We start from the raw sequence: 144179 nt of genomic DNA on the forward strand, positions 1-144179 counted from the left end.
CAGGTTGTCCCACGGGGGGCTCACAGTCTTAATCCCCATTTTACAGATGAGAGAACTGAGGCCCAGAGAAGTTAACACAGCCAACAATTGGCGCAGAGCTGGGATTTGAACCCATGACCTCTGACTCCAAAGCCCATGCTCTTTCCACTGAGCCACGCTGCTTCTCTCTTATATCTACTCCAGTGCTTAGCATTTGGTACGTGCTTAATTTTACTATTACTTGTGTAAGGCAGCCCTGGCAAAGGAGAAACTTCATCATTAGCACTTGTATATTTTATTGCTATCCTCTCAGGATTTCTGAACATATGTTTATTCAATTATTTCTTTGGTGATTGCATCCTTACATATTTGTATGTCTATTATATTCTTCTTCCTCCCCTTGTTTCTATTATTTATAAATAGCGTTGGTCTCTCCCATCAGATTGTAAATTCCTAATAGCGGGAAATGTTTGGCTAAGCTTTAAGCACTTAGTATGATACCCTGCACTTGGAAGGTACTAAATAAGTAGCATTGATTAATTGGCTGGTTGATCGTGGAGGGTGCAGTCTGAACACAGGTAAGCAGCGAATCATCATCATCAATCGTATTTATTGAGCGCTTACTATGTGCAGACCACTGTACTAAGCGCTTGGGAAGTACAAATTGGCAACATATAGAGACAGTCCCTACCCAACAGTGGGCTCAGTCTAAAAGACTCACAGCTCACAGTGAATGAGATACGAGAGGGGCTGTATGTCCTGAGATCATGAAGACAATACTGAACAGTGGAAGTGGTTAAGCCTTGGAAGAAGTCCCATTCTTTCATCAGGGCAGGAAGACAATCAAGTCCTGACACTGGAGCCCAACCTCCACTTTCCCAGGGAGATTATGTAAATATCTAATTCGCTCCGATTGCCTCATTCTCTGGGTGGGTTGGCTGAAGTTTCTCTTCTTGTCCTTCAGCGGGTGGGCTAAAATTGTTCAGGGTTTTCTCTTCCGGTCATCTGTCAAGGGTCAGAGGCATTGATCAATTTAAAGTGCTGCTTCACCACTTCATGAACCGCACATCTGGTTTTGGGGAATCCTACCCACACACTTTTTCAACAAATCCAGTACAGTGCTGCATGCTTCAGGCAATTATCTGGTGTTAAGAGGGTCACCGGAGAGGAATTCCTGTGCATTTATGTACATCAGATCTATTCAACATGAGGTTTTACGGTGCCTTAATAATAGCCAAATAAGGGACTGGTCTTTCTTTGACCAAACAGAGGCCCTTCTGCAGGCTAGTTTGGGTCATAACTCACAGAAGCAAGGGAAGGGATGTTTTTTAACCCCACTGTCAGACTAGTGTGGAAAGAGCACTGCTTTGGAAATCAGGAGACCAAAGTGCTATTCTTGCCTGTTGGGATTAGGCTATCACTGGCGAAGATTTCTGTCCAAAGAACCACCTAGAGCGTTCTGTAATGTGGACAGAAAATTAGCTGGCTAACATGTACGTATTTATGATTCTATTTATTTATTTTATTTGTACATATTTATTCTATTTATTTTAGTTTGCTAATATGTTTTATCTTGTTGTCTGTCTCCCCCTTCTAGACTGTGAGCCCGCTGTTGGGTAGGGACCGTCTCTATATGTTGCCAACTTGTACTTCCCAAGCGCTTAGTACAGTGCTCTGCACACAGTAAGCGCTCAATAAATACGATTTCTGTACTGTACCGTACACGGACGGTGCCAGCCGGAGCAAGAATCCTGAAAATTAACTGGCCAACGTGGGCAGCGCACGTTGCAGTGGTTATCAAGGCAACCGGCAGTGAAGTCATGAAGCCGTAGCAGAGCATTGGCGCTCTTCTGTGGTCACTTCGGCAGTAAATGGGTCTTGAGCATTCAAAACCTTGGCGTGCACTTTTGCAACATGTGGCATTCCGTGCCCCAGTGAAAACTCAGCTGGCGGGGATGAGAGAGTGCCTGTGGTGTTGGGTGAACCACGAGCGCTATAATTCATTTCTTTGTGCAGGTTCTTGCTCACCCATCGTGCTTGACAAGAAGCTATCATCAGTAATAATAATAATAATTATGGTAGACTGAGCCCCTTCCTTCCTCTCCCCCTCGTCCCCCTCTCCATCCCCCCATCTTACCTCCTTCCCTTCCCCACAGCACCTGTATATATGTATATATGTTTGTACAGATTTATTACTCTATTTATTTATTTATTTATTTTATTTGTACATATCTATTCTATTTATTTTATTTTGTTAGTATGTTTGGTTTTGTTCTCTGTCTCCCCCTTTTAGACTGTGAGCCCACTGTTGGGTAGGGACTGTCTCTAGATGTTGCCAATTTGTACTTCCCAAGCGCTTAGTACAGTGCTCTGCACATGGTAAGCGCTCAATAAATACGATTGATGATGATGATGATGATGATGGTACTTGTTGAGAGTTTATTATCTGTCAAGCACCATTTCAAGTGCTGGCAGAGACACAAGTTAATCAGGTTGGACACAGACCTTGTCCCATATCGGGCTCACACTTTTAATCTAATCCCGTCTCTGCTACTTGTCTGCTGTGTGACCTTGGACAAGTCACTTCACTTCTCTGTGCCTCAGTTACCTCATCTGTAAAACGGGGATTGAGATCGTGAGCCCTACATGGGACAGGTACGGCGTCCAACCTGATTTGCTTGTATCCACCTCAGTGTCTGGGAAATCAATCATCAATCAATCAATCAATCATATTTATTGAGCGCTTACTGTGTGCACAGCACTGTACTAAGCGCTTGGGAAGTACAAGTCAGCATCACATAGAGACAGTCCCTACCCAACAGTGGGCTCACAGTCTAGAAGGCGGGCTCACAGTCTAGAAGTCTGGAAATAGTAAGCACTTAACAAATACCACTATTATTATTAATAATCCCCATTTTTTACAGATGAGGTAACTGAGGCACAGAGAAATTAAGTGACTTATCCAAGGTCAAAGAGCAGACCAGTGATAGGGCCAGGATTAGAACCCACGACCTTATGACTCTCCATCATAAGGATAGAGCCCATGCTCTATCCACTACACAGGTGCAGTGCTCTTACTACTAAAATTACTCAAGCTGCTGATTCTAAAACGATAAATGCTAATTTCCCTTTTATTTGGCACTTAATTTGCTTGTCAAAAGGATTACTGTTAATAGGCACAGAGCTCTCCTCAGCTTCTTGTCTTCCGAAGTTTCTAATTCTTTCTGATCATCATCAATCGTATTTATTGAGCGCTTACTGTGTGCAGAGCACTGTACTAAGCGCTTGGGAAGTACAAGTCGGCAACATATAGAGACAGTCCCTACCCAACAGTGGGCTCACAGTCTAAAATCATGATCATGATCGGGGATTAAATCCCCAGTCAGTTAAAACTCCTGACCAGTTCTCCCCAGTTTCTTCTGCAGCCCCGCCTTGGTTTAACTGGTTGGAGATGCTGTTCTGACATGATAGGATGCTAGATTTGGTGGTGGTGGAATATTTCAACTATTCTTTTCATCCATTCATTCAATCGTATTTATTGAGCGCTTACTGTGTGCAGAGCACTGTACTAAGCGCTTGGGAAGTACAAGTTGGCAACATATAGAGACGGTCCCTACCCAACAGTAGGCTCACAGTCTAGAAGGGGGAGACAGAGAACAAAACATATTAACAAAATAAAATTAATAGAATATGTACAAGCAAAATAAATAAATACTTCACACCAAATATCGGAGTGTGGAGCGGCCCCTCCTCATGCTGACAAGAGCTCTGGCTCTAGTGGAAAGAGCACTGGACTGAGAGTCAGAAGAAATGAGTTCTGTTCCCAACTCTGCCACATCCATTCATTCAATCGTATTTATTGAGCGCTTACTGTGTGCAGAGCACTGTACTGAGCGCTTGGTTAGTTAGTATGTTTGGTTTTGTTGTCTGTCTCCCCCTTCTAGACTGTGAGCCCGCTGTTGGGTAGGGACTGTCTCTATGTGTTGCCGACTTGTACTTCCCAAGCGCTTAGTCCAGTGCTCTGCACACAGTAAGTGCTCAATAAATACAATTGATTGATTGATTGATTGGGAAGTACAAGTTGGCGACATACAGAGACGATCCCTACCCAACAGTGGGCTCACAGTCTAGAAGGGGGAGACAGACAACAAAACGAAACATATTAACAAAATAAAATAAATAGAATAAATATGTACAAGTAAAATAAAGTAATAAATATGTACAAACGTATATATATATATGTATACATATACATATATATATATATATATATATATATATATATACAGGTGCTGTGGGGAGGTGAAGGAGGTAAGGTGGGGGGATTTCATTCATTCATTCAATCATATTTATTGAGTGCTTACTGTGTGCAGAGCACTGTACTAAGCGCTTGGGAAGTACAAGTTGGCAACATATAGAGACGGTCCCTACCCAACAGTGGGCTCACAGTCTAGAAGGGGGAGACAGAGAACAAAACAAAGCATATTAACAAAATAAAATAAATAGAATAAATATGTACAGCTAAAATAAATAGAGTAATAAATCCTTACAAACATATATACATATATACAGGTGCTGTGGGGAGGGGAAGGAGGTAAGGTGGGGGGATGGGGAGAGGAAGGAGGGGGCTCTGTCAGCTGTGTGACTTTGGGCAAGTCACTTCAGTTCTCTGTGCCTCAGTTACCTCATCTGTAAAATGGGGATTAAGACTGTGAGCCCCCCGTGGGACAAGCTGATCACCTTGTAACCTTCCCAGCAATTAGAACAGTGCTTTGCACATAGTAAGCGCTTAATAAATGCCATTATTATTATTATTATTATACTTCCCAAGTAAACGCTTTCACTTCCCTGTGCCTCAGTGACCTCACCTGGAAAATGGGGATGAAGACTGTGAGCCCCCAGTGGGACAACCCGATCACCTTGTAACCTCCCCAGCGCTTAGACGGTGCTTTGCACATAGTAAGCGCTTAATAAATGCCATTATCATTATTATTGTACTTCCCAAGTAAACGCTTTCACTTCTCTGTGCCTCAGTGACCTCATCTGGAAAATGGGGATGAAGACTGTGAGCCCCCAGTGGGACAACCTGATCACCTTGTAACCTCCCCAGCGCTTAGACGGTGCTTTCAACATAGTAAGCGCTTAATAAATGCTATCATTATTATTATTGCACTTCCGAAGTAAACGCTTTCTCTTCTCTGTGCTTCAGTGACCTCATCTGGAAAATGGGGATGAAGACTGTGAGCCCCTAGTGGGACAACCTGATCACCTTGTAACCTCCCCAGTGCTTAGAACAGTGCTTTGCACATAGTAAGCGCTTAATAAATGCCATTATTATTATTATTGCACTTCCCAAGTAAACGCTTTCACTTCCCTGTGCCTCAGTGACCTCATCTGGAAAATGGGGATGAAGACTGTGAGCCCCCAGTGGGACACCTGATCACCTTGTAACCTCCCCAGCGCTTAGACGGTGCTTTCAACATAGTAAGTGCTTAATAAATGCCATTATTATTATTATTGCACTTCCGAAGTAAACGCTTTCACTTCCCTGTGCCTCAGTGACCTCATCTGGAAAATGGGGATGAAGACTGTGCGCCCCCAGTGGGACACCTGATCACCTTGTAACCTCCCCAGCAATTAGAACAGTGATTTGCACATAGTAAGCTATTAATAAATGCCATTATTATTATTATTTTTAAGTAAATACGATTGAAAGAATGAATGAACCAATGATTCACCGAGAAAAGTCTCCAAGGCCGTTGAGGGAGCCTCGCGGGTGTCGATTCCCGCCAAATTCCGCCGAGGCGCATGCGCGTTAAACGCCCCCCGCGCGCGCTTAGCTCGGCAAGATCTCCATGGGGGGGGGGGTGTGCAGAACCCTTTCCCGCGCAGGCGCAGAGCCGAGCGAGGGCCTCGGCCCACGTCCCGCGCAGGCGCAGAGCCGAGCGAGGGCCTCGGCCCTGAGTCCCGCGCAGGCGCAGAGCCGAGCGAGGGCCTCGGCCCTGAGTCCCGCGCAGGCGCAGATCCGGGAGCAAGATGGCGGCCCCCGTGGACCTGGAGTTGAAAAAGGTAGACGACGGGCCCGGCGGCCGAAGGACGGGCCTGAGGGGAGAGGGGCAGGAAGCCGGGTTCTCAGGAAAATAATCAGAAATACCCGCTTGGTTAAGCGCTCACCAAGTGCCCAGCACTGTGCTGAACGTTTACCAAGTGCCCAATCAATCAATCGTATTTATTGAGCGCTTATTGTGTGCAGAGCACTGTACTAAGCGCTTGGGAAGTCCAAGCTGGCAACATCTAGAGACAGTCCCTACCCAACAGTGAGCTCACGGTCTAGAAGGGGGAGACGGAGAACAAAACCAAACATACTAGCAAAATAAAATAAATAGAATAGATAGGTACAAGTAAAATAAATAAATAGAGTAATAAATATGTACAAACATATATACATATATACAGGGGCTGTGGGGAAGGGAAGGAGGTAAGATGGGGGGGATGGAGAGGGGGACGATGCGCTAAGCACTTACCAAGTGCCCAGCACTGTGCCAAGTGCTTACCACGTGCCCAGCACTGTGCCAAGCGCTTGCTAAGTGCCCAGCACTGCTCCAAGCGCTTACCAAGTGCCCAGCACTGCGCCAAGCGCTTGCCAAGTGCCCAACACTGTGCCAAGCGCTTACCAAGTGCCCAGCACTATGTCGAGCACTTACCAAGTGCCAAGCGCTTGCCAGGTGCCCAGCACTGCGCCAAGCGCTTGCCAAGTGCCCAGCACTGTGCCAAGCGCTTACCAAGTGCCCAGCACTATGTCAAGCACTTACCAAGTGCCAAGCGCTTGCCAGGTGCCCAGCACTGCTCCAAGCGCTTACCAAGTGCCCAGCACTGCGCCAAGCGCTTACCAAGTGCCCAGCACTATGTCAAGCACTTACCAAGTGCCAAGCGCTTGCCAGGTGCCCAGCACTGCTCCAAGCGCTTACCAAGTGCCCAGCACTGTGCCAAGCGCCCAGCACTGTGCCAAGCTCTTACCAAGCGCCCAGCACTGTGCCAAGCTCTTACCAAGTGCCCAGCACTGTGCCAAGTGCTTGCCAAGTGCCCAGCACCTTGCCAAGCATTTGCCAAGTGCCCAGCACTGTACCAAGCGCTTACCAGGTGCCCAGCACTGTGCCAAGCACTTGCCAGGTGCCTAGCACTTTGCCCAGCACTGTGCCAAATACCCAGCACTGTGCCAAGTGCCCAGCACTGTGCCAAGCGCTTGCGAAGTGCCCAGTGCTTTCCAAGTGCCCAGCTGTGTGACCTTGGGCAAGTCACTTAACTTCTCTGTGCCTCAGTTCCCTCATCTGTAAAATGGGGACTGAGACTGTGAGCCCCCCGTGGGACAACCTGATCACCTTGTACCCTCCCCAGCGCTTAGAACAGTGCTTTGCACATAGTAAGCGCTTAATAAATGCCATCATCAACAGTACTGTGCCAAGCGCTTGCCAAGTGCCCAGCGCTGTGCCAAGCCATTACCAAGTGTCCACCACTGTGCCAAGCGCTTACCAAGTGTCCAGCACTGTGCTAAGCATTAGATTGCATGAGAATCGAATCTAATTAAAATAGATTCTAATGAAATCTAATTAGAGAAGCAGTGTGGCTTAGTGGAAAGAACCCAGGCTTCAGAGTCAGAGGTCATGGGTTCTAATCTAGGCTCCGCCACTTAATAATAATAATAATAATAATCATTATTATTATTATGGTATTTGTTAAGCACTTACTATGGGCCGAGCACTGTTCTAAACGCTGGGGGAAATACAAGTTTATCATATCAGCTGTGTGACTTGGGGCAAGTCACTTACTAGTAATATTGATGGCATTTGTTAAGTGTTTACTATGTGCAAAGCACTTTTCTAAGCGCTGGGGAAGATACAAGGTGATCACGCTGTCCCACGTGGGGCTCGTAGTCTTAATCCCCATTTGATAGATGAGGTAACAAGCTCAGAGAAGTTAAGTGACTTGCCCAAGGTCACACAGCAGACATGTGAGGGGCCGGGATTAGAATTTAACCTCTCTGTGCCTCAGTTCCCTCATCTGTCAAATGGGGATGAAGACCGTGAGCCCCACGTGGGACAACCTGATTACCTTGCCAGCGCTTAGAGCAGTGCTTCACACATAGTAAGCGCTTAACAAATACCATCATTATTATTATTAAATAATCAGGTCGGACATCGTCGGGGACACCCTCCCTTGTGCCCCAGTATTTAGAGGAGGTGGCTTTTTTATGGTATTTCCTCAGCGCTTACTGTGTGGCAGGCACTGTACTAAGCGCTGGGGTAGATGCACAGTCATCAGGTAGGACATATTCCTTGTCCCACATGGGGCTCGCTATCTTAACCATTGTTTTATAGCTGAGGTAACCGAGGCACAGTGAAGTGAAGGGATTTGCCTAAGGTCACACAGCTGACAAGTGGCAGAGCCAGGATTAGAACCCAGATCCTTCTGACACCCAGGCCCATTTCTTACGTGGTGCAGGGGCTGTGTCCAGACCGATTTGTTTGTATCCATTCCAGCGCTTAGTACAGTACCTGGCACACAGTAGATGCTTAACGAACACCAGAATTATGGCATGCAGTAAGCGCTTCACAAACACCAGAATTATTATTATTATTATTTTATTCACTTGGCCACTTTAGGGTTGTACACATGCATGTTTGTGGTTTGTCAGGGAAGAAGCTTGACCAGTTGGAAAGAGCCCAGAGTTAGGAGTCAGGAGACCTGGATTCTAATCCCAGACCCGCCAGTTGCCTGTTGTAATCAATCAATCAATCAATCAATCGTATTTATTGAGCGCTTACTGTATGCAGAGCACTGTACTAAGCACTTGGGAAGTATAAGTTGGCAACATATAGAGACAGTCCCTAAACAGTGGGCTCACAGTCTAGAAGGGGGAGACAGAGAACAAAACCAAACATATTAACAAAATAAAATAAATAGAATAGATATGTACAAGTAAAATAAATAAATAAATAGAGTAATAAATATGTACAAATATATATACATATTGTAAGACCTTGGGCAGTCACTTAGCTTCTTTGTGCCTCAGTTTCCTCATGTATAAAATGGTGATTAAATACCCGTTATCCCTCCCTCTTAAACTGTAAATCCCATGCGGGACAGAGGGTGTTTCTGATCATTCGTTTGCATTTATTGAGCACTTACTGCATGCACAGCACTGTACTAAGCACTTGGGGGAGGGCAGTAGTGAACAGGCACATTCCCAGACCACAACAAGAGGGGGGAGTCAGACATCAGTGCAAATAAATATTTGCAGATATGCTGCGGGGTTGGGATGGGGGAAGAGCAAAGGGAACAAGTCAGGGTGATGCAGAAGGGAGTGGGAGATAATAATAATAATAATGATGGTATTTATTAAGCACTCACTATGTGCAAAGTACTGTTCTAAGCGCTGGGGGGATACAAGGTGATGAGGTTGTCCCACGGGGGGCTCACAGTCTTAATCCCCATTTTCCAGATGAGTTAACCGAGACCCAGAGAAGTGAAGTGACTTGCCCAAAGTCACACAGCTGACAGTTGGCGGAGTCGGGATTCGAACCCATGACCTCTGACTCCAAAGCCTGGGCTCTTTCCACTGAGCCACGCTGCTTCTCGTATGAAGGGGGGGGGATAGGGGAAGGGGGGGGGGGGATTGCCTCTCTTTATTGCTGAATTGTACTTCCCAAGCGCTTAGTCCAGTGCTCCGCACACAGTAAACCCGTCCTTTGGACTGTGAGCCCGTTGTTGGGTAGTGACTGTCTCTATATGGTGCCAACTTGTACTTCCCAAGCGTCTAGTACAGTGCTCTGCACACAGTAAGCGCCCAATAAATACGATTGAATGAATGAATGAAAGTAAGCGCTCAATAAATACAACTGAATGAGTGAATAAGTGCTCAATAAATACGACTGAATGAATGAATGAAAGTAAGCGCTCAATAAATACAACTGAATGAGTGAATGGTGATAGGGGATGAAAGGTGTTTGTGTTGCGGGGGGGGTAATCTAGCTTGTGAGCCATTTGTGGGCAGGGCTGGTCTCTCTGAACTGTACTTCCCAAGCGCTTAGTCCAGTGCTGTGTGCGCAGTGAGCGCTTAGCACAGTGCTTGGCCCATGGGAAGCGTTTAACAAATACCACCTAACGACTTTTATTTTGTTAATATGTTTTGTTTTGTTGTCTGTCTCCCCCTTCTAAACTGTGAGCCCGTTGTTGGGTAGGGACCGTCTCTAGACGCTGCCAACCTGTCCTTCCCAAGCGCCCAGCACAGTGCCACAGGAGATGAGGAAAGGGGGACTTAGTCTGGGAAGGCCTCTAGGAGATGTGCCTTCATTTAAGGCTTTGAAGGTCATGTATCTACCGGTGCTTGGCACATAAGTATTTAACAAATACCAGTCATTATTAAAAAAAAAAGTCATTATTAAAAAAATACCACAGTCATTATAAAAAAAAAAGTCATTATAAAAAAAAGTCGGGAAAATGGTGTGTTCCACAGTTCACACCTTGTGGAAAACCACATTATGTATGGGTTCAAGCAGTTGACCGCTGCACTCTGAAACTTTGTGGACTCAACCTGCTGAACCCCCCTGGCCTTCTTTTAGTAGGTCTTTTTAAAGTTGCATTTATTAAGAGTTTACCAAGGTCTAAGCCCTGATAATTCTGTTATAATATAAGAATGTCATATGTCAAAGGCTTCCAACAACTTTGAGGTGCGGGAAAAAGTGTGAGATCCTTGATAGAAAAAAAAAATTAGGCCACTGAAGGTTTTCCCACTGCATTCGAAATAGAATTGGAGCTAGACTAATCTTTGCACGAGGCTAAAATAGGCAGGAAAGATTTAGGTATCTAGGACATTGTGGTGACCCTTGGTGGCAGTTTTAGCTTTCTGGAGGGTCTAAGCAGCACTTCACATGATCTCATAGTCAGGTTTTGCATATGGCAAATTCCAGTGGAACTGAAAGCAATCATCATCATCATCCCTAGTATCTATTGAGCGCTTCCTCTTTGCAGAGCACTTGGGAGAGTACAATACAACAGAATTAGTAGCCGCTTTCCCCATCCACAGTAAGTTTACAGTCTAGAGGGACAAGGCACAAAGGCAGCGCAGCTATTATTGCTCTAAAAATTCTCAACTTGAGAGTTCCTAGAATTTCTGAACTTAATAATTAGTATGTTGCTCTGTAATAGCTTTCGAGTTTTGGAAATAGGATAGGTTCTGTAGTTTCCCTGTGGATTTTTCCCAATGGGTCAGTTACTAGTATTTATTGAGCACTTACGGTGTGCGGAGCACTGTAATAATGCTTAGGAAAATACAATCCCTGCCCACAAGGAGATTACACTAAAGTAATTAGAGAAGCAGTGTGGCTCAGTGGAAAGAGCCCGGGCTTTGGAGTCAGAGGTCATGGGTTCAAATCACGGCTCTGCCAATTGTCAGCTGTGTGACTTCGGGCAAGTCACTTAACTTCTCTGTGCCTCAATTACCTCATCTGTAAAATGGGGATTAAGACTGTGAGCCCCACGTGGGACAACCCAATCGCCTTGTAATCTCCCCAGTACTTAGAACAGTGCTTTGCACATAGTAAGCGCTTAATAAATGCCATCATTATTATAATATATTGATAGGAAGAAGGAGAAGGGGATATGTAGATGAGTGAGTGATTTGGTAATAGGGAATGTAAATCATTAGGTATTAAAATGCTTTAAGGGCTTCTGAGAAGTTGGTAGTGAGGTGGTATTTTGAGGGGTTCAGAGACTTTAAAATCAAATGCATTCTTAACATCATTTAAGAAGCAGCAAGGCCTAGTGGAAAGAGCATGGACGTGGGAGTTGGGGGACCTGGGTTCTAATCCCGACTGTGCCACTGACTTGTTGGGTGACCCTGGACAAGTCACTTGACTCCCCTGGGCCACAGTTTCCTCATCCGTAAAAATTGCTCTGGTTCCTACTTCAAAAATTAATAATTATGGTATTAAGCGCCTACTCCATGTCAAACAGTGTTCTAAGTACTGGGGTAATTTAGGTTAATCAGATTGGATGCAGTCTCTGTACCACATGGAACTCACAGTCTATGAGGGAGGGAAGATCTTCTAATAATACTAATAATTGTGCTGGTAAAGAGCTTATTCTGTTCTAATCACTGTACTAAGCACTGGGGTAGATTTAAGTAAATCAGGTTGGACACAGCCCCCTGTCCCTTCTGGGGGGCACGGCTATGCTAAAAAACTATAGTTCCTCAAATCTTCTTAATTGTCTTGTTCTTCTCCAGGAAGTACATTATCTACCTTTTTTAAAAATGGCATTTTAATGGTACTTTTTAAAAAAAATGGTATTTGTTAATCAGTTACTATGTGTCAAGCACTGTTCTAAGTGCTAGGGTAGATACAAGTTTCTAAGGTTGGACATAGTCCCTGTCCCACAGGGAGTTCGCAGTGTAAGTTAGAGGGAAGAGGGCATACTCATTTTATAGATGAGGTAACGGAGGCACAGAGAAGTTAAATGACTTGCACAAGGTCACACAGCCAGCAATTGGCAGAGCTGGGATTAAAATCCAGGTCCTCTATCTCCCAGTCCCGGGCTCTTCCATTAGGCCATGTTGCTTCTCACCTTTTCTTTCCTTATCCCTCAGAATATTTGTTCAGAACCCTATGGGGAGCTTCATAACTAAAATTGAAATAGAAATTTTCTTTACCTAGTGCACAAGAGCAGACTCTAAGTAAAGAATAGGGCAAGTGACATAAATGCAGTCCTAAAACAGTAATTATATAATCCCATGTTTTTAAAAAGGTGAAAAGTTTTCATCCTCAGACTTTCAGCCAGTCATTCATTCATTCATTCAATCGTATTTATTGAGCGCTTGTGTGCAGAGCACTGTACTAAGTGCTTGGGAAGTACAAGTTGGCAACATATAGAGACAGTCCCTACCCAACAGCGGGCTCACAGTCTAGAAGGGGGTGACAGACAACAAAACAAAACATATTAACAAAATAAAATAAATAGAATAGTAAATATGTACAAGTAAAATAAATAGAGTAATACATCTGTACAAACATATATACAGGTGCTGTGGGGAGGGGAAGGGGGAGAGGAAAGGGGGCTCAGTCTGGGAAGGCCTCCTGGAGGAGGTGAGCTCTCAGTAGGGCTTTGAAGGGAGGAAGAGAGCTAGCTTGGCCGATGTGCGGAGGGAGGGCATTCCAGACCAGGGGGAGGACGTGGGCCGGGGGTCGACGGCGGGACAGGCGAGAACGAGGCACAGTGAGGAAGTTAATGGCAGAGGAGCGGAGGGTGTGGGCTGGGCTGGAGAAGGAAAGAAGGGAGGTGAGGTAGAGGGCGAGGTGATGGACAGCCTTGAAGCCGAGATTGAGGAGTTTTTGCCTGATGCGTAGGTTGATTGGAGATTTTTGAGGAGGGGAGTAACATGCCCAGAGTGTTTGTGCACAAAGATGCTCTGGGCAGCAGCGTGAAGTATAGATTGAAGTGGGGAGAGACAGGAGGATGGGAGATCAGAGAGTAGGCTGATGCAGTCATCCAGTCAGAATAGGATGAGAGATTGAACCAGCAGGGTAGCGGTTTGGATGGAGAGGAAAGGGCGGATCTTGGCGATGTTGCGGAGGTGAGATTGGCAGTTTTTGGTGACGGATTGGATGTGAGGGGTGAACGAGAAAGCGGAGTTGAGGATGACACCAAGGTTGCGGGCTTGTGAGATGGAAAGGATGGTAGTGCCGTCAACAGTGATGGGAAAGTCAGGGAGAGGGCAGGGTTTGGGAGGGAAGATAAGGAGTTCAGTCTTGGACATACTGAGTTTTAGATGGCGGCCAGACATCCAGATGGAGATGTCTTGAAGGCAGGAGGAGACACGAGCCTGAAGGGAGGGAGAGAGAGCAGGGGCAGAGATGTAGATTTGGGTGTCATCAGCGTAGAGATGATAGTTGAAGCCATGGGAGCGAATGAGTTCACCAAGAGAGTGAGTGTAGATCGAGAACAGAAGGGGACCAAGAACTGACCCTTGAGGAACCCCTACAGTAAGGGGATGGGAGGGGGAGGAGGAGCCCGCAGTCCTTTTTGAGTGGAGGCAAATAAAGAAAATTTCAGCCATAAGAAAATCTTTGGAGACAGTTATGAGTGGGTAAAAGCAGTTAGAATGAAAGTTGAGCTGGCACCTTCACTATCACATTGCATTTGCAAATGCTATTATTACTGCATAAATTTGACAGCATATGAAAATCATTCCAGGCACTTCAGCAGGAGTATTCAAGGACAGCGTTTATCCCCTGAGTTGGATATGTGTATACAAGGATAAAATTTGGTCTGGCATGTGTGTCTGCGACCAAGATGTGATCACTGTGAAAGTAAAACTTTACGTTTTCTTCTTTTTTGCATCCTTCCATGGACTATTCTGAGCTAGTGTGTTGTATTTGTGGTTATGGTTCTACGTGGGACCTGCATTTGTGAACCATTATGCTGCAATTTGCAATGTGTTGGGTACTCACAATCACATAGCATTTCTGCACAAATCGACTTACATATCCTGCTACTTAAGAATCAGTCATCAATCCAGTAGCATTTATTGAGCGCTTACTATGTGTAGAGCACTATACTAAGCACTTGGCTAAGAGTTGGTAAGTGCAGTCCCTGCCCACAAAGAGCGTAAAGCCAAATGGGGTGACAGATATTAAAATGGTTTAGGGGTAAGGGGAAATTATTTTAGGAATGTAAGAGTATAAGAATGTTTAAGTATTGTGGGCTGGGATGAGTATCAAAGTGCTTAAGGGGTCCAAAGCCAAGTGCATAATTAACACAGAGGCGAGGGAGATTAGGGGGAATAGAGGGAGACTGGGAAGGCTTCTGGGAGGAGATGTGCTTTTTATGAGGTCTTTGAAGGTGGGGAGAGTGGTTGACTGGAAATGAAGTGGGAGGGAGTTCCAGACCTGAGGAAGAATGTGGACGAGGTTTCGGCAAGAACCAACTCATATACATATCCTCTCCTCTTTCTTCCTTCCATCTGTAAACTGTTTCAGCATCTATCTCCACCTCTAGATTGCAAGCTCCCTGAGTGCAGGGATCATTTCTACTAACTATTGTAGTCTCCCAAGTGCTTTCTGCAGTGCTCTGTGCATTGTAGTCTGTAAGCTCCTTGAGACAAGGATCGTGTCTACCAACTCTGCTGCACTGTACTTTCCCAAGCACTCAGTACAGAGTTCTGCACTCAGACTGTCAGCTCCTTGAGGACAGGGTCATGACTGCTAACTCTTATGATTTCCCAGGTGTTTAGTCAGTGATTTTCACGTAGTAGGTCCCTAATGAATACTACTAACTGATTATTAACCAACAAAGAGACTTTTTTCCCATTTATTAAAGCTCCTTATCTGGCCGGTACGTTGGTTTTCCGCTTGAATGTGCATCAATATGCTTTGCTAAAACATAACGTTTTTCTATTTTTCAGGCCTTCGCTGAACTACAAGCCAAAGTTATTGACACTCAGCAGAAGGCAAAGCTTGCAGATATGCAGATTGAGCAACTGAACAGGACCAAAAAGCATGCACACCTCACAGACACTGAAATCATGACTTTAGTTGATGAGACTCACATGTACGAAGGTGTAGGAAGAATGTAAGTACAATCCTCATTATGGGCAGGGAATGTGTTTGTTTATTGTTATATTTGTACTCTCCCAAGATCTTGGCACAGTGCTCCGCTCACAGTAAGTGCTTAATCAATCAATCGTATTTATTGAGCGCTTACTGTGTGCAGAGTACTGTACTAAGCGCTTGGGAAGTACAAGTCGGCAACACATAGAGACAGTCCCTACCCAACAGCAGGCTCACAGTCTAGCTTAATAAGTACGATTGAATGAACCCCTTCAGTGGGAACGTCATTGTTGAGAATCGTCCAAGGTTGCAAGGTCTTTTGAGAAAAGCAATGTCGAAATGTTTAAAAGATTTGGAGAATTTCCTAAATATTTTTCATCTGTCACCTAATCTTTCCACGTCCTAAGAGTGAGCCGGGTAATATATAAAACCATACATGTATGTAATATGGTCGGGGACGTGGGGCTCAGTTGGGGAATGCATGCTGGAGGTGGCGGTTCTCTAGGAGGGAGTTGCCGGAGGATGAGGTCTGGATTATTTACCTGGGAAGGGGAGTCCCATGCAGGAGGAAGGGTATGAGCAGTTGGTGGTAGAGGATTTGCCCAATTCCCCCTCAAGCAAGTGGTAGTGCCAGGAGCAGACCCCTAGTCTCCTGAAACCTAGATCTGATGTTCTTTCCACTAGACGATATGCTCCTTGTGGGCAGGGAGCACTGCGTTAAGTGCTCTATCCACAGGAAGCTCTTAATAAGCACCGTTGAATGATCTACTGATAGACTGGGCTGCCACAATTTTAAGATTTAAAAGAGGGACTAAGGCTCTAATTATGTTTGTGTCCAACCTGATTAACCTGGCACCTAGTAAAGCGCTTAATAAACACCAAATACCGTAACATCGCTTTGCGTTTCCTAATATAGGGCGGCCTGTATAGTAGCCGCTTAGAGTCATCGTGCCAAGTAGACACAGCTCCAGTCCTTTCCTTGTTGACAGGAGTCTCTTAAAATCTGTTTAGTCACTCAGCTGATTTGGTTTTCCACTAGCTCCGCATTACCTAATAGTGAACTTGCTGCTTTTTAGAACTCAGCGTCACTGAAATTTCCAGATTAAGTTGTTCTGTTGGGAAGTGAATCCCAACTTGTGAACTGGGTACGGAGACACAATGGGTTTGCGGCGAGGACAAAGTAGGAATCTGGCCTGTGTTTCTAGACACCCACAAGTACATTGTTGGCATTCATTATATGGTAATTTTATCCTTAACACAAATATCCTTAAATCTTAAAATAAAAGTACTAGCTTTTGAGGGGGTGGAGGGGGAGTTGTCTCTTAAAATATTACCCATGGCTTTCACATCACCATCTTTTGTTTGCAGCATCTGAAGAATCTCTCTTTTTTTTGAATTAAAAGTAAGCAATTCACACCCTCCTTTTGGCCTTGCAGGAGATCTCATGTTTGGCTTCAGTAATTTCATCTCTGAAGCCCTTTCCTGGGAAAAAAGCCCCTTTGAAGGTGCTTTTCATCCATGTCAGGTCTCTGGAGGTGAACTTGGTACCATTCAATCATTCATATTTACTAAGCGCTTACTCTGTGCAGAGCACTGTATTGAGGGCTTGGGAGAGTACAGTATAACAGAGTTGGAAGGCATGTTTCCTGCCCCAAAGGAGTTTACAGTCTAGAGGGAATCTGGTTGTTTTGTTTTGTTTTTGACACATGGGTATCTTGGAAAAAGAGGGCAGGAGATGACGCTTTTTATGGAAACTAGGTTTTCATTTGGGATTGAGTGCTTTCTCACACTGGGTGTCCGGTCCAACCCAGAATTACAGGGGCATATAAGGTGAAAGGAGGGTATTATCTGGCCAAAGAGAGCATGCACTGTTAAGGAGACTTTCTGAGGCTCTGTCTAGCCATCAGGACATTCCTCTTCTACATGTCTAGCTAGAAACATCTATTTTTGCATCTGTCATCTCAGGCCCAATGTCTAGTAATTTCTATTTTTTTATATATATTTTTAATTTTGGTAAATCACATCCATACCTTTCTTGGTGCGAGGGTGCCCATCAAAATGCTTATTTTCATCAGGACTGGGTCAGATTAGGCCACCCCAGACCTCTTCAGTAGAAGAGAAGCCAGTTGAATCTGGCTGGTTCTTTGTTTGTGCTAGTGACAGTCATCGTTATAATAATGATGATACTTGTTAAGCACTTACTATGTGCTAAGTACCGTACTAAGTGCTGGGGTGAATACACGTAAATCGGGTTGGACACAGTCCCGTTCCCACGGGCTCACAGTCGTACAGATGAGGTAACTGAGGCACAGAGAAGTAAGTGACTTGTCCAAGATCACACAGCAGACATGTGGTGGAACCGGGATTAGAATCCATGACCCTCTCACTCCTAGGCCCTTGCTCTATCCATATAAGTACAGAGGTCCTAGCGCCATGTGGAATGCTGGCTTGAATTCAGGATAGTCGGATAGGATACATCCTTGCCCCTAACAGGCTCTCCACCTTCCTTATCTGTATTTTGCTTTTTTGGCTTTGTGAAAGGGGAAGGTGAGTAAAAGGAATCAGGGGCTCAAGGTTAGGTTAAGTTGCTCTTGGTGTATGCGAGAGAAAAGCAGCGTGGCCCAATGGAAAGAGCACGGCTCTGAGATCCAGAGGACCTGAGTTCTAATCCTGCCCTCGTCACAGGTGCCCGACCACCTCTGAAGAGGCCTTCCCAGACTGAGCCCCCTCCTTCCTCTCCCCCTCCTCCCCATCCCCTCCACCTTACCTCCTTCCCCTCCCCACAGCACCTGTATATATGTTTGCACGTATTTATTACTCTGTTTACTTATTTTATTTGTACATATTCTATTTATTTTATTTTGTTAATATGTTTTGTTTTGTTGTCTGTCTCCCCCTTCTAGACTGTGAGCCCGCTGTTGGGTAGGGACCGTCTCTATATGTTGCCAACTTGTACTTCCCAAGCGCTTAGTACAGTGCTCTGCACACAGTAAGCGCTCAATAAATGCGATTGAATGAATGAATGTCTGCTCTGTGATCTTGGGCAAGTCACTGCACTTTGGTGCCTCTGTTACCTCATCTGGAAAATGGGGATTAAGACTGGGAGCCCCACGTGGGGCATGGGCTGTGTCCAAATGCCACAAAGAAGAAAAAAGGCCTAAAATACATCTGTTGCCTTTTGTCTCAAACCAGAAAGTAGATTAGAGGTAAAAGTTTTTCAGACCAGGGATTGGGTGTCCTGTCTGGAGGCAGACACCTTTCCCTATGCATTCCTAATGAATCCAGCCGCTGGTTGGGAAAATTCTCAGTCAGAACTGACTCACCCATTTCTCCAAGATGTGAGACATGGGATAGAAATCTCATCTAGACACGGGAAATGGAGAGGTCTCCACAGAAGGGGTGTTAGAAGATCTTCGGCTAATTTGGGGGGTCAATCAAAAACCTGGCCGCGTTCAGTCTGATGATCTTATACCTCCCCCAGGGCTTGGGACGCATTGAGTGCTTAATAAATACTATCAACCCCCCCCCCCCCCCCAAAAAATCCAGTCTCTCCGGTCTCTCACAGTCTTCTCTGTCCAGGGCCAAGGAGCCCACGGGGCTTGAGGGCTTGATGCAGCATGGCTCAGTGGAAAGAGCACGGGCTTTGGAGTCAGAGGTCATGGGTTCAAATCCCGGCTCCACCAATTGCCAGCTGTGTGACTTTGGGCAAATCACTTAATCAATCAATCAATCAATCGTATTTATTGAGCACTTACTATGTGCAGAGCACTGTACTAAATGCTTGGGAAGTACAAGTTGGCAACATATAGAGACAGTCCCTACCCAACAGTGGGCTCACAGTCTAGAAGAGTGGGTTCACAGTCTAGAAGACTTAACTTCTCTGTGCCTGTTACCTCATCTGTAAAATGGGGATTAAGACTGTGAGCCCCCCGTGGGACAGCCTGATCACCTTGTAACCTCCCCAGTGCTTAGAACAGTGCTTTGCACATAATAAATGCTATCATCATTATTATTATATGCTGATTGTAAATGCTATCATTATTATTATTATTATTATATGCTGATTGTGTATGTGTGCCCACAGCATGGCCAAGCATATAAAGCTCAAACCTGGGAGGCAGAAGGACCTGGGTTCTGATCCCCGCTCCACCACTTATCTGCTCTGTTACCTTGGGCAAGTGACTTCACTTCTCTGGGCCTCAGTTCCCTCACCTGTAAAAAGAGGATTAAGATTTTGAGCCCCATGTGGGACACGGATTGTGTCACCTGAATAGCTTATGTCTACCCCAGTGCTTAGTACGGTGCTTGGCACATAGTGCTTAATACCATTAAAAAAAAAAAAAAGAGATCCGGACTTGAGCTGGATTTGATGACAAGCTTGGGCAGGGCCTGTATGGAGCTCTTAGAAAGCTTGATTGTAGCACCGACTTTGGCGGCCAAGTGTTATATAAGTGCAAATCTTTTCTTCTTCTCCAGGCTGTTATTCCCTTTTTTTCATTTTCCTCCTCTTCCCCCTCTAGCAGAATTGGAGCAAGATTTTTCTCAGAGGCAAATGTATTTTTTTTTTGAAAAGCAAGATGTTTAGTTTCCAAAGCCACCCTAGCGCCTTTCAGCTCTTGACGAGGGGAGAAATTTTGGAGGGCTAGCTACCTCTCACACAATGGCTATTTTTGATTTAACACAAGTTAAGTCAAGCTGCATAGTCGGAGATGATGAATTGCTATATACTGTAAGCCAAAAGTATCCATTGCTCAGAGCTGTATTCCAGCCTCCTGGCTTGTTGCCAGTACATTTCAGGCCTCTTACTTCATATTCTTTGGAGAGGCTTGTTATGTAGCCCGATACTACTACCACTGATTTCTAGTTTTGCTACTTAAGCTGTTTGTGAGCTGACCTCACGGGCTGCTTTGAGAATTGCGATGAAAGTTACAACTGGGGAATAATCTCTCTGACTCTGTGGAGGCATTTTTTGCTTTAGAGTCCTTCCAGTGTTCAGCAAGGAATCGATAGGTCTATAATTTAATGAATCCTGAATCCCCTGGTCTTGAATAAGAAAAATTGATCCCATGGCAATCAATGGTATGTACTAAGCGTTTACTGTGTCCAGAGGACTGGACTAAGAGCTTGGGAGAGGACAATACAGCCCAGGCTGTAGTGCCAGTTTACCCACTGTTCCCCAATCTTGTCTGCCTCACCACTGACCCCTTTTCCACATCCTCCCCCAGCCTGAAACTCCCTCCCCCTCCAAAAATGCCTGACCATCACTCGCCACACCTTCAGAGCCTTGTTAAAGTCACATCTCCTCCAAGAGACCGATTATACCCTCATTTTCCCCGTCTCCCTCTCCCTTCTGGGTCGTCGCTTATGCGCTTGGATCTGTGACCTTTAGACGTTCAATATTCACCGCACCTCAACCCCACAGCACTGATGTTATTGTGTTATTTATATTAATGTCTGTCTCCCCCTTTAGACTGTGAGCTCGTTGTGGCAGGGAACATGTCGACCATCAGTGTGCATCATCATCAATGGTTTTAATTGAGTAGTTGCTATGTGCAGAACACAGCGCTAAGCACTCGGGTAGAGTATGATACAAAAGAGTGGGCAAACGTTCCCTGCCTCCATTGAGCTAATGATATAATTCGGCATTTATTCACCCAGCCGTGCCTTGCTTTCAACTCTTCTCCTCCATCCCTGGGCTTGTGCACTTCTCTCCTTCCCAGATCCAACAAATTAAAACAAATCAAACAAATATCTCTCTGTTGCAGAATTGTACTTTCCAAGCTCTGCACAAAGTAAGCACTCAGTAAATACAACTGAATGAATGAATGAATCCAACAGGCCACAGCCCTCCCCATATTCAAAGCCCTCCTGAAAGCACCCCTCCCCGAGCGTGCTCTCCCCGAGTAATTCCCAGCACCCCAAGTCCTGTACGCCCATCAGTCAGCTGTAATACGTACCCTATTTACTCACATAAATGCCTTACTCTTTGGCATAGTTTTTGCAATACTGAAAACATGGATGGGGCTGTTTAGAGCGACCATGGGAGAATTAAGGGTAGCAATAAAGTGAATAAAAACCAGGAACAAAGGAGGAGAGAAGGGAGGCAGAGTGCTGTGTACGTAGTAAGCGCTCAGCAGCATGGTCTAGTGGACAGAGCACGGGCCTAGGTTCTAATGCCAACTTGTACTTCCCAATCGCTCAGTACAGTGCTCTGCACACAGCGCTCAATAAATACGATTGAATGAATGAATGAATAATGCTGCCGCTGGCACTAGTCTGCTGTGTGAAATTGGGCAAGTCACTTCACTTCTCTGGGACTCAGTTACCTCATCTGTAAACGGGATTAAGACTGTGAGCCCCAGGTGGGACATGGACCGGGTCCATCCTGATTAGCTTGTACCCCAGCGCTTAGTACAGAGCCTGACACGTAGTAAGTGCTTAACAAATACCGTCATCATCACTTAACAAATACCATAAAAAAATACAACGCAATTGTGTAAAAGACACTTGAAACTCAGCCTCTTGTATCCATTTCTTCTGAGTGCCGCATTCAGTAGGCTGTCAGTGAATTAATCTCTGCCCCCGTTGCCTCTTCCTCCTGGAGAATGTGCCCTTTAAAGAAACTCCCCACACCCATATTCAGACTGCCTCTTCCCCAACTACAGCATCATCAGTTCTCTTTGCTTACAGATCTGAGGGACAAAAAATAGTGTTTGATTTCCTCCTCAAAAGTTGGGTTGGGGAAATTACACAGTGGAGGTAATTTGTGATTAAATACTGTATGTACTAGTTCATATCCCCAGCACTTGGGTAGATTGCACTTCTTCAGATGTCCATTCAGCTATTTAATGCACTTACTCCTCTCCTCATCCTAAATGTCCCGTCTCAGTAGACGCACCATCCTTTCCATCTCTCAAGCCCCCTAACCTTGGCATTATCCATGAATGTTCCCTCCCCTGTAGTCCCCATAATAGTCATTCTGTCACCAAATCCTGTCAGCTCTTCCTCCACAACATTTCTAGAATCTGCTCCTTCCTCTCCATCCAAACTGACCACGATCGTCCTGGAGCTTGCCCTATCCTGGGCTTGACAACTCCTCACTGCCCTTCCTTCAGTTTCTCCCCTGTCTAGTTCATCCCACCATCTGCTGCCCAGATCATTGTTTTGAACCCTCATTCCTCATACCGCTCTCCCCACTCCTCAAAGACTTCCCAGGCTTGGCCCATTCCTCCCCGAGTCCGGTTGAAACTTCTGACCAGTGGCTTTAAGTTCCTCTAGACTGCAACCTGCTGATGGGCAGGGAGCGTTTCTACCAGCTGCTGAATTCTTCCAAGCATTTGTGCAGTGCTCTGCATGTAGTAAGTGCTCAATAAGTACCATCGATGGATTGATTGAAAGGAGTCAATCGGCTCTCTTCCTCCTGCTTTTTCCTCTCTTCTGCCACTTTACCCCAGCCTACATGCTTTGTTCTTCTCAAGCCAACCCACTCACTGTGCCTCACTCTTGCCTCCCATCTCTCCTGCTGTCCCGACTTCTTGCTCACAACCCCCCCACACCAACCCCTGCCAGGAACTCCCTCCCTTTTACAACCAATAAACCCTTGGTTTCCCCTGCATCTTCAAAGGACCTTTTGAAATTACATCTCCAGGAGGCCTACCCTGATTAGTCTCCTTTCCCCAATCTGCCATTTCAGCACTTCTGTGCCACCTAAGCACTTGGATGCACACAGACTTATGTATGTATATTTATACTCAGCTTAGACTGTGAGCCCCATTTAGGACAGGGACTGATTCAGACCTGATTGTGCCTAATACAGTGTTTGGCCTGTAGTAAACACATAATAAATACCGCAGTTATTATTATTTCTTCCTCCTATCTGTAATTTATTTTAATGTCTTTCTCCCATGCTAGACTGTAAACTCCTTGAGGGCAGGGATCGTGTATAGTAATTCTGTTGTATTCTCCCAAGCAGTTGGTGCAGTACTCTGTGCCCAGGAAATGCTGATGATTGATTGGTTACTCTGGAAATGCTTCTCTGTCTCCCTCACTAGACTGTAACCTTCATGTGGACAGAGAATGTGTTATTTGCTTGTTTTGAACTTCCTAAGTGCTTAGTACAGTGCATTGCACCTGGTGGGCACTCAGTAAATACTGTTACCTGTACAACGGTTAAGTGTTTACTAGGTGGGATAGACTCCCTCTAGACTGCAAGCTTGTTTTGATCAAGGAACATGATTCACTTTGTTGTATTATACTCTCCCAAGTGCTTAGTCCATCCCATTTCATTTAATCGTATTTATCGAGTGCTTACTTTGCAGAGCACCTTACTAAGTGCTTGGGAAAGTACAATACAATAATAAACAGTGACATTTCTTGCCCACGATGAGCTTACAGTCTACAGTACTGTGCCCTGTACAAGCACTCAGTGAATACCATTGATGATCATATATGACCCTATCCCACATGGTGCTCACAATCCTCAAATAGGGAGAAAAGTATTCTATTTCCATTTTACCCATGAGGAGACTGAGGCCCAGAGAGGTTAAGTGACTTGCCTAGGATCACCCAGCAGGCCAGTAACAGAGCTGGGATTAGAACTGGGGTCTTCTGACTTCCAGCCCCGTCTGCTCTTCTCCGAAGGCTGTGTGGCTTCCTCAGATAATGCCCTAGTTTTTCTTCCATTTCTTTATTTCGAATGGAGACCTTTAGGAAGATGTGAATGTAGTCCTTTTTTTTTTTTTCTGTAGGAAGAACTGTGGTTGAAAGCACATGTAAGAAACACCATCTTGGCAATGCTATCTTGGGGCTATAGTTAGACGAAAATACCTTATATTGAATTTTCAACTGCGAGATAGGACTCTGGTTTGAAGTCTCACGTAATTTTTTTTGTCCTCATTTCGCTGAGGATATTTTTGTCGGGCCATCTCCACAAATAGCTCCTGTCCTTTCCAAAGAGGAAAAACAATTTAGGTAATTATTGTTTTAATATGGCTGGAACTCGAGTAGATTAGCCTTTTGGGAAGAATGGTTAGTGCCCTTTTCAAGTTGAGTCCAAGTTCAGTATAGATAAGTTTTTTTGTGTGCTATATTTAATCAAACTTAGAGCTGTGCCACTATTTAGGGCCTTTTTAAAAAAACATTTAAGGACCTAAGAATGAACAATGGTGTAAATCTACCAGCTAGTTAAGTGTCTAGCAATGTAGAAATTGCCACTGGGAGCTGTTTGGCTATTTCTACTTGCTGAGGTAACGTAATAGTCTGAGGCTACCGTGAGGCCCAGAAGTCAGGGCTAATGTAAACATGGTGCAGGTGTAATGGGAAAAGCAGTCCATTGCAAGCAGGGTGCAGGGTTGGGGGTGCTGCCAGCATATCTCAAATTATTTTGAACAAATTCCAATGGGAAAGGTAGTGGGGCAACCCCGGGAGTTGTTGGGGGAATCCGTTGTTGAAATCTAGAGCCTTGCAAGAGCCTGACGCTCCTCATTGTTTCAATTTTAGGTGAGTTTTTGGTGAGACCCATCACGATAATAATTGTGTTTGTTAAGTGCTGCCCGTGGGCCAAACCCTGTCCCGAGCCCTGGGATGCTACCAAGATCATCGGGTCGTGACCAGTCACTGTCCCACATGGGGGCACACGGTCTAAGGAGGACCACCAAGAATTGAACCCTCATTTTACAGAGGAGGAAATGGAGGTCCAGAAAAATTAACTCACCCGAATTCACGGTCAGATTTGGGTGGGATGTACGGTGCTAAGTGCTTAGTATAGTGCTCTGCTAATGGTAAGCACTCAGTAAATACCATTGATTGAGGCCTTCCCAGACTGAGCCCCTTCCTTCCTCTTCCCCTCGTCCCCCTCTCCATCCCCCCCATCTTACCTCCTTCCCTTCCCCACAGCACCTGTATATATGTATATATGTTTGTACATATTTATTACTCTATTTATTTATTTTACTTGTACATATCTATTCTATTTATTTTATTTTGTTAGTATGTTTGGTTTTGTTCTCTGTCTCCCCCTTTTAGACTGTGAGCCCACTGTTGGGTAGGGACTGTCTCTATATGTTGCCAACTTGTACTTCCCAAGCGCTTAGTACAGTGCTCTGCACACAGTAAGTGCTCAATAAATACGATTGATGATGATGATGATTGATACCAATGACTGATGTTGGCAGGTTTCTCCAAGTAGAGCTACAATGACCAGAAAGGGGCTGAAATAATGGCCCCAGTTTCAGGCAGCTGAAAACCAGGCAACAAAAGAGCTAACCTTCCCTCATTCCCCCCCAACCCCAATCCATTTTGGGGGGATTTCAGTCCCTCAAGTATTCTTTGGGATATACCCAAGGCTGGTTGGGAAAGGTGCTGGAGTTTTCCAGTACATGAAGATCAGTGAATCATTCAGTCATTGGTATTTACTGAGCGCTCACAGGGCTCAGAGAACAGTGCAGTGGAGTTGGTAGAAATGGATCCCTGCCCTCAAGGAGCTTAAAATCGGATCAGCGGCTTCAAACGGAAAGTTTTTAATAAGGCAGAGTGGTGACTACTGTGAAAGCTCTCCAACTCTGTAATCAGAGGCCCAACACTCTGTTAAGTGCATGGGAGAGAACAACAGAGTTAGACAATTAGGGGAAGCAGCTAGGCGTAGTGGATACAGCATGAGCCAGGGAATCAGAAGGTCACGGGTTCTAATCCCGGCTCCACCACTCATCTGCTGTGTGGCCTTTGGCAAGCCACTTCACTTGTCTGTGCCTCAGTTACCTCATCTGTAAAATGGGGATTAAGACTGTGGGTCGGGCACTGTGTCCAATCCAATTTGGCTGTATCCACCCCAGCACTTAGTACAGTGCCTGGCACATAGGAAGTGCTTACCAAATACCACAATTATTACGATGATGCCTACCTGCAAGAAGCGTACAGTGTAGCGGGGCTGGCAGGCATAAAATCATTACAGGCAGAAGGAGAAGGAGACTGGAAAGTTGAATCAGGATTCTCACCAATTCTACTGTATTGTAGTATTAATAATAATAATAATGATAATGGTATTTAAGTAAGGGTTTACTATGAGCCAAGCACTGTACTAAGTGCTGGGGTAGATACAAGATAATCAGGTTGGATACAGTCCCAATCCCACGTTGGGCATGTAGTCTAAGTAGGAGGGAGGACAGAAATTGAATCCCCATTCATTCATTCATTCATTCAATCGTATTTATTGAGCGCTTACTGTGTGCAGAGCACTGTACTAAGCACTTGGGAAGTACAAGTTGGCAACATATAGAGACAGTCCCTACCCAACAGTGGGCTCAGAGTCTAGAAGGGGGAGACAGAGAACAAAACCAAACATATTAGCAAAATAAAATAAATAGAATAAATATGTACAAATAAAATAAATCAATCAATCATACGGAGGAGGGAACTGAGACACGAGAGAAGTGAAGTAACTGCTCAAGATCACACAAGCAGGCAGGTGGCAGGGCTGGGATTAGAAGCCAGGTGCCCTGATTCCCAGGCCCTGGCTCTTTCCCTGGGCTAAGCTGCTTGCCAAGTGCTTAGTATAGTTCTGCATACAATAAGCCCTCAGTAAATACCGTCAAGTGATGGATTGATTGCTTGATGGTGGTGGAGAGATTTACAAGTGCTCAGTCTGAGGCCCTCAGAGCACTGTGGTATTTTTTTAATGGCATTTATTAAGCGCTTACTATGTGCAAAGCACTGTTCTAAGCACAGGGGAGGTTACAAGGTGATCAGGTTGTCCCACGGGGGGCTCACAGTCTTCATCCCCATTTTACAGATGAGGGAACTGAGGCCCAGAGGAGTTAAGTGACTTGCCCAAAGTCACACAGCTGACAACTGGCGGAGCCGGGATTTGAACCCATCACCTCCAACTCCAAAGCCCATGCTCTTTCCACTGAGCCATGCGGCTTCTCTGTTTGGAAAGCTGGGTTAGATACAAGCTAGTGGGGCTCACCGTCTTAATCCCCATTTTCCAGGTGAGGTAACTGAGACACACAGAAGTTAAACGATTTGGCCAAGGTCACAAAACAAACAGGCGGCAGAACCGGGATTTGAACCCATGACCTTCCGATTCCTCTGCCCGTGTTCTATCCACTGGGCCACATTGCTTCTCCAAGCAGTTTCATCAACAATGCCAAATACTCCCAATTCCACCGTGGGCCGTAAATGGCCGGAATTGTTCGCATTCCGCTGATGGAGAAGGCCTGGACAGAATGAGTCTCCGAGGAAGGAAGAATTTGGAATTCTTTCTGTCAATCTTCCTCTGCTACTATTAGAAAACACCCCACCCAGCCCTCAGCTTAACACAGCCTGGTTTTGAAGTCATTGTTCCCAGTCCTTGGAGTGTTCTGTTCAAAGGAAAAAAAAAACCCTTTTCCTGTTTTGCAGGGAAAAATTACTCTAGTTTTTCATGGACACTGAGCAGGCATCTGTCTACCTAACCCTTAAGTCATCAGGGACCAGTGGCCACCCATTCCCCAAGTTTTCCTTGATTGGAAAACTCTCTTCTGCTCAGTTGAAAAGGAAAGCTGCTGAATAGGATGACATCAGAGTAGAATTTAGTAGACAATGATGTTATGTGTTAATGAATTCTGTTGCCGTGGTTTGGCACTTTTTGGTGGAGGAAAATGCTTTCCGTAGTCCTCTGTGCCATTTTCTATGGTACTATAAACCAAAAAAATGCCAAATCCCAGGAAGGGTACACGACCAAGTTTAGGCACTTTCGTATCGTACTCTCCCAAGCACTTAGTATAGTGCTGTGCACACAGTAAGCGCTCAATAAATACCTGCACTTGATGCCCCCCAAATGCCACTGATTTGGGACAGGTCTTTTTCTCTGCATTTCCTGCAGAGAGGCTTAAATTAATTGAATAGTGTTTCAAGAGATTAAAGAAATACCTCTTTCGCTTTGTGAAATCACAATTCCGAAAACGTCAACCAAAGGGAGAAAGAGGAATAACCTTCATGGACTTAAAGAGTAAAGATGGGAAAGCTTCTTGAACTTTGGAGGTGATTTGTACCAGCAGAAACCGAACTCAAACAGATTTTCTGTGAAAAGAAAAGCCAGTCAACCTGCAACTATACAGAGAATCTTCTGCTTTTAGCTGCCACTTATCTCAGGGTGGCCAATTTAGGAGCAGCATGCCATATAATCCCTTTGCAGTGGAAGGGTTTAAATGCCCCATCGAAGTCCTTTATCTTCTTAATGGAAAGTTCAAGAAAGAGCTGACAGGCGAATCAGTGACCGAGATATTAAATGGAAACGTCTCAAGAAAAACAGCAAATTTCTGATTTCCCCTTTCTCAAATTTGAGAGGTCTGTGTTGGAATTTGCCAGAGAGGTGGAGGGGCAGGACAGGCAGGGTTCTTTGTCCCGATGGAGCAATTAGAGTGGCAGCTTGTTGCCTGAGTAATTAGCCGTGGCCAAGCTCTCGGGAAGAATGTCCATACACATCGCTCTCGGAATTCACAATTCAGATGGGCACGTGTCGGCAACAGAGCCTGTTTCTGTCCTCGGGAATCTAAATCACTTTGGGGGATGAGACCATCGGGTTTCAAAGTCTGTGTTCCGCAGGCTTTGAAGAAGGCCTTGAATGTGCGCACACCACAGAGAATAGAAACTCACACGTAGAGTAGCATCAGTTCAGTAAGTAAAAGCAACTTTTTCATGCTGTTTAAGTGCGTACTATGTGCCAGGCACTGTACTGGGCTCTGGAGTAGATACAAGCTAATCAGTCTGGACACAGTTCATGTCCCCGTGTGGGACTCACAGTCTTAATTCCCATTTTACAGGTAACGGAGGCCCAGTGAAATGATTTGCCCTAGGTCACACAGCAGACAGGTGGCAGAGCCAGAATTAAAATGCAGGTCCTTCTTCCTCCAAGGCCCGGGCTCCATCCATTAGGCCATACTGCTTTTCAACTTGAAATAGACATGGGCAAGGGTGTGTAGCTGAGCTTTTTGTGTTATTTGGCTCAGTGTAAAAGTTTGCACCCCATCATTTGTCATGTGTGTGTGTCTGTCTGTCTTTCTGTGGCCTTTGCAGTTATACCAGGATCTAGTAATGCTCTGATGATGAACTGAAGAGTGAAAAGTTCCATAACCCCAAATTATCCGGAGCTCTCCATGTTAAGTGCTTTGGGGAGTCATTTGATTCCTATAAAAGAAATATTAGTTCTTGTGTGCAATAAATGGGTAAAATTTTGACAGACATATCTATATGGACGGGGAGTGTGTCTGTTCCATTGTTATTGTACTCTCCCAAGTGGTTAGTACAGTGCTGTGCACAAAATAAGCGATCAATAAATCTGACTGACCCACTGACTTATTTTTTTTCCCATTTATCACTAGCTCCTTAGGTATTCGGGTTAGGTTTATAAGCCTGAATGTAAAAAAGGGGGAGAAAAAAACCCAAAACCTGGAGAGGACAGACTATTTGAGGTTGGACAATAACTAAATTCCTTGGCTATGTGAAAGTGCAAATGTGTGTCTCAGGAGATTCGTGGAAGGGTTGAATCAGAACAGACAGTTGGAAAGGGTATTGTCGGTGATTGTCTTACAGTTCATAGACTGCGTAGAAAAGAAAGCCCCAGGGGTCCCATTCCAGTCTAAATAATCGCCGGCTCAATTGTTAAACAAAGCATTAGTTGATTGAGCTCTTACTGAACCCCAAAAATGATTGTGGTCCCTCCTAGAACAGGACACCTGGGGAAGAGCAGTACCCCTAAACCCGAGGTTTTCAACTCAGGGCTTATTAAGCAGCTATTAACGGTAGTGATGGTGGTAGGAATGGCTTTCTCTTCTCAAGTGCTCCATTCTCTTCCCGGCTGTGATGAAGCTTCCTCTGGATGTGTTGAGAAACAGCGTGACCAAGAATCAGAGGACCTGGGTTCTGATCCCGACTCTACCATTTATCAGCCATGTGACCGTGGACAAGTCACTTCACTTCTCTGTGCCTCAGTTACCTCAGCTGTCAAATGGGGATTAAGCATGTGGGCCCCATGTGGGACGTGGATTGTGTCCAACCACGTTAGCTTGTGTATACCACAGCGCTTAGTATAGTGCCGGGCACGTAGTAAGAGCTTAGCAAGTGCCAGAAAAAATTTGCCAAATCCTGTGTGCACCGTCGGTTTTTGAATATTCACAGTTTTCCGTTGTCTCTGGCTAATGAACAGGCTTTTCATTTTGGGAAAACTGGGATTATTTGAGAAACAATTGGGAATTTTCCTCCCGTTCCCTAGTGGACGTTTACTCCCTTTAAAAAACCCTGGAGCCATTTTAATTTTGTGCAGAAAAGAGCTCCGAGCCCTGGGGGTCTAATTAACCGAGAATTGAGATTGACAGGGCCGTGTGTGGGAACCGTAGTCTCCGCCCGGAAAATAAGCTGGACACAGGAGATGGGATGATTGAGCAGCAGGTTGCGAAGTCAGGGGTTGAAAAGTGACACCATCAAGTCAGGGATCCCCTCCCCTTGACCTGATTTTTCCCCAGGTTCCTTCTCCTCGGATTCGGGCGGGGAGTCCCAAGACTCGTGGTTTGAGTCCTGGATCTCTGCCATCCCGTAATCGTCATCCACAGTTCGTTTCTGGGTGGGAGAACAAATACATGGAGCTTTAGGAACAGAAGTTCAGTAGGAAGTAGGCTTAGTGGGCTCCCCATATGTTGAGAGAAACAGAGTCTGATGCGATGCAGTCGCTGATAAAGCCCCAGAATGCGTCGCTTAATGGGACCTCACCGTCCACTACTGGGTGGCCTAGAATCAAGTGTCATCAGCCTAGCCCTGATGTTAGTATGTTTTGTTAGTATGTTTGGTTTTGTTCTCTGTCTCCCCCTTTTAGACTGTGAGCCCACTGTTGGGTAGGGACTGTCTCTATATGTTGCCAACTTGTACTTCCCAAGCGCTTAGTACAGTGCTCTGCACACAGCGCTCAATAAATACGATTGATTGATTAGCCCTGCCTGCTCACGGCAACTAACCTTTGCTATAGGGTAATCCTCCTGCCCTCTCACTGCCGACCGTGAGCTCACCATGGGCAGGGAATGTGTCTACCAACTCTATTTTATCGGACTCTTCCGAGAGCATAGTACAGTGCTCAGCACACGGGAAGCACTCAATAAATACCATCGACTGATTACACTCTTTCCCCGACTATATCCAACAGGCCAACTCTCTACCCACCTTCAAAACCCAGCTAACATCCCATCAATCAGTCAGGCAAAACAATAGAGTTGGTAGATACGATCCTTGCCTACAAGGACCTTCAGTCCAAGGAGGCCTTCTCCGACCTGGCCCTCATTTCCCCTCCTCTTTCTTCCTTCTGCATTGGCTGTGAATTTGGAACTGTTCCCTTTAAGCCCTTGATAGTCACCTTGTTTCCAGCCCCGAGTGTAATTTTAGAAAAATGAACAAGGACCAGAGTGGAATGTGACAGGAGACAGGGAGGTCAGTGAGGAGGCTGATGCAGTAAGTAAGGTGGGATAGGGCAAGACTTACCTGATTATCTTTATCTTGTTCCAGCCTGATTCCCTTAGTACAGTGCTTGCCACATAATAAGCACAAAAAATGTATTTATTTATCTATTTATATTAATGTCTGTCTCCCCCTCTAGACTATAAGCTCATTGTCGGCTGGGATGTGAAACTCCCCAGGTACACTTCTCCTGGAGGGTGCAGTAATGATGAAAGTCTTGTGTTTGGGCCGTAATTTTGGGAAACAGCATGCTGTGTACACATTTTTATAAATTTTAAATATTCGCGATGCGAAAAGTACAGTAGTGGGTTCGCATAGCTCACTGTCACCGAATTCTCAAGCAGATATGACCCAGTGAAACCCTTCCGTAAATTAACGTATATTGAACAGGCTTCAGTTTTAAAAGACTTATGAGCTGTGTGGATTTCTGGACTACAAGAATTTGTCCAAAAGACTACTTTCCTGTGGTATCCCTGAGCTTAAACCTCAGGGGAGCAATAGATGAAGAACAAGGTTCCTGAAACGTAACAGCTTCTAAGTGTAGAACATCTTATCAAATCTACCCATAATAAACCATTAACTCGGCTGTAGAAAATAAATACAAAGGGAAGGGAGGCTGGATCACACAAAGTACACAAACCTTAGCCCTCCAAAACAAAGTTGCCAGGGAAAGTTGGGTTGTGTCACAAAAGGCAAAGTAAAAGTGCTACCCAATTTGGCCAGTTTGCCGGCTGCTTTACTTCCCACATGCCATTGTACCCATAATAATAGTAATGGTGGTATCTGTTAAACATTGGGGTACGTAGAGGGTAATCAGATCAGACACAGTCCCTGCCCCAGTTGGGGCTCAGAGTCTGGAGGGGACTTGGGGGAGAATGGACATTTAATCTCCATTTTACAGCTGAGGGAACTGAGGCACATAGAAGGGAAGTGACTCGCCCAAAGTCACCCAGCAGTGAAGTGGTAGAACTGGGATTAGAACCCAGATTTCCTGGCTCCCAGTCCTGTACTCTTTTCACTAGACCATATTGCTTCTCTCCCCATCTTCAAGACCCTCAAGAAATTATATATCCTCCATGAAGCCTGCCCTGATTAATCTCTCAGACCCCACTCTATTTCTCCACCCCCTGCAGCACTGCTTCATCACTTCCATATCATCTAAGCCCCTCTGATGCCCTTCTGAGCACGTCTTTGTTCTCTGCCTTTCCCTTACCCGTGATTTATTTTAGTATCAGTCTCTAGACTGTAAGATTTTTGAAGGCAGCAATCACACCTACTAACTTTGCACAATAAATACTATGGATTGATTGATTGGAATGCATCCACCCAAATAATCCAGCCTCTTCACTGCTCCTCATAAAACCTCTTCAGCATTTGGACCTTTCTGGCTTTCAGAGAAGCACTGTGACCTAGTGGATGAATCATGGGTCTGAGAGTCTTCATCCCCATTTTACAGATGAGGGAAGTGAGGCAGAGAAGTAAAGCGACTGGCCCGAGGTCACAGCACACAGGCGGCGGTGCTGGGATTAGAACCCAGGTCTTTCGGTTCCCAGGCCGGGGCTCTAGTTACTAGGCCACGCTGCCTAGTGGAAGAGAGAGCAGATAGGGAAAGTGAGGGTTTAGTCAAGGGAGGCCTCTTGGAATCGATCAATCGTATTTATTGAGCGCTTACTATGTGCAGAGCACTGTACTGGAAGAAATGGGATTTTAGCAGGGCTTTAAAGATAGGAGAGGGGTGGTCTGTGGGCTGTGAATGGGGAGGGAGTTCTGTGGGCTAGGGGGCAGAGGGGGAGAAAGACGAGATGGAGGTAAAGTGAGTAGGTTGGCATTAGAAGAGGAAAGTGGGCTGGTTGGGTTGTTGTAGAGGATCAGCAAGGTAAAGCAGGAGGGGGCTAGCCAATTGAGTGTCTTAAAGCCGGTGGTGGAAGTTTCTACTTGGTGTGGAGATGGATCGGCAACCACTGGAGGTTTTTGAAGAGAGGGGAGAAATGACTTGAGCCGGGCAGCAGAGAAGGAAGGACTAGAGTGGGGAGAGACAGGAGGCAGGGAGGCCAGCGAGGAGGCTGATTCAGTAGGTAAGGGTGGGGTAGGGTAAGAGCTTGGAGCAGTGAGGGAGCAGTTTGGATGGGGAGGAAGAGTTGGATTCTAAAGATGAACATTAGCAAGTGTTTGCCAAAGAAGATAGGGCACACAGCTTAAACTTGGGGCAAAGGTCAAGTGGAAGGTAGTTTAGCTGGGTTCAACTCCAAGTGGATTTATTTAGTTGTTCCCTTGGTGAAAGTATCCACTCTTTCTACTGGGTAGGGCAGGGACTCTGACTCACGATTTGTGGTGTGTGCGTATGTTTGTGATGTGTAATAGTTGAGCTTCTCTAAGTGCCTTTTTAAGAGAGAAGTAATCTGGGATTGTTATGGTGATCAGTGAATCAGTGGTATTTAGTGAGAGGATACTGTGTGCAGAACACTGTAGTAAGCGCTTGGGAGAGTACAGTAGAAGGGAGTTGGTAGACCAGTTCCCTGCCCACAGTGAGCTTACAGTTTTCCCGTGGCCAAATTCACGGGCCAGGAGTTGACGGTGGTCTTGTTCTTCAGTCCTGGCTCCCACCTATCAATCAGTGGTATTTATTGGCTCAGTGGAAAGAGCCCGGGCTTTAGAGTCAGAGGTCATGGGTTCGAATCCTGGCTCCACCACATGTCTGCTGTGCGACCTTGGGCAAGTCACTTCACTTCTCTGAGCCTCAGTTCCCTCATCTGTAAAATGGGGATTAAGACTGTGAGCCCTACGTAGGACAACTTGATCACCTTGTATCCCCCCCAGCGCTTAGAACAGTGCTCTGCACATAGTAAGCGCTTAACAAATGCCATCATTATTATTATTGAGTGCTTACTGGGTGCAGGGCACTGTACTAAGAGCTTGGGAGAGTACAATACAACAGAGTTGCCAAATTGGTAGACACATTCTCTGCCCACCATCAGCACACTGACTAGAGGGAGTAAGATGATCCTGTTTTTGCCTACAGTTTTCTATTAGTGATAGTATTTATTAAGTGCTTACTACGGGCAGAGGACTGTACCAAACACTGGGAGAGATATACGGGTGGGAATTAGATAAGGTCCCCATCCCTCAGGGAGCTCCAAGCTCAGGGTTTTAGTGGGGAGAAGGGACTTGACACAGACTCATCGGGAATGATAATAATAATAGTGATGGCATTTGTTAAGCACTTACTATGTGCAAAGCACTGTTCTAAGCGCTGATGAATGATGAATGATGAAATATGAAGACCCACAAAATAAAAACGAAATCAGTATGGGGCCCCTTTTTGTACTCCCTGACCTCAGCCTGTCTCTGCAGCCAGCCAGCCTGGCCTAGTGGGTAGAGCACAGGCCTGGGCGTCAGAAGGACCTGGGTTCAATTGCCGGCCTTTCCAGTTGTCTGCTGTGTGACTTTGGGTAAGTCACTTCATTTCTCTGTGTTCCCTCATCTGTCAAATGGGGATTGAGACTGTGAGCCCTATGTGGGACAGGGATTGCGTCCAACCTGATTAACACATATCTACCCCGGCACTTAGTATAGTGCCTGGCACATAATAAAGCACTTAATAAATACCATAATTATTATTATTAGGTGCCACTGGGTAGTCTGCTAAACTATTGGTAAATCCCTACCTGGAGAACCAGTCCCAGCCACCGGTTGCACAGATGGAGAGAACGTAATGGTAACTTCTGCCGCTCATCTAACTTAAGCCAGTCATTGGTTTGAGCCCCGACAGCTGTTGGGGACGTAGGTAGCTGGACGGTCGCCACGCGAGCTTTCAGATCCTGGACCTTAGTAAATAGGGTGTAACTTTCCATTAGCTATTGGGCAGTGCCTGGGCGTGATGCTATCATTCTGAGGATTTGTGTACATAATATTATGCTTGGGGCCCCTTATAAAAGCCAAGCCATTGAAAGTTGGAGGAGGCCCTCCTTTCTTAAGTCACGCCGTCCGGCCGAGCTGTAATACTCTGTTATGGAGGTTATTTCCCGTTGCCTGTGGCAACACGAGAACTCGTCTTGCACAGTCAGTAACCGTTTTCCCCAATTAATTCTGGTTTTGGTTGGAATTCTAGTGTGCCTGGTCTCCACTCGAAGGTGGCGTCGAAGCAAGGGCCGTTGATTTGGAGGTGGGCAGGGGGAGGAAGTGAGGGCTACATATTTTTTTTTCAAGTCTCTTTTGGCTGAGATAGTTTGCTTTGGGAATATTGAATGATTAGAAGTAGGTAAATTCATTCATTGTCGTATTTATTGAGCGCTTACTGGGTGCAGAGCACTGTACCAAGCGCTCTCAATCTCAGTACGAGAGCATATCACCAAGCCAGAAGCACAATGTCTAGTGGATGGAGCCCGTGCTGGGGAGACAGAAGGAACTGGGTTCTAATCCTGCCAGATATCTGCTGTGGGGCATTGGGCAATTCCCTTCGTAGAACAGTGCTGGGCACATAGTAACTGCTTAACAAATACCATTAAAAAATATTCATTTTTCTGTGCCTTCGTTACCTTTTCTGTAAAACAGGGTTAAGACTGAGCCCCATGTGGGACATGGACTGTGTCCGACCTGATTAATTCATATCTACCCCAGGGCTTAGAACACTGCCTGGCACATAGCAAGCGCTTAACAAATACCATAATAATAATAGTTAATTATTATCACGTATCATATTGGACTTTTCCAAGTGCTTAGTTCAGTACTCTAAGCACCGAGTAAGCACTCAATATATACCATTGATTGATTAAGAGCTTACTGAGCGCAAGTGCCGTGGGGCTGGCAGGAGGGGGAAGAGCAAAGGGAGCACCGTGCTGAGGTGGGGGAGATTGTAACAGAAGCCAGTCCTGCAGTGGTTGCACGCCAAAGGCTTACAACCTGATGGGTTGGACCACTGCTTAGGGAGCTGGAAGCTGTAAAATGTGTGTGTACACACACGCACACACATGCAGGCACGCACATTTATTGCCCTTCTAATCTGTAAACTCCCTTTAGGCATGGATTGTGTCCACCAACTTTATTGGATTGTACTCTGCAGCCTACAGTAAGCCCTCGATTGATATATGCATAACGTGTCTCTCACACACACCCACACACACGTATATAAGTTTTGCCTTTTGTGTGCCTGCTTTCTAGTAATTTTATTTTGTACTGAAGGCATTTAATCTCTGAGTCTTTCTTTTTAAAGGCTTCATAACCAATGGCTTGACCTCTAATCTTAGCATTGTACGTTTCCCAGACGCTAATAAAGGAGCCGTCTGGTGACCTATTATTTGAGACCAGTACCGCCAGGCTAGCTATCAATAGCGTTTTAAAAATGTCCATCTTACTATGTCAAGCATTTCTAGGATAAAGACACCTTCTGAGTAAAACTCCGTTTCTGTCCTTTCAAGGATTTGGTGTGGCGAACGTGATTGGTGCCCGTTCGGCGGGCCTCACGTGGTGTCTGAGACTTTATGCAATTCAAAACAACATGCTTCTCCTCCCTTCCCCGAACCGAAGCGGACCCTCTGCAGGAACCAAACACCGCCTCGGCCTGAGCCCCCGAACCAGAAATAGCCACCGTCTTTTGGACCAAACGAGACGAGAATTCCAGACACGAGGGTCAGCGCGGCAAAAAGCCGACGTCCGCAGGAGCATCGTGCAGGCAAATAGATTAGCGAGGTTCAAAAAAAGGGCCCAGAGAGGTGCTTTTATAGAATTGAGAATAGCATCTGGAGTTCCGTTAGGCAGCCCCCCGCCTCTGGTCACTGGCTCATCATCACCGGGCATTGCGTCGGGTCCCGGGATTACATGCCCGACCCCGGGCGCGTTCTTGATACCTGTAGGATTGGGTGGTCGAGAAGGCATCCAGCCGAGGTCAGCGTAGGGGCTTGTGTGAGTTTGGCCCGGCCTGCGAAACTGGAAGTCAAGACGGCACTGGGTTCAGTTCGAAAGCTTTGGTCCGGGAAGGCCTGTCACAGGCTGGGGTCTAAAGCATCATCAGGCCATACGGAACCGTGGTCTGTTTGGCTTCCACGCAATCAATCAATCAGTTATTTTACTGAGTTCTTACTGTGTGCAGACCACTATAGTAAGGGCTTGGGAAAGTGCAGTATTGCAGAGTCGGGCGACATGTTTCCTGCCCAGAAGGGACTGACAGTCAAGATGGGGAGGGAGGCATTAATATGAAGAAATCAATTACAGATATGCACGTAAGTGCTGAGGGTGGGGTGAATAAAGCGTGCAAATCCAAGCGCAAGGGGCTTTTCATCTGCTTTTCATCAGGAGCTGGGAGCCCCGAATTTTGGAGCTGTGACCCTGCTAAATCACACTGGCAATTGTTCATTGTCCTTTCTGGGGAGCCTAATTTTGAGCTCCTATGCCCCCATAACTCCTTAAAAGCCAAGTGGTGCTTTTGTTTCACAGGCCCGTGACAGCCCACCCTGTTGCAGGCTTCGAACCTGGTGCTCTTTTTGCCTTTCTTGGAGTGGCCTCAGTATTTTCTTGTATCGATCACTGGGAAAATGTCCCTGTGCATGGGAGCAATGGACTCTCGGAGCATCCCGGGCTCAGCTATTTGAGGGTCGGTACAAATGAATCAAATTTCCGCCTCTCCTCCTGGATGATGCATGAGTAATGCTAACACACAAGCAAGGAAAGTTAAACAGAAGCACCAGGTTGATATCAAACTCTTCTTATCCCTTCCCCCACCCCAACTCCCTTCCTCAATGGTAGAATGCAAATAATGGTCCCGAATGAAAAGGAAAAAGCACGAAAATTTTCCTTTTTTAAATGTTTGAGCTTTTCAGAAGGTATGGCATGAGCTGGAAATAATAATAATGAAAGATAATAGGACTTATACAGGGCCTTTTGTGTTGGGAACTCAAACACTTAGGCATTGATCTTAACACAGTGCCTGATTGTGTTTTTAAAAGGTCATGAGTTAACTGCAGTCAATAAGGGGAAAAAAAAGTAACTCCCATTAAACCGTATTGTTTAAAAAACACGTGGCCGCGAGTTTAAGATGAAGCCCATCAAGCTTAAAATGTGTCTTCTGACAGTTTCCCGGTGAATTTTGACGATTCCTAAGCCCAAGTGGGCTTTGCTCGTTTCCTCATTTCTCGCCCTTCACCCTGAGTTGGGTCCCACTCCCTCTGGCGCCCGCTCCTTCCCAGGAATCCCGGTCTCTCTTCCGGAGTCTCCCACAATAGCTTCCCCAAGGTGCTTCCTCCGACCCTGCTGCCGCAGCTTCCGTCCCTTTCCTCGGCTTACTGATTCCTCGTGATTTATGGTGCAAGCAGTGGCTCAGGTGCTTCATTTCATGTCCTTTTTTCTTTTTTTTTTCCTCTTTTATCCACCTCTTAGGTTCATTCTTCAATCCAAGGAAGTCATTCACAACCAACTGTTAGAGAAACAGAAAATAGCAGAAGAGAAGATTAAGGAACTGGAAGTAAGTTGGAAGCGGGCCGTAGAAGCGAAATGTGCTTGACACATAGTAAGCGCTTAAGTACCATAATTATTAATTATTGAAAGCGACCGACGGGACTGTAAAGCCTTCACCATGATGTTGGACCCTCCAACGTCGCCACCGAACGGCGGGGCTCTCTGAGAGGGATTGGGCCACCATTTGGGGCCGGCCGGCCACCCTTTGGGAGTGCAGTGGGCAGGAAATGAATAGTTCCCTCTCTGCCCAGGGCTTCAGGGGAATTTGAGGAAGGCAGGATGCAGTTAAAACTAGCTTGGATTTGGTCCCAGGCCCTGAGATTAGCACCTCTCTGAAAGTGCACTGAGATCTTTAAAGAGAACAAATGGGGGAGGACTTAGTTCGATCTCCAGCTGCACACACGGTACTTCCTGTAAGTTGGCCGAGGGCCTAAACTAGGACTCAGAAGTGGGCCATAATGATCTATAAATAAAGGTACCACCACGACGACGGAAACTGATTTTTAAATTTTTTTGTATGTTGGGTGGGTGGGAGGGTGGTCTTAGAGATAGCGGTAGGTAAGAATTATTTAAGAATTGGAAAAACTGAGTCAATCAAGAAACGTTTTGTCATCGAGAGCCCCGGTTGACTAGTCTCCCTGGGCTACTGGTGAGAGGTCAGTCCCTGGAGACCCCTAGAGCAGACGGACAAAGAAATGGTCAGTCTCCCTCTGGGACCAAGATTTCCCAGAGGCTGGGATACAGTGACTTCATAGGCCACTTAATAACTGCTCATTTTGTTGGAGCAGGGGCAGTGGTTCCGAATCTGCCTCAGCCTTCTGCTGACTCACGGAGGTGACATCCTTCCTTTGGCACGGGAGATTTTGTGGGGTCCTGGCCCCAAGGGACCCGATCTCTTGTGGTGCTTGAGATCGACCGGTTCAGTGTAGTGAGGTTAGGCTGCAGGCCCTTATCAGAGTCATTTCTCCTTACCTTTATTCAGCTTAGGGGAAAGTATGTGCGAGAAGAATCAGTGGGCATGAGGGCGGGGGGTCATTGGGTGGACTGCCATAATAATAATAATAGTATTTGTTAAGCATTTACTGTGTGTCAAGCACTGTTCTAAGCGCTGGAGTAGATGCAACCTAATCAGTTTGGAAACCACCCCTGTCCCACATGGAGCTCACGGTCTTAGTTCCCATTTTACAGATGAGGCAACTGAGGCCCAGAGAAGTTGTGACTTGCCCGAGGTCACACAGCAGACAAGTGGCAGAGCCCGGGATTAATAATAATAATAATGGTATTTATTAAGTGCTCACTAATGTGCAAGGCACTGTTGTAAGCGCTGGGGAGGATACAGAGTGATCAGGTTGTTCCACCTGGGGCACACAGTCTTCATCCCCATTTTATAGATGAGGGAACTGAGGCCCAGAGAAGTGAAGTGACTTGCCCAAAGTCACACAGCTGACAAGTGGCAGAGCTGGGATTTGAACCCATGACCTCTGACTCCAAAGCCCATGCTCTTTCCGCTGAGCCACGCTGCTTAGCACCCAGGTCCTTCTGACTCCGAGGCCCTCTATCCCCTAGGCCGTTACCGCCCATTAATAGCTAAATGGGCTGAGTGTTGGGCAGAGCGACCAGAAGGCCTGATCTGACATGACCTCTCTGAACTGTAAACTCTTTTTAGGCAGGGAATGTGTTTGCCAACTCTCTTATTCTGGACTCTCCCAAGCGCTTAGTACAGTGCTTTGCATACAGTAAACACTCAATATATATAATTGACTGAGTGATTGACCATTAACCACAGGGGCTTGTAGACTCTGAAGGTTTTTTTTTTTCTTCTTTGGTTGGCATCACTTGGATAATTTTCCTTTCCAGGGTCAAGATTAATTCAGTTTATTTTGAGTGCTCTAAATAGTCTTTCCTGCCCTGCCCATTAGAGTGGAAGCTCCTTATGGGCAGGGGATGTCGTACTTCTCTGTTTTGTATTGCCCCCAGAGGGAGCTCAGTAGATACTTTTAAGAAGGATAAGAATAATTGTGGTATTTGTTAAGGCACCTTCTATGCGCCTAGCCCTATATTAAGTGCTGGGGTAGATACAATATAATCAGGCTGGACACAGTCTCTGTCTCTCATGGGGCTCCCAATCAATCAGTGATATTTACTGAGCTCTTACTGTGTGCAAAACACTGTACTAAGCGCTTGGGAGAGTACAATACAACAGAGTTGGTAGACACGTTCCCTGCCTGCAAAGAAGTTACAATCTATATTGATGTCTGTCTCCCCTTCTGGACTGTAAGCTTGTTGTTGGCAGGGAATGTTTTATATTGTTCTATTGTACTCTCCCAAGGGCTTACTACAGTGCTGTACATCAAGTAAGTGCTCAATAAATACGATGGACTGACTGACTAGAAAAAGAACTTAGAATAAAGAGGGAGTCTATCAGGCATTTACTGTTTCTCAGCTGAGGAAAGGGAGGTCAAGATAAATTAAACAATCTGCCCGTGGTCACACAGCAGAGCAACGTGTATGGAGAGATTTTATTTATTTTTTTTCTGCGTAGGACCCACGTTCCGTCAACGTGACCTGAGCCGCCCTTTCTGAGACCCCTCTCCCTTCTCCTCCTGCGGGACGAGCCATCCCCCAATCTGCCACCCTGCGAGGACCTGGGTTGTCAACGGGGTATTGGGCGGGCAGTACTGACGCTTGTTTGGGAGAATGGAGCACCCTGCCCAGTTGGCCAAGGGGCCGTAGGGGTCACAGCTTGGACCCGGGTCTCGTCCCTTTTGGGTCGGGGTGACCTTTCCCCCGAGGCAGCGAATCAAAGCGGAGAAACCGTTCCCGTAGCCGGCAGCCTCGACGGCTTCTGCCGAAACGGGGCCCTGCCCAACCTGGAGATGCTGGAGACTGGAGGTGTGGGGCCGGGGGTGGGAGAGGTGGCCCATCGCCCTCCGCCGATAGTTGGATGAGATAATGTTTTGGAGGCTTTCCCGCGATTGAGGAAGCAGGGCCCCTCCCAGAGGGGCTCATTCTTTCCACAGCGCGGGTGGGGGCCGGCAGGAACTTGGCATCGGATCCAGCTTTGCCCTCACCACTTTATTTTTGAGCTGGTACCGTGGCAGGAGAGAGGGGTGGCCCCCGCAGAGAGCAGAGCTGGGGCATGGCGGGGGTCTGCCTCCGAGTCCTCTGATCGGTTTCAGGGGAAGGGGTCGAGGACAGAGGCGGAGAGGGGAGAGTCGCTCCTATCGGTGGGGTTCGGCTGTCCAGAAAGTGCCGACCCATGCCCTTCTTACCACGGGGACGGGGTGGGGGAGTGCAGCGGTTGGCTCAGAGGCTCCCAGCCGGGGAGGTAGAAACCGCGTCAGCGTTGGTGGCGGCCAGGCCGACGTCCAAAGCGTCATCCAAGTTGGAATGCCCTTCTCCCTTCTGCGCCTGCGAGGGAGGGAGGGAGGCGGGAAACACCTTCGGCTCAGCGCCTCCGCGCTGTCCCTTGGTCAGCTCAAATTCCCAACCCAAGGCCCCGTTTTGACCCCGCCCCTCCACATGGTAGCGTCAGGCTTCAGTCAGTCAGAGAATCGTATTTACCGAGCTCTTTCCGTGTGCAGAGCGCTGTACTAAGTGCTTGAGAGAGTACAATATAATAGACACTTCCCTGGCCATAGCGAGCGTACAGTTTAGAGGAGACCCTCTGTGCCTGCACAAATTGGGGGAGGAATGCTTTCAAATCTTTTTTTTTTTGTAAAGACTTAGGTCTCAAAGTGACTAGCGGTTGGAAATCCCCAGAGCTATTAAATGGCTCAGAAATACCCTTAGCGGTGTGTGGACGTACATTCATCGAATGAATGAATGGCAGCCTCACAGGTGGACTCTTGCTCTCTTAAAGCAGAGGGTCTCTGGAACGCTGGCCTCACGGGGTTATGCTCCCACGTTCACCAGTTGAACCGAATTTGTCACTTCTGACCCTTGTCTGCTCTGTGACCATGGGCACATCCCTTCATCTGCAAAATGGGGCTTCAATTGCAGTTCTCTCTCCTACTTAGACCATGAGCCCCTGAATGGGACAGAGACTGTGCCCAACCTGATTATCTTGTATCTACCCTAGTGCTTAGGGCAGGGTTTGTTTTTTTTTAATGGTATACGTTAAGCGCTATGTGCCAAACACTGTTCTAAGCACCGGGATGGATACAAACTAATGAGGCTGTACACAGCTCTCGTGTTCCACATGGGGCTCACAGTCTTAATCTGCATTTTATGAATGAGGTAACTGAGGCACAGAGAAGTGGGGTGACTTGCCCAAGGTTACACAGCGGACAAGTGGCAGAGCCCGGTCTAGAACCCAGGTCCTTCTGACTCTCAGGCGTGTGTTCTATCCACTAGGCCATGCTGCTTAGCAAAGCTCCATATGGGCAGGGAATGTGCCTGCTAATCCTGTTGTATTATACTGTCTCCCAAGCACTTATACAGTGCTCTGCACATAGTAAGTGCTCAATAAATACCACTGATTGATTGGCATACAATAAATGCTTAACAAATACCACAGTTACTGTTATTATTACATCTGGGTTGCATCGGTTAGCATCTCCCAGTGTCGTAGTGACCCTCTCTCCTGATGTGTTCTGTTTATGGGAGGGGATGGATTAGACACTGACCCTTAAGACGGGAGATGTTTGGTTTCCTCCAATCTCCAGAGCCCCAGTTCTTTCATTACGCCCCCGCCCAACCCAGTCATACCACCTTCTTCTGGAGTAGACAAAAATCAACAAACAAAAAAAACTCTGGTTCATTTTCCCATGTTTTCTTCCTCTGGGTAGGGAATATGTGTTGTGCCAGACTCTCCCAAGCGCTTATTAGAGTGCTGTGCACACAGTAAGCCCTCAGTGAGTACGATTGATCGATTGATTACAAAATCCAGCAGTTCCATCACATTATCCTTCCCCACCCCCGGCAGCTATTTTGTCTTAATCAATCAATCAATCAATTGTATTTATTGAGCACTTACTGTGTGCAGAGCACTGTACTAAGCACTTGGGAAGTAAAGTTGGCAACATATAGAGACAGTCCCTACCCAACAGTGGGCTCACAGTCTAAAAGGGGGAGACAGAGAACAAAACCAACATACTAACAAAATAAAATAAATAGAATAGATATGTACAAGTAAAATAAATAAATAGAGTAATAAATATGTACAAAGTCTTAAGTGTCTTAAGTGGGCCCAAGTTAGCCGTAGCCAAACCACATCTATTTGTCTGTAGTCTCAAGTGGCCATGGATTCCTCCAGTTGTCTGCGGGTGGCCCGGAGATGATTTTCCTCCGGTGACCTTCGAACTTCCGATTGCCTCCACTTCCCCGTTCTCCTTCCGGATGAAAAGGAGGAATGAATCAGGGCTCGTCCTTTCGAGCCCATCCCTGTTCCTACTCACCCCAGACTTGTGAAGTCATAAAGCCAAGCAGAAAACATGGGCCGCCTTGGCAGTTGGGAGAGCGAGAGGCTGCATATGGAGTGTGGCTGGGTGGGTGGGTGTTTTTGTGTGTAGGGAGAGTCATTAAGGAGTCCTCACGAAGTTAAAGTACCCAAGCCTAAATCATAAAAGAAACTAAGAGACCAGGTGGCATCTTGGTAGACAATATTTTAAGGAGCTTGGGCTTCATTGGTCATCTAAATTTCAGCATTTATTCAAGGCCTCTGCCTGTTTCTAGATTGCCCCTAGGGCTTAGAAGTCCCCCTGCCCCATTTCTTCCCCAAAGGAAAGGGAGGAAGCAGACCTGGGGGCCAATTAAACTTTTCTGTGTAGTCTGTGCACTTGGATCTGTGACCTTTGGGCATTGATATTTGCCCCACCTTCAACCCCACAGGATGCACGTAACATATCTATAAATTATGCATTAAAAATTATGTATTTCTGTTCATGTCAGTCTCCCCCTCTAGACTGGAAGCTGATTGTGGGCAAGGAGAAGAAGGCTTAATTGGCAAAGATGTGATCCCAGTAAGGCTCTGAAAGCGGAGCGAGTGGTGGGGATTTGTTACTCTATTTATTTATTTATTTATTTTACTTGTACACATCTATTCTATTTATTTTATTTTGTTAGTATGTTTGGTTTTGTTCTCTGTCTCCCCCTTTTAGACTGTGAGCCCACTGTTGGGTAGGGACTGTCTCTATATGTTGCCAACTTGGACTTCCCAAGCGCTTAGTACAGTGCTCTGCACACAGTAAGCGCTCAATAAATACGATTGATGATGATGATGATGATCTGGCATAATTTTCCCCCGGGAGGGGAAGGGAAAGGCGAGGCTGCGAGGGTGGGGACGTGGGAAAGGGTTTAGCGGGAGATAGACAAGATCGAACCATTTGGGCAAGGTCGGAACAATAGTATCCAGGACCAAAGTACTGGAATGAAACCATAAATTCAGGAGCAAAATTTGGAGACTGGGAATTACCAGGCAAGTGGGCCCTTCTGCAGCTCACACTAGGAAGATGCTTTATATGGTACTCAAAGGTGCCATGCAGGGGAGAGGTGTGTCGGAAAGGTCAACTAAGCACTTGTCAAAAATACAGAATTTTACAGATTTTACTGAGACTCCCGCTGGGTCTCTGGGTAAAAAGGAAACTAAACCATCTCGCTAAGGCTGATTTGGGTGAGATTGTGTTTTTTGTCTTGCCATATTCCCCATGAATAAGTCTCCGGCTCAGATTAGAGCCCCGGTTTCCAATCGCTGCTCACCACTTGCACACTTTGTGACTGTGGGATGAGTCCACTGAGTTCACTCTTCATCATGCCTCATTCATTCACTGTCATATTTATTGAGCGCTTACTGTGTGCAAAGTACTGTACTAAGTGCTTGGGAGAGTACAATATAAAAATAAACAGACATATTCCCCGCCCACAACGAGCTCACAGTCATTGCCCTGCAAAATGTCCTGTAAAATGGGGATGTGATATCTGTAAAATGGGGATAAGATACCTGTTCCCCCTCCCCTTTAGATGATGAGTTCTTTGTGAGACAAGAGATTGCGCCAATATGCTCATATTGAATGTACCCCAGCGTTTAGACCAGTGCTTGGGCCCTACTAAGCGCTAGCCAGATCCCACAATTATTATTATTGCTGTCGTTATTCCGTTTCCGTATTCCCTTCGTGGTAGAGAGGCAGTTTTTTTTAAGGTCTAATAAAGCAATGTCAGTTTTGGTGCGGGGAAGGATTTTACAATGGAAGGAACTCCAGAAGGGGCTCAGGCAGCACTAGAATTTTTGTTTTGAAGGAACATTTTTGTGGGAGCGGTGTGGAAACAATCGTGCTATCAGTTTCCACTGTCACTTTTAACCTATCTCTATATAAATATATGTCTAGTGTGTTTTTATACGAGACCTAAAAAAGCTGAAACGGTGTGTGTGTGCATGTATGTGTGTGATGGCTGTAAGGACTTGGAAAAAGATTCCTTCTTTGGGGGCTGGAGGAAGTGATGACTACTGTTTTTTCACTGGTCCCTATCTGATAGTTGCCCCCTCCCTCCGGCTATTCCCGGCATGTTTAGTTGTCAGGCGTTGTCCTCCTAAGAGGCTAAAAAATAACAAATGAGGGGGGAAGGGGGCTGTTCCAGGGGCCAGGCCTCCCCTCCGCCTATAATCTTGTTTTCACTCAGTTCCTGGAGAGAAAGGGCAAAAGAAACAAGGTGCCTTTCTCAGTGAACACTGTTCCAGCCCTGCCGATCTGCAGCGCTGGCACGTCCCTGGAAAGTTGATAATAATAATAGTAATCGTCGTATTTGTTAAGCGCTTACCATGTGCCAGGCACTGTATTAAACACTGGGATGGACACAAGCAAATCGCGTTGGACACAGTCCCTGCCCCGCATGGGGATCACAGTCTCAATCCCCATTTTACACATGAGGTAACTGAGGCACCGAGAAGTGAAGTGACTTGCCCAAGGCCACCCGATAGACAAGTGGCGGAGTCATCATCATCATCATCATCAATCGTATTTTATTGAGCGCTTACTATGTGCAGAGCACTGTACTAAGCGCTATGGGAAGTACAAATTGGCAACATATAGAGACAGTCCCTACCCAATAGTGGGCTCACAGTCTTAAAGGGGAAGACCAGAGAACAAAACAAATGCACTAACAAAATAAAATAAATAGAATAGATATGTACAAGTTAAATAAATAAATAAATAGAGTCGGGATTAGAACTCATGACCTTCTGTCTCCCGGGCCCGGGCTCTATCCACTAGACCACAGTGCTTCCCGTTGCCTTGGGACCAACAAAGCCTCAGGCTTGAGAGGACAAGCTGTGAGCTTGTGGTCGCATCGGAGACTCAGCTGGCAGTATCAGTCAATCAGGGGTGTTTACCTAGCGCTTCCCATGTGCAGAGCACTGTACTAAGCGCTTAGGGGAGTCCAGTACAACAGAGTTGGTAGACAACATGCCCCCGTCTACAATGAGCATAACACTAGAGACTAGAGAGGCAGCGTGGCTTAGAGAAGCAGCGTGGCTCAGTGGAAAGAGCATGGGCTTTGGAGTCAGAGGTCATGGGGTTCGAATCCCGGCTCCGGCCACATGTCTGCTGTGTGACCTTGGGCAAGTCACTTAACTTCTCTGAGCCTCAGTTACCTCATCTGTAAAATGGGATTAAGACTGTGAGCCCCACACGTGGGACAACCTGGTCACTTTGTATCCCCCCCCCAGCGCTTAGAACAGTGCTTGGCACATCAGCACTTAACAAATGCCAACATTATTATTATTATTTAGAGACTGTAACCATTCCAACAGTCTTGTTATAACCAGTTGTAGCTTTCTTTCACTGTCACCCTCGACCTCTAATTTATTTTGTGGGTGCCCGGCTCCCTCATTTGTTTGGTCAGTTGCTTACAGGAGGTCCTTAGAGAAGCAGTGTCACCTATGCACTCTGAAGCAGCGTGGCTCATTGGAAAGAGCACAAGCTTAGGAGTCAGAGGTCATGGGTTCTAATTCTGGCTCCTCCACTTGTCAGCTGTGTGACTTCGGGCAAGTCACTTAACTTCTCTGGGCCTCAGTTCCCTCCTCTGTAAAATGGGGGTTAAGACTGTGAGCCTCACGTGGGACAACCTAATCACCTTGTATCCCCCCCAGCGCTTAGAACAGTGCTTCGCAGATTGTAAGCGCTTAACAAATGCCATCATCATCATCATCATTATTATTATTATTTTCTGACCTCTTTACAATCTTGGAATTCACCCCGGTCTCAGTCCCACTACACTCACGTACAGGTACTTAGATGTTGCTATTTATTTTACAGTCTGTCTCCCCTTCCAAACTGTGAGCTCCTTGTGGGCAGGTATCGTGTCTACCAACTCTACCAAGTGCATAGTACAGTGCTCTGCACACAGTAAGTACTCAGTAAATACCAATCAATCAATCAATCGTATTTATTGAGTGCTTACTGTGTGCAGAGCACTGTACTAAGCGCTTGGGAAGTACAAGTTGGCAACATATAGAGACAGTCCCTACCCAACAGTGGGCTCGCAGTCTAAAAAGGGGGAGACAGAGAACAAAACCAAACATACCAACAAAATAAAATAAATAGAATAGATATGTACAAGTAAATACCATTGATTGGTTGGTTGACAGTGGAAAGAGCTAAGGACTGGGGCTTAGGGGCCCTGACTTTTAATCCTAGCTCCAGCACTTGACCTGCTGGGTAGGCATGCCACTTAACTTCTCTGGGCCTCAGTTTCCTCATCTGTAAAGTGGTCCTGTCTTCCCTGTGGGAAGGGGACTGTTTCTGATCCAACTGCATTTTTCCTAGAGCTTGGCACATAGCAAATGCTTAACAAATGGTATTGTTATAATTATTACCTGTACCACATGGGTAGTGATTTTTTTTTTTGCCTCCATTGAACTTGCCCAACTGCATAGTTGTGTGCTCTGTATACCTTAGATTGCTTAATCAATATGATTGATTGAGTGAACTCTCAGCAAAAGGAGCATAAGGTCTGAATGCAGGGACCACTGGGAATGTTTTGAAATTGGATAAATAAATCCTACTGATTGATTGATTGAAAGTTCTCTGCCCGGAGCAGAGGTTGCAGACCCAAAGGGGTCTGGGTCCAAAATGGCCTTTTGCCTTGTGAGTTGTCAGCGTGTAGAAAAGTGATCTATCAGGGCAATAAACCAGCCTCATTGCCCTTAATGGCAGTACATTTGCGGAGCCCAGCTGCGCTTTTCCATCAAAGACCCCGAAGGGGTGAGGGCACTCCATGATTCGCGGATTGCAGGGCGGCTGCTGTTGGGATTGCCGCTCCCAAATTTCCCTTGCCATTCTGCCGTTGGGCAGCTCAACGCCCTCCCCCTGCTCGCCTTCATTCATTCAATCGTATTTATTGAGCGCTTACTGTGTGCAGAGCACTGTACTAAGCGCTTGGGAAGTACAAGTTGGCATTAGAACCTAGGCCCGTTCTGTATCCAACAGGCCATGCTGCCGAGCGCTTACTGCGTGCACAGCACTCTTCCTCCCTTCTTTCTCTCCCTTTGTTCCTGGTTTTTATTCACTTTATTGCTACCCTTAATTCTCCCATGATCGCTCTAAACAGCCCCATCCAAGTTTTCCGTATTGCAAAAACTATGCCAAAGAGTAAGGCATTTATGTGAGTAAATAGGGTACGTATTACAGCTGACTGATGGGTGTACAGGATTTGGGGTGCTGGGAATTACTTGGGGAGAGCATGCTGGGGGAGGGGTGCTTTCAGGAGGGCTTTGAATATGGGGAGGGCTGTGGCCTGTTGGATTCATTCATTCACTCAGTCGTATTTATTGAGTCCTTACTTTGTGCAAAGCACTGTACTAAGCGCTTGAAAAGTACAATTCTGCAACAGATAGAGATATTTGTTGGCCTTCAGCCTCCTTGCCCCCGAGTGTGACTGTGAGCCCACTGTTGGGTAGGGACTGTCTCTATATGTTGCCAAATTGTACTTCCCAAGCGCTTAGTACAGTGCTGTGCACACAGTAAGCGCTCAATAAATGCGATTGATGATGATGATGATGAGTGTGGTCCCAGCTGGGATCTGCGGCCCTTGCGCCTGTGGCGGGTGGGGGTCCTGGGAGCCTCTCACGCGCCTCGTGAAACTGGAGGAAAGAGAAAGCCCGACAGCCCCTAAGCCGGAGTGTCCCAGGCAAGGGAGGTGGAACAGGGATTCCTGCAATGTAGCCTAAAGGTTAGAGCACGGGCCTGGGAATCCGCCGCTTGTTTGCCGGGTGATCTTGGGGCAGTCACTTCATCTCTCTGGGCCTCCGTTCCCTCATCTGTGAAATGGGGATGTGAGACTGTGAGCCCTATGTGGGACAGGAACTGTGTCCAAGTTGATTGGTTTGCATTACCCCAGTTGGCACAAATTTAGCACTTAACAAATACCATAAAAAAACTTCTATGTGCCTCAGTTTCCTCATATGTAAAATGGGGGTTAAGACTGTGAGCTCCATGTGGGGCAGGGACTCTGTCCAACTTGGTTACTTTGTATCTACTCCTGTGCTTAATAGAGGGCCCGGCACATAGTAAGTGCTTAACAAAAACCAGGGGAGAAAAAAATTTAAAAAACCCACACGAGTAGGGACGAGACCCCGGATCCCCCACGTCCAGTCAGCACCGCGCTCACTTTCTCCAAAGGTCACCCAGGAGCACGAGGAAGCCAGTGCTCCCAGCAGCTGGGGCCCAGGAGCTCCATGCCTGGATAGTCAGCCCCGTTCGCCTTGCGGCTCGATCGTGTCTCAATCAACGATATTTACTGAGCCCTCGCTGTGTGCAGAGCGCTGGACTAAACGCTTGGGGAGAGGACAGTACATCAAAGTCCGTGGACACGCTCCCTGCCCACAATGAGCTCACAGTCTAGAGGTGAAGCGGTTCGTGAGTGATTTCAACCCCGAGTGGCTCCCAGGGTCGTGAAACCAAAGGAAAGAGAAACCCCCCCCACCGCCTAATTGTGTTTTATTTGCCAAAGGAACGGTGCCAAGGATGTCCTTTATTGCTTCAGCTTTAATTGGTGGTATATCACAGCTCCATAGATTAGAATGACTAGAATCCTGACCCCCTTCCTCTCTGTTTGCCCCGTTTTCATGGTAACCTGGGGCGCTTGGGACCGGGGCCATCATCATCATCATCATCAATCGTATTTATTGAGCGCTTACTATGTGCAGAGCACTGTACTAAGCGCTTGGGAAGTACAAATTGGCAACATCTAGAGACAGTCCCTACCCAACAGTGGGCTCACAGTCTAAAAGGGGGAGACGGAGAACAAAACCAAACATACCAACAAAATAAAATAAATAGAATAGATATGTACAAGTATGTATAGGAAGGTACAAGTAAAATAAATAAATAAATAAATAGAGTAATAAATATGTACAAAACATACAATGTGGGGGCCCAGGGCAAGGGGGCAGCTGCTTCTGCCCCCGTCCATGTTCTCCAGGCCCTCCGCACCATGCCCGGGGGCCTATGCAGAACCGGGCCCTTCCTCTGTCCTTCCCCCACCCCACCCACAGCATGCAATGCCCCCCTCTTCCCGACCAGAACCCAGGGGCTGCACGGCCCTTCAGGGAGCTTTGGAGGAGCAGGAAAAATGTGACCTCTCCTACCCTCTCCCTCTCCTTTCCACCCTTTTCTTTTTTCTCTCTCTTTTTCTCTTTCTCCCTCTTCCCATTCACAACTCCAAAGCAGAGCGGAGGGGTGGGGCGACGGGGAGGAAGTTTTCTGTAAGCTTTCTAACTTGAGGCTCGGGTGTGCGTGCGTGTGTGTGTGTGTGTGTGTTTGTGGTAACTTCCTACCCTGGGGCAGGTGAGAGGGAGGGAGAGAGAGAGAGTGGGAGAGGGATTGGGAGATTTAGGTTGGACCGGAATGGCTCCCAAGACGATAGATTGAGAATCTGCCCCTGTGCTGACCTGCCCCGAGCCCCCGGCGAGGTGAGGGGCCAGTGACTCACCCGGCCAAGGCAGAGCCCTCTGAGCTCTTGCTTTGTTTGGCATTTCCACCCCTGGCCCTTTTATGGTTTTCCGGGGAGAGTAAGGGGAGCGTAACCGGATCTTCCTTTTTTATAACTGTAGAGACCTTGGCCCAATCGAGAAACTCGGAGTTTCAGACGCCCCTTCACCTGCTGGGGTTCAGTGCCTCTGCTTGAAGATTTTGTTGACTCTACCACCCTTCAAAGGCCCTGCTGATCTTACTCCAGTGCCTTCTTCACCCATCAGAACAATGTTATTCCGGCAAGGCCGGAGTTCTCTGGATGGCGGTTTGCCAAAAAGGATCTAGAATTCCACCTTGCCGCCGTCAGGATTGAGGCCCGATCTGCACCCTTAGGAGAAAGCTGCTTGTTTGCTTTCATCATAGATTCCTCGCCACCCACCCCCCCTACATTGTGCAGGTGGCACCCCTGGGAGCGGGGCCGGGGGGAGGGGGCGGTTGGCAACGGGTAGCATCTCTTGCAGGCTTGCCAGGAGACGAATGGGTTTGGAGAGCAGCCACCCATGCCACCATACCCCGCCTGCCATCTGGACCCCCGGGGTTGAGTCAGTGCCACCTCCGCTTTCAGGAATGCAAGGTGTTGCCCGGGCCTCCTCCGGGCACTCCCTCCACACCCTCTGCACCATGCCTACAGGCCAAACTAGTCTCCAAACAAAGTTAATTTGGATGTCTTGCCCCTTTCCATGACTTGTGCCCGTAGGGCAAAGACAAATTCCAAGACTATCGGGGAGTAGCAGTGGTAGTTTTAGTAGTAGAAGTTATTTTAGTAGTAGTAATGGAATTTTATCCAGCACCTGTTACAGGTCGAAAACTAATAAAGCTGGGTTCTAATCCCTGCTCTGCTACTTGTCTCCTGGTGGACAAGTCGCTTAACTTCCCTGTGCCTCAGTTACCTCATCTGTAAAATGGGGATTAAGACTGTGAGTCCCATGTGGAACAGGGACTGTGGTACAACCTGATTAGCTTGTGTCAACTCCAGCACTTAGCACAGTGCCCGGCACATAGTAAGCACTTAACAGGTACTGTAAAAAAAAAAAAATCTGGGGTGAATGTAAACCAGCTGAATTCAATTGAGTCTCAGCCTGTGCTCCTCACAGAGGCTCACATTCTCGGCTGGGGAGGATATTTGGGGGGAAAAAGGAAAGAGCAGAAGCCCAGAGAAAGCAAGATTATAAGGATGGGGGCCCCCCCACAGTCAGTCAGTCACTCATGCAATCGAGCTGAGATCATGAATTTTTTTTTAATGGCATTTATTAAGCGCTTACTATGTGCAAAGCACTGTTCTAGTACAGTGCTCTGCACATAGTAAGCGCTCAATAAATACGATTGATGATGATGTTCTAAGCGCTGGGGAGGTTACAAGGTGATCAGGTTGGTCCCACGGGGGGGCTCAGAGTCTCAATCCCCACTTTACAGATGAGGTAACTGAGGCCCAGAGAAAGTTAAGTGACTTGCCCAAAGTCACACAGCCAACAGTTTGGCAGAGCCGGGATTTGAACCCATGACCTCTGACTCCAAAACCCGGGCTCTTTCCGTTGAGCCACAGCGCTTCTCAAGGATTCTTGATTCCTTCTTGATTGCTGGCTGGCTAGCTGCGGGGTGGGGAAGGGGCTCAGACTGCCAGGTTGTGTGGTTGGGGGTGGGGAGGGACGACACACACGCTCTTGAAATCTAGGAGGAGTTTGCCAGTGCAGAATCACCCCAGGGCCAGAGACAAGGGAAGCAAGGGTAGTCCTGGCACCTAATTTGCTGTTGTTCTCTAGAAGAGCGAATCCTTTCTCTCAACATTCTAGGTAGATACTTTCTCCCAACCTGAAGTGGCAGAAAGACTCAGCCCTGCCCGGGCGGGAACTTTCAAGCCAAAGAAGCAGAAGGAGTGACTCACTGGGCTCCTAGCAGCGTGCGGATATTTGTGGTGGTGCCCCGGGTGTTCCCTGCCCAGCCTCGCCACCAGATGGGCAGCCCAGTGCGGCCCACGGGCAGCACGGTCTGCACCTCACGTGCTGGGTAAGCCCGGTGGGTTCCCCCAGCGCCAGGTGTTCCTGGAGCCCTGTGGGCTATTTATTTATTTATTTATCTTACTTGTACATTTCTATCCTATTTATTTTATTTTGTTGGTATGTTTGGTTCTGTCTCTGTCTCCCCCTTTTAGACTGTGAGCCCACTGTTGGGTAGGGACTGTCTCTATGTGTTGCCAATTTGTACTTCCCAAGCGCTTAGTACAGTGCTCTGCACATAGTAAGCGCTCAATAAATATGATTGATTGATTGTGGGGGCTGGCTTGGGGTGTGGGTGTGGAGTACATATTTATTACTCTATTTATTTATTTATTTATTTATTTTACTTGTACATATCTATTCTATTTATTTTATTTTGTTAGTATGTTTGGTTTTGTTCTCTGTCTCCCCCTTTTAGACTGTGAGCCCGCTGTTGGGTAGGGACCGTCTCTGGATGTTGCCAACTTGTCCTTCCCAAGCGCTTAGTACAGTGCTCTGCACACAGTAAGCGCTCAATAAATACGATTGATGATGATGATGATGGAGAGAGAGAGAGAGAGAGTGTGTAGGTATGTATGTAGGACTTTGAAAGCCTTCCCGTATCTCGGAAGGGTAGCATTTCAGCCCCTTTGTAGTCGCCCAAGGGCCAGCTTGCTGCAGGAAGTGGAAGTTAGGCCCTGAGTGGGGTTTTCCCCAGACCAAGTCCCGGAGGGCTCGGTAGGCAGGGAGGGAAATGTCCAAGGGTCGGCTCCCACAGGGGGAAGGAACACAGGTAGCAGGACAAGCCCCCCGGGCTCCTCTCGCTGCCCTCCTCCCTGCCTCCACTGTGGCCGGTGTGGGGGCTTCAGAGCAGGTAAGTAGATGTGGCTCAGACGTCAGGGACCCAGAGCGGGATGGAGGTGGCAGGAGTGACGTCGGTCGAGCAGCCTGGCTGCCGTCTCCTGGTGGAAAATTGGATTTGCAGCTTTCAGCCTCTCCCTCTCCTCCGGTCGGGACAAGGGATGAGGAATGGCTCGACTTTGAGGAGTCCTGCTCACACCCACTGCTTGGTGGGTGGCCCCAGGGTATGCTTTGACATCATGGGCCTACAAGACCAGCAGCCAGAAAACAGCTCTCCTCTCTCTCTCTCCTCTCCTCTCTCTCTCTCTCTCTCTCTCTCTCTCTCATTTATGGTATTGTCTGTCTCCCCCTCTAGGCTGTAAGCTTATTGTAGGCAGGGAACACGTCTACCTTTGTTATATTGTACCCTCCCAAGTGCTCCGTAAATATGACTGATGGATTGATTGATCACAGCCCCAGGTTTCCTCGGCAACAGGAGAGCTTTATGATCAAAGGAAAGGCAGTTTCCATCCTCGTCAGGGTTTTCCCCTCCCGGACTTTCTCTCATCCCCTGTGTCATGATGTTGCCACTGATGTTACCAGATTGCTGGGGTTTATGGGGGGCGGGGGGGAGCTGGAAGCCCCCCAAAGAGTGTTTCATGGCTCGTTGGGTACTTGACAGAAGCAGTTGGAAGTGAGTTCCTCCCTCTGCCTTTGACTTCAGCAGGGTAAGGCCTTCTGTGGCCGGGTCAGATTTTGCCCTCCACTGGGCTCCTCCTGGGCACCCTGCTGCTGCTGCTCCTCCTCATCAGATTCAGACTGTGGTCAGCCCTCTGCAACCATTGCAGAGCCTTGAGCCAAACTAGCTAGGATTCAGTTCCCATTTCCCACCACCTTCTCATCCTCTCCCTCTCCACTTACTCAAACCCAACCCTGTGGCAGCCCCTTTTCCACTCTCAATCAATCAGTGTCATTTAGTGAGCACTATCCTAAGAGCTTGGGAGAGTACAGCATATCAAGAGTCTCCTGCCCACAGAAAGCTTATAGTCTAAGTCCTAGTCTGTACTAAGGCTAGTCTGCATCAGGTCCCTGGCTCAGCAGTTGTCCCTTTCTGCAGCAAAGTGCGGCTTCTAGTTAGTTATGGTCTTCATCAAGTGGTTACTGTGAAGCACTCAAGCACTGGGACGGGCTTATAATCATAAGCATATAATCATAATAATCATATCAGACACCATCCCTGCCCCATTTCCAGGCTCACAGCCTGAGGGAGGGAGGGGTCTTGTCCCCGTTTTACAGACTTTGGGGCTAAGAGAGGCTAAGGAACTCGCCTCTGGTCACCCAGCAAGCCAGGGGCAGAGTTGGGATGAGAATGTAAACCCACTGATCCCCACTTTGGCTCTTTCTACTAGGGCATGTTTCTTCCTTAGGTTGCCCCCTGCCCTCTAATGAGCGACAAATGGGCACAGGACAATCTTGCCCTCAGAGCTGTCACTTGGACACCAGAGATATGCTTAAATGTTCCCAGCATGGTCAGCAGGCCCACCCAGGCCTTCCCGGCTCACGGTGGGCTAAGTTCGGGTATTTTACCGCCGCTTATGCCAAAGGAAGGAAGGAATCGGAGACCTTTCTTGAGCTCTTGATTTTGATATCTTCCGGGGCAAAGAGCAACTGGTTAGCCTTTGCTGCTGAGAAAAACCAGGTCCTTTCACTGAGGGGGAGCATCCCAGTTTGGAGGGGGTGGGGTCTGTCACCACCCCAGAGAGTCAAGCCGTAGGAGGCTGAGGCAAATAGGATAGGTTGGAGGGGAGGGCATGGGCCCAGGCACCCACTTCCACCTCTCCATTGGTCTCTCTGGCCCCTCTGGCCTGCCGGGTGCTCCCTACACCATCCAAGCAAGGCAAAACCGGGGTAGCGGTAACTTTAGAGAGAGACAGAAGTCCTAGCAAGAGAAGGAAAGGGTCCGTGGCGACGCTGTCACAAGACGGGTTACATCAGGGGTTTCTATTTAAGAGATTGTGTCATAGCAGAAAGGTTTTAGGGATTCCAACCTCTTCCTCCACGAGAGGATTCCGGTCGTGAGAATGAAATACCAGCCCCCTGCAGGCTGGCTCTTGGAAAAAGGAAACGCCGGCCGATGAGTCACGGCGTGAAGAATGCCCATTTTCCTCCGGCTCACATCGAGCCCCCGCGGGAGACGCCTCGGTGTTTCATGTCGGGGTGAGGTCCCCCAGGCCCTCCCCGCAAAGGCCGACCCGGTGGCAGAGCAGTGGTCTAGCCAAGAATCCAGGGGGACCGGAAAGCTTCCTCCGGCAAGCCAGAAGGGGAAGGCTCATAGGAGAGGGATTTTCCCGTGATACTCCGAGTGCAGCCCTGAGCTCGGGTCCCGCTCTCAGAATCCTCTGGGGCTGGGTCACTCTCCCTCTTTCCTGCACAAGGATTCTGGATGTTGTATGGATTGTAGGTCGTTTTTGGGGGGAGGAAGGATTTCTTCCCTCCTGGCCTGATAAAGCATCACATAGATAGCTCTGCAAATCAGGCCAGGCCTGTGGTCTGCGTGTTCGGAATTCTCCCCGGAGTTTGAGAGCAGGATCTGAGTGGAGGCTTTTCTCCGGTCACCGGGCGTGATATGGAGGGTTTGCGGACATGCCTGAGCGGCTCCGGTGAGGTCTTCCCAACACCCGAGTTGAGCCACCGGGAAACGGGGCAGCCACCTCTCCTCGGAACCGAGTGCCCTCGAATGACACAAGCGAGCCCAGAGCGGGAGGGGGCTGGGTGTGCGTGGGCTAACTGGGAAGGGGTGACAGCGAGGCCCCGGGGCCATTGCACAGGCCTTGGGAGGCGGTTCTCCTTGGGTTTGGGTACAGAAGTGCGGGGTCTTGGAAGTTTTGTGGAGGTGATGATGGACAGTTGGGGTGGATGTGGCCTGCTTTATAATGAAAACCTTCCAGAACGGCGGGAGCTGTGGTGTGGGGAACCCGGCAACCAGGGGACAGGGCACAGAGCTCTCACTGCCGATGAGCCCCGGGTTGGAGGCATCTGGCAACGCCCAGGCACCCTTCCGGGATATACTCGGCCCTTCCAGAACACGTGGTTGTCCCGCATCAGTCGGTGATGTTTGCTGAGCGCTTACTTTGTGCAGAGCACTGTCCCACGCGCTTGGCATCCTTCTGCGGCCTGGAACGCCCTCCCTCAAGTCTGACAGACAATTATTCTCCCTATCTTCAAATAAGACACATCTCCTCCAAGAGGCCTGCCCTGACTAAGCCCCCCTTTCCTCTTCTCCCACTCCCTTCTGTGATGCACTGACTTACTCCCTTTGCTCTTCTTCCCACAATCCCCAAACCACTTACGTACAGATCTATAATTTATTTATTTATATTGATGTCTGTCTCCCCACCTCTCAACTGTAAGCTGGTTGTGGGAAGGGAACGTGTCTGTTGTTATATACTACTCTCCCAAGCGCTTAGTACAGTGATCTGCATATAGTAAGCAGCATGGTGTAGTAATAATAATAATCCCAATAGCAAGATGCTGGAAGCAAGGCCCCCTGACCCCCACGCACCCGGCGTGTTCCCCGGCAAGGACTGCAGCGCTAGTTCTCCTTCCCACAGGGGTCAGCGGAAAAGCAGCCCCCAACCTTTCAGGAAGGCCGTCCCTCCCCTCCGCTTCAGCCGCTCCCCAGCCTCCCCCCAAAAGGGACCTGTGACTCAAAATGTGGAACTGTCGATCCTGCTGGATTCAGCGTGGGTTCTGCCATGGTTTTCCTTTGGGGTTCGTCAGGGAAGGGGTGGGCCTCTTGTTTAGGAGTTTCTGGGTCCCACATACGTCACAGCCCCCAACTCTATCGCTTCCGCTGTCGTGGGAGGTACTCACAGCCAGGAAAGTCAGGAAATCAGTCGATCGATTTATCGTGTGTTTACTGAGCCCTTACTGGTGGCCCTGCTGGGTGCAGGGAAGAGAGGCGAAAGACATCCAGGTGACTGAAGTCAGCCCTCCCTCACCCTGTGTGTGTGGGGGGGGGGGGGGGGTCTGTGGTCTGTGTTAGTGGCCCGTGTGGCACTGAATGGCCTTTGCTAATGACCAAAGAGAAGGATGCCATGCCCTAAATTTCCCCCAGAAACCAGTCTCCCACTTGCTTTGAGCTGGGCTAATGCCCGGCACTGTACTGTTTTACAGGGCAGCCCTGTGAGCAGAGCCACGGGCAGCATTCACTCTTCCTCCTCTCCTGGTCTACCTCTAATAATAAATATGGCATTTGGTAAGCACTTAACCATATGCCAAGAACTGGGCTAAGCACTTGGGGAGATGCGAGGTAATCAGATTGAACAGTCCCTGCCTCACATGGGACTCACACTGAGAGGGAACTGGGGCAGAGTCCCCATTTTACAGATGGGGAAAGCTGAGACAGAGGGCGGTTAAGTGACTCGTCTGGCGAAGTGTTCCAGAAGCACCCGGGGCCCACGAGGCAGCGTGGCCGGCTGGGCTGCTGCTCCCGTCTCTGCGCGCCACCCCGGACGTAGATTCCTCAGCGATGTGTCAGGAGTCGCCAGGGCCCCTATTCCTCCTTACTCAGAAGCAAAGTCTACAGGTTGTTGTTTATCTACGCCCGGCTCACAGAGGAAGTTTAATTTCCCTCTCAGCCCGATAACCGCACTCAGAGGCTTGTCCGACGTTCAGAAGTGCCGCGTAGTTAGGTGAAATTCCCTAGCAACAGCGACAACAAACGGGCTGGTCCAACGGTGCCCGAGGAGGGCTCGGTGCCACTCGGGCCCCGAGGTTGCTGCGTGGGCACCGGTGACGACACCATCTGTGCCCCAGAGCCCGTGTGGGGAGGGAGCCTCTCAACATGGAGTGGACGGGATCGACAGGGTTTATACGGACAGGCCTGTTTGCGCATGCCGTGGGCCAGGGGAGGAGGGCGTGTGGTTGGGGAGCGATGCACGGAAGAGGGGCAGCGTCGTATGCTACGGTTGGGACGTGTTCTCTGGGCCACTCCACCGGTGCCCGACGGCGAGAGAGTGGATTTTTAGGTGATTGGGGAACGGGGCCCCAGCTTGCCCATCATCTCTGCTCAGGTCTACCCGGTGCCAGACCGTGGGCAGTGGTCCGGGCTGGGTCCCCAACCGTTTTCAGTGTCTCATTTGGGCTCGTGGAGCAGCAGGGCAAGTCGGGGGAGCCCCGGATTGGGAGGTGGGAGACGTGGACCCAGGGCGCTGTGGAGAGAAACCGACAGAAATGTTGCCGGGGATGGATATTGCAGTGTGGCTCAGTGGAAAGAGCACGGGCTTTGGAGTCGGAGGTCATGGGTTCAAACCCCGGCTCTGCCAATTGTCAGCTGTGTGACTTTGGGCAAGTCACTTAACTTCTCTGCGCCTCAGTTACCTCATCTGTAAAATGGAGATTAAGACTGTGAGCCCCCTGTGGGACAACCTGATCACCTTGTAACCTCCCTAGTGCTTAGAACAGTGCTTTGTACATAGTAAGCACTTAATAAATGCCACTAGGATTATTATATTGGGGCAGGGGTTGCCCAGGAGGCAGTGTGTGGAAAACGGAAGGGGAAGGCTTGACCCATGTGTACGGCGGATTTGGGAGAGTGTGCCATTAGATGCTGTTGTCCTTTGTGTTGGGGGGCTGGGGTTGGAGAGGGGGTGGGACAGGGGTGCTGGGCTGGAGCTGGGTCCTGGTGACTGTCACTGGGTGATTCAAACCTAGCCAAAGAGAAGAACGGAGGGGTGAGAGAGGGGTTCCCGGCAGGGAGGGGGCTGTTGGGTTGAGAAAGGTCATCAGCTCGCTCGCACACGGGTCGCTGTCCCGGAGAACCGTGGGCCAATAGATACCATGCTTTCAAATGCCCAGACGGGGCTCGCCCCCCTCCCCACCGCCCATCGTGGGCAGAATCGATCCCGGGCTACGTTCCCACCGGCGTCTGGCCCAGACCCTGGAAATCCTCGGAGAGGAGACAGTCTGCTGTGGGTAAGAAGTTCCGTCCAGGAATTTCCTGCCCCTGGTCTGTCTGCTGCAGCCTCAGAGCATCGAGACGTTTGGTTTTCGAATCCGCTTCCCTCTGGGGAGAAGCCAGCCGTCTGGCCTCCAAATAGCTCCCGTTGGCTTCCGGTACCGACGGGGTGACCGGGGTCCACGAGCCTCCCCTCCCTGGACGGGTTGGCCAGGTCACGGGGCCCTTGGCGGTCATTAAAGCGGTCTAGACCACTGAAAAATCCCTCCCCGGCCGGCTGGGAGCCGGCGCTGGGCGGGTCAGGTCAGGCCAGGCAAGCCGTCCCGGGACTTTGTGGAGTGAGTGCTTCCCCTCGACGGTAGGTAGGGATCGCGCCCGCCAACTCTAGCGTAGCGTCCTTTCCCAAGCGCTTAGCACAGTGTTCCACACACAGTAAGAGCTCGGTACCATCGAACGGTTGAGGGCCGGGAGACGTTTGCTGGAGTCTTTCTGGGGAATTGCGGGGCGGTGGAGGCCTTAGTCATCATCATCATCATCATCAATCGTATTTATTGAGCGCTTACTGTGTGCTAAGCGCTTGGGAAGTACAAATTGGCAACATATCGAGACAGTCCCTACCCAGCAGTGGGCTCACAGTCTAAAAGGGGGAGACAAAAGCAAACATACTAACAAAATAAAATAAATAGGAGCTGCTCCCGCTCCCTTTCACCCCTCAGACCTCCCCACTTCCCGGGCAGCCTTTCCCTGGCCCCAACTCCTCACGGCCTTGGCTTTGCCTGTATATATACCTGTATATATGTATATATGGTTGCACATATTTATTACTCTATTTATTTATTTATTTTACTTGTACATTTCTATCCTATTTATTTTATTTTATTGGTATGTGTGGTTTTGTTCTCTGTCTCCCCCTTTTAGACTGTGAGCCCACTGTTGGGTAGGGACTGTCTCTATGTGTTGCCAATTTGTACTTCCCAAGCGCTTAGTACAGTGCTCTGCACATAGTAAGCGCTCAATAAATACGATTGATTGATTGATTGATTGATTTGCCTCTCCCTTCCAGCAGAGGAAGTCGTACCTGGAGCGAAGCGTGAAGGACGCCGAGGACAACATCCGGGAGATGCTGCTGGCTCGGAGGGCCCAGTAGGCGGAGGTCAGCCGGCCCCCTCCCCACCCCCGGCCCCCCCAGTCCACCCCCCTGCCGCCGGCTGGGCTGGCCCGGAGGGGCGGCAGGCACCGGGCAGGCGGGCGGGACCAGCCGCGGAAGCTAGCCGCCTCCGGGCTTCCCCGTGGGGGGCTCTGGCAGCCCCCACCTCTAGCTGCGTGTTCAGGGCACCGGGCCACGGCGGGGTGGAGGGAGGGGGGCGAAGCGGTGTCCCGCTCACCTTCACCCCCCGGGGTAGCCCTCGCTCGCCACTTTGGACATTTCGGTGTACGTTCCGGGCCCTGCTGAGTGACTCCCGGCCTTGCAGCTGGGCCTGCTGTGGATGGGGGAAAGGGAGGAGGGAGCCCTGGACCTAAAAGCTCAACTGTTACTACTTCGGGGGTGCTAATAAAAGGTGCCCATCCCATTCTGCTAAATCTGCTTTTTCCTCACCGTCACTGCCCCAGGGTGAGGGGGGACTCGGAGCTGGGGGCGAGGGTGAGGTGGGCGGCTTCCTTGGCACCGGTATTCCCGCAGGCCAGCCCCAGCTTCTCTCCCGACCCCCAACCAGCCTGGGTCTTCCCCCGGCTCTCCTCCCAACTTTCCCCGAGGGCTCATATCTTCTTGAGGACTCACGGGCCCCCACCCAAACTCTGAGCCCCTGCCCTCTATTCTCCCTCTCTCCCCTCCTGTTTGGGCCTTCCTTTTCCCTCCCTCCCCACCTGCCCACCCATGGCCTCTTCGTGTGTGCCCAGGATGGACTGAGCAACTGCTGTGAACAAAATGCTGCCCCGGGGCACTTGGTTTGAGCAGAGCACTGTCCCGGGCACTGAGCTTGCGCAGAGTACTCTCTGGCGAGCTACCTTGCACCGAGCTCTACTCCGGGTGCGTGGGTATAAAATATAATCCCCACCCCTAGATCTTAAAGAAGGAGCATGGCCTAGTGGATAGACCACGGGCCTGAAAGTTCTAATCCCGGCTCCGTCACTTGTCTGCCCCGTGACCTTGGGTCTCACTTACCTCATCTGTGAAATGGGGATTGAGACTGAGCGCTATGTGTGTCTAACCCGATTTGCTTGTATCCACCCCAGCGCTTAGTGCCTGGCACCTGGTAAGCACTTAACAAATACCGTAATCATTACTGCTATTATTACAGTCCAGTAGGGATTACAGATTTGCTATACTGAAGAGTAGCCCTAAATCGTAAATGGGTTAATACATCAGTAGCAAGAAAACGCCAACCTGATTGCAGGGCACTCTTGTCTCCAGTCATTCAGTTGTATTTCTTGAGCGGTTATCGTGTGCAGAGCACTGTACTTAGTGCTGGGGAGAGTACAATATAACAGCCACATTCCCTGCCCACAACGAGCTTATAGTCTACAGGGGGAAACAGACATTAACATAGAATCTAGGTATGGCCAACGGGACAGGAGCCCAAACGCCCCAAGCCAGGGTTGGAGAAGCAGCGTGGCTCAGTGGAAAGAGCCCGGGCTTTGGAGTCAGAGGTCGTGGGTTCTAATCCTTATCAGCGGTGTGACTTTGGGCAAGTCACTTCACTTTTCTGGGCCTCAGTTCCCTCATCTGTAAAATGGGGATGGAGACTGTGAGCCCCTCGTGGGACAACCTGATTACCTCGTATCTACCCCAGCGCTTAGAACAGTGCTTTGAACATAGGAAGCGCTTAACAAATACCAACATTATTAGTATGGGGAATTGTTTCAGCCCATTGGCCACTGACCCCATTTTGATTTTTGCCAGCCAGGCAGCGGTGAGAGCCCACCAAGAGATGGGGGTTAAGTCAGAACACGGCCACTCGGGCTCGGAGCCGGTCACTGCAGTTCGGCTGCAAGCATGCCCGGTACACGCCCTGCGGGTGGGCGCATTTCAGCCGGCCTGGAGGTCACTCCAACCCCTCACCCCCCAACCCTATTCAGGAAGACTTCCGCTATAAGAAAACGAGCTTTTAGGGCTGGCGGGGAGGGCGGTGGTGGTCTCTGATCTGGCCCAGCAATACCCTCAAGATGACACGGTCGCCACGCAACAGGGCCGAGGAAGGGAGGCTGCGTTGGCCAGGGTGGGTCCCCCTGGCTTGTCATCGGGCTGCCAGACGGACATCAGGGCCCAGACAACTGGTGGGACGCACCCAGGCACGCCTGGGATGAAGGGCCTCGGGCCGGGCCAGTGCTCTCTGGGGACAGGAGAGAGCTCCGGCCAGGGGCTGGCATCCTGTGTGCCACCCACTCCTGGCCACTCCCAAGCCACGGTAGGTGCCCTCAGCTGGTCCTACTTCCAAGCATTCCTCCAGCAGTCACAGCAGGGGGAGGGGGCCCCTCGGGGCTGCAGAGGGGCTGGAAGAAGGGCATTACCCCAGAGGGGTCGGTGGTTTCTGCAGATGGTAGCCCTCCCCAAGGTGGGTCAGAGGCAGCAGGGGGGCACCGGCCTGGGCTGGGGGGGACTGGACGATCCAGCCAGTGGGGGACCTGAGAACCTCCCCTTTCGAGTTCTCCGACTGCAAGGGAGCTGGGCAGTTGATGGCCTAGCCTTATCCATCTCCAGCTGGCCCCCAGAACCGTGCCCGTCGGGACGGGCGGTGAGAGCGACGTTTCATCCTGGCTGCCCAGCAGACTGGCCGAGGGTGAGGGGGTCGGGCAAGGTCAACCCACGGCAAGCGGAAGAACGCAAGGCTTCGGCCCTTGGTAACTTTTTCACGCCCCATCCCCACTCCCACTCTTCCAAGCACAAATCCCGACTCCGCCACTTGTCAGCTGGGTGACTTTGGGCAAGTCACTTCACTTCTCTGGGCCTCAGTTACCTCATCTGTAAAATGGGGATGGAGACTGTGAGCCTCACGTGGGATAACGTGATCACCCTGTAACCTCCCCAGCGCTTAGAACAGGGCTTTGCACATAGTAAGCGCTTAATAAATGCCATTATTATTATTATTATTATTATTATTATTATTATTATTATTATTATTATTGCCGCTAGGCTAAGGGGCTCTGGACTAACTCCCCAAAGCCTCTTCTCGGAACTTCTCTGGGACCCAGTCTACTGCCTGAGCGCCTCTGGAGAAGGTGAGGTGGGGGGAGGTCTCTGTAAGGGGGCCAGGGACGGGCAGAACCACCTGGAAGTCTCTCCATAAATGTTTAGTTTATGATATTTAAGAAGTGCTTACTTTGTACCACTAGGTTATAAATACAGGGATCGCATCTACTGACATTATTGTTTTGTAATCCCCCAAATCACTCAGTACAGTACCGTGCACACAGTAAGCTGTCTGTAAAACACCGATTGAAAGCGTTCTGCTAAGTCCTGGGGTAAGTGCAAAATAATCGGATCAGAGACATTCCCAGGTGGGGTGGGAGGAGAACGGGTACCTCACTCCCATTTTCATTCATTCAATCGTATCTATTGAGCGCTTACTGTGTGCAGAGCACTGTACTAAGCGCTTGGGAAGTACATGTTGGCAACATCTAGAGACACTCCCTACCCAACAGCGGGCTCACAGTCTAGAAGGGGGAGACAGACAACAAAACATATTAACAAAATCAAATAAATAGAATAAATACGTACAAGTAAAATTTTACAGATGAGGAGGCCCAAAGCGGTTGGAGAAGCAGCGTGGCTCATGGAAAGAGCACGGGCTTGGGAGCCAGGGGTTCTAATCCTGGCCCCGCCACTTGTCAGCTGTGTGACTTTGGGCAAGTCACTTCAATCAATCAATCAATCGTATTTATTGAGCACTTACCGTGTGCAGAGCACTGTACTAAGCGCTTGGGAAGTACAAGTTGGCAACATATAGAGACGGTCCCCACCCAACAGTGGGCTCTTCTCTGAGCCCCAGTTACCTCATATGTAAAATGGGGATTAAGACTGTGAGCCCGCCGTGGGACAACCTGGTTACCTTGGATCTACTCCAGTGCTTAGTACAGTGCTTGGCACATAGTAAGCACTTAACAAATATCATTATTATTAAGTAGGGCTGGGACAATCAATCAATCGTATTTATTGAGCGCTTACTGTGTGCAGAGCACTGTACTAAGCGCTTGGGAAGTACAAGTTCATCATCATCATCATCAATCGTATTGAGCGCTTACTATGTGCAGAGCACTGTACTAAGTGCTTGGGAAGTACAAATTGGCAACACATAGAGACAGTCCCTACCCAACAGTGGGCTCACAGTCTAAAAGGGGGAGACAGAGAACAAAACCAAACATACCAACAAAATAAAATAAATAGGATAGATATGTACAAGTAAAATAAATAAATAAATAGAGTAATAAATATGTGCAACCATATATACATATATACAGGTGCTGTGGGGAGTTGGCAATATATAGAGACAGTCCCTACCCAACAGCGGGCTCTTCTCTGAGCCCCAGTTACCTCATATGTAAAATGGGGATTAAGACTGTGAGCCCGCCGTGGGACAGATTACCTTGGATCTACTCCAGTGCTTAGTACAGTGCTTGGCACATAGTAAGCACTTAACAAATATCATTATTATTAAGTAGGGCTGGGACAATCAATCAATCAATCGTATTTATTGAGCACTTACTGTGTGCAGAGCACTGTACTAAGCACAAGTTGGCAACATATAGAGACGGTCCCCACCCAACAGTGGGCTCTTCTCTGAGCCCCAGTTACCTCATATGTAAAATGGGGATTAAGACTGTGAGGCTGGCCTGGGACAGCCTGATTACCTTGGATCTACTCCAGTGCTTAGTACAGTGCTTGGCACATGGTAAGCGCTTAACAAATATGAATGAGTGAAGGAATGAACTGGAGCACTGACATATGCTAATTTAGAGACAGAGTTAAACAACATAAACCACCCCCCCAAAAAAAAAAAAACAAACCAAAAACTTAGATATTAGTTTGTCCTCTTAACAGCTACGGAAACACCTCCCAGCCCATTTCTCTTGGTCCTTTGTCAGAGATGCTGTGATTCCCATACAGTTTAAGCTGCAAGTCTCACTTGTACTGCATCTGGTACTCTCCTGTTAAAGGAGAACTTGAGGGGGTGCGGGAGAACCCAAAAGACTAAAAAGTTGTCAAGTAATAATAATAATGGTATTTATTAAGCGCTTACTATGTGCAAAGCACTGTTCTAAGCGCTGAGTGGTGGGGCAAAGTAGCCCATATCTCCCCCTTTTAGACTGTGAGCCCACTGTTGGGTAGGGACTGTCTCTATGTGTTGCCAATTTGTACATCCCAAGCGCTTAGTACAGTGCTCTGCACACAGTAAGCGCTCAATAAATACGATTGATGATGACGATGATAAAGTTTGCGAGTAATAATTTGTAGGCAGTGGAATTGTTAGATGTTAGAGTACAGTGCGTTGTTTTGTAGGCAGTTTGTGGGTTTTTCTTTGGGAATCCCAGACTGAGCCCCCTCCCCACAGCACCTGTATATATGTATATATGTTTGTACGGATTTATTACTCTATTTATTTTATTTGTACATACTCTATTTTGTTTTGTTAATATGTTTTGTTTTCTGTCTCCCCCTTCTAGACTGAGCCCACTGCTGGGTAGGGACCGTCTCTAGATGTTGCCAACTTGGACTTCCCAAGCGCTTAGTACAGTGCTCTGCACACAGTAAGCGCTCAATACATACGATTGATGATGATGATGATGATTGAATGAATGAATGAATATTATTAAGTAGGGCTTGGGACAGGGTTTCCAGAAACTGGAGCCCACTCTCCACTTCCACCAGCGTCCCGGGCCTTTCTCCTAGCAGGAAGTGGGAGAAGAGGGGGAAAGGTTGGAGAGGAAATGCGGATCCACAGAGCAGCTCCTCTTCTCAGGTGAGTCGTGGCTGGGGGGGAAACTAAGGCACTGCCCGGTTAATTTGATTTGATTGATTGATTAATCAGGCTTTGCTGCCACCTTGTGGCCGATGTTGAGATCTGCACCCCACTCTGCCCAGTTTTGCGTGGTATTTATTAATAATAATGACATTTATTAAGCGCTTACTATGTGCAAAGCACTGTTCCAAGCGCTGGGCACTGTCGCGTATTGTGTTAAGCACTCTAGGAACCGCCGGGGTAGATACAAGATAATCAGGTTGGAAGCAGGTCCTGTCCCACGGTCTGAGCAGGAGGGAGGACGGGTCCTGAATCCCTGTTTTCCAGTTGAGGGAACCCGAGGCCCAGAGAAATAAAGTGACTTGCCCAAGTTCACACAGCAGGAAAGTGCCTTGCACATAGAAGGCGCTTAACGTAAACCATAGTTATCACTACTATAATTGGTATTATTATTGTGAAGTGGCAGGGCCGGGATTAGGATACAGGTCCTCTGACTCGAGGCCCTGGGCTTTCCCAGTTTCCATCGTCTTGTGAGTGTGGCTCCAGGGGCCTGGGAAACTGGCTCTTGATAATAATAATAATAATAATAATAATGGCATTTATTAAGCGCTTACTATGTGCAAAGCACTGTTCTAAGCGCTGGGCACTGTCGCGTATTGTGTTAAGCACTCCAGGAACCGCCGGGGTAGATACAAGATAATCAGGTTGGAAGCAGGTCCTGTCCCACGGTCTGAGCAGGAGGGAGGACAGGTCCTGAATCCCTGTTTTCCAGCTGAGGGAACCCGAGGCCCAGAGAAATAAAGTGACTTGCCCAAGTTCACACAGCAGGAAAGTGGCAGAGTACAATGCCTTGCACATAGAAGGCGCTTAACGTAAACCATAGTTATTACTACTATAAATTGTTATTATTATTGTGAAGTGGCGGGGCCGGGATTAGAATACAGGTCCCCTGACTCGAGGCCCTGGGCTTTTCCAGTTTCCATTGTCATGTGGGTGTGGCTCCAGGGGCCTGGGAAACTGGCTCTTGATAATAATAATAATAATAATGATGGCATTTATTAAGCACTTACTATGTGCAAAGCACTGTTCTAAGCGCTGGGCACTGTCGCGTATTGTGTTAAGCACTCTAGGAACTGCCGGGGTAGATATAAGATAATCAGGTTGGAAGCAGGTCCTGTCCCACATGGGGCCCACAGTCTGAGCAGGAAGGAGGACAGGTCCTGAATCCCTGTTTTCCAGTTGAGGGAACCCGAGGCCCAGAGAAATAAAGTGACTTGCCCAAGTTCACACAGCAGGAAAGTGGCAGAGTACAGTGCCTTGCACATAGAAGGCGCTTAATGTAAACCATAGTTATTACTACTATAAATTGTTATTATTATTGTGAAGTGGCGGGGCCGGGATTAGGATACAGGTCCTCTGACTCGAGGCCCTGGGCTTTCCCAGTTTCCATCGTCTTGTGAGCGTGGCTCCAGGGGCCTGGGAAACTGGCTCTTGATAATAATAATAATAATAATAATAATAATAATGGCATTTATTAAGTGCTTACTATGTGCAAAGCACTGTTCTAAGCGCTGGGCACTGTCGCGTATTGTGTTAAGCACTCTAGGAACCGCCGGGGTAGATACAAGATAATTAGGTTGGAAGCAGGTCCTGTCCCACGGTCTGAGCAGGAGGGAGGACAGGTCCTGAATCCCTGTTTTCCAACCCGAGGCCCAGAAAAATAAAGTGACTTGCCCAAGTTCACACAGCAGGAAAGTGGCAGAGTACAGTGCCTTGCACGTAGAAGGCGCTTAACGTAAACCATACTTATCACTACTATAATTGTTATTATTATTGTGAAGTGGCGGGGCCGGGATTAGAATACAGGTCCTCTGACTCGAGGCCCTGGGCTTTCCCAGTTTCCATCGTCTTGTGAGTGTGGCTCCAGGGGCCTGGGAAACTGGCTCTTGATAATAATAATAATAATGATGGCATTTATTAAGCGCTTACTATGTGCAAAGCACTGTTCTAAGCGCTGGGGAGGTTACAAGGCGATCAGGTTGTCCCACGTGGGGCTCACAGTCTTAATCCAGCCAACACTGGGGCTGGGGGAGCCAGGCCGCAGGTGTCCCTCTGGCACAGGCTCAGGGGAGGGTGGCTTCCTCTCTCAGAGCTGGCGGTGAGGCGGAGACTAGGGACCGGATCAGTCAATCAATCGTATTTATTGAGCGCTTACTGTGTGCAGAGCACTGTACTAAGCGCTTGGGAAGTCCAAGTTGGCAACATCTAGAGACGGTCCCTACCCAACAGTGGGCTCACAGTCTAGAAGGGGGAGACAGGGAACGAAACCAAACATATTAACAAAATAAAATAGAATAGATATGTACAAGTAAAATAGAGTAATAAATATGTACAAACGTGCACATATATACAGGATTTATATAAATCATATTTATTGAGCGCTTACTAGGTGCCAATAAACAGCGCTTGGGAAGTCCAAGTCACTTCTTAGGCTTACTGGAAGCAAGGCAGGGTCCCTCACAACCCCGCCCTGCCTGCCTGCCTTTCTGCTGCTTCCAAAGGGGAAGACTTTTTCTGGGGCCTGAGGGTGCTCTTAACTGGGCAGGGCAGAAGGGAGAGGAAGAAGCCACAGGTGTCATTGCCACAGCGATGCTTTCCAAACATTCATTCATTCAGTCAATCGTATTTATTGAGCGCTTACTGTGTGCAGAGCGCTGTACTAAGCGCTTGGGCGGTACAAGTTGGCAACATATAGAGACGGTCCCTACTCACCAACGGGCTCACAGTCTAGAAAGGGGAGAAAAACAAAACATATTAACAAAATAAAATAAATAGAATAGTAAATATGTACAAGTAAAATAGAGTAATGAATCTGTACAAACATCTATACAGGTGCTGTGGGGAGGGGAAGGAGGTAGGGCGGGGGGAGGGGGAGAGGAAGGAGGGGGCTCAGTCTGGGAAGGCCTCCTGGAGGAGGTGAGCTCTCAGTAGGGCTTTGAAGGGAACTGAGACATTTGCAGACCCCCTGAGAGCAGGCCTTGGCCGGAGACAATAAAGCACTAGCAGGAAGGAGGGCTGTTTGTCGCTGGCCGGTGGTGTTATCTACAGCTCAGGAGCCACCAGGGGGCGTCCTGGACTGGAGAGACCAGGTGCTTGCCCAGGGAGGGAAGGAATTCCTTCAGGGGGCTCGCCACTCAATCACCCCTTTTTTCAGGACTGGCCGATAATGCTGGTATTCCTAACAGCCTCCCACACAACCAGGTAACTACAGGCAAGCACCTTACTCTGTGCAAAGCACTGTTCTAAGCGCTGGGGAGGTTACAAGGTGAACAGGTTGTCCCACGGGGGGCTCACAGTCTTCATCCCCATTTGACAGATGAGATAACTGAGGCACAGAGAAGTGAAGTAACTGGCCCAGAGTCACCCAGCTGGCAAGTGGCGGGGCCGGGATTAGAACCCGTGACCTCTGGCTCCCCAGCCCGGGCTCTTTCCAGTGAGCCACGCTGCTTCTCCAGATGGTCTTCTGCTTCTCCAGACCGTGTCTGCTTGATGGGAAGAGGAATGGGCAGCATTGGAGGCCGTTGAGGATTGGGAAGACCTGAGCAGAATGATGTATTATTGAGAGAGAGGCAACAGAGGGAAATAAGGACTGGGGAGGGGAGGGCTGGGGGCAAGGAAATTCATGAGGCGGCTAATACAGAGTCTTCAGAAGGATATGACAAGTGCCTGGACCAGGGTAGGGTAAGCAAAGCCCTCCTTACCCGCCGACCCCCGGTCCAATTCATGCCAAGATGGGCCCAGGCGTCTACCTGGTGCCTGGTTTGGCTGGTCTGAGGTTTTAAAGACACACACTTGCTGGTCTACAGTTTTACACAAACACCCCCATTTGCTGTTCTCTTGGTCTTCCACAGACACACTTGCTGGTGTACAGTCTTACACAGACACACACGTGCTTGCTGGTATAGACATACACAGACACGTGGGTTTTTGGACCAATTTATTGAAGTGTGGGGGGGGGGGGGGAGCGAGCAAAGAAAATCATTCATTGGCTTGAGTTATTGCATATTTTGCCATTGTGATAAATACGCGTGTCACACCCCAGTTCTCAGCCCCAGACAAACGCAAAGGAGGAAGAGAGTCACTGAGCCCGTGGTGGGAGTCCAGCGGGAGGCGGCTGAGAGGGAACCCGAAAGGAAGGCCCGTGACGCTAAGTGAAACCGTGGGAACCACCACAAATCTAGGATTCGGGTACATCGGGGCTAGGGCCGCGCGGAGCTGGCCAGTTATTACAGTCGAGAAAGAGAGTGGGGTGGGCCCTGCGGGGGCTGGGGGGGGGGCCCTGGACGCCGTCAGGTGAGCATGTCCCAGAGGCAGCAGCAGCAGAGCGCCGTCCAGCACGCTGTGAGGCAGGTGCTCTGGTCCAGGTTGTCCCTCCTCTGTTCTTCTACCACGTACACTGCGGGGCAGGAGACAGGGACACTGGTCAGGGTGCATCTCCCCCCCCGCCCCCCGCCCCCCCCCCGTCCTTAGGGCGGTTTCGGGGGGCCGCTGGCCCGGTATGGCCCGAAGGGGCCACGGACGGGCCGGAAACAGGCCTGGACCTTTGCCTCAGGAAGCCCTCGGGGCCGCCCGGACCTCCGAGGGGCTTCGTCGGCTCCCTGGGGCCCACGGGAAGCGACGGGAACCGGTCGCCTCGGCCTTCCCTGGGAATTGTGGGTTGCGGCCAGGGACACACCCCTCCCTCCCCCGCTCTCTTCCCAAGCCCTGCCACGGCCTCGGCCCTCGTCCTGGGCCCTGGATTCCCTTCCAAGGGCAGGCAGGCCAGGCCGCCGGCGTGGTAGGTCCAAGGACGCAGCAGGGGAGGGGCCTGGGCTGTCACTGTCAATAGAGGCCCGGCCCTGGCCGGAGGAAAGGGGTGGCGGCGGAAAGCCGCCCAGATCCGGTCTCGACAGGTGGCTCTGCCCGTCACCTTGTGGTGCCCGTTCCGCCTCGGGCTCCCCGAGCTAAGAATGTTGCCATCTCCCAGAGGTTGGGCCCAGGCAGGAAGAGCAGGGACCACAATTCCCTGCCCAGAGGCCTGCACGTGCTGGGAGCGCCACTGGGAGAGGCTAATCCCTGCTTCTCCACTTACCTGCTGTGTGACCTTGGGAAAGTCACTTCACATCTCTGGGCCTCAGTTCCCTCACCTGCAAAATGGGGGTTTTAACCTGTGAGCCCCACATGGGCCATGGACAGTGTCCAAGCTGATTAGATTGGCCAAGCTTTTAGACTGTGAGCCCACTGCTGGGTAGGGACTGTCTCTAGATGTTGCCAGCTTGTACTTCCCAAGCGCTTAGTACAGTGCTCTGCACACAGTAAGCGCTCAATAGATAAATTTAATAATAATAAATTGAGAAGCAGCGTGGCTCAGTAGGAAAAGGCATGGGCTTTGGAGTCAGAGGTCATGGGTTCAAATCCCGGCTCTGCCAACTGTCAGCTGTGTGACTTTGGGCAAGTCACTTAACTTCTCTGTGCCTCAGTTACCTCATCTGTAAAATGGGGATTAAGACTGTGAGCCCCATGAGGGACAACCTGATCACCTTGTATCCTTCCCAGTGCTTAGAACAGTGCTTTGCACATAGTAAGCGCTTAATAAATGCCATTAAAAAAATAAATAAATAAATAAATACGATTGATGATGATGATTGGATCTACCCCGGCTCTTAGTAAAGGGCCTGGCTCATCGTATGCACTTAAAAACCATGTACTACTACTACTTTCCTTGCTGCTCCACCAGGCTCCCGACTGCCTTTCCTCCTCCTCTGAACTAGGGAATTACTGGGTGGGGGGGAAACGGGAGAGAATCCCAGTGGACCCTGGAGCTGGACTGGGAAGCGGGAGAGGAGACTGAGGCTCAAGGGGGTGGAATTTGCTAGTTTTTTCAGGCCAAGGGCAGGGCACTGAAGCAACCAGGGAGCAGAAGGCAGGTTTCCACTCCCAACTAGCTGGAGGCAGTTATTGCCGCCCCTGCCCCTGCCTCCAGCAGCCCTCAACCCAGAAAAGACTGAGCCCTCAACCCAGAAAAGACTGAGCACTGCCTAGATCCCCGGGGCTCTATCCCACACCTGGGCTTCAGAGCTGCAGGGCTCCTAAAGACCTACTGAAATGCCGCACTCACGGCCAGGCCCCATCACATATAATGATAATAATTTTGGTATTTCTTAAGCCCTTACTATGTGTCAAGCACTGTTCTAAGCGCTGGGGTAGATGCAACCTAATCAGGTTGGACACGGTCCCTGCCCCACATGGGGCTCACAGTCTTAATCATTTTACAGATGAGGGTGCTGAGGCACAGAGAAGTGAAGTGACTTGCCCAGGGTCACACAGCAGGCAAGCGACAGAGCGGCAATTAGAATCCAGGTCCTTCTGATTCTCAGGCCCAGGTTCCATCCATTAGGCCAGGCCTTTCCCTCTCCCTCAGCCCCTGCTTGGGCTTTGAAGGAGCCAGCGAACGAGGAGGGGGCTTGCACCCCATCCCCTAGCCCGACCAGCTCCCTCCATGAGCTCCTAAAGGCAGTCTCCCCCGGCTCGCCCACCGGTCAGAAGGGGACAGCGGGACGGATTTTGTGGTCTTGCCTTTGCAGCCGGGAGCTCTAGACTAAACTCACTGTGGGCAGGGAATGCGTCTGTTCTGTTGTCCTCCCCCAAGCTCTTAGTACAATGCCACGCACACAGTCAACACTCAATAAATCCGACTGACAGACTGACTCTCCCTCTCCTCACCCCCTGCCCGGGGCCACTGGGCCCCATATGGCCCACTGTTGGGTAGGGACTGTCTCTATATGTTGCCAACTTGTACTTCCCAAGCGCTTAGTACAGTGCTCTGCACACAGTAAGCGCTCAATAAATACGATTGATTGATTGAGTCCCCGCCTCTGCAGCCTCCCATCCTCTCCTCCCTCGAGAGCCTGCGGCCCAGACCGCCGCTCTGCCCGTTCCAGACTGGACTCCCCTGGGTTTGGGGGCCAAGAGTCGGCCAAAGGTAAGTCCTGAAGGTCGTCACCTTGTCTGTGCTTTGCATGACTGGGCATGAGGTGGAGCAGGAAAAGGGTTAAGGAGAGCAGGGGACACTAAATCTCACGGGCCTGGGAATCAGGTCAATCAATCAATCAATCAATCAATCGTATTTATTGAGCGCTTACTGTGTGCAGAACACTGCACTAAGCGCTTGGGAAGTACAAGTCGGCAACACATAGAGACAGGCCCTACCCAACAGCGGGCTCACAGTCTAGAAGGGGGAGACAGAGAACAAAACCAAACATACTAACAAAATAAATAGAATAGATATGTACAAGTAAATACATATGTACAAGTACAAGGTCATGGGTTCTAATCCAGCCTCTGCCACTCAACTGCTCTGTGACCTTGGGCAAGTGACTTCACTTCTCTGTGCCTCACTTCCCTCATCTGTAAAATGGGGATTGAGACTGTGAGCCCCACGTGCGACAGGGACTGTGTCCAACTTGATTTGCTAGCATACACCCCCGTACTTACTACAATGCCTGGCACGTAGTAAGTGCTTAACAAATACCATCATTATTATTATTATTACCACCATTCCTTTCTCCCTCCAGACTCTGACTATGGGTAGTGTAGACACAAGAGAGTGTAACCCATCAGGGCCCACCGCTCCACTTTCCTTTTTCTTGGTCTTTCAAATGGCATTTGAATTGTTTTCTAGGTATCCCCCACTTTGCTGGGCACTGGGGCACATAAAAGGTCGTCAGTTGGGCACAGACCCCGTCCCACACAGGACTCACAATAAAAGAGGCACAGAGAGCTGGTATTTTTATCCCCATTTTACAGAGGAGGAAATTGGCCCAGAGAGGTTAAGTCACTTATCCAAGATCACACAGCTGGCCAGTGGCAGACCTGGGACTCCCGGCTCCCAGCGCTTCCCAGTAGATCAACTACCTGGAAAACAGCTTTTTCCATCTTATTTTCAAAGACACAGAATATATAATCCACACTCCCAATCCTCCTCCTCCTCACAACCCTCCACATCGGGGCAGAAGAAGATGAGAAGACGGGAGGTGGCTGGGGAGGTCACCCTACAGACCAGGATATCAAATAATGCCCAAAAGCAGAGCAGTTACCACGCAAAACCTTTTCAGCCACAGAGAAGCAGTCTGGTCTAACGGGAAGAACCCAGGATTGGGAGACAGAAGACCTGGGTTCGGAACCTGGCTTCACCACGTGTCTGCTGTGTTACCTTGAGCGAGTGACGAGACTTCTCTGTGCCCGCTAACTTATCTGTAAAAATGGGAGTTAAGACTGTGAGCCCCATGTGGAACATGGACTGTATCCACCCTGATTACCTTGTATCTACCCCAGTGCTTAGAACAGTGTCTGGCACCTAATAAGCACTTACCAAATATCTTGAAAGAGCTAGACTTTAAAGCCCTCTTGCCTGTTGCGTGACCTTGGGCAAGTCGCTTGATTTCACTGGGCTTCAGTTTCCTCATTCTTAAAAACGCAGGTTCATTTCCTTTCCTCCCTCCTCGGGCTGTGGAATGGGAACTGGGTCTGATCTATCTACCCACTGGCTCAGCACAGTGCTTGGAATGTACTAAGCGCATAACAAACAGCACCATTATTACGGACCAGAACTGAGGATCAAGCGAGGGAAGAGGCTGATCCGGTCCTTCAAGAAGCAAGAACTGTTGATGGGGAATGCCAAGCATCTGTTTGCTTTCTGCCCCTGCTGCTTTGGTGGGGTGACTTGGGCCTGCTCTGGCAGCTTTCTATCTGGGGAGGTGCCTGGCTGGCACAGAGGACCAGGCGGTAGAGCCCAGTTCAAACAGTGCCCACCCCCAGCCGGAACAAAAGGGCTCTCTCTGGCTTGCTCTATCTGTATTTTAGGTCAGTGCTGCTTTTATCTCGCTGTGGGACCTAGTTTCGGTTACAGATTAACTCTATTAGGGTAGTTTTATGCAAAAAAAAAAAACCCCACTTCAGCTCTTCCCTCGCTAATGATAATAATAATAATAATAATGGCATTTATTAAGCACTTATTGTGTGCAGAGCACTGTTCTAAGCCCTGGGAAATTTACAAGGTGATCAGGTTGTCCCACGTGGGGCTCCCAGTCTTCATCCCCAGTTTACAGATGAGGAAACTGAGGCCCGGAGAAGTTAAGTGACTTGCCCAAAGTCACACAGTTGACAAGTGGTGGAGCCGGGATTTGAACCCATGACCTCTGACTCCAAAGCCCGGGCTTTTCCCACTGAGCCACGCTGCTTCTCTAAGCCTACAAATGCTAATGCCTACAAATTCCTCGGTGCCATATCCCCCTTTTAGACTGTGAGCCCACTGTTGGGTAGGGACTGTCTCTATATGTTGCCAATTTGTACTTCCCAAGCGCTTAGTACAGTGCTCTGCACATAGTAAGCGCTCAATAAATACGATTGATGATGATGATATACCAGGACTCTTCCCACCTTCAAGACTGTGAGCCCACTGTTGGGTAGGGGCTGTCTTCATATGTTGCCAACTTGTACTTCCCAAGCGCTTAGTACAGTGCTCTGCACACAGTAAGCGCTCAATAAATACGGTTGATTGATTGAATCAAAACCCAAATTTCCCCTATCCACCCACCCCTCTGCAAATGACTGTGTTCCTCTTTAATACTCTGATGATATCCCAGCCCTGCCCCATTTATGTCTATACCCGTACACCTTAATATTTCCCCTCTCCCTAATCTTTTTTTCATGTCCTTGTGGGCAGGGATTGTGTCTACCAACGCGATTGTATTTTACTCACCCAAGCAGTTACTGATCTAGGCCTGGGTTTCAGAGGACCTGGGTTCTAATCCCTGCTGTGTGTGTGTGTGACTTGCCTGCTGTGTGATCCTGGGCAAGTCACTTCACTTCTCTGGGCCTGTTTCCCTAGTTTAGTTTAGCCTGTTTAGTACAGTGCTAAGAATTTAGTACAGTGCTCTGCACACAGTAAGCGCTCAATCAATCAATCAATCAATCGTATTTATTGAGCGCTTACTATGTGCAGAGCACTGTACTAAGCGCTTGGGAAGTACAAATTTGCATCACATAGAGACAGTCCCTACCCAATAGTGGGCTCACAGTCTAAAAGGGGGAGACAGAGAACAGAACCAAACATACCAACAAAATAAAATAAGTAGGATAGAAATGTACAAGTAAAATAAATAAATAAATAAATAAATAAATAAATAGAGTAATAAATAAATACGACTGATTGATTGATTTCCCTATCTGTAAAATGGGGATTGAATCCCTATTATCGCTCCCTCGACTGTGAGCCCCATTTGGGACAGGGACTGTGTCTAATCCAATTATCTTGTATTAACCCAGTGCTTAGTACATCATCATCATCAATCGTATTTATTGAGCGCTTACTATGTGCAGAGCACTGTACTAAGCGCTTGGGAAGTACAAATTGGCAACAGAGACAGTCCCTACCCAACAGTGGGCTCACAGTCTAAAAGGGGGAGACAGAGAACAAAACCAAACATACTAACAAAATAAAATAAACAGGATAGATATGTACAAGTAAAATAAATAGAGTAATAAATATGTACAACCATATATGCATATATGCAGGTGCTGTGGGGAAGGGAAGGAGGTAAGATGGGGGGGATGGAGAGGGGGATGAGGGGGAGAGGAAGGAAGGGGCTCAGTCTGGGAAGGCATAGTTAAGCACTTAACAAGTACCCGTATTATTAATATTATTATCCTTATCATCAGTAGTATTATTAAAGAGCTCTGCACAAAGAAAGCAGTCAACAGCTAGCACTAATTGATCTGACTGGTTGCAGGAGAGTTGCAGCCACATGGGTGCATTCTGAATGTCCCTGAGGGGAAACTATGTCGGGATGGACTTTTGCCCCACGGGTTTGTTTCCAAATGCACAATCTCTGCCTATTGTTTCAGGGTGGGTCAAAGGTCAACCTGAGTGCAGAATCGCTCTTTCTCCCAGTTCTGTTGAGCCAGGGGCACCCCTCTGCCCCAGCAGCAGCCCCCATCGTAAGGAAATGTGAATTGATTTGGGGCAAACTGCCGGGAGGTCTGGTTTCATTCTGTTCTCTCCCTCTCTGGAAGGCCAAGCCGGGCTGGGCCTGGAATTCCTCCCCTAGACATGGCTAAAAACCAGCCAGCTGCTCCTGTGGTAGCACCCTCCCTGCTGGAGAGCTGATCTATTCGTTCATTCATTCAAAAGTATTTATTGAGTGCTTACGGGGTGCAGAGCACTGTACTAGGCGTTTGGGCCTGAACGTGAGCCCCTGAGGTGGCAATCCCACTGGTACCAGCAACTTGGGCTGCCCCTGTTCTAAGCCTGAGAATTCAACATCTCCTCAGGGCCACCTTGGGAAGGAACAAGGGAAGGTTTTCCTGCCATTTCCCCTGATGAAGCCCGAGGGTGTGCACGACGGCCCCTGACAACTGGAAAGTTTTCCTGTCTTTTTTAAAAAATGGTATTTGTGAAGCACTTACTATGTGCCAGGCACTGGGGTAGATACAAGTTGATCAGGTTGGACACAGTCCCTGACCCACATGGGGCTCACAGTCTTCATTCCCATTTGACAGATGACGGAACTGAGGCACACAGGTGAAGCCACTTGCCCAAGGTCACACAGCAGACAAGTGGCGGAGCTGGGATTAGAACTCAGGGCCTTCTGACACCCAGGCCCGGACTCTATCCACTAGGCCACACTCCTCTACCTGGCAAAATTCCCTATGGCTCGGTCCTCTCGGCGGTTGAGCCCCGAGCGGGGTTGGTTCAGGAGGATCAGGGTCCCCAGAGATGGTGGTGCCCATCTCTACTAAATATCCTCCACCCTCCAAAACGAAGAGAAGACTGCAAAGGGCTTTCTGATCAACCAAGGTGGGTAGACTGGGGAGCCGCCTCATCCTAAACTCTGGGTGACAAAGCTCTCAGATCCCCCAGCTTCCACATCCAACTAATCAATCAGTACTGAACACCCACCGTGGGCAAAGCACCCAGCCAGCAGACACCATTCCTGCCCTCAAGGGATTTACGATCTAGCCAAGAGAGCAGTTGGGGCATGGGAAGAAAACGCCCAAAACAGAAGAGGGAAAGCAGAGGTGAGGTTGGGTGGGGGGGAGGTGGGGCACGTTTCAGCAGTTTATACAGGAGCTGTGCTGTGTTGTCCTCTACTGCGGTAACCCAGCAAAAACCTGGTAGTACGAAGGCAGGTCTCCATGCTTGCACTTTGTCCTGGTTTTGCCAAAAAGATTACTGGTCAGCCAACAGCCTGGAAGAAGGAAGAAAGGTGGGGGGAGGAGGAGGAGGAGGTGGCCAAGAGGCAAAAACCTGGAAATGGATAACAAGCTGGTGGAAGGCAGCTCAATGGGACACCATGTAACCACCAGGGCCAGGGTCGGGGAGAATGGGAGACATCGGCTGCCAAGCACTAGCTCTGGTCACGGGTTCTAATCTTGGCTCTGCCACTTGTCTGCAGTGTGATCCTGGGCAAATCACTTAACTTCCCTATGCCTCAGTTACCTCAACTGTAAAATGGGGATTAAGACTGAGCCCCACGTGGGACAACCTGTTTACTTTGTATCTACCCCAGCGCTTAGAACAGTAAGTGTTTAACAAATACCATCATTATTATTATTGCATTGTACCCTCCCAACCACTCATGACACTGCTCTACCCATAGTAAACTGTAAGCTCCTTGAGGGACTGCCCCTAATGACTCTTGTATTGTACTCTCCCAAGCATTTAGTTCAGTGCTCTGCATACGGTAAGGGTTCGATAAATACCACTGATCGATCGACTGTTTTCCAACAGCTCTCAAATTTGGAGCGAGTTTTCCCTAAACGCTCACATTACCCGGCATACTTGGTGTTCATATTATCTCTGGGATGGAGCAGGGTGGGGGAAGGCATAATCCACAACTCACCGATGAGGCCGAGTTCCCAATTTCGGCCCCTCATGGGGCGTCGGGGGTGGGGTGGCGTGGGTGTGGGGAAGAGAAGAAATGTTCTCAAACTAGGACAGTCCCTGTTGGCCACTTTTTCAGCCTCTCCTTCTGGGGAGCGGGGAAATCACTTCAAGGCATCAGGCAGTTCCATTAGAACCATTAGATTGTAAACTTCTTGAGGGCTCTCTCACTGCTGTAATGCTAGACTTTCCTAAACACTCAGTACAGGGCCAGGTGCTCAATAAATGTCAAAATGGCTGCTCCTCCTGTGCTGGGTTAACTGGAGAAGGTAGAAACCAATGGATCAGCTGGGGAAAACTTTCAGGCCCCAAACCACAAATTCGGGGGTTGGGGGTCCAACATTCTGGTGCCTGGGGTCCAGCTGATCTGTGTCGGGTCATTAATTATCAATCAATCAATCATATTTATTGAGCGCTTACTGTGTGCAGAGCACTGTACTAAGCGCTTGGGAAGTACAAGTCGGCAGCACATAATTATGATACTTGTTAAAATGGTTACTATGCACTGGGATAGATACAAGATAATCAGGTTGGACCCAGTCCCAGTCCTGTGGGCTCACACCTCTAAGTAGGAGGAAGAAGGATTTAATTACCATTTCACAGATAAGAAAACTGAGGCACAGATGAGTTAAGCAACTTCCCCGGGGTCACATGGGCGGCAACTGGCGGAGGCAGGTTTAGAATCCAGGTTTGGGCTCTTTCCACTAGGCCTTGCTGCTTCCTCGAGCAGTTTTGGGATACATGCTGGGAATCACTCAGGGATTGCCTGCTGTTCCCCCAGGCCCCAGCCTTGGCAGTGCTACCATTAACCCCTCCTCCCCCGCCCCAGCCATGAAGGCCGGGCCAAACTGAGGCCAGGCCCGATGCTGACCTCACTTCAGTACCACCGACGCATGCAGAAACACATCAATTAGGGCGGGAGGTGGACTGCCTATCTGTAAGAACACGGTGGGTTCCTCCCTGTGCCCTCCCCCGCCGGGTCTGGCTGCTAGGCCAGATGTCTGCCAGGCCAGAGGGAAGTTATTCTGGAGTAAAGAGGCTATTGGGTTTTCGGTCGTTTCCTTTGAGGTTAACCACCCTGCCCAAGTCCTGAGCTCTTCAAAAGGCAGACCTTTCTGAATTCCGCACTTCGCTGCCACCCCCACCATACCAGCCTGCTGGGCGAGCAGCGGTTTCTATGTGAAAGCCTGCAGTGCCAGCACGAGGCCCAAGCATCCCTGGCTCAGCCCGTCCAGACTGGGACAAAAGATCCAGGGGGCTTGAAGGAACCATGTACTTACACTGTCCTCCCTGACACCACCGCTTTGGGATGGACCATCCGACACCTCTGATTCTCCCCTCTCTATCCCCGATTCTCCCCCAGTGACCCAGCACGGACCACTTATCCCTGGGTCTACCTGAAGCCCCTCGAAACTTGTTGATAGTTTTAGCTTGCCTCAGAGCTTCGTCTGAGAGCGCTCCCCTCCCCTCTGCTTGACCGTGCCAGCTGAAGTTGTGTTTCCTTTACTTTTGAGCTGAACCTAGGAGAAATGCCTAGCTCCAGTTTACTCTGGGGACTAGAGTCCCCAGAGGGGGACCTCTACATGCACACCGACTCTTCACAAATGAGTGCCCAAACTGGGTGAGGTGGCTACCGGACAACTGGCCACCAAAAGAGCCAAAGGTTTGGGAGGGGATTTGGGGGAAGTCTTGGGGGTCGGAAGAGAGACCTTTCACATCCCCTGCTTGGCTATCTGCTAGAAGCTCTCTGGCCCCGCCGATGTCCTCGGTGCCCAAACACCCCTTTGGCATTAGTTGGGGTCACATGCAGGCTCCCCACAATGAGGCAGAAACCTGTACCCGCACCCGGCTTCTGGCCCCCCTCCGCTACGGCCGGGCACTGTCAGAGCTGGGCTATCCACCTCATCTAGACAGCAGCATCATCTCAATCTGCTCCAAATGGCTGTCCTTGGGTGGGGCAAACGGGGTGGGGGACGATGGACAGATGGATAAGGGGCAGCAGCATTAACTGCTTTTTTCTGCACGTTTTGGCTCAGAAGCTGCTGAAAATGCAGCTGACCACTTTGGCCTCTCTCCAGCGCTGCCCATCCCTTCAGCTTCCTTTAGACTTTGCTTCTTTTGCCCTTTCTTCCCAATACTGAAGCTCCCAACTCAAGTGGACATCTGCCAGATGCAATTCAACCCACCTCCCCCTCCACCCCCCACAACTCCTGTCCCCTTTTCGCCCCCCCACATTGAAATGCTGGCACTTCTGGCACTCTGCCCCCAGGGCCCTGCTGAGAAACCCAGCCCCAAGCTCTCCCCGAGGACCGGGCAGCCCCGCTTTCATTGGTCTGAGAGGCAGAAGGCCCTTCTGGGGCCCAGCACAAATGACTGGGAATGATCTGGCAGACAGCCCGCTGACAGATCCAGGGCAGAGCCGGACGTGGCACAGCGTTTGGAGGGGCGGCACGTGCCCTGACGCCACCAATCCCACCCGTTCTTTCGTCTTCAATGAAGAGTCAGGCTGCCCGGTCTTTTGGAGGGAACCCACCCTTCCCCCATGCCCAAGTCACCCAGAGTTCGCCCAGGGTGGGAGAGGGCCGGTCCACGTGGCCTTATGAAATCACGGTTTTGTTCCCATTCTGGGAATCCCAGCCTCTGTCTTCCCTGCTTTGTGTACCTCTGGCTCGGCCCTGCTCACTTGGCCTGGGACTGGCTGCTTCTCTCCCAGCTGACACTTCCAAAGTTATTGACTCCTTTTTTTAAAAAAAAAAAAATACTATTTGTTAAGCCCTTACTATGTGTCAAAAACAGTACTGAGTACTGGGGTACATAAAAGTTAATCAGGGTGGACAGAATCCCTGTCAATCAATCAATCACATTTATTGAGTGCTTACTGTGTGCAGAGCACTGTACTAAGCGCTTGGGAAGTACAAGTTGGAAAGAATTCAGGATGCAAAAACTCCCTCTTGGGGTCATCTTACCCACTCTTGCCACTGCAGTGATTGCCCCTTAAAGAACATTAGCGTGTTCTTTTTGCCTTCTCTTTCTGATTGACTGATCACATGGGACCACATGGGACTCACGTTCAAGTAGGAGGGAGGACGGGTACTAAATCCCCATTTTGCAGTTGAGGAAACTGAGCCACAAAAAAGTTAAATGACTTGTCCACGGTCACATAGCTGGCAAGTGGCAAGCCCTTTGGCTCCCAGGACCTGGCCACTAGGCCAGGCTTCTCCATCCCCATGCAAAACTCCTCCAGGACAGCCAGAGCCATATGGCCAGTGGGCCGTTCCTTGGACTACTGGTGGTTGCCAACTTGTACTTCCCAAGCGCTTAGTACAGTGCTCTGCATACAGTAAGCGCTCAATAAATACGATTGATTGATTGATTAGTGGGTGACTGCCATATCTGTCTGTGGCCCGAGAAAGAGAGCATGCTAGAAAGTGGTCATCAATCAATAAATGGTATTTATTGAACCCTGTGTGCAAAGCACTGTACTAAAGACTTAGGAGAGTCCAATGGTAGATGTGTTCCCCGCCCTCAGGGTGTTTACAGCACTCAATACAGTGCCTGGCACAAAGTAAGCATTGTACTAAAGACTTAGGAGAGTCCAATGGTAGATGTGTTCCCCGCCCTCAGGGTGTTTACAGCACTCAGTACAGTGCCTGGCACAAAGTAAGCGCTTAACAAATACCATCATTACTATTATTATTTCAGCCTTATGGGGGGGACAAATATTAAAATAATGCAGCCTCCCCTCCTTCAAATCCTAAAAAGCCAGGAAGTCTTCCCGGATTGGTCCCCTACCTTCCTGCTCATGCCATCCCCTTTCCCACTTCAGTACTCTTGAGCACTCCTTTGCTTCTCTATGTCTTACTGAGTGATAGAGCCACCAGTGTTCTAGACTATGGTAATAATGATGGTAAGTTCTTACTATATGGCAAGCACTGTACTAAGTGCCGTGGGTAGATACAAGAAAACCAGGTAGGCCACAGTTTCTGTCCCACATGAGGCTCCCAGTCTAAAGGGAAGGAAGAACAGGTATCGAATCCCCATTTTCCGCAGGAGGAAACGGAGGCCCAGAGAAGTGAAGTGATTCACCCAAGGTCACACAGCAGGCAAGTGGCGGAGCTGGGATTAGAACCCATATCCTTCGATTCCCAGGCCTCTCTTTCCACTAGGCCATTTTGCTTCCCGCTCTTTCTACTCTCCCACTCTTATCTATTGCCTTTTGTCCACTGATGCCTGCCTGTCCCCTATCCCCCCACCACACTAAGTCCTCGAGGGCAGAAATCGCATTCTCGACTTCTACCGTACTTCTCCTAAGTGCCCAGAGACAGTGCTCTGCAAATGGTAGTTTCTCAGTTGAAAGCAGCGAGGGGGACGAGGCTAAGTTCACCCGGTATACTAATACCGCCTCTGACGGAGGGAATCGCTCTCGAGACGCCCCATCCGTCATCGACTCGAATTCCCTTGGCCCCATTCCGCCTCATATTTCCTACCAGAGGATCAACAAGATGTGCCTGCTGTTTTCTGGGGAGGGGGTCCCGGTCCTCTGGAAGGAGTCCCTGGACCCTGGGGTCTTCTCTGCTGCGTGTGCCTGTACCCGCTTTTGCGCCCTCCAACTGCCCACGGCACTTTTTCCATGGGAATTGGCTCCCGTACACGTGGTCCTATTTAGGGAACCAGGCTGAAAATCGGGGGCAACTACAAAAAAAACCTCATTTATTTATAGACGGCGATACAGCGCCAAACAGAGCATCTCGGACACTGCAAAATCTAGGAGTTCCTCGGTGGATTTGGTGCCAAACGGGCCATCTCGGACTCTCCGCTATCCACATCAGGAACAGAGATGACCCAGCTGCAGCTCCGCAGGTAGGCAGGATGAATAAACTTTCTATTCCTTGGAGTAGCGATGTTATTTACTGAGCAGCTACTGAATGCACTGCACTGAGCACATGGGAAGTACAACAGAAATGCAAGACAAGTAAGTCCACCTGTCCCTGTCCACCGGGAGCTTCCACTCCAGGCGGGAGGAGATCGACGTACAAACATCGAACATACACCAACACCCAAGGGCTGAGAATGGGCACAGGTGCATGAGGCGGCTGAAGTGTCGATCAGAATTGGAACTGGGGAAACAAAATCAAAAGCAGCGTGGCTCGGTGGAAAAAGCATGGGCTTTGGAGTCAGAGGGCATGGTTTCGAATCCCGGCTCTGCCACTTGTCTGCTGTGTGACCTTGGGCAAGTCACTTAACTTCTCTGAGCCTCAGTTACCTCATCTGCAAAATGGGGATTAAGACTGTGAGCCCCACGTGGGACAACCTGATCACCATGTATCCCCCCCAGCGCTTAGAACAGTGCTTTGCACAGAGTAAGCGCTTAACAAATGCCAACATCATTATTATTATTATTATTTATTCTCTGTGCCTCCATCCCCTCATCTGGAAAATGGGGATTAAATCATCCTCCCTCCTAATTAGGCTGTGAACCCCAGGTGGAATGGGGACTGTGTCCAACCTGACTTATCTTGTATCTACCCCAGGGTGTAGTACAGTGCTTGGCATATAGTAAATGCTTAACAAGCACCATATAAAAAAAGCCCAAAAAACAAAACCCACATTCCTAAATTGGCTGCATAGAACCTCCTTCCCCCAGATAGAAATCTGTAAGACCATTTTGGGGATCTTCCTGAATAGCCACAGCTTCATCTGGGTTACAGTGGAGATGAGACAGCGTGGCCTAGTGAAACAGCCTGGGAGTCAGAAGGCCTGGGTTCTAAACCATGTTCTGCCATTTGTCTGCCGTGTTACTTGGGGCACGCCACTTCAATTACCTGTGCCTCAGTTCCCTCGTATGCAAAATGGGGATTCAGTTCTTGCTCTCCCAACCTACGCAGGCTGTGAGGCCCCACGTGGGACCTGATTGTCTTGTATATTTTTTTTATAGCATTTGTTAAGTGCTTACTATGTACCAGGCACTGGACTAAGCACTGGGGTAGGGACAAACACAGTCCACATCCCATCTGGGGTTCGCTGAATCCCCATTTTACAGATGAGGCAACTGAGGCCCAGAGAAGTAAAATGATTTGCAGACAAGTGGCAGAGCCGGAATTGGAACCCAGGTCCTCGACTCCCAGCCGGAGCTCTTTCCATTAGGCCATGCTGCGGGACATGTCTTTCTGCTCTGATCCAGATGAAGACAATATGTATGTGTCCGGTGAAGGAGACAAACAGAGGCACAAAGAGAGATGGACATAGGCAGACACAAAGAGACACAGAAATACACAGAGAGACACAGAGAGACAGTTCTCAGCCCGCTAAAAGGTTTGGATTCAGTTTCCGCCCAGGCACTGATTCACAAATTCCCCTCGGGAGAAAAGAATCTCCATCCTCAGTTCTGCATCTCGAGGAGATGGGAAAGTTGGGAACTGTGATTTGCTCTTAGAAGTCCAAAGCTTGGGGGGCCACCCTCTTTGGGTCTTAAGAGCCCAGATGACATAGCTAATTCAGTGCTATAATACTTGTGGCATTTGTTAAGCACTTACTTTGTGCTAAGCATTAGGGTAGATAATCAGGTCAGACACAGTCCCTGTCCCACATGGGCTCGCAATTTAAGTAGGAGGGAGAAAAGGTAGTGGATCCCTATTTTACAGTTGAGGGAAACTGAGGCACAGAGGAGTGAAGTGACTTGCCTAAATCCCTTGAGACTGTAACCTCGTTATGGGCACCGAATGTGTCTGTTATACTGTATTCTCCCTAGCGCTTAATATTGTGCTTTGCACACAGTAAGTGCTCAATAAATACAATTGACCGACTGAAATATGATTGCCTAAGGTCACTCAGCAGGCAAGCGAGAGAGCTGGGATTAGAACCCAGGACTTCTGATTCCCGGGTCCCTGATTTTTCCACTAGGCCATGCTGCTTCTCAGTGCTATATTACTGATCTCTCAGGTAGGGTCCTGGAGAGGGAAGAACTCAGGAGAGTGCACTGCTGAGAGGCAGAGTAATCCTCCCAGAGAGACTTCTAAACTAAACGACACATCATCACTCCCTTTGGAAACCATCATCACTCCCTTTGGAAACCGTAAGCTCACTGTGGGCAGGGAATGTGGCTGTTTATTGTTCTGTTGTACTCTCCCAAGCACTTAGTTCAGTTCAGTAAGTGCTCAATAAATACAACTGAATAAAAAGCATCAGGGACAGGTCACTGACCAGAACTCAAACCCCACAAATGAAGTGTTCATTTAAAAAAACAAAAACAATGCCCACCCCCCACCAAAAAAAACACCAACCCTAAAAACAACAACAAAAACCCACCAAAACCGTTAGAGGAGCCTGATGAAAACCATGGTTTTCAAAGGCTGACATCCATACTTAAATAACGCAACTAGCATTAAGGCCAGGAGTGGGAGAGGAAAAAAAATTCTATAAAGCGTCTTCTGGTAGCAATGGAGAGAGGGAGAAAACCCCTCTGAAAATACGAAGAACAAATCACTGCAGGCTTGACAGCAACTGCACATCAACAGTGCAAACAGCAGATCTATTGAAAATGGTACAGTTACAAGTCTGGAAAGCCTGTATCGGATTTCACCATAGGAAACCGGTCAGATGGGTCCAAATTGTGTGTTGTTCTGAGGGTTGGCCGCCGTGAATAAGGGTTTGGGGGAATGGTTTGTGAAAAGGCCGGAGGCTTTTAGGGGCCTCCCTCCAGCTGAGGGGGACTCGGTAATGTGGGTCCCCTGGGTCTCTGGGTGACAAGAACTCTAAGATGGTCCTCCAGCTTCCTAGCCTGATAGACGGGTGATAGTGGAGGCCCTGATAGGGCTTCTCTGGGCAACTGCAGGGTCAACTCAGAGGTTTGCTCCCTCCAGCAGGATTCTGGCCAAGAGAGGGTGCCAGGCAGAAACTCCTCACCCTGGGCTTCAAGGCTGTCCATCCCCTGGCCCCCTCCTACCTCACCTCCCTTCTCTCCTTCTACTGCCCAGCCCGCACCCTCCGCTCCTCTGCCGCTAATCTCCTCACCGTACCTCGTTCTCGCCTGTCCCGCCATCGACCCCCGGCCCACGTCATCCCCCGGGCCTGGAATGCCCTCCCTCTGCCCATCCGCCAAGCTAGCTCTCTTCCTCCCTTCAAGGCCCTACTGAGAGCTCACCTCCTCCAGGAGGCCTTCCCAGACTGAGCCCCTTCCTTCCTCTCCCCTTCGTCCCCCTCTCCATCCCCACCATCTTGCCTCCTTCCCTTCCCCACAGCACCTGTATATATGTATATATGTTTGTACATATTTATTTATTTATTTATTTATTTATTTTGCTTGTACATATCTATTCTATTTATTTTATTTTGTTGGTATGTTTGGTTTTGTTCTCTGTCTCCCCCTTTTAGACTGTGAGCCCACTGTTGGGTAGGGACTGTCTCTATATGTTGCCAACTTGTACTTCCCAAGCGCTTAGTACAGTGCTCTGCACACAGTAAGCGCTCAATAAATACGATTGATGATGATGATGATGATGACTATCATATTCGTATAGATGTCTGTCTTCCCCATTCTAGGCTGTAAGCCCATTGAGGGCAGGGAACTGAGGCACAGAGAAGTGAAGTGACTTGCCCAAAGTCACACAGCTGACAGAGCCCCCTCCTTCCTCTCCCCATCCCCCATGCCCCATGCGGGGGCCTTACCTCCTTCCCCTCCCCACAGCACCTGTATATATGTATATATGTTTGTAAGGATTTATTACTCTATTTTAGTTGTACATATTTATTCTATTTATTTTATTTTGTTAATATGCTTTGTTTTGTTGTCTGTCTCCCCCTTCTAGACTGTGAGCCCACTGTTGGGTAGGGACCGTCTCTAGATGTTGCCAACTTGGACTTCCCAAGCGCTTAGTACAGTACTCTGCACACAGTAAGCGCTCAATAAAAACGATTGAATGAATGAATGAATTTTACTGTTTATTGCTGTATTGTACTCTCCCAAGTGCTTAGTACAGTGCTCTGCATACAGTAAGTGCTCAAAAATATGACTGGATGAATGAATCACAGAGAAGCAGCATGGCCTAGTTGAGTAAGCAGGGGACCGGGAGTCAGAAGGACCTGAAGGCTCTGCCACTTGCCTGCTGTGGGGCCTGGGGCTAGTCACTTCACTTCCCTGTGCCTCAGTTACCTTATCTACAAAATGGGGATTAAGACTGTGAGCCCCATGTGGGACAGGGACTGTGTCCAACTTGATTAGCTTGGATCTACCCCAGCATTTACTACAGTGCCTGGCACTGGCATAGTGAGTGCTTAAAAAATACATTAAAAAAAATAAAAATAAAACCACTCCCCTTCTCCGGCCCAAGAATGCCTTCTTGGTGGTATGGGAAACATGGGTCGTATCACCACGAGGCTTGTTAGTGACTGAAGAAAAAATTACACAAGCTGAGCCCCAAATTGGGGAATATTTGATTATACCTGACAGCAGTTCCTGCCGGGGGTTTAGAGCTTGCAAAATCAACCTGCAAAACCACTAGAGCAACCAACCAGTTCCCGGTACTTGACAGACTTCTCAAATATATTTCGTGTTTGGGGTGGGAAGTCTCTTTAAGGGGCCCCATTTAATTAATAATGTTGGTATTTGTTAAGCGCTTAATATGTGCAAAGCACTGTTCTAAGCGCTGGGGTAGATACAAGGTAATCAGGTTGTCCCAGGAGGGGCTCACAGTCTTCATCCCCATTTTACAGATGAGGGAACTGAGGCCCAGAGAAGTGAAGTGACTTGCCTAAAGTCACACAGCTGACAAGTGGCAGAGCCAGGATTTGAACCCATGGCCTCTGACTCCAAAGCCCATGCTCTTTCCACTGAGCCACGCTGCTTCCCCCTTAATTCTTACTTGGAGTCTCTGGGCATTAGTCCAACACCTGTTATCAACCAACATGTCGCCAACTTGTACTTCCCAAGCGCTTAGTACAGTGCTCTGCACACAGTAAGCGCTCAATAAATACGATTGAATGAATGAATGAATGAACCAATTAGTGGTAGTTGAGCTCTTGCTGTGGGCAGAGCACTGTGCCAAGTGCTTGGGAGAGTACAATGCAACAAATCTGCCAATGCTGTTCCCTGCCCACAATGAGCTTTCAGGCTAGAGTGGGGAATATTATGGAGGAATTCTAAAATCCTGGAACACTGGGGCTTAACTTTCTGAACAATGATTCTTGCTACTACTTAGTGCTGCCCGAAGTTTAGAAACTGATGCAAAGAGGCAGCAGAAGGTCAGCTTTATTCAGACAGAGCTCAGAGACACAAGAATTCTCCAGAAATCACATGGTATGTGGGCAGTGAGTGTTTCTGATTTATTGATATATTGTACTTTTCCAAGCATTTAATACAATGCTTTGCACAGTAAGTGCTCAATAAATATGACTGACTGAAGATACTAAACCCCCATAAAGAACAGAATAATAGTAAAAGTAATTATTATGGTATTTGTTAAGTGTTTACTGTGTGCCAAGCACTGTCCTAAGCACTGGGGTAAATACAAGGTAATGAGGTTGCCCCTTGCGGGGCTCAGTATTAATCCCCATTTTGTAGATGAGGTAACAGACACAGAGAAGTTATGTGGCTTGCCCAAGGTCACACAGCAGACAAGTGGCAGAGCAGGATTAGAACCCACATCCTCTGACTCCTAAGCTCACACTCTTTCCTCTATGCCATGCTGCTTCTTTTAAAGCAAAAAAATGGAAGGCAGTGTGGCCTAGCAGAAAGAACACAGGACTAGGAGTCGGGAGATCTGGATTTGAGTCCTAATTCCGCCTCGGGGCTGCTGAGTAACCTTAAGCAAGTCACTTAACCTCTCTGGGCCTCAGTTTCTTCAACTGTAAAATGGAGAGACGAAACCTCCTCTCCCTCCCTCTTGGATTGTGAGCCCCGTGTGGGACAGGGTCTTTTTCCAATCTGATTGATTTCTGTCTGCAACTAGTAAGTCCTTAAAAGATATTTTTTTTTTAAATGGTTAAGGAGTTCTGAGGTGCTCTACACCTCACCCACTAGGAGATTTGAGAATAGCTGGGTTTGAACGGTAACAGTATTTACTGGGCGTCCATTTGGTGTGGTGCAATGCACTAGGCCCATGGGAAGTACAAGAATGAAGAAGGGACACTTTCTCTGCCTTCAAGGAGCTTACATTCCAATGGGAGAAAATCATGTGAAAAAGTCAACAAAATTATACCTGCAGTGCCCCCACACACTCACACACACACACATACATACAAAATCAAGGGTACTCCTTGCCTTTTAAATTCCAAGAGTTATGTCAAAATTGTAAGCTCCTCGAGATTTGGAACTGTGTCTTTGACTTTTATATGCCCCCAAGCAACTTAAAACAGCTCTGCCATATAAGATATAAATGTGGATGATGATAAAGATAATTTGGGAAATCAGAGTACCAGCAGGGCTACAAATAGGGCAACTTTGGGCCTACCCAGGGGGGAAGCAAGGGACTTCCTGGTTTGTCCCATTTTCCAAAAAACAAGATCCTGCAACACCAGACTCTGGGTCTTCTGCCTCGTCATCAGCTGAGAAATCAGTGTTGCCAAGGGTCAGAGTCCAGGGGGATGCACGAGACCAAAAACTGACCATGGAAGGGGTGCCATGGGGGCCACGAGAGTCCCTTGCAGCCCATGACAAGGTCATAAAATGGATCCCCAACGTGAACTTGGGGAAAAAAAACAAACACACGTACAAATCCTCCATCAAACCGCAAAATTCACGCTTGGTGCCTGAACGGTGAGTTGATTCAGCTGGGAAAATACCTTGGAGTGAAACCCTCCCTTCCTGCTTCCGACGTGGTGACCAGGATGTCACCCCGGAAGGCTAAACCGGAATGGCGGTAAGACCCGTTGCCGGGAAGGGGAGGGGGGTTGGGGATACCCAGCAGAAAGTTCCTGGCCATCCTCCGGCATGGGAGGCTTGGAGCCGCAGGCCCAGGTGGGATCGGCCAGCGATGGCACCGGGACTTCTGGGAATGCCGGGGCCGGAAAAGCCAGCCCTGCGCCACATCCAGGCACCCCAACCCCTCCCCGCCCAAGTGTGAGGGCCACCGCTCCCTGCCCACCGTCCCGAGGAGTGGCCGAGGGAGAAAGGCTCCGCTTTGGTGGCCGTGGCCTTCACCGTACCTGTGCTTTTCGGAGCGTCGGCGTACATCGGTCCGGGAGGTGGTCCGCCCTGCCAGCCATATTGTGGGTAGCCTTGGTAGCCCGGGTTGCCAGGAGGATAAGGGCCAGGAGGGTATCCGGGGTAGGCCTGGGGACCAGAGGGTCCGGCCGGCTGCTGGGTGTACGGTGGATACGGGGCGGTTGGGCCGGGGCCCGTGTAGGGTGGCGGGTTTTCGTAATTCATGGGGGACTGTGACGCCTTCCTAAAACACAAACAAATAGACAAAAAAGGATTCATTTTACCGTGTCTGTTTAGCCACAGGCCATCGTCGAGGAAATAATAATAATAGCTGCGGTGTTTGTTGAGCGCTTACAATGTGCCAGGCACTGTACTAAGCACTGGGGTGGAAACAAGCAAATTGGGTTGAAAGCATTCATCGCAGACAAAAGCTCCTCTGGCAGTTTACTCCCGGGGAGAAGAAATGTCCTACCACGTCAATCCGTCGTTGGTATTTATTGAGGGCTTCCTATGTGTGCAGGGCACTGCACTGAGCGCTTGGGAGAGGGCGATACAACAGAGTGGGTAGACGCCCACTGCCCACAGAGAGCTTACAGTCTAGATAGGGAGGCAGACATTAAAATAAACTACAGTTAGCCCAGAAGAGCCCACAGGAAGCTAAACTGCCCACGTTTTTTCTGGCCGGCTGGTTGCCCTTCAGGCAGCCACGAAGCCTGTGATTTTAACTGGAATGTTGTCTAATTATTCCTGTGGTTGTCCAAGAGATTAGATCGGGGCAAGGTCATCATTCCCAGCACTCCACTCGCTCCCCAGTTGGGTAGTAATAATAATCATAATCAAAATAGTACTTGTTAAGCACTTTCTTTATACCAAGCATTGCGCTAAGCACTGGGGGAGATACGCTACTATCAGCTCAGCCCCAGGCTCTGTTCACCTTGGAAGATCACAGGCTAATGGTTAGAACGGATACTGAATCCTCACTTTACAGATGAGGAAACTGAGGTATAGAGCTCCAGTCACTTGCCCAAGAACGCAACGCAGGCCAGAGTTGGCACCAGGATTAGACCCCACGTCTCCAGTCTCGCAGGCCCCGGGCTCCTCTGAGCCCCCGGTTACTGAGCCTCCTTCCCTTCCCCACAGCACCTGTATATATGTATATATGTTTGTACATATTTTTTTACTCTATTTATTTATTTATTTTATTTGTACATATCTATTCTATTTATTTTATTTTGTTAGTATGTTTGGTTTTGTTCTCTGTCTCCCCCTTTTAGACTGTGAGCCCACTGTTGGGTAGGGACTGTCTCTATATGTTGCCAATTTGTACTTCCCAAGCGCTTAGTGCAGTGCTCTGCACATAGTAAGCGCTCAATAAATACGATTGATGATGATGATGATGATGACAGGGTAATCTGAGAGCCAGTCCAAGGGAAGAAAGGTCAAATTCTCCTTGGTCTGGCCAGACGCCGTTAGTTTCACTCGACTCGAATCCGGAGCTGGGACCCACGTGGCTTCCGCGTTAAGTTCCCGGCTCCCAGTCCGTAGGGGCGGGCTACGGCAAAGCCGAGTTGGCTTCGGACGTCCCTCTGACACCCCTGCAGCATAACAAATACTATAATAACAACAATCGGAGACTCTATGTACCAACTTTTTAACCATTTTGTTGCTCTTAGGGGGAACTGCTCTAATTTCTCCATAACCTACCTATTAAAGTGTTGCGCAAACAGCACCTCATTAAAGGAGCCAGGGACCATCTCTGGGGGATACACTTAACATGTCCCCAAAGAACTGATGCTAAACCAATCAGAACTACCTTTGGGTATGGCTCTCCAGCCAGCTGGGACTCTAACAACACCATCACGCCAACAAACACTCATACATTCATTCTCATTCTCTCTCTCTCTCGCTCTCTCATGACATTACCGGAATCCAAAGCCATTTTGGCCTTTTCATAGAATAATGTTTAAGGTTTCTGTTAAGCTCTTACTATCTGTCAAATACTATCCTCAGCAGTGAGGTTGGTACACCTGTCCCTCAAGGGGCTCACACTCTTCGTAGGAGGGAGAACAGTTATCCCCATTTTACAGTTGAGGGAACTGAGGCACAGAGAAATTAAGCGGTTTTGCCCAAGGTCACCCAGCAAGCCATTGGCAGATTCAGGATTAGGACCCAGGTCTTTCTGACGCCCAGGCCTGTGCTCTCTCCATGCTGCTTCTCTATGGAGTCTGTAATTTTTCCAAAAGAGAAAATAAGCTTAAGCAAGTGGGATTTGCCCTTTATAAAGGCAGGCAGCCTGACCTACTGAGAAGGTCACAGGACTGGGTGTGGGGAGACCCAGATTCTAAATCCCGTCACTTGTCTGCTGGGTGAGCCTCTTAACTTCCTTGGGCCTCAGTTTCCTCCTCTGTATAACGGGGATGATTCCCTCTCCCTTTTAGAGCGAGTCCCATGTGGGGCAGAGACAGGGGTGGATCTGATAATCCTGGATCTACCCCAGAGCAAGCAGGTAATAACTACCTTCATTATCATCACTACTAATCAATCAATGGCATTTAGGGGGTGCTAACTGCATATAGAGCACTGTACTAAGCCCTCGGGACAGTACACTAAAATAAAGTTGGTAAACACATTGTTTACTGTGCTGTTTCTATCTTGGTGGACTATCATAAGGTCGGAAGGAGCCTTGTACTTTAGGTCCTTGCACCCTAATTGTTGACTTGCTCTAATATATTCCCATTGTATTTGCCCCATTCTGTAACATCCAAAGCCCTACTTCGTTGAATTGTACTCTCCCAAGCATTTAGTACCGTGCTCTGCACCTAGTAAACGCTCAACGAATAGGAAGCAGCATGGCCTAGTAGATACAGCACAGACCTGGGCATCAAAGGACCTGGGTTCTAATCCCAGCTCTGCCACTTGTCTGCTAGGTGACCTTCGGCAAGGGAATATCTGTAATACCGTCATATGGTACTCTCCCAAGCACTTAGTACAGTGCTCTGCACACGGCAAGCACTCAATAAATACGACTGACTTCTAACGATCACACGTCCGGCCTCACCGTCCAATGGACGGGGCAGCCCGGGGCATCAGGTCTAAGCAGTTCTGCTGAAATCAACCGATGGTTTGGGGATTCTTTGAGCCCACCTAGAACACCAGGTGGTTAAAGCCACTCCCCGGATTACTGAGCTGTTTACATTTGCTGTGTCACCTCTCCTCTTAGGAATGAGTCTCGGGGGAGTCCCCAGAACCCGGCGCCAGGGTCCCCGACTTGTTTACAAGTTGCCCTTGGAGCTCACGGGGTGCTGTTTCCAGAGGTGAGCCAAGGGCGGGATCCCCAGAGAAGATGAACTCCTCAGAGGCCGGGCCGCTCCTCTTAGCCGCAAAAGCAGGGATGGCCTCAAAGTTTGGAACCCATGTTTCTACAATGAAGCCAAACCAGGCGGCAACCCCGAGCAGAACGGCATTTGGAAATACGCTGGAGCTCAGTTAAATTAGACTGTAAACTCCCAGAGGGCAGGGACCACTTCTACTAACTCCACCGTACTCTCCCAAGCATTTAGTACAGGGCACTCACTGCACAATGAAGGCACTCTATAAGTGCCCCTCTGACTGATTGACTGAAATCCCTGTCACTTGGGTTTGCCATTTTCCATTTTGGGCACCGAGAAGCCACGAATCCCAGTTGGACTTTCCATTTCACTCTGATTCTTTGCTGTAGGGGGCTCTGGCCAATAATTAATAATTACTGTGTGTCAAAAACTGTTCTAAGCACTGGGAGATATAAGTAAACCAGGTTGGACAAAGACCTCATCCCACCTGGTGCTCACAGCCTAAATAGGAGGGAGAACAGGTATTGAATCCTTATTTTGCAGATGAGGGAATAAACTAACAAACTCATCCTCAGGTGAGCATAGAGGACCCCCCCACCCCCAGAGCTTGCTGATGTGCCCTCCCTCCTCAAATCCTCCAATTACTCTCCCCCCTTCGAAGCCTTAATGAAGGCCCATCTCCTCAAAGAGGCCTTCCCAGACTAAGCCCCACTTTTCCTCATCTCCTACTCCCTTCTGTGTCACCCTGACTTGCTCCCTTCATTCTTCCCCCCTCCCAGCCCCACAACACTTATGCATATATCTGTAATTTTATTTATAATAATAATAATAATAATAATGTATTTGTTAAGCGTTTACTATGTGCAAAGCACTGTTCTAAGCGCTGGTGAGGTTACAAGGTAATCAGGTTGTCCCACGGGGGGCTCACGGTTTTAATCCTCACTTTACAGATGGGGTAACTGAGGCCCAGAGAAGTTAAATGACTTGCCCAAAGTAACACGGCTGACAGTTGGTGGAGCCGGAATTTGAACCCATGACCTCTGACTCCAAAGCCCGGGCTCTTTCCACTGGGCCACACTGCTTCTTTATTTGTATTGACGTCTGTCCCCTGTCCTCAATATGGTACTCGGCACATAGTAAGCGCTCATTACCAACGTATTTAATAATACGGTAATAAACAACAAATACCATTGATGACTGGATCGCCTGGGGGGAGAGGGGAAATGTCCACTAGTTACTTGGGTTCTGTCTGTTCTGAGCCCCGGGTCTTCCAGTGACTTTAGCAAATGGAATGGGAATTAATTTACTGAGCAGGGGATGTCCAAAAAGGAAGTTGCTACACCTGAACACAGGAAGCAGAGATACACCAGGCAGCCTGTAATTTTTTATATTTTTCCCTGGGGGAGATACTAGTTAGATTGGACACAGTCCCTGTCCCACACAGGGCTCACAGCCTAAGTAGGAGTGAGTAGGTTTTAATCCCCATTTTACTGATGAGGTAACTGAGGGACAGAGAAGTGAAGCACTTTGCTCAAGGTCACCATCATCATCATCATCATCATCAATCGTATTTATTGAGCACTTACTGTGTGCAGAGCACTGTATTAAGCGCTTGGGAAGTACAAGTTGGCAACATATAGAGACAGTCCCTACCCAACAGTGGGCTCACAGTCTAAAAGGGGGGAGACAAAACCAAACATACTAACAAGATAAAATAAATAGAATAGATATGTACAAGTAAAATAAATAAATAGATAGATAGACAGAATAAATAAATAAATAATAAATAGATAGATAGAATAAATAAATAAATACATAATAAGTGAGTAGATAAGCAAATAAATAAATATAAGTAATTATAAATAAATAAATACACAAATATAAGTAAATATAAACAAATGAATAAATGGCAAGTGGCGAAGCCTGAATTAGAACCCAGGTCCTCTGACTCCCAAGCCTGGGCTCTTTCCACTAGGCCACACTGCGTCTCGTAAGTGACACGACAGCCAGGGCTCCTTCGCTCAAGAACCAAGAAAAGAGAAGGTACAGGAGCAATCCAAGTAGAGGCTCAGGTTGAATCGGAGCTGGAGAGGCAGGTGGGGGAAGGAGGAGGAGAAATCTAGGAATTTTAACCCACTCTAGCCCCTGCCCAATCCTGGCCTGGTACGAGCCTTTGTCCTGTGACCTATTACCTCTTGTAGCACGTCGGTCACAAAGCTACCAAGCTGTAAATGGCTGGAAATACAGCTCTGGGGAGAGGTTGCTGCTACTGCTATGGCTTTGGTCTCCAATTTTACAGTGACCGGTCCTCTGCTCAGTGAAGGTACAGCACCAGGCCCCTTTTCGTCTGGCATTTCTCTGTTTTGTTCCCGCCCACTCTCGGGTGCAACTCCTTACCCCTTGTGCCACGACTTGGAAGTCGCGCCCATGTCTGGGCCTAGGGATCTGGGAAGGGATCCACCCCAGGGAACCACTCTACATCCGGATGGCCTTGATGGAATTGCACAAAATGGGGCGTATGACGTCGTGCCATCCTGCCGCGTGGCTCGGGGTTCCGCGGGGGAGAACCCAGGTGCCTCTGTCCAGACCTCACCAGGGACGTCAGTGGCCACGGCATCCGCTCCTGCTGTTTCAACGCCCGGCAGCTTAGAACCAGTGTCCAGCTTTGGCTTCCTGCTGACCGCACCCGGGTCAGCCCCACGTCCCCCAGGAATTCACCCCGAGCCCACACGGGAACATAAGGATAAAAGACTACTGATATCAGGGGCAGATATCTCCAGGAGGAGTTTCCAAGATAACCGAAATCCTGCTGAATTTTGATTTCAAAAATGCCCTTAGAATCCCTCACGGAAGGTTCCGATACTCCTCCTCTACTTTGTGCATGGGAATCTGGGTTGTTTTCCACTGTCGACTTCACTGCTCCACCGCTTCCCAGAAGGGGAAATGCTCTTTGCGAAATGCACGTCAACCCCACGCTGCTGTCGACATAGGGGATTGAGACACCAAGACAGAGAAAGCAGAAGGCTCTTGCTGCAATTTTTTTTTTAAATGGCAGTTTGGTAAGCGCTTACTACGTGCCAGGCACTGTACTCAGCCCTGGGGTAGATACAAGCTAATCAATCGTATTTATTGAGCACTCACTGTGTGCAGAGCACTGCACTAAGTACTTGGGAAGTGCAAGCTGGCAACATATAGAGACAGTCCCTACCCAACAGTGGGCTCAGGTTGGACACAGTCTATGTCCCACATGGGGCTCTGAGTCTTAATACCCATTTTACAGACGAGGCACAGAGAAGTGAAGTGTTTCACCCAAGGTCACAAAGCAGACAAGCTGCAGAGCTGGGTTTAGAACCCAGGTCCTGTTGACTGCCAGGCCCGTGAGGTATCCATTAGGCCATGCTGCTTCTCTATGTTACCCAGCGGTAATGTCTAGATGAGGCAAGTTTTGGGAATAGGATTTTCCGGTTGTGCCCCAACCCACTCAGGGCACCCGAGTCATCCTGGGCCTTAGCAAGGTTGGTGGGGCCGGTCAGCATAGGGCAGGCCGATGCCGAAGCCCCAGGGAATCCCCCTCCATCGGACCAACAGGACCCTGCAGGCTTTCAACTCTCCGAGTCCTAACCTCTATTCTGTTCTGGACCTTGGTTCTGGAGTACTGAACTAACCGGAAAGATGGGATTTATCTGGTCTAAGCTGCCCCAAACCCAGGGACCCAGCCGGGGCCAGCTCCCGGTACCAGCTCAGAACTGAGCTCCAGGGACCTCTACCCATGTAGCGCTGGCCACTTCTCGGAGAGCTGAGAATGGTCATTCCATTAGCCCAGAGGGCACTCATGTTGGTGCCCTCACTGTGCCCGTCTCTCCAGTCTGAACCCCCAAAACAGAGACAAGCAAGAGGTTATCAAACTGTGCCCTGGCCCGGGGATAACCTTGATGCTGACCCGGGGTTCAAACCTTGGTTTACAAAACTTTCTGATGCTTGTGCATGTGTGTGCTAGTGTGTATTGGGTGGGGGGGGAGGAGGAGTTTCAGTAATCAGCCCCACAAAACCAGCGCACACATAAGAAGACCATTCTCCGCCCTGCTCTCCACAGCCCATGACTCGTCACCTAATTCTAGCTCCAACCAGGATGCCTCGGGAGACCTTAATTTTAGCTTGGAAGTCACAGTGCGGTTTCAGTTCCTGACAGACTGTCCCGCCTCGGAGCCCATCAGCTGGCTGGATCAACCACCACTCCCACAAACTCTCTCCCCCTCCCCAGCTCCTGAAAAACAGCCAGCAGGCTTGCCTTTTAAAACCAGAATGCCTTGTTCCGGCAATTCAGCATGATCACTGAGGCCGGTGCTCACTCAAGCCAGGGAAAAAAAGGAAAAAAAACAAAAAACAAACCCAGAGACCTCCTCACCTGCTTGCTAATGACAAATCAGAACCTTAGCAAGCAACAGTTAAAGCTTCAGGACCGAAACCTGCTCCGGCCATCTGACCACCCCCCCAACCCCGGCAGCCTGATTTTAAACTAGCAAAATAGAAGTCCGGAAGGAAAAGCGTTCTTTCCCATGTAGTGAATTGATTTTCTAGTTCCCAGGAAGGGTCAGTCAAATTTCCTTCCTGGCGGTTGAATGAGCGTGAAAGCGTGAGACACATTCCCTACCTACAAGGTGCTTCCACTCCACTGAAGGAGGCTGACATGGAAAATATTCACAAGCAGTAAGATCACATAGCTGAAACTCACAAGGGGTGAGGCGGAGGGAATAAATAAGCAAGGGCAAGAGGTAATAATAATAATAATAATTGGCATTTATTAAGCGCTTACTATCAATCAATCAATCAATCGTATTTATTGAGCGCTTACTATGTGCAGAGCACTGTACTAAGCGCTTGGGAAGTACAAATTGGCATCACATAGAGGCAGTCCCTACCCAACAGTGGGCTCACAGTCTAAAAGGGGGAGACAGAGAACAGAACCAAACATACCAACAAAATAAAATAAGTAGGATAGAAATGTACAAGTAAAATAAATAAATAAATAAATAAATAGAGTAATAAATATGTACAACCATATATACATATATACAGGTGTTGTGGGGAAGGGAAGGAGGTAAGATGGGGGGATGGAGAGGGGGACGAGGGGGAGAGGAAAGAAGGGGCTCAGTCTGGGAAGGCCTCCTGGAGGAGGTGAGCTCTCAGCAGGGCCTTGAAGGGAGGAAGAGAGCTACCTTGGCGGATGGGCAGAGGGAGGGCATTCCAGGCCCGGGGGATGACGTGGGCCGGGGGTCGATGGCGGGACAGGCGAGAGCGAGGTACAGTGAGGAGATTAGTGGTGGAGGAGCGGAGGGTGCGGGCTAGGCAGTAGAAGGAGAGAAGGGAGGTGAGGTAGGAGGGGGCGAGGTGATGGAGAGCCTTGAAGCCCAGGGTGAGGAGTTTCTGCCTGATGCGCAGATTGATCGGTAGCCATTGGAGGTTTTTGAGGAGGGGAGTAATATGTCCAGAGCGTTTCTGGACAAAGATAATCCGGGCAGCAGCATGAAGTATGGATTGAAGTGGAGAGAGACATGAGGATGGGAGATCAGAGAGAAGGCTAGTGCAGTAGTCCAGACGGGATAGGATGAGAGCTTGAATGAGCAGGGTAGCAGTTTGGATGGAGAGGAAAGGGCGGATCTTGGCAATGTTGCGGAGCTGAGACCGGCAGGTTTTGGTGACGGCTTGGATGTGAGGGGTGAATGAGAGAGCGGAGTCGAGGATGACACCAAGGTTGCGGGCTTGTGAGACGGGAAGGATGGTAGTGCCGTCAACAGAGATGGGAAAGTCAGGGAGAGGACAAGGTTTGGGAGGGAAGACAAGGAGCTCAGTCTTCGACATGTTGAGCTTTAGGTGGCGGGCGGACATCCAGATGGAGATGTCCTGAAGGCAGGAGGAGATGCGAGCCTGGAGGGAGGGGGAGAGAGCAGGGGCGGAGATGTAGATCTGGGTGTCATCAGCGTAGAGATGATAGTTGAAGCCGTGGGAGCGAATGAGGTCACCAAGGGAGTGAGTGTAGATTGAGAACAGAAGGGGACCAAGCACTGAACCTTGGGGAACCCCCACCGTAAGAGGATGGGAGGGGGAGGAGGAGCCTGCAAAAGAGACTGAGAAAGAACGACCGGAGAGATAAGAGGAGAACCAGGAGAGGACGGAGTCTGTGAAGCCAAGGTCAGATAACGTGTGGAGGAGAAGGGGGGTGGTCCACAGTGTCAAAGGCAGCTGAGAGGTCGAGGAGGATTAGGACAGAGTATGAGCCGTTGGATTTGGCAAGCAGGAGGTCATTGGTGACCTTTGAGAGCGCAGTTTCCGTGGAATGAAGGGGACGGAAGCCAGACTGGAGGGGGTCGAGGAGAGAGTTGTTGTTGAGGAATTCTAGGCAGCGCGTGTAGACAACTCGTTCAAGGAGTTTGGAAAGGAATGGTAGGAGGGATATGGGACGATAACTAGAAGGTGAGGTGGGGTCAAGAGAGGGTTTTTTTAGGATGGGAGAGACATGGGCATGTTTGAAGGCAGAGGGGAAGGAACCAGTGGAGAGTGAGCGGTTGAAGATGGAAGTTAAGGAGGGGAGAAGGGATGGAGCGAGAGATTTCATAAGATGAGAGGGAATGGGGTCAGAAGCACAGGTGGCCGGAGTAGCACTTGAGAGGAGGGAGGAGAGTTCCTCTGAGGATACTATATGCAAAGCACTGTTCTAAGCGCTGGGGAAATTACAAGGTGATCAGGTTGTCCCACAGGGGGCTCACAGTCTTAATCCCCATTTTACAGATGAGGTAACTGAGGCCCAGAGAAGTTAAGTGACTTGCCCAAAGTCACCCAGCTGACAATTGGGGGAGCCAGGATTTGAACCCATGATCTGACTCCAAAGCTTGGGCTCTTTCCACTGAGCCATGCTGCTTCTCCTAGGTAGCTGTAGGGATGACAAGAATTGGGGTCCTGAGAGTTATGAAAGAAAACCAGGGGCGTGGGCGAACCCTTTGGTTTGAAAGAGCTTAAATTGGCTCTGCAGAGGATGGACTCAAAGTACCATTTTTGCAGCTTCTGTGATGGCAGTGAGGAAGGAGTATTTGGCAGCTGCTCCTTATTCTTCTCCCGCCTGAGCCAATGGGCAATCATCGCTACCACCAGAATGGATAACAGTGCAGAACACCATAGTAGGCGCCTGTGGGAAAGAGATTAAAGATGCAATCCCCCCGCCCTTCAAGGAGCTTAGAGTCTATCGGGAGAGGCCTTCATGAATTGACAAATGTACATGCAAGCTGGCCTAGTAGATAGAGCACAGCCTTGGGAGGCAGAGGACCTGGGTTCTAATCCCGGTTCTGGGTCTGCTGTGTGACCTTGGACAAGTCACTTGACTTCTCTGGGCCTCAAACATCTCATCTGTATAATGGGGATTAAGACTGTGAACACCATGTGGGACAGGGACTTTGTCCAACCCGATTCGTTTGTATCTACCCCAGTACTTAGAACAGTACTTGGTACTTAGTAAACATTTAAATGCCACCATTATTATTACGATTATTATTAGAGGAGTTGAACACGGTAAGAAAATTGATTAATCAGAATAGACTGATCGAAAGATGGGTCATGAGGGGTCTGATAAGGCAGCAAGACAGTGAAGGCCCAGAGCATAATCACAAAAGCATCCAGTAAGTGGTGTATTTTTTTTGGTGGGGGGGTGCCTGACCAAAAGGAGGGTGATTTATTGAAGGGGAGGGTGGGGAGAGGAGAGTTTCAGGCGGCCAGATCAAGGATCAAAGTTTCAGAGGCTCAACCCTGTCCATTCACATATGCTAATCAACCGCCTTTGTTCTTTTCCACATCAAAGGTACGGCACAGGGTGGGAGCAGGAGGCAGGATTGCCCCTGCAGGGCCTTTTCCCAGGGGTTCATCGACATGGAGCCACTGACCAGCCCAGTCAGGATTCATCTGACCAGCCACACTCCACTCACTTTCCAATGCTAAAAAAAGTCATCCCCATGTCCTGGGAATTCCTTTTCCAGGGGACTGCTATCTAGTAATCAAATGCTCAGATCAAGATTTCACAACAACTCCAGGACTCATTCCCGTTCCCCAGAAACTGGGAGAGTCAGGAAGTCAGTACCAAGCCGGGGGTGTAAAAAAGGATGAGGGGAGCAGGGGCCAGCCAGGAGAGGATAAACTGTTTTTCAATGGCTGGGAACATCAGAGACTCCCCTGCTTCCCCCCCCCCAAAAAAAACCACATTTCAATGAGGTATTTTGTTGGGGTCTCAAGACTCATCTTTCCTTTGTATTCCCAAAGTAGCTCGTCTTCCAGAGAGGCAGCATTCCAAAAGGACTTTTTCCAATTTCAAATCAATGAATGGTATTTATGGAGTGCTTGCTATGAGGCAAGGGTTTGAAAGAGTCCCATAGAGTTGGTAGACTGGATCCGTGACCACAGTGAGCTCACAATCTAGTTGTTCACATCAAGCGCTTAGTACAGTGCTCTGCACACCGTAAGCGCTCAATAAATACGATTGAATGAATGAAAAGGTGAGTGACGCACACTAATTCTCAAATAGCACCTTCCTACTGAACAAATGATAGGGACTGGGTCCTTTATTCCTAGAATCAATCAATCAATCGTATTTATCATCATCATCAATCGTATTTATTGAGCGCTTACTGTGTGCAGAGCACTGTACTAAGCGCTTGGGAAGTACCAATTGGCAACACATAGAGACAGTCCCTACCCAACAGTGGGCTCACAGTCTAAAAGGGGGAGACAGAGAACAAAACCAAACATACTAACAAAATAAAATAAATAGAATAGAGCGCTTACTGTGTGCAGAGCACTGTACTAAGCGCTTGATGTAAACGACTAGATTGCCTTGTTGCAGTCCACAGGTATATATGTTTACGTTCAGGAAACCAGCTGTCTAATAGAAAGAACACAGGCCTGCGAGTCAAAGGATCTGGGCTTTAATCTCTGCTCCACCACTTGCCTTCTGGGTGACTTTGGGCAAGTAAGTCACTTCACATCTCTGGGCCTCAGTTTCCTAATCTGTGAAATGGGGATTAAATGCCTCTTCTCCCTCCGACTTAGACTCTGAGCCCAATGAGGGACTGTGAGGGGCCTGATAATCTCCTATCCACCCCAGTGCTCAGTATAATTCCTGGCAGAGAGTAACTGCGTAACAAACACGACCATAATTATTAGTGGGGGGGCCATTACATTCAGTCGGTGGTAGGAAATAGAAAAGCATCTTCTAGCTGCAGCAGCCTAACTGCATTCACGACTGTCGGGATTGATTTCTGGAGAAGACTTTTGGAACACTGATCCTAGATGCTGGTTTTTCAAAGGTGCCTTAGCTGCCAATTCAGGGGTTTAGTTCTTACCTCTTCCAGGGCATTAAATGGCACCTAATTAGCCTGCAAACTAGATTCAGCTAGTTTGTAAACTCCAGTCATCTTCTTTAGGAAGGCATCATCATCATCATTAATAATAATGATGGCATTTATTAAGCGCTTACTATGTGCAAAGCACTGTTCTAAGCGCTGGGGGGATACAAGGTGATCAGGTTGTCCCACGGGGGGCTCACAGTCAACCCCCATTTTACAGATGAAGGAACTGAGGCCCTGAGAAGTGAAGCGACTTGCCCAAGGTAACACAGCTGACAATTGGCAGAGCCGGGATTTGAACCCACGACCACTGACTCCAAAGCCCGTGCTCTTTCCGCTGAGCCACGCTGCTTCTCTATCAATGGAATTTATTGAGCGCTTTACTGTGTGCAGACCACTGTACTAAGCGCTTGGGAGAGAACAACAGAGTTGGGAGACATGTTCCCTGCCCACAGCGAGCTTACAGTCTAGAGGGGGAGACAGACATTAATGAGTAAGTTACGTAATTTATAGATACGTACATAAGTGCTGAGCAAATTGGTCATTGGAAGGCCAAATGACTCGACTTAGATGAGCATATTTGGGGTACATAATAATCAGGAGGACTAATTCTCTGGAGAAGACACTAATGCTAGGAGAAGTCCAGGGAAAACGTGGAAGAGACAGACCGGCAGCTAGATGGATAGAGAACATAAAAACGATAACAGAAGTACTATTAGAAAGGTTGGGGATTATGGCAGAGGAGAGGATGTTCCGGAGAAACTATATCCATGGAGTCGCTATGAATCAGAAACAACTCGGCAGCACTTAATAATAATAACATTAAGTGCTGTGGGGCCAATATCAAACATCCACGGATCCAAGTGGACGTTCCAAGAGAAGCAGTGTGGCTCAGTGGAAAGAGCCCGGACTTTGGAGTCAGAGGTCATGGGTTCAAATCCCGGGTCTGCCAACTGTCAGCTGTGTGACTTTGGGCAAGACACTTAACTTCTCTGTGCCTCAGTTACCTCAACTGTAAAATGGGGATTAAGACTGTGAGCCCCCTCATGGGACAACCTGATCACCTTGTAACATCCCCAGCGCTTAGAACGGTGCTTTGCACATAGTAAATGCTTAATAAATGCCATTATTATTATTACTATTAAGTACCTAGAAGACACACAAGGGAAGGGGACCTGGGGAAAAGAGAGCTTAATTGGGTAAGGCCTCTTGAAGGATATGTAACTTTTATAAGGCTTTGAAAGTGGGGAGAGTGGTGTTCTGGGGTATACGGAGGGGGAAGAAATTCCAGCCCAGAGGGAAGATGTGGAAAAGGGTCAACGACAAGATAGAGGAGATCAGGGCACAGTAAATAAGCTGGCACTAGAAGAGTGAAGTATGCAGGCTGGGCTATAGTAGGAGATCAGTGAAGTCCAGTACAAGAGGGAGAGTTGATTGCCCACTGTGTGACCTTGGGCAAGACACTTCACTTCTCTGTGCCTCAGTTTCCTCAACTGTCAAACAGGGATTCAATACCTGTTCTCTCTCCTATTTAAGTCTGTGAGCCACAAGTGGAACAGGCATGACCTGATTAACTTTTCTCTAACCCAGCGCTTAGAAAAGTGCTTGACAAATACTAAGCTCTTAGCAAATACCATAATTATAATTATTCCTAATCAATGCTATTGACTACTGCCCTCCATGATATCTTGCAGTCAATCAGCAGTATTCACTGAGCACAGCACTGGACTAAGCACTTGGGAGATTCCAATAAAATAGGTAGATTCCCCTGTCCTCTAAGAACAAAAACCAATGACGAGCAAGATCCAGTTTCTCTCTCTGAGAGCCCAGTGTCTGTCTGCAAAGGGACCATCGAAACAGGGCCAGCGCTTAAAACAGTGCTTTGCACATAGTAAGTGCTTAACAAATACCATCATTATTATCAACTGACCACTCAAGCCAGTTCAGACTAGCCAAACGCCCTCGAGTGTGTGAGATTATGAGCCCCATGTGGGATAGGGACTGTGTCCAACCCAATTTGCCTGTGTTCACCCCTGCGCTTAGTACAGTGCCTCACACATAGTAAGCATTTAAAAAATACCATTATTACTGTTATTATTATGAAGCTGTTGAAAAACACCCAAAAAGCCTACCATTCATGGACCTGGGCTATGGGAGAATCTGGGGTTTCTGCAGATCTGAGCTAGATGGTTATCTGAACCTGCCATATTCTTGAACAGAGTGTTTTGTTCTTGGCATTATCCCTTCGTTAGGATTGTTAATCAGCGGTGAAATCTCGGGGTTTTCCAACAAAATGCCATCAAACCCAACAAATATTTGTGCCGTCGAACCCCACAAATATTTGTGAAAGGGACAGTGCTAGGATCCGTGGCTGGTGTTGGTATGTTTGGTTTTGTTCTCTATCTCCCCATTTTAGACTGTGAGCCCACTGTTGGGTAGGGACTGTCTCTATATGTTGCCAATTTGTACTTCCAAAGCGCTTAGTACAGTGCTCTGCACATAGTAAGCGCTCAATAAATACGATTGATGATGATGATGGTGGGGCCTAGCTGGTCTAGGATCCATGGGTCTGGGCCTGGCTGGATGGTCTGCTGTGGCCCCGGATGAGGTGCCCCATGGACAGAAACCACCGGACTCTCCCCAGGAGCGAAGGGAGACCACCCACCTGTTGGTCCTTCCCGAGCCTTGCCTCCCACATCACCCTCTCCGCCCTCCTGGAGGGACTGTAAGAGGCTTAATTATCTTGGCTTTACTCCAGCACTTAGTACATTGTAAGCACTTGGCAAATTTCACCCCCATTATACACCTTGGGATCGGGAAGTGGCCCAGACATGAACGTATAGAACCAATCTGGCCCAGGCATCCTCAGGACAATCCTGTGCCACCTGGCCCAGAGCAGGAAATTAATTTGTCCAATCGTATCTATTGAACATTTCCTGTGTGCAGAACACTGTACTAAGCGCTTGGGAGTACAATACAGTAAACATACATATTCCCTGCCGACAACGAGCTCTATTTATTTATTTATTTATTTTACTTGTACATATCTATTCTATTTTTTTTTTATTTTGTTAGTATGTTTGGTTTTGTTCTCTGTCTCCCCCTTTTAGACTGTGAGCCCACTGTTGGGTAGGGACTGTCTCTATATGTTGCCAACCTGTACTTCCCAAGCGCTTAGTACAGTGCTCTGCACACAGTAAGCGCTCAATAAATACGATTGATGATGATGGCCCACGCCAGGAAATTAATTCGTTCAATCGTATCTATTGAACATTTCCTGTGTGCAGAACACTGTACTAAGTGCTTGGGAGTACAATACAGTAAACATACATATTCCCTGCCGACAATGAGCTGACAGTCTAGAGGCAGGGAGACATCACTATCAATAAATACATTACACATCTGAACATAAGTGGTGTGGGGCTGGGAGGGGGGAAGAAAATAGGGAGCAAATCAGGGTGACGCAGAAGGGAGTGGGAGAAGATGAAAGGGGGTGCTTAGTCCGGGAAGACGTCTTGGAGGAGCTGTGCCTTCAATAAGGCTTTGAAGTGGGGGAGACTAAGTGTCTGTGGCATTTGAGGAGGGAAGGCATTCCAGGCCAGAAGCAGGGCACGGGTTACGGATCACGGCCAGACAGGCGAGATGGAGGCCCAGTGAGAAGGTTAGCACTAGAGGAGTGAAATGTGCGGGCTGGGTTGTAGAATGAGAGTAGCGAGGTGAGGTAGGAGGGAAATGTCTAGCTCTGCCTTCGACTCTGGACTTGGATATCTGTGGTGTCAAGAAATGAGCATTTTCAGGCTTCTACCATAAAATGCATACTGCTAGGCTCTGTGCCCTGGGATCACTTAGCTACTTCCTTTGAGCGGTCGGGAGTGCACTAATTGGACCAGAAGGCCCTAGGGGAGAGGGCCCTCTCTCCTTGTTCTGAATACCCATTCTGTCCGGTTGAATGGAGAAAACATAATGCAGCAGAGAATGGAATCAGTGAGGGCCTGGACCGCTCCGTTCTCATCGCTGCCCCAGCCGGAAACATGTGTGGCCATCAGAAATGGGAGGATAGGGCATTCTGGCCAGTCAAACTCACCTTTAAAGTGTGGCTGGTGCCAATCCTACAGCTTACCTCCGCCATCAAATGGGTCCTTAGGGGTGGCCAAATGCCTTGCCCACCCCACCCAGCAGGCCACAGTGCAGAGAGCAGCAGGGTGGCCTACTGGAAAAAGCCTGGGCGTTTGAGGACCTGGGTTCTAATCCCAGCTCTGCCACTTGGCTGCTGTGTGACCTTGGCCAAGTCTCTTCACTTCTCTCTGCCTCAATTACCTCTCCTGTAAAATGGGTATCTTACATCTTGTAAAATCCCCCCAGTGCTTAGAACAGTGCTTTGCACAGAGTAAGCGCTTAACAAATACCATTATTATTATTATTAAGACTGTGAGCCCCGAATGGGACATGGACTGTGTCCAACCTGATTAGCTTGGATCTACCCTAGCACTTGATACAATGCTTGGCATATAGTAAGTGCTTAATAGATAACTTTAAAAAAAAGTGTCATCCACAAATGGAACCACTCCATTAGAGTGGAAACTCCCGTGGACAGGGAACATGTTTTCAGCTTCCTCTGTGGTTCCCCACACACTCAATACAGTTCAATGAATTCAGTAAGTGCTCAGCACATAGGTGCTCTACTATTACTACAAAAAGGTGAGGCACGGGCCCAGTGAGGTGCAAAACGAGGCGGGAGAGCTCTCTCAATATGGGAGCATGAAGAATTCCCATGATAAAAGGCAGAAACCAAAGAGAAGGCAGAGGACATAGAATTTTAAGCTTCCTGCAAAGTCTTGGAGGATTTTCACTAGCAATAGTCTGATAAAGGGGGCTAGCTCCCCGCTTTTCGCTCTTCTACCACAGGCAGAAATTTCAAACCAGTTTACTACAGGCCTAACTCTGTCCAGGCCTCTTCTCCCAATGGGAACAGCCCTGCTAAAGCTTGACTCAGTTTATCTCTCTGAGAGCCAAGATTCAGGGATCTAATTAAACTGGGAATCTTTATGAATAACAAGATTCCTGTAGCTAATAATAATAATAATACAGCATTTCCTAAGTTTCAGAGCATTGTGCTACCTGCTAGGGTAGATGGAAACAGATTCAGATTCAACCTCTCCCCAACTTGGGGGTTCCTGATCTAAGAGGGAGGGAACATAGGGGATCTATCCACATTTTACAGATGAGGAAACAAAACTCAGTGGGGCTGATTCAATCCAAGTCCCTCAGCATGTCAGTGGCAGAGCTGGGATTAGATCCCAGGTCTCCTGGTCCCACCCTTGTGCTCCCTCCTAGTCTAGGCTGTAAACTCCATGTCTAGACTGTAAACTCATTGTGGACAGGGAGAGTTACTACCAACTGTTATGCTGTTATACTGAACTCTCCCGGCACTTAGTACAGTGCTGAGCCCCAGCACTAAGCTCCAGACTGAGCACCCCTTTTCCTCCCCTCCTCCCCTCCCTATCGCCCCCCGCTCCCTACCCCCTTCCCCTCCCCACAGCACCTGTGTATATTTGTACATATTTATTACTCTATTTTATTAATAATGTGTATATAGCTATAATTCTATTTATTCTGAGGGCATTGTCACCTGTCTACTTATTTTGATTTGTTGTCTGTCTCCCCCTTCTAGACTGTGAGCCATCTCTATATGTTGCCGATTTTTACTTCCCAAGCGCTTAGTACAGTGCTCTGCACACAGTAAGCGCTCAATAAGTGCGATTGAATGAATGAATGAATGAATAGTGCTCTGCACACAGTAGGAGCTCAATAAATATGATTGATTGATTTCCAGTAGGCCTCATTGCCTCTTCATGAGCTGCTTAATGAAGAGTAATAATAATAATTAATGTGGTTTTTGTTAAGCACTTACTATGTGCCAGGCACTGTACTAAGTGCTGGGGTAGATACAAGCTAATCAGGCTGGACACAGTCCCTTGTCCAATGTGGGGCTCACAGTCTTAATCCCCATTTTACCGGTAAAGACAAGTGGCAGGGCCGGGATGAAAACCCTCAGGCGTGGGCTCTATCCACTAGGTTACGCTGAGGCCGCTGAACCGGCCTGCCTCCTGTCCTCGAAGCAAAGAGGATCCTCTGAACCAAAATTTGAGAGTCCACTAAGACGTGAATCTGCATTGCCACTTGGGAGATAAGCCCGTGGACGAAATCCCAGGTCTCCTCCGTCATTTCTTCCTTTCCCCACCCCTGCCCTGCATCTTCCCCTTCTGAACTTTAAGCAGGATGACTGAAGGGGGAATTCCCCTGTGGCTAAGAGAGGTCACCAAAGGCAAATATTAGCAGGGCACCGGTGACGTTTCTAATTACAGACATCTGCAGCGAACAGCTAGGTCTCTGTGATTGAGAGACAAGGGCTTAAAGAGGTTTTGGGTATACGGGGTGAAGATAACTTTACTCCCGCACACAAGAAGCCACAGTTGGTCAGGGACGTGCATGAATGGCGAGGACGGCGCTTTAAGGGTGAACAGAGGCCAGCACTTGGACCTGGGCCTAAGATTTGGTATTTCAAATACACAGCGGTCAAATCTACCCCCCTCCACCCTCTGTCCCCTGAAACTCCAGCCCAACGGCCAGTGCCAACTTCAGAGCCCCTCTCTCTCTTTTTAAAGGTTTGCTCATTTGCTGCTAGTTGCCCAGCTGAACCGAATCGGGTTTCCCCACGGACGGGGGCAGAATGCCGTGGCCCGGACGGTGATTCTTATGAGACAGACTCCGCCACCGCCCCCACGTCTTTCTCTGCACCGATCCAACCAGTATTTCCACTGCCTTGTTTTTGGAACGCGGTGACCTCGCTGGTCACTCCATAATCCCGGCTAGGCTTCTAGTTAAGGTTTTTCTAGTTCTTCTGTGACTTGTTAATGATTATTTGGTGCATATTCCACTGGTGGGGTTGGGGTGGGGTGGAGGAGAAACTCATCTGAATCAAGAGCACATACAGGAAAAAATAGACTCCGAGGGAAATGTTTTGGAGGCCTCCATTTCAACCCTTTTATTTCAGCTGGGGTAAAGTTAAGGAAGAAGGGCCTCATTCTCATGAATTCTTTTTGTACAGGGCGGTGGACGGGGCGTTGGGGGGGAGGGGCGCATGGAAGCGGAGGGGGACAAACCCTCCAGCCTGTTTTCTCTCCCAGCTCTTCACCCCAAACACTAGATTTCCATCACTTCGGACCCCTGTGATGTTACTTTCCTTTCTCTGGGCTACAATCGAGGCCCGAGACAGCAATAATAGTGCTAGCGGGGTCTCCTTGAGACTACCCCGATGTCCCTACTGTCTTTCCCTCTCTAAAGATTTTCCGGCTGCAGAGGGGCCTTGTAAGATCATATCTCTTGGTCCACTGCTTCTTTCTCATGGCCTAACTCCCACTTGGCATCTAGGTTGACTTCAGCAAGGGGCAGCCTTTTGGGAACGGAGGGAAGGCCTGGAAACAAGAAAAACTAGAACTCGAGGGCCCTAATCCCACACGGACCCCTCACCAGACCGGGCCTCACCAGTTCCCCCAACTCTCTGCACCATGATCCTCTGGGGGCTTCGGTCTCTCCCAACCTGGAAATTGATCCATCGACGGAATTTATTGAGTGCAAACTGTACGCAGAGCGCTGTATTAAGCTCTTGGGAGAATACAACACAATAGACTGAGTAGACACGATCCCTGCGCTTGTGGAGCTTAAAGTCTAGTAGGAGATATAGACATTAAGGGGTGAGAACGAGGTAAGGTTAGTAGGTTGGTGTTAGAAGAGTGAAAAGTGCAGGCTGAGTTTAGTGGGAGAGAAACAAGACAGTAGGATGGGGAGAGCTGACTGAGTGCCTTAAATTCAATGGTGAGGAGTTTCTGTTTGATGCAGAAATGCACTTGCATCTGCGACCTTTGACATTTGCTATTCGCCCCACAGCACTTACATACATACCTTCAAATGATTTATTATAAATTACTTATTTATATTAATGTCTCTCTCTCCCTCTAAACTGCAAGATGGTTGTGGGCAGGGAATGTGTCTGCTGACTTGTTGAATTGTATTCTTCCAAGGGCTCAGTCCAGGGCTCTGCACATAGAAAGCGCTCGACAGATACCACTGATTGATTGCAGAGGTGGACGGGCAACCACTGGAGGCTTTTGTGGAATGGGGAAACATGCACAGAATGGCTTTTTAGAAAAAAAATGATCCGGGCAGCAGAATGAAGTGTGCCCTGGAGTGGGGAGAGACTAGAGGAGGGGAGGTCAGCGAAGGAGAAACCACCCCAGCACCACCTGACATGCTTCTGATGCAGGCTCTGCCGTATCCTACTCTTGGGTCTCCAGAGCCCCGGATACCTTGCCCTAGTTAAGCACTAAGCACTTCGCCGCCACTGGACCCTGCCGGCTCAGATCCGGCAAAATCAAGATGGGGAAGAATTTCCAGAGGGGCGACTGTTTTTGTTCTTGTTCACAATGACCTGCATTCATGACTTTTTAACGACTTCGTTGAGAGTACAGAATTTTTCCTGCCAAAATCTTCCTCTCAACAAACAGGTAACCCCTAAACAGGATGGACACTAAATTACAGTGGGACTGAGTGGGTAAACAACTTCTTCCATACTAAAGAAATAGGACTTCTGCATTGCTATGCAAGATGGCTACCCACTTATTAAAAGTAAATCTCCTCCAAGAGGCCTTCTTCAACTAAGCCTTCGTTTTCTTCTTCTCCCACTTCCTTCTGCATCACCTTTGCCTTGGATTTGCATCTTTTATTCACCCCTCCCTCAGCCCCACGGCGCTTATGTCCGCCTCCAAAATGTATTCAGTTATATTAATGGCTGCCTCCCCTTGTAAACTGTAAGCTCGTTGAGGACAGGGAAAGTGTCTATACTATTATATTGTACTTTTCCAAGCGCTTAGTTCAGTGCTCTGAGCACAGTAAGCACTCAATAAATACCACCGACTTGTTGGTTACTGATTAACTTTTAAAGACAGGAAGTACAGAAAATATCTTGGCAAAGCATACTTGTCTACATCTGTGGTTTATGCTAAATCAGACCAGTGCTAAAAATCTTTCCACCTCTTCCAGGATTCCAGAGGGAACTGACCAAAATAATCTTGGGGCCTTCCCCACCAACTTGAATTAAGAACACCATTCTCGGATGGAGCGAAACCTGATTTGACCCCGCTGAAGGGCAGAAATAGTTTTTATCCCTCAGAGATGGGGAAAGTAAGAGAGATGGGAAGTGGATTATGTAAGGCCACTGTGTGAGAAAAACACGGATGCAACATTGATCAATAATTGGTATTTGAGTGCACAGCACTGTACCAAACACTTGAAAGAGTACAATAAAGTGATATGATCCTTGCCCTCAAGGCAGGCGTTAAAATAAATGGCAGGTAGGGGATGCAACCCACGTTCTCCGACTTCCACGGTGGGGGCTCCAGAATCTGAGACCCCAGGACTCTTAAGGAATCTCACTTCAGTTCAACTCTGATAGGGAAGAATTAGGGATACCCAAACCGCCCAAAGGTTTTTCCTGCAAGATTTGACTGGAGACAGATGAGAGTTCTTGGCTGCCTGGGTGGGTGGGAGACACTGAAGGTCCGCCTATGGAAAATCTCCAGAGTTTTGACCTACTTACTGGCCTGAAAACCATTTGCTCTGAGGCAAACTGAGAAGCAGCGTAGCCTAAAGGAAAGAGCATGGGCTTGGGCACCTCAGCGGACCCAGGTTTTAATCCCATCTCTGTCACTTGCCTGGTGTGTGACCTCAGGCAGGTCGCTTGATTTCTCTGGGCCTTAGTTTCCTCATCTGTAAAATGGGGAGTCAATACCTGTTTTCTCTCCTACTTAGACCGTTTAGCTCCATGTGGAACAGGGACTGTGTCAGCCCTGATCATCCTGTAACTATCCCAGGGTTTGGCACATAGTAAGTGTTTAACAAATACCACAAGTATTATTATTATTATGAAATAGTTGGAAAAATTTGCTCTTTGAAAATGTTGGCTGGTGGGACAGACACTTTCTTGGATATTTAGCTTATTACCAAACAAATCTTTTGTTTATATTTTGTGTGTAAAAATACACAAAAAATCTATCTGCTCTACCGTTTGAGTTTTCCTGACGAGAAGGCTTATGAAGCATCATTCATTCATTCAATCATATTTATTGAGCTCTTACTGTGTACAAAGCACTGTACTAAGCACTCGGGAAAGTACAATGCAACAACAGACACATTCCTGCCCGAAACAAGCTCAAAGTCCCAGAGGGGGAGACAGACATTAATATAAATAAATAGATAAATTACAGTTACATACAGATAGACACATATGGGCTGCGGAGATGGGAGGGAGGATGAATGAAGAGCAAGTAAGAGTGGCACAGAAGGGAGTGGGAGAAGAGAGGAGGGCGGCTTATTGGAGAAAATGTGAATTCAATAAGGCTTTGAAGTGGGGGAGAGCAATTATGTCTTTGAAATGAGGAGGAAGGGTGTTCCAGACCAGAGGTAGGATGTGGGCGAAAGGTCTGCGGTGAGATAGACAAGATCGAAGTACAGTGAGAAGGTTGGCATTAAGAGTGTGGGCTGAGGACCCTGTGGAAGAAACTATGGTGGTCGCTCCCATGAAGACAGTAGTTCTCTCCCCGACCTCCCTAAGGACTGTAAGATTAAACTGTCGATTTGGACTCTCCCAAGCCACTAGTACAGTGCTCTTGTACACAGTGAGCACTCAAATACCACTGACTGACTGAAGATCCTTGTGGTCAAGGACTGTATCTTCCAACTCTACCACACTGTACTCTCAAGTGCAGTGCTTTGCACACAGTAAGCGCTCAGTAAATGCCATTGCTCAACACCTTAGTTTTTTAAGTGTGCACGTATTACACATGAGTTATTCCCTCCACGGAGAGTCCTTTTTGATCTGAAATAAACACGTCTCTTTAGACTGCACTTTAAAAGTATTAATATGAAACTCATAGCTGTTTGTTCTTAATCATAGTTTTCGCGTACCCTCTCGCAAAGAAATGCCACAGATCATCATTTGTTTAAGTATAGCCCTCCACCAGCTCTTTTATTGAACTGTAATTCAATCATGATGCCATCTACATGGTCTTTGGAGTCTTTCTTTTGAATCCTTCTTTTTTTAATGGAACTTGGTAGGTACTTCCATTGAAGTTATGCCCAATTTTATCTCCTTCCAGAAAACAGAAGTCACTCAGCTTTAATATGAGCCAGAAGACCAATCTCATGAGACCGTGAAAGCGGGGCAGGACATACAGGGAGATACACAGGGTGGGAGACAGGGAAATCAAAAGAGGAGAAAGACAGAGAGGGAGAAGGAGAAAGGTTCCTGAGTTCTGTTTTTAACTCAGATACTAAATCTGGGTGACCTTGTATAAATCTGTTTTCGGTTTCACCAGCCATAACTAAAGGATAAAAAGCTATTCTTTCAGCCTCTTCTAAATCTTCAGGAGAAGGTGCCAGATACTGGTGACTTTCGGGGAGTCGGGGCCCCGGGGTTCAGTCCCCATTGGGTTGTGCTAGCTCCGAGCAAAATGAGACAATAGGGGAATCGCCACCAAAGAATAAACCCTGCAAAAGTCGGTTAACAATCAATCAATCGTATTTATTGAGCGCTTACTATGTGCAGAGCACTGTACTAAGCGCTTGGGAAGTACAAATTGGCAACACATAGAGACAGTCCCTACCCAACAGTGGGCTCACAGTCTAAAAGGGGGAGACAGAGAACAGAACCAAACATACCAACAAAATAAAATAAATAGGATAGAAATGTACAAGTAAAATAAATAAATAAATAAATAAATAGGGTAATAAATATGTACAACCATAACAATGGCAAACTTAACAAACTTAACAATGGCAGTGGTGTGTACCGACAGGGACGCCTGTTCCCTAATCTCCTCTGTACTGCTCTCTCAAACATTGGATAAACGAGCTATTCACTGAACCATGTCTGGGGGCTTCTTTGGAGTCGGGCGTAAGGATCGGAAAACTAGAACCATCCTGTTCGCATCCCTAGGGATGGGGCGTGGCACACTGGAATTCGTGCGGATTTGAATCTCACTGTTTGCGTAACAAACAACTAGATTAAAATCAACGGATTAAAGATCCAACCGTGCTCGGTCTAACCAAAAACAGTTATCAGACACAAGAAATCCCATTGTAGCGACTCTCATTCAGGGTTTTGGGGTCTGCGCTTGGCACAGAGTAAGTGCTAAATACCACCATTACTACTGTTATTCATAAGGAATCTCCAAGCATTCAAAGAAAGGCTGAGATTAGGAAGGGTGGAGGACATCATCATCATCATCATCAATCGTATTTATTGAGCGCTTACTATGTGCAGAGCACTGTACTAAGCGCTTGGGAAGTGCAAATTGGCAACATATAGAGACAGTCCCTACCCAACAGTGGGCTCACAGTCTAAAGGGGGGAGACAGAGAACAAAACCAAACATACTCACAAAATAAAATAAATAGAATAGATATGAGGACAGACAGTTCATCTTTCAACAGGGAAGAAATGAAGCCCCAGGGTCAGGTGAACAGTGCTTTGCACATAGTAAGCGCTTAATAAATGCCATCATTATTATTCTTATTTGGAAAAAAGAATTTTACTGCAATTCCTTGCCACCTGCAAGGGTCAGTCACCAACCGCTATACTGTGCACACAGTAAGCGCTCAATAAATACGACTGATTGGCTACACTGGGTTGCTAAAGCTCTGGTCTTTCGGGAAATTTCAGCCTTCCGATTACACCAGCGACTTTCCCAACAGGATCCTTCAGGCTCCGTCCCCCCGGGAGGCTGGGCGAGCATTAGCGGACAGCCTACGTGCAGAGGTCGGTGAAGCCTGATAAATATTCTGAACATAGCGGGATGCCCGCTCTCTGGGGGAACCGACAGCAGGCCGCCCGACCCTGGGAAAGTTTTTCTCCGGCCCGATCCCCCTCGCCCACCAAGCGCCCACCAATGTGGCATATTCCCGGTTACCCCCAACCCCCGCCCAGGCTCTCCGGGCCAGTCCTCCTGCAGAACTCGGGTCTTTTTTTCCACCGTCCTTCCACTCCCCGCTGCCACAGCCCCCCCAAAACTGCCATCCGACCCCTTCTCTCGCCCAAGACTCCCCCTGGAAAACCCGGCCCCAACGCTGATCATCCGGGGTGACCCGCTCCCCTTGGGCCCAGCTCTTTCATCCCCCCGTCCCGGCTTCACCGAACCCCATCTCCTTCCCCACTCCCCTCCGACCCTCTTCCCCCATTCCTTTCCCCATTCCTTCCCCACTGCCCTCCGACCCTCTTCCCCCATTCCTTTCCCCATTCCTTCCCCACTGCCCTCCGACCCCCTTCCCCCATTCCTTTCCCCATTCCTTCCCCACTGCCCTCCGACCCTCTTCCCCCATTCCTTTCCCCATTCCTTCCCCACTGCCCTCCGACCCCCTTCCCCCATTCCTTTCCCCATTCCTTCCCCACTGCCCTCCGACCCCCTTCCCCCATTCCTTTCCCCATTCCTTCCCCACTGCCCTCCGACCCCCTTCCCCCATTCCTTCCCCCATTCCTTCCCCACTCCCCTCCGACCCCCTTCCCCCGTTCCTTGCCCGTTGTTGGGTCGGGACCGTCTCTATACGTTGCCGACTTGTACTTCCCAAGAACTTAGTGCAGTGCTCTGCACACAGTAAGCGCTCAATAAATACGATTGAATGAATTCCTCCCCCACCCCCCGAGTCCCTTCTCCCATTCCTAATCCACTCCCCCTTCCCCCACTCCCCCCGACCCCCTTCCCCCACTCTTTTCCCACTCCCCCCACCCGTTTCCCCCCACCCTTTCCCCATTCCTTCCTCCACCTTTTCCCCATTCCTTCCCCCATTCCTTCCCCCACTCTTTCCAAATTCCTCCTCTTTCCCCACTCCCCCCGACCCCCTTCCCCCATTTCTTCCCCACTCCCCCCGATCCCCTTCCCCCGTCTCCTTCCCCACTCCCCCGACCCCCCTCCCCCACTCCTTCCCCACTCCCCTATCTCCTTCCCCACTTCCTCCAACCCCCTTCCCCCACTCCTCCCCCACTCCAACTCCTTCCCCACTCCCCCCGATCCCCTTCCCCCACTCCTTCCCCACTCCATCTCCTTCCCCACTCCCCCCGATCCCCTTCCCCCACTCCTTCCCCATTCCCCCGACCCCCTTCCCCCACTCCTTCCCCACTCCATCTCCTTTCCCACTCTCCCATCCCCTTCCCCCACTCCTTCCCCACTCCCCCATCCACTTCCCCCACTCCTTCCCCACTCCCCCCCGACCCCCTTCCCCCACTCCATCCCCACTCCCCCCAAACCCCTTCCTTCCCCAATTCTTTCCCCACTCCATCCCCACTCCCCCCAACCCCCTTCCTTCCCCACTCCATCCTTACTCCCCCCAACCCCCTTCCTTCCCCAACTCTCTCCCCACTCCTTCCCCTTTCCCCTTTCCAGCCCCCCCCGCCCCCCCCCCCGTATCCCGGTGGGGAATCCCCCCGGCTGTTCCCGGGATGCTCCTCACCTCCTGTCCTCAGCGGGCCGTGCCCGCTCGGTCCCTGCGGTTGGATGACCGACAGGCGGACGGACGGACCGACGGAGGGCGGGGGGGGGGGGCGGCGGACACGACCCACCTGCCTCCAAGGCCGAGCTGTCGGGAGATGACGTCAGCAGCGCCCCCCCCCCCCCCGAGGAAGGACCGGGAGCGGAGTCACCTGATCTCCTTGGTAACCAGATAGGGCGGACGGGCGGGGTGACGTCGCTGCGCATGCGCGCGCCCCTCCCGCCGCCGCCGGGCGCGAGGGCGGGGGGAGGCTCGAGCCTCGGGCGGGAAAAGGCCGAACGCGCGTGCGCACAGGAGCGGCCCCTCAGCGGCCGCGCCTCTGACGGGAGCCCTCGGCCCGGCCCCCTTCGCCCACAGTGGCTCTCTGGCCCTCAGCCAGGGCTTGAATGATGATGATGATGATGATGATGATGATGATGATGATGGTGATGATGGTACTTGTTAAGCGCCTACTATGTACCAAGCACCGTTCTAAGCGCCCGGGGTAGATCCCAGGTCGTCAGGTTAGCCCACGTGGGGCTCCTGCTCTTCATCCCCATTTGACAGTTGAGGGAACTGAGGCCCAGAGAAGCCAAACGACATGACCAAAATCTTGTCGGCTGTGTGACTTTGGGCAAGTCACTTAACTTCTCTGGGCCCCAGTTACCTCATCTGGAAAATGGGGATTAAGACTGTGAGCCCCCCCGCCCCGTGGGACAACCTGATCACCTTGTAAACTCCCCAGCGCTTGGAATAGTGCTTTGCACATAGTAAGCGCTTAATAAATGCCATTTTTAAAAAAGTGGCAGAGCGGGGATTAGAACCCACGACCTCTGACTGCGTCGAAACCCCCTCCCCAGACAAGAAGATGGATTTTAAAAGATCCTGGGAGACTCCCCTCCCACACACAATCACAACCCCTCACTTCGCAGTTCGCCCCCACTCCTCCTGCACCTTTCCCCTAATAATAGTCATTACTATTCTAACAATAATAACAATAAATGCCACTACCACTATAAATCACTGCAGTATTGGTTGTTCATACATACTAGCACTTGACAAGCACTGCACTGAGCGCTGGGCTGAAGATAAATCCCTTATCCAGTACCAGCTGACTTGCCATCCTCAGCTTCCCAACCACCAGCCCCAAGACTGGAAGCGGATGAAGAAGCAGCTCCTTCCCTGGAAACAACCCAAAGCCCTCTGACCCCCTGGGCCTCCCTTCGGGGCTGGGGAGCAATGGAGGGAGATTCTGCTTCTCATCTCAAAGAACTCAAGATCTGACTGGTGGGGAGAGCTTTCAAGCCCCCTCGATGAACCAGTGGGACTTATATAGTGGTAGGAATTTGGGGTGCTTGAACACCCCTCTACCCCTACTTCCAGGATGGCCCTTGCTAGATGGCCCTTCCCTTTCTCTTTGATTAAAGAAAATTCCCCGCAGATCTGGTCAGAATGTTCCGCAGATCCCAAGCCCAGAATGGAGTCCGTCCAAAACGCCTTATGACGACAGCTTCCAGGATCCCTCAGCTTAGCTTCAAGCCAGAAGTCCATTTCCAATTTGATAACCTTCCCCCCCATCGAGAATGGTTCCAAGTCTCCGCTAAGCCTCACAGGCCTGGGTAACATAAACTGGTAGCGCTTGTGGCCGTGGTCTCTCCCTTCACCTCGGAAAAGGCACCAACTTCAGTGGAAAATGAATGCTTAGTGAAAGCCCCAACTAGCAGGGAGGAGACTATTCTCTGACGATTTTCTTTCTGGACCAGCGCTCTTCCAAGCTGGATTAAAGGTCTGTTCCATTTTATAGCCATTTTCTTAGCTGTAAAATCCCTCCTCCAACTCCTTCTCACTACTCCCTGCTCTCTTCTGCTGAAGGAAAGTTGATTTGCAGCTCCTCATTGTGACCTTCTAGACTGTGGGCTCCTTGTGGGCAAGGAACATATCTACCAACTCTATTATATTGTAACAAGCGCTTAATACAGTGCTCTACACCCAGTAAATGTTCAATAAATACGATTGACTGATCGACCTGAGAAGAATTTATCCATAGAATAAATCCCCTTTGATCACATTCCCACCTTGCTCCCTTCTACAGTTGTTTTTTGTTTGTTTTAAAGGTATTTGTTAAGTGCCTACTATATGCCAGCCACTGTACTAAGTGCTGGGGTAGACACAAGTTAATCGAGTGATGCCTGTTTGTTTTGTTTTGTTGTCTGTCTCCCCCCTCTAGACTGTGAGCACATTGTTGGGTACGGATTGTCTCTATCTGTTGCAGAATTGTACCTTCCAGTCTCTTAGTACAGTGCTCTGCACACAGTAAGTGCTCAATAAATACAATTGAATGACTGAATGAAGTCCCTGTCCCACATGGCGTTCACAGTCTTAATACCCATTTTACAGAAGAGGTAACTGAGGCCCAGAGAAGTGAAGTCACTTGCCCAAGGTCACACAGCAGACAAGTGGCAGAGCCCAGGATTAGAACCAGGGTTCTTCTGACACTCATAGTGAGCACCTTTAAGTTCTTACTTTGTGTTAAATTCTGGGTAGTTACAGGATTATTGGATTGGACACATTCCCTGGTTCGGGCCTTTGAGCTGGATAAGAAGATATTGGCATTGGAAGTAGCATTTGGGAATGTGGAGGAAGAAGGCAAAATTGCTAGAGTTTTCATTTTACATAGTCGGACTCTAGGGCCCCAGTGTTTAACCATCAGAATACATGTAGATGTCATTTGGAGAAGCCGCGTGGCTCAGTGGAAAGAGCACGGGCTTTGGAGTCAGAGGTCATGGGTTCGAATCCCGGCTCCGCCACATGTCTGCTGTGTGACCTTGGGCAAATCACTTAACTTCTCGGAGCCTCAGTTACCTCATCTGTAAAATGGGGACTAAGCCTGTGAGCCCCACGTGGGACAACCTGATCACCTTGTATCCCCCCCAGTGCTTAGAACAGTGCTTTGCACATAGTAAGCGCTTAACAAATGCCATTATTATTATTATTTTCCTTTCTGACCATGGACCAGGTGGTGAGTTGTGGGCAGAGAACATGACTACCCGCTCTGTTGTATTGTACTCTCTCAAGTACTTAGTACATTGTTCTGCACATGTAAACACTCAATAAATACCACTGATTGATTGATTGATTGATTGCTTTGGCAGGGTTTGAATCAGCCTAGGCAACCACATATAAGCAGATCGGATACAGTCTCTGTCCCACCTGGAGCTCATAGTTTAAGTAGGGGAGAGAAAATGTAGCTAATCCCCATTTTTCCAGATGAGGACATTCTGCTGTACTGTACTGTACTCTCCCAAGCACTTAGTGCAGCGTTCTGAACATAGTAAAGTGCTCAGTAAATACCCCTGATTGATTGATTGAGGAAACTGAGGCTCAGAGAAGCTAAGTGATTTGCCTAAGATCACACCACTGGCAAATGGCAGAGCTCTTTGTTCACAGAGAACTTGTCTCATGCTTCTTTTATACTTTCCCAAGTGCTTAGTAAAATGCATTTCTCTCAGTGGGCATTCAGTAAGTACCTCTTAGAATACTACTAGGATCTATTACTCTACTGTAGATTATTACTCTATTTTACTTGTACATATTTACTATTCTATTTATTTTGTTAATGATGTGCATCTAGCTTTATTTCTATTTATTCTGATGACTTGACACGTGTCCACGTATTTTGTTTTGTTGTCTGTCTCCCCCTTCTAGACTGTGAGCCCGTTGTTGGGTAGGGACCGTCTCTATATGTTGCCCACTTGTACTTCCCAAGCGCTTAGTACAGTGCTCTGCACACAGTAAGTGCTCAATAAATATGATTGAATGAATCTATCTTGTTTTTTAGGTTTTCAGACACCAGCACCAGCACAGAAAGCTGAGGCTATCTCACCACCTTGCTTGATCACACCGATGTGTTTCCATTTTTTCAGAGTGAAGAAAATGCCTGGTATAAGAGAACAAAACCAAGAGTACAAAAGTAGCCTTTCAGGGGAAGAGGGTGAGCTGGAGAAGAGTCAACCATTCATCCATCAGAGTGCCTGGAACTCCCCTAGGTAGGTGAACCAAGCATTAATGCCACAGGAGGAGAGAGCGAGAGAGCCAGAAAGAGTCTGGAGTCGTGGGGCATTTTAAACATCAGGTTAATGAAAGGAGAAGCAGCATAGCCTAGTGAAAAGAGCAGGGGTCTGAGAATCAGAAGGACTTAGGTTCTAATCCCGGCCTCACTCCTTTTTTTGCTGTGTGACTGTGGGCAAGTCACGTCACTTCTCTGGGCCCTCAATTACTTCATCTGTGAAAGGGGATGAAACACACGCGGGACATGGACTTTGTCCAACCTGGTTGATTCTTCTGCGCCTGGCATATAGTAAACACTTAACAAAGGCCACTAAAAGAAGACCATGGGATAGATGATGGGGGGGTATTCATTCACTCATTCAATCGTATTTATTGAGCGCTTACTGTGTGCAGAGCACTGTACTAAGCACTTGGGAAGTCCAAGTTGGCAACACATAGAGACGGTCCCTATCCAACAGCAGGCTCACAGTCTAGAAGGGGGAGACAGACAACAAAACAAAACATATTAACAAAATAAAATAAATAGAATAAATATGTACAAATAAAATAGAGTAATAAATATGTACAAACATATATACAGGTGCTGTGGGGAGGGGAAGGAGGTAAGGCGGGGGGGATGGGGAGAGGGAGGAGGGGGCTCAGTCTGGGATGGCAGAGTCAATGCATTTAGACAGAGTGGCAAGCCTCACCCAGCCAGCCCCGGGGAAGAATAGGGTGGCAAAAACAGGCCCTCGTCAGTCCGAAAAAGTGATCATTTCCCCTGGAGTCTGGAGATGCTGAAAGGAGAAAGCAAGCCAGTGGGATCTAGGACAAGTAAGAGTCATTCAAGCTCATTTGCATTTGTCATGAATAATTTACAAATCATAATTGACACGAGTAATTCCTAGAGTAAATACTTAGTGGCACCCAGAATGCCATTGTGGTTTATTGCCTACGACGTTCACTGGTGAGAGCTAACCAGTAAGGTATATATGACATTCACTGTACTGGTGGTAAATGCTTTTTTGATTATGAAGATGGAAATTATGTTTGCATGCTCACGTATGTTCTGCAATGGCACTTAAATAAAACCTTGATATGTACTTGATATGGGAAGCGGCTTGGTGTACTGGATAGAGCACAGCCTGGGAGTCAGAAGATCATGGGTTCTAATCCCGGCTCTGCCACTTGTCTGCTGTGTGACCTTGGGCAAGTCACTTTACCTCTCTGTGTCTCAGTTACCTCATCTGTAAAATGGGGATTGAGACTGTGAGCCCCACATGGGACAGGAACTGCGTCCAACCCGATTTGCTTGTATCTACCCCAGTGCTTAATGCAGTGCCCGGCACATAGTAATTGCTTAACAAATACCATAATTATTATTATTACTTTAGAGAATGCTCTTGCTGGCAGGTTGTCCTGGAAAAATAACAATAATAATAATAGTACTAACGACAATAAATGGCATTGATTAAGTATGTAGTGTGCGTTAAACACTATGCTAAGCACATCATCTTCAGTCGTATTTATTGAGCACTTACTATGTGCAGAGCACTGTACTAAGCGCTTGGGAAGTCCAAATTGGCAACATATAGAGACAGTCCCTACCCAACAGTGGGCTCACAGTCTAAAAGATGTGATTAAGTTTAGGAAATCAGGTCAGTCATAGTCTCTGCTTCAAAACAAATTCTTCTATTAATTATTCATCATCACATAATTAGTAATAAATGAAGGCGAAGACCAGAGAAAAATGAAAGCTTCCAAACCACTGACTATTGCAGATGAATTTTGCGGGCATTAACTTCATTCTTGGGTGATTCAGTGATGCCGGTCCAATTTTATTTGGAAGGGAATATTTAACTTCAAGCTAGGTCATGTGTTCAGTCTGAAGTCTTGGGTGATCATTATCTTCTCCACCTACAAGCCTTTGTTCCAAACAAGCCTGTTTCTAAAAATCACATTGCACCTCCTCGACTTCTCTGCCCTCTCCCACCTCTCCCCACCACCCTCCGAAATGTGGACTTCTTGTAAGAATGGCAAAATATCCTGGGCGTTGCTTCTCTGCCTTGCCTCCTAACTAGAAGGAACACAAAAGAAATTGAATTAGATGCCCAGTGGCAAGCAACTATTCTTGATTTTGCGGCTATTTTTAGGCAGAATCGGATAGTTGTCATACATGAAAAATACATCATGAAAATTCTGAAATTCTGCGCTTCGTTTGCTTCAAAAAAAATTCCCTTCATGGTGCTTGAAAGGAGACAGACCCTTCCTCATGCCCCCCACCACCAAAAACAATTACTGGAATTGTTTTGGAAAGGAAATGCATTATGGCACGTGACATATATTTCAGTGGGCTTTTCAGATAATAAATATGCTACCCTAAATCTCTATCCAATTAAATTAAGGCTAATAGTAAATGCACTTAAAGTGGGAATATGAATCAGAGTTTCTCTTTTTTTCTTTCTGTATGTTGCCTGGTTAAAAACAAGTGGAGTTGATGCAGGAGGTGCTGATGTTCTATAAAAGAATCAATTAATTGATGGTGTGGGTTGAGCAACTGTTATTATTGTTACTATTATTATTCTGGTATTTGTTAGGCGCTTACCAGGTGCCAAGCACTGTTCTAAACACTGGGATAGGTGCCAGTTAAACAGGTCAGACTGGGGAGTTCACAGTAGGAGGGGGAACAAGGATTGAATCCCCATTTTGCAGATGAGGAAACTGAGGCACAGAGAAGTGAAGTGACTTGCCCAAGGTCACACAGCAGAGAAGTGGCGGTGCCATTCATCATTCATTCAATCGCATTTATTGAGTGCTTACTGGGTGCGGAGCACTGTACTAAGCGCTCGGAAAGTCCAATTCAGCAACAAGGAGAGACAAGCCCTGCCCACAATGGGCTCAAAGAACCCAGGCCTTCTGACTCCCAGGATCTTTCCACTAGGGCATACTGCCAGGGGGTGAATTGAGGTTGAATTAAAATTCCCCCTTTTAGACTGTGAGCCCACTGTTGGGCAGGGACTGTCTCTCTATGTTGCCAATTTGTACTTCCCAAGCACTTAGTACAGTGCTCTGCACACAGTAAGCGCTCAATAAATTCGATTGATGATGATGATGATGATGAGGGGGAACCAGAGATAATGCTATTTTGAGGACTCTCTCAGGGCCTGTGAGGGGCACCCCAGGGTCAGGGGCTCCCCAGACCCCCCAGCTCCAAGCTCCGTCTCAGACGATTGGGCCCACCCCATCATGCCCCTCTACCCAGGAGCGCCTTGATAATGGAGTGGGAAAGGTGGGCGAGGGAGGCCTTTGGCTCAGCTGAAAGAGCCCGGGCTTTGGAGTCGGAGGTCATGGGTTCAAATCCCCGCTCTGCCAACTGTCAGCTCTGTGACTTCGGGCAAGTCACTTAACTTCTCTGGGCCTCAGTTTCCTTATATGTAAAATGGAGATTAAGACTGGGATGGGACAACCTGATCACCTTGTAACCTCCCCAGCGCTTAGAACAGTGCTTGGCACATAGTAAGCGCTTAATAAATGCCATTATTATTATTACTATTATTATCTTCTCCCCAAAAAGGCCCCATATTGCCCCCTTGTGATGAAAGGCAGCCACTGCACTTTTACCTGTTTTCACTCATCCACAAGTTCACACAATTTTCTATTTTTGTGAATTAAGTATTTTTTTTATTTGTCACCCTAGACCCCTAACTCCGAGGATCCAGTGCTGTTGATTATCCAGACCTGCCTATCGCTACCCTCTTGAGAGCAGAAGTGGATAAAAATAAATCCAAAATTGTGAAATCAAAAAGTTCCAGGAACAAGGCAGTACTGGATTTTTTTCAATCAACCAATCTATTAAGTGGTTACTGTGGAGCGAGCCCCCCTCCCCTATATACATCCCCCCCTCTGAGTCATTGTTTTGTAACCCTGCCCGGGTGTCCTGTGACTGTCACCATCTCAGACAGTCAGTGAGATGGGAGAGGACCATCTCTATATGTTGCCAACTTGTACTTCCCAAGCGCTTACTACAGTGCTCTGCACACAGTAAGTGCTCAACAAATACGATTGAATGAATGAATAAATTACAGATGGCAGTGTCATAGAGCACAGATGAGCATGTAAGCAGTGGTGAAAGGAAAAAAATATCAAACTGGAACTCCAGTCGCCTACCCTACTCACTCAATCAATCAGTCAGTAGTACACACAATACATACCATTGATTGAAGGCATCCAACCTTCCAGAGATGCACTTGAGTTCAGAGGGAGACGTGACCAGAAAAGCAGTTTGGCCTAGTGGAAAGAGCACAGCCCTGGGAGTCAGAGAACCTAATAATGATGGCATTTATTACACACTTACTATGTGCAAAGCACTGTTCTAAGCGCTGGGGAGGTTACAAGGTGATCAGGTTGTCCCACGGGGGGCTCACAGTCGTCATCCCTACTTTACAGATGAGGGAACTGAGGCACAGAGAAGTGAAGTGACTTGCCCGAGGTCACACAGCTGACAACTGGCGGAGCCAGGATTTGAACCCATGACCTCTGACTCTTTCCACTGAGCCACGCTGCAACCTAGGTTCTAATCCCATCTCTGCCACTTGCCTGCTGTGTGACCTTGGGCAAGTCCCTTCACTGCTGTATGCCTCAGTTACCCCATCTGTAAAATGGGGATTCAATACCTGTACCCCTTCCTGCTTAAGCTGTGAACCCCACATGGGACAGGGACTGTCTCTGATCTGATTATCTTGTATCTGCTCCTGTGCTTAGTACAATGCTTTGCTTAATGAATTAAATAATAATAATAACAACGTGATCAGGGTCCTACTAGGTCAACCGAAATGGCCAGTGAAGAAAAACAGTTCCTTGGGCAAGTTTCTTCACTTCTCAGTGCCTCAGTTACCTCATCTGTGAAATGGAGATCAAGACTGTGAGCCCCATGTGGGACCTGGACTGAGTCCATCCTGATTACTTTGGGTCTGCCCCCCGCGCTTGGAACAGTGCCTGGCACATAGTAAGAGCTTAGCAAATACCATTTAAAAAATAAAATACAAAAAGTTTAGCGGTTCATTTGTGCCTGTTAGAGGTGTTTTGTTCTTTCACCGGGTGGCGGTAAAATCTCATGTTTCGGAGGGCTGGGGGAGGCCAGGTCCTCTACTGAGAGGAGGGTTCGGTCTTCCTCTCTGGCCTCCTCGAAGTGCCACACGAGAAAGGCGGCAGGGAGGCTGGTGAATTCCCAGAAAGGCCTGCTCACTGGCAGGATTTCTGGCCAATGAATGAATATCCGGAGGCCTATTTTGTTAGTATGTTTGGTTTTGTTCTCTGTCTCCCCCTTTTAGACTGTGAGCCCACTGTTGGGTAGGGACTGTCTCTAGATGGTGCCAATTTGGACTTCCCAAGCGCTTAGTACAGTGCTCTGCACATAGTAAGCGCTCAATAAATACGATTGATGATGATGATGATGATCCCCACTTCAATCCATACTTCATGCTGCTGCCCGGATTGTCTTTGTCCAGAAACGCTCTGGGCATGTTACTCCCCTTCCTCAAAAATCTCCAGTGGCTACCAATCAATCTGCGCATCAGGCAGAAACTCCTCACCCTGGGCTTCAAGGCTGTCCATCCCCTCGCCCCCTCATACCTCACCTCCCTTCTCTCCTTCTCCAGCCCAGCCCGCACCCTCCGCTCCTCTGCCGCTAATCTCCTCACCGGGCCTCATTCTCGCCTGTCCCGCCGTTGACCCACATCATCCCCCTGGCCTGGAATGCCCCCAATCCCTCTGCCCATCCGCCAAGCTAGCTCTCTTCCTCCCTTCAAGGCCCTACTGAGAGCTCACCTCCTCCAGGAGGCCTTCCCAGACTGAGCCCCTTCCTTCCTCTCCCCCTCGTCCCCTTCTCCATCCCCCCCGTCTTACCTCCTTCCCTTCCCCACAGCACCTGTATATATGTATATATGTTTGTACATATTTATTACTCTATTTATTTTACTTGTACATATCTATTGTATTTATTTTATTTTGTTAATACGTTTGGTTTTGTCCTCCGTCTCCCCCTTCTAGACTGTGAGCCCACTGTTGGGTAGGGACTGTCTCTATATGTTGCCAACTTGGACTTCCCAAGTGCTTAGTACAGTGCTCTGCACACAGTAAGCGCTCAATAAATACGATTGATTGGTTGATTTGGCCCCAGAGCACTCCGGGAAGGGGAGGCAGGGAGGATCAGTCACCACCCCCTGGTTGGCAGAGGGGCTCAGCCTGTAAGCTCACTGTGAGCAGGGAACGTGTCACCTGTTTATTGCTGCATTGTACCCTCCCGTGTGCTCTGCACACGGTAAGCGCTCGATAAATACGTTTGACTAACACAGAGGGCGGTTGGTGGGACCGAAATTCCCACATTCTCAGGGCCATCATCCGAGGGTAAGCAGGAGTTTCAGGGTGGGGCATCTGCAGGACTGCCGGGGTTGAAAATGGAAAGATGCCCAGGTGGAGTCAGCATGTGGGTGAACAGAGGCCATGGCTCCGGAACCGGGCAGGATCAGGGGTCCCCCTCAAGAAATGCTCTAGATTCAGGGGTTTGGACAGACTCCTCTAAGACACTGACAGGGGGCAATGCTTGGGGCATGGAACTTCTCTCCCCGTCTCTTTGCCTGCCTTCTCCCTTCTCTGTAACCTGGGTCTCATGGCAAAAATAACTAGAAAAAAATTAGATGAACAGATCCACCCGTGCGTGGCAAGGTTGCTGATGGGATAACGTGAGCAGTGTGGCCTAATGGATAGAGCACGGGCCCGGGCGTCAGAAGGACCTGGGTTCTAGTCCTGGCTTCTCCACTTGTCTGTTCTGTGACCTTGGGCAAGTCTCTTTGCTTCCTTGTGCCTCGGTTGCCGCATCTGTAACGTGGGGATTATGACTGCGAGCCCCATGTGGGATATGGACTGTGTCCAGCCTGATTATAATAACGATGGCATTTATTAAGCGCTTACTATGTGCAGAGCACTGTTCTAAGCGCTGAGGGGGATACAAGGTGATCAAGTTGCCCCACGTGGGGCTCACAGTCTTAATCCCCATTTTACAGATGAGGTAACTGAGGCGCAGAGAAGTAAAGTGACTTGCCCAAGGTCACACAGCAGATATGTGGCAGAGTCGGAATTTGAACCCATGACCTCTGACTCCAAAGCCCGGGCTCTTTCCACTGAGCCATGCTGCGTCCCTTACCTTGTATCTATGTCAGCGCTTACAACAGTGCCTGGCACATAGTAAGAACTTAATACCTTAAAAAGGAGGAATCAATCAATCAGTCACTTTTTGAGCAATTACTGTGTGAGGAGCACTGTACTAAGTGCTTAGTATAGTATAATATATTAACTGTAGAATGCCTCTTGAACTACCTTTTAGGAGGGCTTTGAAGTAATGTGTATGGGGGGCTGGTTTGGCAGATCATTCAATCAGTAGTATTTATTGAGTCCCTGCCGTGTGCAAAGCCCTCTACTAAGCACTTGGAAGAGTACAGTAGCATTAGCTCTGCACACAGTAAGCGCTCAATAAATATGATTGATGATGATGATGATGATAGTAGACACATCTCTGCATTAAAGGAACTTACAGTCTGGCGGGAGAGACAGATTTGAGGGGGAAAGGAGTTCCACAAAGGGGAAATAATAATAATGATTGTGGTATCTGTTAAGGGCAGACTGTGTGCCAGGCACTGTATTAAGCACTGGGATAGATAAATTGGACTTAATCCCCATTTTACCGATGGGGGTGGGCCCCGAGAAGTGACGTGGCTTGCCCGAGATCAAACAACAGACAAGTGGCAGAATCTGAATTCGAACCCAGGTCCTTCTGATTCCCAGGCACGGGCTGTATCCGCTGGACCACACTAATTCCGGGAGCAACGTGTTCCAAGGGGCAGCCCCGTGCCGGGCGCCGGGCTGAGTGATGGGTCCGTGGGGGCACGAAAATCCCGGGGCGTGAAGGAGGGCCATGAAGGAGAAGGCAGGGGGACCGTGTGCCCCCAAAGGCAAAGACCCCCCGACTTGGGTCCACCAGCTCTCCTCAGGTCCCGGGGGGCTCGGAGGCCACATCCCCATCATCTGGCCAACGGTGACAACTCGCAGGCTTAACACGTGTGTGTGTGTGTGTGTGTGTGTGTGTCTGTGTGTGTGTGTGGTGGGGGGATTGGGTGTTCATTCAGTTGCATTTATTGAGTGCTTACTGTGTGCAGAGCACCGTACTGACCCCTTGGGAGAGTCCACTATAACAGTAAACAGCCACATTCCCCGCTCACAGTGATCTTACAGTCTAGAGCAGCGTGGCTCAGTGGAAAGAGCCCGGGCTTTGGAGTCAGAGGTTATGGGTTCAAATTCCGGCTCCGCCACTAGTCAGCTGTGTGACTTTGGGCAAGTCACTTCACTTCTCTGGGCCTCAGTTCCCTCATCTGTAAAATGGGGATTAAGACTGTGAGCCCCCTGTGGGACAACCTGATCACCTTGTAACCTCCCCAGCGCTTAGAACAGTGCTTTGCACCTAGTAAGCGCTTAATAAATGACATTATTATTATTATTATTATTATTATTATTATTATTATAGAGGTATGTGTTTGTGTGTGTGTGTGTGTGTTCATTCAATTGTATTTACTGAGTGCTTACTGTGTGCAGCACACTGTACTAAGCCCTTGGGAGAGTACAATATAACAAACAGGAATTCCCTGCTCACAATGATCTTACAGTCTAGAGGTGTGTGTTTGTGTTTGTGTGTGTGTGTGTGTGTGTGTGGTGGACTGTGAGCCCGCTGCAGTGATCTTACAGTCTAGAGGTGTGTGTTTGTGTGTGTGTGTGTGTGTGTGTGTGTGTGTGTGTGTGTTCATTCAATTGTATTTATTGAGTGCTTGCTGTGTGCAAAGCACTAATGGGAAGAGCCCGGGCTTGGGAGTCAGAGGTCATGGGTTCTAATTCCGGCTCCTCAACATGCTTGCTGTGTGACCTTGAGTAAGTCGCTTTTCTGTACCTGTTTCCTCACCCGTGAAATGGGGGTTCAATCCCTGTTCTCCCTCCCTCCCAGACTATGAGTCCCATGCGGGATAGGAACCGGGTCCGGCCTGATTGTCTCGTATCTACCTCAGCGCGTGGCAAGTGATAAATGCTTAACAAGTACCACAATTATCAAGGCTAAGGAGGATGACCCCATCTGTCGGTTCTGGAAAAGGGGACTGACTTTTTTTCCAGGTGCTGGGAACGTCTGGCCAGAAGGGGGGAAGGGGTCTGCTGAGACTGCCTGTTTCAGTCCAACCCACGGCAGTTCTCTGCTTTTCAAAAGCATCACCCCCTCTTGGTACCAATCAATCAATCAATCAATCGTATTTATTGAGCGCTTACTATGTGCAGAGCACTGTACTAAGCGCTTGGGAAGTACACATTGGATTTATTTATTTATTTATTTAATTATTTATTTATTACCATGCCTTCTTTTTGCAAGGGGAGGTTCAGATTTCAGGAGTCATGAGGAAATTGGGGCCACAGGGATAAGGCCCGACCTCGAACGTGAAATTCTTTCTTCTTGGAATGACCCTCAGGAGAGGTGTGGAAGCTAGGCTGAATCGTTTCAGCCACCCCACTCCGTCCTCCCAGCAACCACTAAGTCCCAGGGCAATCTGAACTGCTTTTAGCCTCCTGGGCCTGGGAGATCCAATGCCACCCCAGAAAATCCCCTGCCTTTTTCCACCTGCCATCTTACACTCCTCCCTCTCCCCCCAGCCCTGGCCATGGGCTTGGAGAGCTCCGAGCTGCAGTTTCCCAAACCAGCCCTTCCCGCCTTTCCACGAAATCACCAATCCTGGGACCAGGCTGCCCTGCCTCGGGCTTGTTGTTGTTTGTTGTTAATCATATTTATTGAGCGCTTACTATGTGCAGAGCACTGTACTAAGCGCTTGGGAAGTACAAATTGGCAACACATAGAGACAGTCCCTACCCAACAGTGGGCTCACAGTCTAAAAGGGGGAGACAGAGAACAGAACCAAACATACCAACAAAATAAAATAAATAGGATAGAAATGTACAAGTTAAATAAATAAATAAATAAATAGAGTAATAAATATGTACAACCATATGTACATATATACAGGTGCTGTGGGGAAGGGAAGGAGGTAAGATGGGGGGATGGAGAGGGGGACGAGGGGGAGAGGAAGGAAGGGGCTCAGTCTGGGAAGGCCTCCTGGAGGAGGTGAGCTCTCAGCAGGGCCTTGAAGGGAGGAAGAGAGCTAGCTTGGCGGAGGGGCAGAGGGATTGGGGGCATTCCAGGCCCGGGGGATGACGTGGGCCGGGGGTTGATGGCGGGACAAGCGAGAACGAGGTACGGTGAGGAGATTAGCGGTGGAGGAGCGGAGGGTGCGGGCTGGGCAGTAGAAGGAGTAGAAGGCTTCCTCCATGCAGGGCGGGCTCCAGGAACAGGTAGAAAAAGATCCAAACCCCGACTGATTGATCAATCAGCGATAATTTATTGAGCACTTACAGGGAGCAGAACACTGTACTAAGCACTTGGGGAAGTATGATAGTCGGTAGATCCAATCCCTGCCCTCAAGGAGTTTAAGAAGTTAGAATGAATTGAAGATAGGGGAAGCAGTAGTGTATTAGGATATATATTCATTCATTCAATCGTATTTATTGAGCACTTACTGTGTGCAGAGCACTGTACTAAGCGCTTGGGAAGTCCAAGTTGGCAACATATAGAGACGGTCCCTACCCAACAGCGGGCTCACAGTCTAGAATAGATGTAAATGCTGTAGGGGTAGGGTGAGTATCAAAACGTTTAGGGGCTATAGGCCAAGTCCTGGCTCTGAGGGATGCAAGGTGGGAAAGAGGAAAGGAAAAAGAAGCCATCAAACTCTTAAATGGGTGACTCACTGTGGGCAGGGAATGTGTCTACCAACTCTATTACATCGTACTCTCCCAAGCGCTTAGTACAGTGCTCTGCACACACAGTAATCACTCTAAATACGGTTGATTGATTGAGAAGCAGCTTCTTTCTCAAGTGAAGTTACTTAACTTCCCTGTACCTCAGTTTCCTCAACTGTAAAATGGGGATACCTCTTCTCCCTCCTCCTTAAGACTGTGAGCCCCAGGCGGGGCAGGGACTGCGTCTGAACTTGTACCTTCCCCAGCGCTTAGAACAGTGTTTGACACATAATAAGGGCTTCACAAATAACTATCAAAACAAACAAACAAACAACACCCCAGGCGTTGGGAGAGGAAAGCTCGATGGGAAGGAGCTAAGGATTAACAATGGCAGTTTTGCGGGTTGGCCAGCAGGGGGCGCCTAAGCCTCAGTGACGACAGGGTTCATTCATTCATTCAATCGTATTTATTGAGCGCTTACTGTGTGCGGAGCACTGTATTAAGCGCTTGGCCTCGTCCCATGGTGTAGTGGACAGGGTATGGGCTTGGGAATCAAGGTCAGGGGCTCTAATCCCAGATCATTATCATCAATCGTATTTATTGAGCGCTTACTATGTGCAGAGCACTGTACTAAGCGCTTAGGACTAAGCAGATTCACCGCTTGGCTGCTGTGTGACCTTAGACAAGTCACTTAACTTCTCCGGACCTCAGTCACCTCATCTGTAAAAAATGGGGATTAAGAGTGTGAGCCCAATTTGGGACAGGGACTGAGTTCAACCTGATTAACTTGTATCGACCCCTGCGCTTAGACTAGTGCTTGGCACATAGTAAGTGCTTAACAAGTATTATCATTTATAATTATTAAGAAGTTTACGGTCCAGAGGGGGAGACAGACATTAATATAAATAAATCAATTATGGATACGGACGTAAGTGCTGTGGATGGGGTGAATACCAAATAGGCAAATAGCCAAAGGGTACATATCAAAGTGTATAGATCTTGCTAGGGAAGAGGAGGAAGGAGCTCTGTGGCCCAGGTCCTTGAGAACCAGAAGAGACAAGGAAAAATTACCCTCAGGAGCCAGATGACCACGAGAAATGGGTAACCCGCAACTCTTCGGGGTTTCTCACTTTTGCCTGACTTTAATTCTCAGATACTTACCAACAGAAAGTCCACATTTCATAATGCCTCCTCTGGGTCCTTGGGGTTCAGAAGGAGGAGCTTGGAAGCGAGTTCGGATAGGGATTTATTTGTCTGTCTCCCCTCCAGACTGAAAGCTCGTTGTGGGCAGGGAATGTGTGTTTATTGTTATATCGTACTCTCCCAGGCACTTAGTACATTGCTCTGCACACAGTTAAGTGCTCAATAAATGATTGACTGACTGACACAACAAAAACGATGATTTTCGCTATTATTAGACAGCCTCCCCTCTCCTGCCTGACTCCCAGAAGGGTCCCAAGTGTTCCCCGCTTTCTGGAGAGACTGAGGCACGGGTGGGGGGGGGGCTCCGCCGGAGGACAAGCTCTCCACTGTGCCCTCAGGGGGGGAACTGGGACCTGAGGACTTCCCTCCCTGCCTCGTCCATCAGCCCCGGCCCTGGCTCCAGCCTAAGTTCATTCATTTCCATCATATTTATTGAGCACTTACGGTGTGCAGAGCACTGTAATAAGCACTTGGGAGAGCACATTACAACAATAAATGGACATACTCCCTCCTCACAATGAGCTTACACTCTAGAGGGGCAAATTTACCGTCTAAATCGCACCTGCTCCTCCTGGCCAGCTCCTCACAGCTGCCAAGCAGGCCCAAGACAAACATTTATGTTACACATGTCGGGACGGATCAAATGAGCTTCTCAGAAGCGCCGGCTTGTCAGAGTTGGGACTAAGGCCAACCTGGCCCGGGAGCCGGAGGAGACTCCAGTCAGCCCTGCCTTCCAATCCCAAGCAAGTTCTTGTGGGTTATTGCCGTAACTTGCGACAATCTCTCTCCCAGCGCGGGGCTTGGATTTCAGGATGAAGGATGCCCAGCTGCGTGGTGGGTGGCCCTGGACCCTTGGGGGAGGGAAAAGAGAAATCAAACCATCAATCAATCCATCAACAGAATTTATTGAGTGCTTCCTGTGTGCAGAGCACTGTCCTAAGTGTTTAGGAGAGTACGATTCAATCATTCAATCATATTTATTGAGCGTTTATTCTGTGCAGAGCACTGTACTGAGCACTTGGAAGAGTACAGCAGAATTAACAGACTCATTCCCTGCCCACAAGGAGTTTACAGTGGAGGGAAATTTGCATCCCAGATGGGACTCTAGCCCACAATAATAATAATTATGGTATTTGTTAAGTGCTTACTATATGCCAGGCACTGTACTACGTGCTGCGGTGGATACAAGCAAATTGGGTTGGACGCAGTCCCTGTTCCATGTGGGGCTCACAGTCTCAATTCCCATTTTAAAGACGAGGTTACTGAGGCACAGAGAAGTGAAGTGACTTGCCTAAAGTCAAACAGCAGACAAGTGGTGGAGGCAGGATTAGAACCCATGACCTTCTGACTCCGAGGTCGGTGCTCTATCCACTATGCCAGGCCGCTTCACAATCCCTGACTTAGGAAGCAAAGGGTGGAAAGGGGCAGTGCAGGGGGCTTGTGAAATCTCTATGACATTCTCATTTTCAAGACTGTAAGCTCGTTACAGGTTTTCTTCCACTCCCCCTTCTTTTTAATGGCATTTATTAAGCGCTTACTACGTGCAAAGCACTGTTCTAAGCACTGGGGAGGTTACAAGGAGATCAGGTTGTCCCACAGGGCGCTCACAGTCTTAATCCCCATTTTACAGATGCGGTAACTGAGGCACAGAGAAGTTAAGTGACTTGCCCAAAGTCACACAGCTGACAAGTGGCGGAGCCGGGATTTGAACCGATGACCTCTGACTCCAAAGCCCATGCTCTTTCCACTGAGCCACGCTGCTTCCCCATAAGTGTCTGTAATTTATGTATTTCTTTTCATGTCAGCCTTCCCCTCTAGACTGTAAACTCGTTTGTGGGCATATGGGAATGTGTGTGTATATTTTTTTTTGTACTTTCCCAAGCACTTAGTAAAGTGCTCTGCACACAGTATGCCCTCAATAAATCATCAATCGTATTTATTGAGCGCTTACTGTGTGCAGAGCACTGTACTAAGCGCTTGGGAATGCGACTGACTGACTGAATGACTGGATCTGTTACAATGTTCTATTGTACTCTCCCCAGTGCTTAGTACAACTCTCTGCACACAGTAAGCACTCGAAAAATACGACTGATCGCTAGGGAACGTGTCCGCTGATTCTGTTGCCTTGAACTCTCATCATCATCATCATCATCAATTGTATTGATTGAGCACTTACTATGTGCAGAGCACTGTACTAAGCGCTTGGGAAGTACAAACTGGCAACATATAGAGACAGTCCCTACCCAACATTGGGCTCACAGTCTAAAAGGGGGAGACAGAGAACAAAACCAAACATACTAACAAAATAAAATAGAGTAGATATGTACAAGCAAAATAGAGTAATAAATATGTACAAACATATATACAACTCTCCCTAGCACTCAGTACAGTGCTCCCCATATAGTAAGCGCGCAGTGAATACTATCGATTGATTAATTGATCCAAGTCGTTTGTGTAACGGCCAACTTCCCATCACGGGGACAGATTTCTCAGACCCCGACCAATCTGTTAACTATTCGGTGCGGGGCTCATTCCGTCTTTTGAGGTGCAAATGTCAAGGAATCATTTTCTATAGTATTCTCCCATTAGCATAACGCTTCAACCCCTGTGGCTGATGCCACAGCCCCATGCCGGAAATCAGAAATCGTGTCCATTGGCTCTGCATCAGCTGCAAGGAAACCATTCTCCCGTAGCGGAGGAACGTCTCGGTGGGAATTTTCATCGGCTCGGTCCTGCGAGAAGGCGGAGGGGAGCGGAACGATGAGACTCGCTGAGTTGAGTCGCTGCAGAAGCAGCAAGAGCGCGGGTCGAGCGGTGCCAAACTCGAGGCTGGATGACAAGAGTGAGGAAAATGGTTAATTGTGGAATACTGTATACCAAGCACTGTAGTAAGCAGTCAATCAACTGATAAGTTGTATTTATTGAGTGCTTACTGTGTGCAGAGCACTGTACTAAGTCCTGGGGTTATACAACAGAAGCAGATAATAATAATAACTCAACTGTGGTATTTGTTAAATGCTATGTGCCAGGCACTGTACTAAGCACTGGGGTGGATACAAGCAAATAAGTTGGACAAAGTCCCTGTCCCACAGTCGTAATCATCATCATCAATCGTATTTATTGAGCGCTTACTGTGTGCAGAGCACTGTACTAAGCACTGGGGTGGATACGAGCAAATAAGTTGGACAAAGTCCCTGTCCCACAGTCCTAATCATCATCATCAATCGTATTTATTGAGCGCTTACTGTGTGCAGAGCCCTGTATAAGCGCTTGGGAAGTACAAGTTGGCAACATATAGAGACAGTCCCTACCCAATAGTGGGCTCACAGTCTAAAAGGGGGATACAGAGAGCAAAACCAAACATACCAAGAAAATAAAATAAATAGAATAGATATGTACAAGTAAAATAAATAAATAAATAAGTAGAGAAATAAATATGTACAAACATATATACATATATACAGGGTGAATAAAATCCCCATTTATCATCATCAATTGTATTTATTGAGCGCTTACTGTGTGCAGAGCCCTGTACTAAGCGCTTGGGAAGTACAAGTTGGCAACATATAGAGACAGTCCCTACCCAATAGTGGGCTCACAGTCTAAAAGGGGGATACAGAGAGCAAAACCAAACATACCAAGAAAATAAAATAAATAGAATAGATATGTACAAGTAAAATAAATAAATAAATAAATAGAGAAATAAATATGTACAAACATATATACATATATACAGGGTGAATAAAATCCCCATTTTATTCATCCCCCTCCCAACCCCACAAGACTATGTACGTATCTGTAATTTATGTACTTATTTATATTAATGTCTACCTCCCCTCTAGACTGTAAGCTCGTTGTGGGCAGGGAATGTGTCGGTTTATTGTTGTGTTGAACTCTCCCAAGTGCTTAGTACAGTGCTATCTGTAGAATATCTATAGAATAAATAGAATATCTATTCTATTTATTTTATTAGTATGTTTGGTTTTGTTCTCTGTCTCCCCCTTTTAGACTGTGAGCCCACTGTCGGGTAGGGACTGTCTTTATATGTTGCCAACTTGTACTTCCCAAGCGCTTAGTACAGTGCTCTGCACACAGTAAGCGCTCAATAAATACGATTGATTGATTGACTGATCGATTTGCACACAGTAAGCGCTCAGTAAATATGACTGAATGAATGAGTTTTACAAATGGGGTAACTGAGGAACAGAGAAGCCAAGTGACTTGCCCAAGGTTCCCCAGGTTGTGGAGCCGGGATTAGAACCCAGGTCCTTTTGGCTCCCATGCCCTTGCTCTATCCATTAGGCCGCACCGCTTCTTGGGCTCAGTCCTTGTCTTCATCATCATCAGTCATTCTCATGATGACACAGTGACACAGCAGACGAGCGGAAGAGCCGGGATTCGAACCTGGATCCCCAAACTCTCAGGCCCGTGTTGCTTCCACTAGGCCACGCCGCTTCTCAATATGAGGACTTCTATTCCGGTTTCCACAGTGACTCACAGATGCAGTCCACGTGTCTCCTCCCACTGCCTGGGGGCCCGAGCAAGCGAATCTGGGAATCTCGAGTGTTCCCCGAGACCGAGGCACCGTAACCCTCCCGGCATCGAGGCAGGTTAAGGAGCGGAGCTTATGAGGAGTTAACTGAAGAAGCCAAGCGTGGAGGGAGATTTATTAGCGCGACGGAAGGAGATCAACCAGCTTGGCAGACGCTGTATTTGGAGATAGAGACCCCTGCCCATCAGGAAAGCCGGTGGGGCTGGGATAGGGGCCGGGAAAGCTGGCGAGGTGGGAGGAAGATATTGTAAGTAGAGGTGGGGAGTAATTTACCTCAAGGCTCAGGTGGAGGGACGGACTTCAGATGGGCTACCCCCAGGTAGGCCCAAGAGCCTTCCATCAATAGCATTTATAATAATAATAATATCTTGTAGACTGTAAGCTTATTGTGGGGAGGAAACATGTCTACCAACTCTGTTATACTGTATTCTTCCAAGCACTTAGTGCAATCAATCAATCAATCAATCATAAATCGTATTTATTGAGCACTTACTGTGTGCAGAGCACTGTACTAAGCACTTGGGAAGTACAAGTTGGCAACTTATAGAGACAGTCCCTACCCAACAGTGGGCTCACAGTCTAAAACGTGCAGTGCTCAGCACACAGTAAGCAGTCAATAAATAATAATGATAATAATAATAGTAACAATAATGGCATTTTTTAAGCGATTGCCATGCGCATAGCACTGTTCTAAGCGCTGGGGAGGTTACAAGGTGATCAGGTTGTCCCACGGGGGTGCTCACAGTCTTAATCCCCATTTTACGGATGAGGTAACTGAGGCCCAGAGAAGTTTAGTGACTTGCCCAAAGTCACACAGCTGAGAATTAGCAGCGCCAGGATTTGAACCCATGACCTCTGACTCCAAAGCCCGGGCTCTTTCCACTGAGCCATGCTGCTCCTCTACCACTGGTTGATTGACTGAATACCATTAGTATTTGTTAAGCATTTACTGTGTACCATTCCTGTACTAAGCCCTGGGATAGGTACAGGATAATCAGGTCAAATACTGTCCCTGTCCTTTATAAGTAGGAGGGAGAACAGGCTTCATGTACAGATGAAGAAACTGAGGCACAGAGTAGTGAAGCGATTTGTCCAAGGTCACACAGCAGGCAAGGGGAAGACCGGGATTAGAACTCAGGTCCCCTGACGCCCAGGCCCGGGGTGTGGCATGGGATCTGAGGGCAGGGAAGGGGGGGAGAGGGGAGTGGGCAGTCAGTGGAAATCGAGGCAGGGTGATTGCAACGACCTGATTTGGAATTTGTCCAGGAAACTCAGGGATTGTGGCTCCCGGGTCCCAGGCAGTTCAGGACCTCGGTTAGGGACAGTTGCTGGGCTGTGGGTTGGGAGGGAGGAAGGAAAGTCAGGCAAGAGGGGGTTCTATAGGGGAAAGGAAGCTGCAGGCTGTCCAATCATATTTTATGGCCCCTTGTAGAATGTAAGCTCCTTGTGGACAGGGATAGCATCTATCAGCTCTGTTCTCTTGGACTCCTCCAAGCTCTTACTACAGTACTCTGTGCCCAGGAAGCATTCAATAAATACCACTGATTGACAGATTGGTGGCAAACAAAAGAGACAGAGTATTGCTGTATTTGAATTGCAATGAGAAAGTGTCATGGAAAACAGCATGATTTAGTGGAAAGAGCACAGGGCTGGGAGTCGGGCACTGGGGTAGATTCAAGATGATCGGGTAGGATACGTACGGTCCCTTTCCTACGTGGGGCTCACAGTCTAAGTCGGAGGAGTAGGATTTGGTGCCCATTTTACAGATGAGGAAACTGAGTCACAGAGAAGTGAAGTGACTAATCCAAGGTTACACAGCATACAAGCGGCGGAGCTGGGTCAAGACCACAAGTCTTCCGACTCCCAGACTATGTTCTTGCAGACTGTGAGCCCCCCTGTGGGACAACCTGATCACCTTGTAATCTCCCCAGCGCTTAGAACAGTGCTTTGCACATAGTAAGCACTTAATAAATATCATCTTTATTATTATTATTATTATTATTATTTCCACTAGACCATGCTTATTATGTGCCAAGCACGCTACTAAGTGCTAGGTAGATTCAAGATGATCAGGCTGGACACAATCTCTGTCCCAGAGTCTAACGGGGAGGGAGAATGAGTAATCTTATCCCATTGTACAGACGAGGAAACTAAGGCACCGAGAAGTGAAGTGACTTGCACAAGGTCACCCAGCTGGGAAGTGGCAGAGCTGGGATTGGAATCCAGGCCTGTGCTCTTTCCACTAGGCCAGGCTGCTTCTCTGCTCTCCAGGACCATTCCCGAGACTCCTAAACCCGCAGCAGGGAGGAGGGACAGGCCGGTGCCTGTTTCCACCCCTCTAACCTAATCACGACTGAGGTGGAGACAGGGTGGTCTTCAGAATCTAAGTCCTCTCCGAGGGGGCTGGAGATCACACAGCCCATCCTCGGCTCAGAACTTCCTAAGTTGCAGGCGGCTCCGTCTCCGTCCGAGGTGGCTCGAAAGCCCTGGATATTTTAGAGGACAGGCCCGATTAGCATGCATCAACATATCCCGTCGGTCCGCCACATCAGAGACTCACGGCATTCTGGTCCGACCAGCAGGAGGGCCCGGAACGGCGAGTGCCGAGAACCTTCCATCTAAAAGTCCAATAGGTCGATTAATATTAATTATTGACCTAGAGTAATCTTATATTACTCGCCCTCTCTTCCTTGACAGATGGTTGGGCAATTCCACCCCACCAATAAGGAGCCCGAGTGGGACGGTGTGTGCTTGCTTTTGAACGGAGGCCAAGTGGCCTCTTCAGGCCGTCTTAGCGGCTCTGGCTCTGGTTCTTGAAAGGGCGGAGGTGGAAACTTTTTACTCAACCTACCAAAGGGACAGTAACTAAAAACTCCTAGGGAAGTTGGGGAAGGCAG

The 144179-nt window shown here is 48.4% G+C and overlaps 2 protein-coding genes and 1 long non-coding RNA gene across 4 annotated transcripts in view; 2 read left to right on the forward strand and 1 right to left on the reverse strand.

The window, feature by feature from the left end:
- Positions 1-5953: 5953 nt before the first annotated feature.
- PFDN1 (prefoldin subunit 1) lies at positions 5954-86074 on the forward strand. 2 transcript variants are annotated; one of them, XM_038770594.1, is made up of 5 exons: positions 5954-6048; positions 15437-15603; positions 39426-39510; positions 62307-62396; positions 85902-86074. In XM_038770594.1, exons 1-4 carry the CDS (start codon positions 6016-6018, stop codon positions 62388-62390), a joined length of 369 nt encoding a protein of 122 aa, XP_038626522.1. In that variant the 5' UTR covers positions 5954-6015; the 3' UTR covers positions 62391-62396; positions 85902-86074. The 2 variants fall into 2 exon arrangements, with proteins under 2 accessions (XP_038626522.1, XP_038626521.1); XM_038770593.1 differs by lacking the exon at positions 85902-86074 and having other exon boundaries at positions 62307-62434.
- On the reverse strand, positions 72193-120679 carry CYSTM1 (cysteine rich transmembrane module containing 1). The gene is made up of 3 exons (XM_038770595.1): positions 120588-120679; positions 93320-93561; positions 72193-72655 (listed from the first exon to the last, which is right to left on the reverse strand). Exons 2-3 carry the CDS (start codon positions 93540-93542, stop codon positions 72549-72551), a joined length of 330 nt encoding a protein of 109 aa, XP_038626523.1. The 5' UTR covers positions 93543-93561; positions 120588-120679; the 3' UTR covers positions 72193-72548.
- Positions 120680-124540: 3861 nt separating this feature from the next.
- LOC119949116 overlaps positions 124541-144179 on the forward strand; it is a 34917-nt gene continuing 15278 nt past the window's right edge. Inside the window, exon 1 of the long non-coding RNA XR_005457171.1 lies at positions 124541-124651. This is a non-coding gene — a long non-coding RNA (uncharacterized LOC119949116). The remainder of the gene's footprint in view (positions 124652-144179) is intronic.

This window comes from Tachyglossus aculeatus, chromosome X2, assembly GCF_015852505.1.
Source record: "Tachyglossus aculeatus isolate mTacAcu1 chromosome X2, mTacAcu1.pri, whole genome shotgun sequence".
Classification (NCBI taxonomy): Eukaryota; Metazoa; Chordata; class Mammalia; order Monotremata; family Tachyglossidae; genus Tachyglossus; species Tachyglossus aculeatus.

What these genes read in the sequence shown, in the direction of transcription:
- PFDN1 (XM_038770594.1), top strand. Translation starts at nt 6,016, where the DNA reads ATGGCGGCCCCCGTGGACCTGGAGTTGAAAAAG. An exon ending in TGGACCTGGAGTTGAAAAAG is followed by an intron (nt 6,049 to 15,436) that starts GTAGACGACGGG and finishes TCTATTTTTCAG; the next exon opens with GCCTTCGCTGAACTACAAGC. An exon ending in TACGAAGGTGTAGGAAGAAT is followed by an intron (nt 15,604 to 39,425) that starts GTAAGTACAATC and finishes TCCACCTCTTAG; the next exon opens with GTTCATTCTTCAATCCAAGG.
- CYSTM1 (XM_038770595.1), bottom strand. Translation starts at nt 93,542, where the DNA reads ATGAATTACGAAAACCCGCCACCCTACACGGGCCCCGGCCCAACCGCC. An exon ending in CGACGCTCCGAAAAGCACAG is followed by an intron (nt 72,656 to 93,319) that starts GTACGGTGAAGG and finishes CCTGCCCCGCAG; the next exon opens with TGTACGTGGTAGAAGAACAG.